The sequence below is a fragment of the Pagrus pagrus genome (genome assembly GCF_965226575.1).
Source record: "Pagrus pagrus genome assembly, chromosome: 14".
NCBI classification, from domain to species: domain Eukaryota; kingdom Metazoa; phylum Chordata; class Actinopteri; order Spariformes; family Sparidae; genus Pagrus; species Pagrus pagrus.
The window spans coordinates 4484726-4620890 of record NC_140198.1 but is presented as its reverse complement, the minus strand read 5'-3'; the positions used below and the strand labels follow the sequence as shown (position 1 = coordinate 4620890).

The following is a 136165-nucleotide window of genomic DNA, read 5'->3' as shown; positions in this document are numbered from 1 at the left end:
GTTACATGTCAACTTAGCGGGCAGCCTTGTCCGGCCAGCTGGAAGCTTGTGTAGGTCTGTTTGTGGAAGGAGAGAAATGAGACATAAGAGGTGTGGTCGTCATCATCATCATCATCATCACCACCACCACTGTGCAATTCACAGCGTTCTTGCCTTTCACTGCGGAGGAGCGAAGGTTTTCCAGGGGTCTGACGCTGACGCGGGCGATGATGGGGCTCGCGGGGTAATCATCGGGTAGTCGCGGTGGTGTGTAATGGAGGAGAGCGGCTCGTCTTCATGCGTGTGTCGGCACATACTTGTGTGCATGCTGAGGAGGTTTGCATGTGTGCTTTGGTACATGCATCGGCGTGCATGTGTGTGTGTCCGTCAGAGGCTGGTGAAGAGAAGGCACAATCTGCATGCACTTAGTCCTGGCAAGACAGAGCAGGCGTTTCTAAGCCCCTGGACCGCGCGGCGGTGGAAAACCGATCTGTAAATAACAGACACATGTGTTTGAAACTGAGTCCTGTATTCCAGCCCACGGCCGCAATGAGAGAGAGAACACCACTCTGCACCGACGTCAAATTGTCTCATGCAGTGTTGTGTGACAATCATGCAGTAATAGCACCCAATCGGCTCCTCAAAAGCGGGAAACGTGGGGAAAGGGGCATAGCAAGGGGTCTGCCGTCGGGTGTTTCTGATTATTTGAGATGGGGCCTGCATAATGTCATGTCAAATTATCTGAGGCTGACAGCTACATCTTGTTGGGCCAGTTGGAGAGAGCTGGCTGGCTGGCTGGCTGGCTGGCTGGCTGGCTGGCTGGATTGGATAGTCGACAGGCTGGCTGACCTGTTGGCTCGAGAAGTGTGGCCCGTACAATACAAATGGGGTAAACAAAGCACTTTGAGAGGGAGAGTCCTTGACCTCTGTTGACATCAGACCTCAGCCGGGAGTCGAGGGTTGGTTTTATTTTCTTGTTTGGCGTTGAGTTGACCTCCAGGTGACAGACAGGCCACTTCGCCAGTATTGTGTCCTTCTACTCTCCTTACTGCCCCCGAGGGACCACCACCCGTGAGAGAGGGGTCGATGTAGGGCACCATTTCTCAGGCCTCGTCAGGGTTTTTTTGGACATTCAACTCCAGTTCATTTGTAGTGGGAGATTACCGCCTTCCTTGCGTTTTCTCGCCTCATTTTTCGTTGAAGCGTCTTTTCTGAGGGTTCATGTTGCAAACAGGCTGAACTTCTCATCTTCTGTTTCACATTCCGCTTTCCCTCCAAATTACGTTTTGCGCTGTGGTTCGTTTGTGCATCAGTGAGGTCTAAATGGGGACTTGTGATTTTTAAGGAAGTGTGACACTTCTCGTGTTTTCTGCAGCACTTTGAAGTTTGGATAATGAGTATAAGCTCTGGTTGGAGGTTGGCTCCCTGTCAGTACAAGTGACTCAAAATGCAAATCAAAAACACACTTATTTGGATACAAATAAAGCATTTGTTTTGAATCATTAGCAAACAGCCATGAGCTGGCGTTGGGGAAAAAAAATGATTGAATTAAAACTGAATTGAAGAGACCGATTATTGTTCCACATTAGAAGCTCCTTCTTCTGCCAAATATAGAAATCTGTGGGGACGTATCGTAAAGATGTGACTGCAGATCTTTGCAGTTGTGGACTCGTGATGTCGGTAAATCTACGTCTACAGTTGTGTTATTGTGTTAATGTTGCTTTAAAGTGATGTGACCCAGTTGGCAGACACGTAGTGTTAAAAGGGATCCTCCCTGTATTAAGTGGGGAAGTACAGCCATTATTCACACATGCTGATCAAGGCCAAGAGCCTGAAAACAGTTCGTCTCCAGGGGGAACAAATATGAAACTGTTCCAGTAAAATGCAACCCTCTTTTCTTACGGTCGTGTAGCCCGGCTATAATCAGCAGACAGCAATTTGGACTGTTGACCACAAGCCTCAAATTTGGCCGAGGGATTAAACTGGCATTAAGTAGAGCTGCACTGATCCTGGACTTCTGAGGCTGATACTGGTATTTTTCCGATAAAAATAACTCTGATCGTGACGTCTGATAGTCGTTTTATAACATAACTAAACAATTTTGATGAAGATGCGTCCAATTTGGGCATTAAGTTGCGACCAAGAAACGCACTGAACAGGATGTTTTACAGTTGAAAAATAAACTTGGTGGAACTGTTTTAATCTTTCTGCAATTTATAATTGTGATGTATCAGCCAGCAAACACGCCAATACAGACGTGTCTGTAATAAGTCAAAATTGGCTTATGAATGTAAGAAATGTTTTATGCACTGTGAACCTTCACCGAGCTTTCCACCGGCATGAAGGTGAGCAGAAGTTTCCAACAGTGATCAAATTCTTCTCCATTATTACATTATGTAAGCGTGTAACTGACACAAACACTGAAGTCACATCTCACATGGAGACGGAGGAGGGTATTGTAGTTTTAATACATCATTCGCAGCTGAAAGGCTCAGAGAGTGCAGGTCCGCCACTGCAACGAGCATCTGGTGCCAACGATGTTTGCAAAAATAAAAATAAAATGATTTGTTAGTGTAAAAAAACTGACTTCACACGTATTCTCAGGCCAAGTTGTGTCCTGAAATGCAAAGAGATGAGTTTTTGGTTCCATAACAGAGTCCAGGCTGGAAAGTGGAGTGTTTGAAAGTACACGGTGTTTTGAAACGGGACAATGTGCAGGAACCCTTTAAGTGTTCACACAGAATCCTTTTACCTGTCACTCAATGTTCCTCAGCTGCAGATTAGCCGGAGCTCGGCCCAGAGAGGGAGAGAGAGAGAGAGTGGGGACATGTTTGGACAACACCTGACATGACAGGCTGCTTAACCATCTCCATTAGAGCCAATGAGAACTGAGAAAAAGCAGACCGCCTCGCTCTCCAAATTGGTGCCAGTGGGGTCAAGTTGCAGGAATATGCCAATTACTTAAATTGATCAGGAGACGGTTTCCTTGATAACCAATTTGATCAAGCTGCCGATCGTGTTACACGCGTCGCGCCGCGCGGGGTTCAGCGGACAGGACGTCTCAGAAATTGGTTACAACGCACTAAAACAGCTCAATGCAATTTCTTCCGTGAGAGTAATTCTGTTTCGTCATGTCAGGTGGCGGACGGGGCCGCAGCCACGGCTGTAAACAATGGCGTTCAGTTGATTTAATTAGGCAGGGAGGAAGTATTTAGGGGCTTAATTGAGATTGCAGTGGGAAATTGCTCTGAAATAGGTCTACCTGATTTCCCCCCCCCCCCTCCTCTCTCTTCACTGTGGGCATGACGAGGGATTTCACTCTCCTCTTTGTAGATAATTAGAATAACCGTAATCACTCCCTGGATGGCCTGTGATTGGAGAGAGCCACATGCCAAACTCGAAATATGAAGAGTGTGTACGTTTCTGAGTGTGTGTGTGTGTGTCTGCATGCTGTCGGCTGCTCACGTGGGTGTGGAAGTATGCACATACATGCCTTCGTGAGTGTTTTCTACAGGCACAGAGACGCAGTGTTGTGCTGCCTCTCCGTGCCTCCGATGGCAGCAGCGCTCCTTTTTACTTCATGTGCTCCAGATTCATGTTTTTACCTTTTCGTTCTCAGCTGCAGCTATAAGGCAATAAATCCATTAGCGTAAAAATGCCCCAAATCTTTCTCAAATATTAATATGTTCTCATTTTCTTGGTGGTCTATGATTGTAAACTTCTCCATGGATCAAATATTGACAAAAGAAAGAGTCATAATTGACCTCGTTTGCAGTTCAAGGCTGAGCGGTGCCACCGTATCAGGGTCTAAGTAGTAGATTCATGTTGGCAAAGACAACTGGATTACTTTTCCATTTTCTTTAGAGTAGCAACTACCAGCAACACCGGACAAAATGTGGGTTTATTTGTTAAAAGTCCGGATGATCCAGGCATGAAACTTGGTACACTTGTACAGTTTGGGGCCTTGAACAGTTTCAGAGATGGAGCCATCACAAAAACACCACGTGGCAGCCATGACACAAACAAAGTTCATTTTCTCAAGATCTCAAGAAAATGATCTTGATATCTCGAGAAAACAACACAAGTTGATAGACGTAAATAACAAGTGGAATTTAACTCGTTATCAGGGGAAAAACGGAGGAAATAATATGTTCGACTCATGAGTGTGAAGGGCGTCCGTACTTAGGGCTTTTTCATATTACACTAAAAATTGTTCTTGATATTTTGTCCACTGTGTTTATATCAGTCAGGGTAGACTAGATTAGAAGTCACATGAGGAATTGCATGAAAAAAAAACGTTTCAGATTTGTAAGAGAGGAAATGAACTGTTTTTGATTGACAGCTGATTGTTTCCTCCTCGCCAGGCATTTGGCTTCATGTCCCGGGTGGCTCTGCAGGCAGAGAAGATGAACCATCACCCTGAGTGGTTCAATGTTTATAATAAGGTAAGAACTTTCCATACATTGTGGCCCAAATTACAATTTCAAAAAAAGTGTTTGAGGGGTCACTTACAGTGGTGCATTTGTTTAGTGTCCATTACAGAAATCTGGGCTTCAAATAGTGTCATCATGCCATATTGACAGTGCCACGGTTGGTTTATAACAAATTACAGGCACGTCGAGATCAATCGGCTCTGGATAAAGTCAGATTTTTCCATGTCAAACAATCCTCGCTGGTCCACTCAAAGCCTGAAACACACTCCGTTAGTCGGAGCTACAAAAAAACACAGTAGCTTCTCACTGTAATCCCGTCGTTTTTCTTGTGAAAAGCCCTGCAAATATCTCCACCTCGCCTCCACGAAGCTCCCACCACCTCAAAACTAACACACACTCTCACTTTTCCCTGCTTCAGAAATAAAGTAGCGGTTGATATGACAAACCCAGTCCCTGAAAATCTCTCAGCATTAGGGCTGTAGCCACTGAGTTACTGTGTGGTGGACCGGGCCGCTCTGACAGGAATGCTGCTCCTAATCCACTCTTTATTAAAGTGGCTGTAGAACGGTGCTACAGGTCTCTGGGCCCCCACAGCACTTTCCACCAGACACTGACACGTAAATCCCACTCAGATTCCACAAAATAGATGATGTACGCTGAGCTACTGCTAATATCCTCCTAATATTCACTCATGTTCTGCTCCGTTTTCCCCGGTTCTCAGTATTAAGATGCGAGTTTACAAACATGTGGTTCTGAGCCAGAGCTGCTCTCCAGGGGGAGAGTAACCTCATTGGTTGAGTCAAACCTGAGTGGGTGGAGCCAAAGAAAAAAAAACCACCTCAGAGTTTAAAATACTCCTGAACGCAGCGTCCAATGAATTTACTGGATTGGACTCACATTCCTACAGAAAACAGTACATTACTTTTGTTAAAATAATGGTCATTTTCTATTGTTTTTATAATATTTCTTTTTCATATTTGATTGTCAATTATTCAGTTTTATATGTTTTGCTCCTGACTTGCAGTACTTCCTTTTTAACTTTCTTGTGAAAACCTACTTGGCCGTACGCCTAATTTAGAGTCTGATATCTTCCCAAATTCGAGGTCAGAAGATCGTTGTCAGTCTCGTGTCTGCGCTTTAAAGCACAGCGCTGGAGTCAGCTATCAAACATAAACACTGGGAAACCGGTAGCTTGGTTCTATCCAAAAAATAATGCCAACCGACACCTCTAACGCTCACAAAACAACAATTTGTGGTTTTAGGGGGAGTTGTGTGCTGGAACTACTTTTTGCCAACAACAGCCGGGCGCGGTGCCTGTGTGCAGCTCGACAGTAAAACCTGTGCCTGTCGTCTGAATCTGCCAACTGGAGAAGCTACACAGAAGTGCTCGGTTAATTGGAAAACTGTTGTTTGTCAAGAAATATCTACAACACCGAACTCCCCCTGAGAAAGTTGGCTTTTAAGCCAACAGCAAAAATATACAGTTACCAACATACAGTAACGTCAGCTTCTGCTTCCACAAACGTGTTTAATCAGGAGTCGTGACGTTTTAAAGGAATACTCTAACGAAAAACTGCGTCTTGACGATCAAATACTGAACTCTGCAGTCTTGATAAGTCTGTTTCTCTTCAGAGAAAGCTACAGAGCAGCCTAGAGTGGCCTAGAGTCATGAGAAACGAACAAGAAACCACTATTACAACCAACACGTCCTCGTGGCATGAACTTAAATGTGGCCAGCTCTGGTCTCGACCAAACACCTCCTAGTGCATGGGGGGAACATTACACTTAAACAAAAATCCAAACATGGTTTCTACAATTAGTCAGCATTGACTTTTGGTTTCACACGGGACGTTAACAGCGTTCTCACGAGTGAAAGTCTGGGAATGTTTGTCCAAATCATCCAACCTCCACCATATTCAGACTTTATCGCTCTTCATACTGCATCGCCTGGCTTCGTCCTTTGTTTCAGTCATATTTACTTCCGCCACCAGAGGTCAGCACCTAGCAGTGAACATGAATATGGGTCATAGTAAGCTGCTTGAAGAACAAAACGGCCATTTTCTTGTGAGGACAGGCTGATTTCAACATAATCCACGTCTCCTGTATTGATTCAAATGCTTTTAACCTTCCAACACCAATTAATGAGAGAATTTTAAAAATTTTTAACAGATTTCCTTCTTTGCTGAAACTTGACGATTAGATACCAAGCACAGGTGTTTAACTTAATGACGATAACTGTCCTTTGCTTGACCTGTTGTAGCTTTGTGAATGCAAACAGTGTGTCTGTGTCCCCACAGGTCCAGATTACATTGACTACACATGACTGTGGAGGACTGTCAAAACGGGACATCAAAATGGCGAAGTTTATCGACAAAATCGCACTTTCAATGTAACGTTTTTGTCTTTAATCAGGAGGTCTCTCTCTTTTGATTTCTCTGCGTTCAGTCACAAGAATAATTCCTTTAAAAAATGTCTTCACTATTTCCTGCTGATCCATCCGTCTTGAAGAAAATCTGTGAAAGATATGTTTTTATTTAGTTTGAAGCATATTTTGTACAAATTTCTGTATCAATAAACAATTTTTTTGGTGAATCGGCCTGGTCTCTGTACTCTTGAATCAAAATAAACTTGAAAGTCTTCGCAGTGAACTTGCTCTGTGGTTTAGATTTAGGATTCTCTCTCTAACTGATTCAGGCAGATTTCATTTCATCGTGTGTGTCACTGTGTGGGTTTTCTAGTTTTTCAGCGGTGTTTGTTTTCACACATGGATTTAGAACAGGGTGTAATTGCTCTGCAGCACTCTGTCCGGTACTTGCCAGCGATCCAGAAGACACTTTTCCCCCCCTTCGGTCCTCCACCACGCCACATGTTCTCCTGTTGGCCCTGAACATTGGAGCAAAATGAGGAAAGGGTCAACGTCGGTAGGAAGGGGATTTATTTGATTTACGGTCTGGTAAGGGATGAGTCAGATAGGGCTGCTGTGTTTTCCTGACTGCATGAGAAGATCAGCAAAGAGAAAAGAGTTCAGTAAAAGCCAAACCAGTAGGACTGTGTCTGTGCTGCCAGGCTGGGCTGCAGCATGCCTCTGTCCTCCTCTGGTGTGCTCTCTACTATGAGCCTGGAGGAGGGAAGTTAATGTCTTTCCCCTCAGGATTTATCTAAGTAGTGAACCCTGAAGAAATGTCCTGACCACCTGAAGTGCTCGGATGGTTGTGGATTCTCAGGGAAACCCAAATACGGTGACTGATCCTAAACAAAACTGTTCAGACCATACTGGTACTGAGTCTGGTACTTCAAGGAATAGTTTGACATTTTGGGAAATTGGCAGAGATTTAGATTAAAGTATTGATACCACTGTCATATTAGCTTAGCACAAAGACTTGCAGCAGGTGGAAACAGCTTGCCAGGCTCTGTCAAAAGGAAACTAAATCTTCCTACCACATTAAATCTGTACTAAAAAAAGTGTAAAAGCTGCATGTGTTGAAGTCTGTTTCCCTGTCGATGTGTTGTCCTCCTTATTTTACCCTAACCCGAATCAGTTATATCTGCAGCAGATACCTTGCTACGTGTAGTCTTCTTACGCCTGGTGTGTCAGGGTCGTCAGCGAGCGTCAGTCGCTCTAGTCGGTGTGGGGCACTGGACGGCCCTTGTCGGAGGCTTTTTGGCCGATTGTGCACGTCCTTCTGGCTGTTCAGGTGAGTGGATCAGCGTACAAAAAAAATACTCGATTAGAAAAATTTGGTGTCAAAAAATGCTGCTTGCTCAGATCAACGGTTTGTATTTCAGCATGGAGGTATTTCCTTTCACTCAGGCACAGAATGAACAAGCTTGTTGGCCGCCAGCCGTACGTTCAAGTGCAGCTTTTTGGCCGAGACCGAGGAGACGTGAGCTGAGACGACAGTCGGCCTTTGACGCAGCTAATTCTTTGACGTCCGTTCGGTGTTTCAGGGCCTTTAAGTCTGAACCGCTAATGTCGTTTTGGGCGCTACAGGAAAACATTTTAATGGGAGGAAAACACTTGGGAACAGACTTGGACCTGTGGTGTTGATGCTCTCATCCAACTCTCATCAACAAAGTAAAGAACCACATTTTCTTAAAATGTCCAACCAACCCTTTTAATAGTATCGAGTACAACTGGATCTTAATTTGTCTGACATTGTATGAGGTAGGAATAAACCCTAGTAAGCTAACGAGGGCCAATCTTAAACTGAGTTTGCCTAGTTATATTTAGATGATACATGTTGGCGTTGCTCCAGGACCATCATTATGCCAAGTCATGTTTTTGTAAAGTCATGGGTTTGGAAAATGTTACATGGGAGAAGTTATCCAGTCTAATACTTGGTTAAGGTTGTGAAAGGATGTAATTCAACCCAAAAAACATCTTTTCCTAAACCTAACCAAGTACTTGTGTTGCCGAAACCCAACCACACAGAAAGAAAGTGATCAGTATAACAATTTGTTCCAAATGGGATGTGAGTCCCATTTGGAACAAATTGGACTCAGTTGAGTCCAATTTTTCAATTGGACTCAACTGAAAAATTCTCAGTACGACACTAACATGAGGAGGATTCAGTGGCTTTCTAGTTAAAGCACAGTGTTCAAAATGTGCCAAGATGGCAATCTGACAGTCCACTGTGGGGTGATTGCTTCGGGGTGTGTGTGTGTGTGTGTGTGTGTGTGTGTGATATGAAGGAGGAGACAGGCCTCCACTCCAATTAGAAGCACGCTTACAGGAAACCAATTAGACGCTGAGCAGTCAAGGTCATTACAATTAATGCAAATTACCTGGCCCCTGCAAAGTGGAATGGCCTCCGTGGCCTCTCATCTTCACTCTGGGGGCTTTTCCACCACCGTTCCGGTCCGAGTACAACATTTTGAACCATTTTGACTAAAAGGGGGCGTGTCATATTGGACAGGTCATCCATGAAACATCCTTGGTTACAATGGTTCTGATCAAAACTGGTGGAAAAGCAGGCTGGTTCACTGGAGAGCATCAAACTTCCAAGAATCTCAAATTGAACAGGGTCAAGAACCAGCGCTAATTTGTGAAGACGTTTAAATTAGGCGCACTTGGAATAATTCAAAAACAACAAGCTCAGTTTTCCGACCACATTTCGTCCTCGACCCACATGGTAACTCGAGTCTTATTGGCTATAGACCAGCTGCATTTACATTAGATTAAATAATTTGTCAAATTTTCATCATTGTTTCACCATTTAACAGTGAAGGCCACACCACACACACACACACACACACACACACACACGTCAGTGAGGCTGAAGCACACGCTCAAACTTATATAGAGATATATATCATATTGCAAACATGATTTGAGTGCACGTAACCTGCCGTTGCATCTGCTGTGTATTAAATTACAAGTATCATGGTTAAGTATTATCAGCATGTTAAATTATCAGGATCTCTGACTGATATACTGTGTATGTGTGTAAATATGTAGGTAGTATTTTACTGTTGTAGCTGGTCGAGGTGGAGAGTTTATATATAGTTTAGTCCATCGGTACTCAACCTAGTGGATGGACCCCATCCAGAGGGTCAAAAGATACATCTGAGGGGTCATAAGATGATTAATGTGTGAATCAGTGAATTTCCCAAAATGTTTCTATTCCTGTAAGTGCAAAAAACTTTTAACTGTACTTATCTGTTCACATTCATCATTGTATTTTATGAGTGTGTGTGGTGAGATGGCAGCGAAGTATCTGAATCTTGAATCAGTCCCAAAAAACTTTATTAATTAATATTCGGTTTTGTTTCCTGTTTATTGTTTGATCTTAAAAATAAAAGAAAATAGTAACAATAAAAAAATCCAGTCCATCACAACTTTTCATTTCCTTGTCTTGTACAAGTAACAATTTAAAACATCCAAATTTCCTCATATCCTCATATTTAAGAAGACTGATAGAAAATGTTCCTTGATTAATGACTTGAAGGGCCAGTACTGTATTTCATGGCATCTAGCGGTTAGACTGCAGATTGCAACCAACTGAATACCCCTGTTCTCACCCTGCATACTGTGGCTCCCTCTGATGAATCCATGAATCATAAATTAATTTCTGTCAGATCGTTTCAGCCTTTCTAGCTGCTAGATCTCCATTATCTGTCCTCTGCAGGAAAAGGAGGCAGAGTTTTTAAGGGACCAGACAGACGTTCCTAGAAGGCCAAGCCGGGCCAGACCCGGCCAGATGTGGCCCCTTCAGATAATTGGTCTCAGCTGATGGACAGAAGCAGCAGGCAGCCGAGCCAGCCCTCCCATTAGCGAACTCCCTGGATTCTGGCTCCTTAATCCGTTTTCAGCTTCACCTACTAATTCTGCACCGCCAGCAGTCCAGCCTGCACACACACACACACACACACACACACACACACACACGAGAACCAGAGGGAGACAGAAAGACAAGGGAAGGAATGAGGAAGGAAGAAAGAAAGAAAGAGGCGGAGAGAGCGGGGAGGGAAGTTGAGGGGGGGACAAGAAGAGAGAAGAGTGGGAAGGAATAAAGTCGAGAATAGCTGAGAGGGACGGGCCAGGTGGGGGATGCCTTCTTCTCTTTTTTTTTGTGTGTGTAGACCTTGAGATGGAAAAATAATAATTCTCCTGAGCATAAATGTCTAGTGACCGACCGAGAGCGACACAAGAGGGGAGGAGAGAGATGGAGTGGGGGGGTTTCATCAGTGAGTGAGAGAAGAAGCCACGAGCAGGAGAGAGGCTTTCTGGGCTTTTTCCAAGCAGCTGCTGTGCGTGATAGCGGCCCATATTTCTCCTCTAGTGTGTGTGTGTGAATCGCAGTTTCACTCCCCGGCCATGTGGTGGATGTCGGCTGGCCGACCAGTAGTTGAAATCTGATACAGCCAAATAAAGATAACAAGGTCAGAGAAAGTCAATCTCGACCCAAGTCTGCTTTGGGAGTCTCTGGGGGAAGTGCACAGGCCGGCGGTCAGCATGTGGGATCCACTGCTGTGGGATTTCACTGCAGACGCAGCGCTGATAGTAATCACGGCGTGCGCTCGATGCCAAAAAGCAACCAGGAGCTTAACATTTGCAGAGACATTTGTATGGAATTTGTTATTTGATCAAATGCACCCCGTTTGTACGTTTCCCACATGGTGCGGCAGCAACGACTGCACGACCGCTGACTGTTCTCATCTCTGTGAGCAGAAACATACTGTTGTCTGTTTTGCTGATAAATGGCAGTTTCACGCTGTCTTCTTCCATTTAAAAGACAAGTTGTCAGGAGTCTTTGTGAAAAGGGAAACACATTTTTCTGTGGGATATGAGGGATCATAGTAATGGCTGTCAGCAACAGAGAGGCTCCCTAATACAGACATCCATTACAAACCCTCAGCCTTATGAGAAAAAAAACACTGTTTTTAGCTTTGTGATGATGCATTTTTTTTTTTCAAATAGACCAAATTGTTTATGTAACAGAAGAAGAAGGAGAATTTCTTTCGCCCATAAAGACACAAAAATGTAGAACCCGCAACATTTGGAGATAAATGATTGTTTACCCTTCGACTCTAACTGGAACCATAATTTACAAAATGAAAATCAAGCTGTGGTGAAGAATACTTGAAACTAGAGATTGAGACCATAAACTCATTATGAAACTGTTTTCTGAGGTAATAAATCGAGAGAGAGAAGTCATTTTTTCTCGTAAGCTTACATACAATCTGACTTATTTTTGAAACCAGTGGCGTTTCCCCCCTGCTGGCCATTAGAAAGAAGGCAGGTTTTAAGGCATTTCCACATTAGCTCCATCCATATTTTGTCCAGTCAGTGGCCAAGTGGGTGTTTGAAGATAACAATAGTATTTTCATGGCTGCTCATAACAGTAAAATAAGACCCCACTGCTGTCGATTAATTAAAAAAGTCATGTAATTGTCTTCCTTTAAAAATTAAAATAAGCCGAGTTGAACCAGAAACTTCATACAGCAGCCTTCATTCTTCACTCAGCCACCCAAAGCTTTCTATAGTGTGTTTTAAGCACACACACACACACACAGACACACACACACAACACTTGGCTGTGAAGTCAGTTCGACTCAGCACGGTCACTAATCCCAAAATGACTGTCATGTGTCAGCTTTGTCAGAATTACTGCGGTACTGAGACTCAGTCTTGGCGGTAATTACATCATTTTCTTAGGACACATATAATTACAGTAATTCATGCTGTTGTACTTTGGCTTGCAACAGCAGGCAGTTATTGGCCAAATGCTCTTTTGACTGCAGGTTCCAATATTTTGCAATAAATCTTCAGCTCCCATGAATCAGAGTTTATCTCCATGCAGCGCGGCGTAAATGCCGACTTACAGCAGTCAATATAAGAGTCATTAGGTTGACGTTAGACTCACATTAAAGCATGATCACAAAAGATATCAAATATTTAACTGGGATATAAACAGCATTAGGGTCACATTGTTAAAGTAGAAAATCAATGAGTTACGGGAGGATGATGGAGGTAAAATAAGCAGCTACTGGGCCGGTTGAGACGTTTGGCTGATCCTCCTCCCCAGGAAGATTTTCAGGAGAATGCTGGTGTCTTGTTCAGGGACTTTTTGTTGGAAACAGCGAGAGTTACTGTGAGCGTCCTCGTCCAACCTGCCTTTTAAAGACTTTTTCAGTCCACACGCTGACTTTGTTTTATATCTAAAAATATGCCTGCTTTGTCTGCGCGTCAGCTCAGCTCACCACGGCAGGCCCGGTCCAAAAGAGAAAGCATCTCTTAGTTCATCTGAGTTCCTACCTCTTTGAAAACGGGTTACAAATATAAACTTTATTTATTTTTTAAAAAAAGACTCAGCTGGACACTGCAGATTTTAATGCTAACGTTACTCAACCTGGAAAAACAAAAGCATTTGTTGAGGACTATTTTAAGCTGTGGTTTAAAACACATCGAGAGTTGCAGTCTGTATTCCTGCCGGTGGGATTGTGAATGTGAAAGTGACTCAAAATAAACGACAGTGCAGGTGTTTCTGGTTGTGAAGGAGCATGTCGCCCAGAGGAATAAGATATACTTTTGAAGTCTCAAGGACTACGAAAGGTTTTACTGTGGTTGTTGTATTTGCACCGTCGATTACATGTTGATGTGTCAAAACACAAGAACAAAAAAAACAAAAAACGATTCAGAATTGCTGACAAAATCACTCCAGAGGATGATGAGTGAAAAAGCTTTAAATAATATTGGCTGTTGAGTTTCAGCCATTTAGGCCTGCATCAGAACAAAGAACAAAATGGCCGCCTTTGGGCATTTCATATATAGGTTACAAAAATAGTCACATGATTAGTTCAGACAGTTTAAGTCAAATAATAGACCATGTTCAGCGTGCAGGTTGGATCATTTTTCCTCACCTGAGCAGCACTTGTTGTATTCTGTTTATTGACATAAAATAAACTGGTTTGCAGCTGTAGATTTATAATATAACTGGTGGCTGAAATAAAAACTGCTGTGAGTACTCGACTAATCGGAAATGTCCAGCGCTGCAGGTCCCACCCCAAAAGTTACTGTATCTTTATAATGGTTGTAAACGCTGACACAACTTGTTCCAACGTCTAATTCGAGTGGACCACATCACCAGTGGAGAAGCTCATTATAAACACACATGTAAATAAACACATTTTCTTTAACACACAATTTTTACAGCTTTGATCACAAATGTACAAGAAGTTAAAGCGCCACACGTAAAGGCCCGTGTAACCACCAGCTCCTGAAAAAAACACCTTTAATCAAAAACAGATGTAACCCCACCCCCACCCTTCTGCAAACATGGTAGAACCAGGAAGTATAAATAGATACAAGATCCTCATCAGATCCTTTTGCCTGAGGACCAGACAGAAGATGAGTAACACAGGTAAGACAGCGCCTTGATACTACAAGCATGTTGGCAGTACTTCATGGACTGGTTGTGGTACCGGGCCCCGAATCTGATGGTTTGTTTGTGTTGCACTGACAAAGTGGAGGAGATCCTCCATCAGCTGCTGTCTGCAATGAAGCAATCACAAGTTTTCTCACGCCACAACTGAGACATGTGTTATAGAAACACTTGCTAAAGTAATTACCGACTTAAATGTGCTAAAATAACACACAGCAGCTATTAGCATAGCACAAGACAAAGGCCCAATTCATTTTATTATAGGTCATGTGGCGTTTTGTTTTTGTTTTTGTCTAGCAAAACGCTCACCTCAGCAGAGTGGATACCTGCACTTGTGCTTACCGTGTGATATCAAGTGATTTTCACAACACCGTGACGGCTTCTGTGAAATTTAAGTTCATGAAGGTGTGACTGTTTTGCCCTCACACGCCATGTAGGCAGTACTCATCTTCTATTGTATGTGCTGTGTCTCTTTAGTCTGAGAGCATCTCATGTGTAACACACACTCTAAAAGTAGAGATTCCACTGAAATGAGATCTACTTTGTGGACGGAAGTAATGCTGAATTGAGAAAAAATGTCTCTTTTAGTGTAATGAAAGTTTTAACTGTGCTACTGGCAATGCATGTCTGCTAATAAGGTTGGTCAGTGTAAATTCCTTGTTTTTTGAATGGAGGTTGGTGTGATACCCGTTGCATACAAAAAAGAACACTGTTTCAGGGCTACAATCAGATCAGTGGGTACAAATAAAGAAACCAGGACACTATTCTGTGTCATGAGATTGAAATACAACCTCAGTGACGGTCAGTGATGAAATGTAACTAATTACATGCACTCAAATACTTAAGTAAAAGTTTGAGGTACTGAATTCACCAGGTACTTCACTTGAGTATTTCCATTTTCTGCTATGTCATACTTCCACTCCACTCCTTCATTTGAACCTTCAAGCCAGAATCGGTCCGTGTTGTGTCACTAACCTGTGGCAGTCCGGCTGAACTGCGGTCAGTTTCGCACCACAGTGGCACACTGCATGAGACAGAAAGCCAAACAGTGATTCACTGGTGTGTGTGTGCTGTGGAAACACCTCCACTCAGTGAAAACCGAAGTTAAAAAAAAAAGGGCTACGACAACCCCGAAGTCAGTTTGACACGATAAACAAAAGCAAAAACGTGCAACATCATGAGTTACTGTTTGTGATGTTTGTGAGTTTCATGGCAACCGTAATCCAAAAGCAATCAGATGTGAGCAGCAATTCAGGATTCAGCTTGTTGCTTCACTTTCTTCTGAAGGCATTTTTTGTTCTCAGCAACATTTGAAAACCCCACACGTTGTTTTGAAAGAGATGGGTTTGTCCTCCAGTGAAACATTGTGCAGCACCATATAGCAACTTTAACAGCATTTACTACACGTCATTTATATTTTAAATCACTGTCAGCCATTTTCTTCTCAAAGGTTTTTGGACTGGATGCATTTTTCCTCCACTCCGAGCAGCAATTACATTTGATTGATTTTCAGTATGATGAAATCAACCTGCAGAGATTGTAATCACATTTGAAATGTGTCTTTAAATAAGTCATCTATCACAGTGTGTGTGTCTGATTTTATTGATTCATTGGAAGGTCAAAACATTACAAAGCGATAAACTTTGCTGATAACGGAAACAGACAAGATCTTCATTGTGATGGATCTCGTGCAGCCCAGCCACTAGAGAAAGGCGGCTTTTAAGTACGTACCTGCAAACGATGGATACATTAAATTTGTACATTTCATATGGATCATATTACGTTCTGATTACATGTATATGAGCTGACTTTTGTGGTGGCGGTGGTGTTGCACCGAAACAACTCTCTGAGATCACTTCAACTGTGGAAATTTAGCGACAGGTCAGACTTTTTTTGTCGGGATTACATGCAGCCATATTTATTGCAGGCCAGGTGTTTTTTGTGCCTAAACCTAACCAGATCTTAATCCCAGAATTACATAAAGTTTCAACGTATTTGTATGATTTGAAAGGCACGAATGTATCATATCTGCGGTGTGCGTAAATGTACAATGTCAATATTTATTCTGGCGATGGCCTTGGCTCATTCCCTGGCCCTTGTAATTTGATTTACGAGCAATATACAGTGTTGTAAAAAGTACAAGAGGAAAAAAAAAGGAAAGGAAAAGTACAACCCAAACTGAAAATTCAATCGTTATTTACTCACAGTCGGGTGAAAATTCACAGCAGAACAGTGTTGCAGCATTTTCCTGAACAACTTAAGAAGATGGGACCTGTTTTAAAATGGCTCCATACAGCTCATCCGGCATGTCGAACATAATCCACGTTTCTGGAAGCCCTGAGATGACAACATTGATCTAAAAAGACGTTATTTGCACCTTAAACTCACGGTTGAGCTTGTCAGATGGGTAACCCGCTAACACTTTTAGCTTAGCGGCTACAGAGAAGACTATAGCTGTAAAAAGGGGTGTAAATAACGTCTTTTCAAATCAATTGATCAATCTTTCTGGAGACTTGGATTACCCCGGATAAGGAGCTGCATGGAGCAAATTTATGCTTGTTTTTAAATGTCAAAAGTGAACTATACACACATTTACATTATTCTACGGGTTGACCGATAATTGGCCGTGCCCATTATCAGATCCGATATTCAGAACTTTATTGAGGATCAGAATTGTCTTTCTTTTTTATCTGACTGTGGAGAAAATAATCAATTTAAAAATGTGCTGCTCTGATGCAGCATGCAATCTGCAAAGTAACTAGTAACTACAGCTATTAAACAAGTTAAAAGTACAATACTTTCCTCCAAACTGTAGTGGAGTGGAAGTTTAACATAGCAGAAAACAGAAATACTATACTTTTACTTACTTTTCATTGCTGACCAAATGAAAATTAATGCACAAATAATGGCTTCCTGTAAGACTGGCAGCTCATACCGATCAAAACCTTTAACATGGCTGCAGACGATGGTCAGCCACGATGTGAAGTACTGTGCCGGCTGCTGTCTTGTTGTTGAGGTGCAGCAGCTGCTTTAAAAAACGCCCAGAGAGATAAAAATCACTCATTAAGAGAGATGAAGGCTGCTGCTGCCATGTCCTAATAGACCCCTGCTGCTATTGTTTGATTACAGGGTCAGTATTGTTATATTACAGAGTCTAGGCAGTGCTTCTGAATAAACTACAGGTTTGGATGTAAACAGGCACTCGGTGTGTTTACAGGATGCAGCAGCTGCCGTGCAGGTTTCGGGATCAGAGGAGCTGCTGCAGGGACCCGGGGTGGCAGCAGCAGGAAACTAACAGAAGCCGAGCAGCATTTTGTTCATAGCTGAGGGAAGGCCTCGGTTTTGGCAGCGCTTGTTTTGTAATTGGGGTACACCAGATGGGCGGGGTTGAAGAGATTATTGAGATGTCTGTCGAGGAAGATTGTAAGTTTCCGCCTGTTTAATTCATGGCGGCTCGTTTCTTTACTAAATTCTGTCTGTCAAACGCTGACATGAAATATAATTGCGGCTAATTGCTGCGCCACCACGACGAGGACATCTTTCATTTTATGAACGGAGGGTGCTGCCTTTTTTATGCACCCATTAAACATATCTGCGAACACTGTTTTACTCTGGTGTCTTGGTTTCTTTACTCCGTGTCCTTTTAGCCCACTGCCTCTCGGTGGCATGGCCGCGTTCACCGTTCAGGGGGCCCCGGGGCAAAAAACCAAGCTGTTGGGCCCCTGTTGAACACCCTCGCAGCAGCTTCATTATTCGACCACAGGCGGGTAACGCCAGGTTTTTGCGAGTCAGTCTGCCGTTGATCCTCGACGTTAAACTTGTTTATATGTTTGGCATTGTGTATATTTTGGATTTTGTGTATATATTTTTAGATTATCATAAAGATTCTATACTGTACTGCAACTACCATACATCATTACCTTTATTTAAAGGATAATATCGAATTAAAAGACATAATATTGCAATACTGCACTTTATTCACACTGCAGTTACTTTGCAGTGATTGTAAGAAGTGAGGATGCTGTGACCTGAAGTTAAGGGGCTACAACTTACGGAGTTATTTCCACTCATGATCAATCTCCTGATTGTTTCCTTAATTAATCGATTAGCTGATTTGATGAAAACATCTTGACATTTGAGAAAATATTTGTCCTCTCTTCCTTTAAGATGACTCCTTTCTCGTCCAAGGCCTCATCTTTTGTCCTGGTGTGTTTCTAATGTGTTTACACTCTGTATCAATGAGTGTGTCTCCTGTGAAATATCACACACACACACACACACACACACACACACACACACAGGTCTTTCACCATCAGCTGTCATAATGTGTTCAATAAAGAGAAACAATCCTCCTTTTACGCATTGAGTCTCTCCCTTGTCGCCTCTGATAACTCAGGAGAAGTGGGGACTTCCTTACCCGAGAAACACTAGTGCAAATATTTACCGTGTATAAAGCGTCGTGTTGAACTTTGCCCTCCAGGTTCATGCGCGTTCACGCTCCTCATTTATAACTGGAATCAGGTATTATGGGTAACTTTTACGACCGCGTGCGCGCTTTTTTTTTTTTTTTTTTTTTTTTGTTACCAACCACCACGAGCCTCTTGTGCGCGTCCTCCTCTCGTCAGATTTTTTTTTTCTTTCCCCCAAAATTCAAAAGCGGGCAGATGCAATTAGAGGCGATGCGCGTGCCCGCGCCGAGTGAACTGTGCTGCCCCTCCGTGCACGCGGGCGCGCCCAAGGAAAGAATTCTGAGGCCGCGCGCGCTGCTGGTGTGACTGTTGCGACTTGTCATGAATGGTGAAGCTCAGAGAGAGAAACAGTGTCTGTAGGAGCTATATGTGGATATATGATGATGAAATCACATGAGGTTTAACATGAACTCACTTTAAACGTCCCAGACTCTCCACATGTGGATGGTAAAATATTAATAGAGATAAACTCACCAACAAAGCACCCAAATGTCCAGAAACTGACTTGTGAGTGTGGCAAAATATATAAGGGATGTTAAAGAGCTACTATAGGAGATAGGTTTTCCAAAAAGGCATCTAATGTTTAACATAAACTCACCTTATGTGTCTCAAACTCACTATCCTCGGTATTAAAATTAACGTTATAGAGCCCCGACAGGAGATAAAATCACCAACAAAGCACCCGAATGTCCAGAAACAGACTTGTGAGTGTGGTAAAATATTAAGGGGATGTTAAAAAGCCACTATAGGAGATAGGTTTTCCAAAAAAGGCATCTAAAGTTGAACATAAACTCACCTTATGTGTCTCAAACTCACTATGGTCAGTATTATAAGAATGTTACAAAGGAGATACTTTCAGCAAGAAAGCACCCGAACGTCCAGAAACTGACTTCTGGGACATTTATAATATTTAAGGGACATTAAAGAAGCTACTATAGGAGATTGGTTTTCCAAAAAAGGCATCCAAAGTTTAACACAAACTCACTTTTTAGACTATCATATACACTACAAGTAAAGATGAAACATCATTGGAATATTATTGAGGGACTCCAAGAGGATGATGCAAAAAAAAGCCACTATAAGGTCAACAAAGTAAGTGCCAGACACACACTAGTGAAATGTTAAAGGAACATTATTGACACACTATAGGAGATTTATTTTCAAAAAGGGATGTAAAAGTCAACAAACTCGTGCCAGACTCACTATTAAAGTGAACATTGTTGGAAATAAATCCACCAAAAAGCCTCTGAGAGCCAAGATAAACTCACGTTCGAGTGTCAGACGCACTCGATGTTATCGGGAAATGCTACGAGAATATTATAGTCACTGTAAGAGACATTTTTCAAAAAGGCAACTTAAAGTCAACCTTATGTGTAACAGACTCACTACTGTCAGTGTTACAGTAACATTATCGAGCCTCTACAGGAGATCAGTTCACTCTCACAGCTCCCAAAATGTCCAGAAACTGACTTCTGAGTGTCAGAAACAAATATTAAAGGGATATTATTGGTTGGTTTTCCCAAAAAAGGCACCCAGAGTTCAACTCACTTTTGAGTATCACATACAAGTCAGGATGAAATATTCCAGTTGTGCAGGAGGATGATTTGTTGAAAAAGCCACCAGAAGATCAAGAAAACCAATGAAAGGGCGAGAAGAACCTGAGGGCCAAGATAAACTCACTCAGTATCAGACATGTGAATGTTTTGCAGAAATACTTCGGGGATATTAGAGTCACTGCAGGGACGTTTTCAAAAAGGCACCTGACGGTCGACACAGACTGATTACAGACGCACCAGATAAAGATAAAACCAGTGATGTAACTAAGTACATTTACTCAAGTATTTTCTGCTACTTCATGAAGCTAAACATTGTACTAATTGTACTCCACCACATATATTTGATAACTTAAGTTACACGCTGCATGGGAGCAAAAGCAGCACATATTAAATGATTTTATCGACAATCAGATAAAAGAACATTTAATATCAGATACTTTCAGACTTTTACTCGAGTACTTTTCATCTGGGTGACTCACTTTTACCAAAGTAATATATTAACTTTTGAATACTTGAGTAAAGGCAAAGAATATTGCAGAGGAAGTAGAATAATAACCTAAACGCCAGCACGAGTTCAAGATAAACTCACTTTTCGAGAGTCAGGTTACGATTTTAAAAAAGGAAAAGAGCCTGGGATTATGATGGAGCCGCTGCAGAAGATATATTTTCCCAAAAAGACACTCTAATGTCAACATACAACCTCAGTTAAGATAAAATATTACAGAGCTAATATAGGATCATTATCATCAGTGAGCTACCATGAACAAGAGCAACACAACGTCAAAACAAACACTCTCATTATGACGGTGAAATACGAGAACGCCACCAAAATATCAAAAACACATTTGAGTGCCAGACACTGAAATATTGAGGAATATTATAGACACACTATAGAAGATTAATTTCTTCAAAAAGGGACGTAAAAGTCAACAAACTCGTGTCAGACTCGCTATTAAAGTAAAATATTGTAGCAGTTCACTTGAAAAGGCGTCCGAGGGCACTACGCTGATTTACGAAGGGGATATTATAGCAACCGCAGGGGATACTTTCCATTAATGCACCTTAAGGTCAGAATAACTCTAAATAAAGATGAAGCATATTGTTGGAATATTATAGAGCGACTAATGATAATGAAAAATAAACATCATGAGGTCAAGATATTTTGGGATTTTGGGATTCAGACATGCTGAATGTTATGGTGAAATACTTTGGGAATATTATAGTCACTGTCGGAGACGTCAACATAACTCACGTTTAACTGCAGGCAGGCAGCAAATCAACACAAGACATATAATTGAAATATTCTAGGGGGACGACAGAATAATAATTTCTTGCATTTACACATGACCTTTGAGGAGGTCAATGTTTGGGCTCTAATTGCCAAAAAGCCACCACGAGTTCAAGATGAACTCACTTTTGAGAGTCAGACATGCTTCAGGTTACAGTAAAGAAGTAAAGGATTATTATAAAGTCACTTTAGAAGATACATTCTCCAAAAAAGACACCTCAAAGCCAACATACAACCTCAGTTAGGATAAAATATTACAGAGCTTTAGGGGAATTATTACCAATAAGCCTCCAGGAGGTCAATATTTAGTAAATAATGGCTATATTAGTGCAAAACTCGACATTGTGCCTTTAAACACTGGTTCAGTTGACAGTTTGTTGACTTGTGTTTGTTGAACAACTCTTGGAGCTGTTTTAGGAGCTGTAGTGACCCAACACCCTCCCTCCCTCCTCCGAGCCCTATCAGTTAGAGCACACAATCATTACCGTCACATTTGTGCAGCGCGCTAATATCAGTCTAACTGTCAGTAATATAGATATGAGGTGTGAGAACACGAGATACGGTATTGATTGAATTCATATCGTTTGCGCGCGGACAAGCGTGCGTCTGGGTCTGTCGCCAGTGGAGGAAAGAAAAGACGCAGTTGTGGAGGAGCTGGTTTGGCGCATTTTGGAGAGTTTGTTTCAGAGTTGCGCAGCTCAAAAGAAAAACGACTTTAAGATCCCTTTTAAATTCTTAAGTTAGTGTAAAAATAGACGATTGGGATATAATAACGTGGGGCAGCAGGTAGCCTCAGAAAAGGTGAGTGCGCGCGCCAAAACCTCAGCATGAGTGCAGATTTAATCCTGAGAGCAAATAATCAAAAATCTATTCGTGCATGTCGCCTGTTTTTCAAAATAAAACACACGAGGGGCGCATGTGGGACTATTTTCTGCACTGAGCGGTAAAACATGGCTATTATTATTATTATTATTATTATTATTATTATTATTATTATCATCATCACACGCGTCAAAGGCTTTTCACACTGATCCTTGTTCATTCCTTGACATTTATTTATTAACGTCTGGAAGTTTTCAAGAAACTCTTGTTGGATTCACGTCTTCTCACAGAGAAAAGGTTTTTGTTTTTTTATGTGCAGTATAAAAGCTTCAAAATGAACAGAAAAGACAAAATAAAATGTCATATTTTAAAGCCCAGATAAATCCCGTTAATCCTTTCAAAACTCTTCATATACCTCAGATAATCCCTCTTATTAAACTGAGCGGATCGATACGCTGCCGGTGTGCTCCTCTCAAGACAAATCACTCCGCTGAAAACATCCTTGAAATAAACCTCTTTTTTCCTGGAGTTTTATTCAAACAAACATGTTACCATAAACACATGAGTGACTCTGAATCACCTTTTTTTCTTTTTCTTTTTTTTGTTGTTGTATACAGTTTTAGGCTAATGAACTTCTGCAAAGTCTTACATGATCGTTGCACTCAAGTTAAACATGCGGGATTTTTTTTTTTTTAATCGGTTTCCAAACAAAAAAAATGAGCAAAAAACAAAAAAAACAAACATGTTAAAGTAAAGTCACTGGAGTCAGACTGGTGGTGTCCTGCATAGTAAATAGAAAGCACACAGAAGCAGTATAAAATATGTACAATAAAAGCTAGATTTCTTTTTTTTTTCTTTCTTTTTTCTTCTTCTTCTTCTTGAGTCTGGAATATGCTCGACACTTTTCTTTTTTTTAAAATTTTTAATCTCGCAAAATCCTGTTGAGTGTCCAAAAGCAAAAGCAAAGCAAGCGCACACACACAAGGAAAAAAAAAAGAAAAGCAAATCCCACCGTCTGTTTTATATGTTAGGCCTGTATATATTTACATTTATATATGTACAATGCAGCAATGTAACACGTCTTCATCATTACAAAAAGAAAAAAAAAACCCTGGACATTTCGATTGCTGTGCAAGTTCATTGGTAAACACATTTAAACCCGCATAATCCATTTTTTTCTCTTTTTGAAAAATGACCGCAACTAATCCAGTTTAGTTGTCTTTGATTTCTTTTTTTTTTTTTCCCATCCGCAGGTAGCCTCTAACACCATGTCCGGTTATCACACACATATATATACATATACATATATATATATATATGTATGTATTTATATTTGTAAGACTCAGCAAAAAATCAGCTGTTGTACTGACACGCGTTCAGGCTCGAGCCGGGGCTCTGCAGGCCGCTGTATCCAAACGTCGGGTGCTGCTTGGATTTGAGTCTGAGCGTGGCCAGGCTGGAGTTGCAAGTGTCCCGGTAAACGCTGTACGGAGAGCCGGGAGGCCCGTACGGACACGCGGACGACGACATGGCCGAGTTGATCCCGGACGTGCCGATCCCGTTCAGGTTGCTGATGTTGTTGAGGCCCGGGGTGGGCATGCCCGGCACGGCCGAGTGGCCCATCCCGGAGGCCATGGTCATGGAGGAGATGGAGTTGGGCGCCGAGAACATGGACTGCGAGGTGAGGGGGCTCATGGAGTTGAAGAAGGTGAAGTTCTTGGTGGACAGCGGCGCCGGGGTGAGGCCCTTGTTGGTCCAGTTGTTGTAGGTGTACGCCGGGTACATGTCGTCGTAGGGCTGCATGAGGCCGCTGAACTGCGGCAGGTAGCTGTTCTTGCACAGGTCCATCTGCTGGTTCCGCTCCCGCTTCCTCCACTTGGCCCGGCGGTTTTTGAACCACACCTGGAGGAAGGAGACACACGGTTAGTAGGCACGGGTGCGGGAACTAGAGGTGCTGAGGGGGCGGCAGCACCCCGCAAAACGAGGCTATGACATAAGCCGAATTTACAAGAAGGCCCAAATAATTAAGAATTTGTCAGAAACAACGTTTCACATATTTATAAAGTGTCTCTTAAGTCAACAACTCACAAAATTGAGCGATTTTCAAAGGGAGTCTGGGGGATTTATCTCCTTGCTGCTGTTGACTGTAGTTGATACGGGAACTAGAGGTGCTATAGGGCTGCAGCACCCCCTAAAACGAGCCTATAACAAAAGCCGAATTTACAAGAAGGCCCAAATAATTAAGAATTTGTCAGAAACAACGTTTCACAACGTTTATAAAGTGTCTCTTAACTCAACAACTCACAAAAATGAGCGATTTTCAAAGGGAGTCTGGGGAATTTCTCTCCATCTGTAGTTGATGTGACTGCTTTGACCTATAACTTCAACACCAGCATGTGTTCAAGTTTGCTGTCTGCTGTAGAGCAAAATGTTCTCAAACTGTTGTAAATTATTGTTATAATAATATCGATCAGATACATTTTATCCTGGAAATTCAAATTAATACAAAAACATTCATGTGCACCGGTTACATGAACACAAGGTGAAGAGCAGAGTCACCTGAAATAGTTAAAAATGTGAATTCTCCTGATTTTTATTTTTTATTTAGTCATATTTAAACACTTCCATGTCTTATAGTCCAAACTCTCCACTGTGCTGCTCCTAAATAACAGACCTGCCTCTTCATTAACATTAAAATGTTCTAATATTCTCCTAAAGTGCAACACTGCTGCCACAAAGAGGCTGACTTCACATTAAAAACTTCACAAACAGTGAAAAAGAGGAAATTCCCACACACACTTTTCACCTCTGCATTGATATATGTATTTAAATTAAAGGTTTCAATCACTAAAAAGACCAAAGTGTTTGAGACTGAAGAGCTCTGATTTAAATAAATAAATAAAATAAAATAAAATAAAATATATTAACATGTGATTTTAGATAATGTAATGAGGGTCGTATGAAGTCAGAGAACATAATTAAAGCAGGAGAAAAAAAATGCATTTCTTTTAATCACATTAGTTAAAATTCTTGCTGCAAGCGATTTATTTAACATATTTTTAACTAATCATGCTTTTAAAAAGTGGCGGGGACAAATATATAAATAAAATATTTTAATAAAATATATCTATAAATACACAAGTGCGGGAGTTTACTCTTTAATTAGTTTTTTGTGGGATTTGATTTCCTTCGGTCACAAAAGCTGAATGATTAACACACATGTTGATATAATTAACATGGAGGCATCACTGTGCTGGAGCTGACACACAAATTAAACAGAGAGTTTGATGTATTATCATTTATAATTATTACTGAGTTTTGGATCCTTGCGTGCTGCAAATATTTATTTTGTTACATGTTGTATTATTTGTTTGCTTTTTCATTTTATCTGGAGACGAAGGACAATAAAACAAATGGCACGATCACGAACACAGGCAGTAAAAAACATCCACATCTCCTTTAACAAAGTCGCCACTTTGTCCTAAAATCTAATAAATGGTAGTTTGTAGTGGCAGAGTAATATTTTGTGCACTTTCTGTGCAGGTGTCTGTGAAACCTCCTCGAGCTTGATTCAGGCCGCAAACTTAAAAACAAACATCTAAATGAAAGGTCTCTGGGTGCTTTTCTCTTCCATCAGCTGTAATTTCCTCATTTACTCTAAAAACCCTGCAACGAAATCCCAAAAATGTGAAGCTCGCAGTCCCACATCGACTGACAGCTCCTTAGTACAACATCTGCGTAATGTTCTCGGATGTCTTGTGATTTGTTTACAACAGTCTGTAAACAAAGGCCGAGGCTGCACTTTCATTTCTGATCATTTGAGGGACACACACACACACACACACACACACACACACACACACACGCCTCTGTTAATTCATACATTTATACGTAATCACAAAAATCAGCTTGTTCCGTTTTCTAAATAAAGAAAATGACACCTTTTTGTCCCACAATGCATTTGTGTTGTTTTCTTTTTTTTGTCTCCGCGGTGAAAACACCAAACTGCACCTGGTCGTAATCGTCTTTTCCTAATAAAATCCCACTGCAACGCAAACTGAAGCTAAAAGAGCAGCTGCCGCAGCTTTAAAACGCGGTGCTCTGACAACTTTAAGCTTCAAATTCATCCAGTAAAATTCCTCTTGAATCACAAAAAGTGAACACGACTGAAACGCAGCCTCTCACACCCAGACTGCTGCTGCGTGTTTGCGCATGTTTATAACGGGCGCTTTATTCATTTATTTCCAGTTGTGTTTATTGAAGCGTTGAATGAGCTCTAATATCACATCATCACACCAGCTATTGTCCACAAGCGTCGCGACAGTTTATCTTTTGTATTAAATATTCAGCGTGAGAAATGCCGTCCTGAAATACTTTTATTTTGAAAATTCCGCAATTAAAATATTCACGAATCATGTGAATTTTATTGTTTTAAAAAAAGTAGTTGGTGTGACATCATTTAAATAAAACTCGAGCCAATGATGTGTTTGTTGTAACTGAGCTAATATATTTAATTTAATTGTTATTCCTTCATTTTAGCGATTAAATTAAACTTATATCTGCGTTGGATGCGGCTAAATTTAGCGTCTGTGTGTGTGTGTCACACTTCCCAAAATAAAACCAACGCGTATGCAGCATGAATCAAACACGCAAGCGGCGTACTGACTGTCAATGAATCAGAAGAGCGCAGCCCTCTAGAGATCCTCACGCCTGATCGAGACCTGACAAAAGATCCGTCCGTCGGCACTCTGCGAGTCCATTTTTTAATTCATAGTAGAAACAGTTTACAAGTGGCTTCGTCGGACCGGGCCCCGCGGAGGCTATTTATAGCCGCGCAGAGAGCAGGGTGCCGCGGACAAATTGTCCACAAAGACGTGAGCGATGTGACAGAGAGCTGCGGAGGAAACACACCGGCTGCGCTCTTCAGCGGCAGCGCCTCGGCTCGTGTGAGGCTGCGGCGAAAACACACACAAACCTCCATGTTAACACGCAAAAAGACCTCATTAGAGCTGAAGGCTCACAAATATCACTCCATCTCATTATCTGTCAAGCGTGATTGAACGCTTGTGACCTCAGAAGGTCAAGTCCAAACACTTTGAAATGTCAAAACATTTAATTAAACGCTCCGGTGCCGGATCAGAAGCATTCACGCCTCTCTGTGCGCTCTTTTATTTATTTATTTTTTTTTAATTCCGCCGAAATAAAAGGCTGCACTGTTTTAAAAATCTCCCTCCTTGGCTCCAGAAAAAAAAGATCCAGGACTCTAAACTTGTTCTGAGATTTTTTTTACTCGTTTCCCTTCACTTTAAATAGCTCTGTGCATTTTTTAAATGCAATTTGAGATGGTGGATTTTCGCAGGGACGAGCTGCCAGGCGCCAGTCGCTCCAAATGAAAACCAAATGCAATTGTTTTGTGTTTTACGCACATTTCTCGCATATTTTTCCAGAGAAAGACGCAGCCCGCACGAATACCTGTGTCTAAAAACACATTTTTTTCAAGTCTAAACTCATCGTGTCAGCTATTTTTGAATTTTAAATGGACACTATTATTATAAGAGTCATAAGAATCCAAGTCTTTTACGATTAAAGTTGGTTAAATCAAAACAGTTGAATTATAATTCCCCCCTCATGTTGTTAAATAAATATAATCACGCCGTTCCTCGCACAGCTCCAAGGTGGATCTGGCTGCACGACCCGTCTCCTCCACGGGGACAAATGAGGGTCCGGACTGGCGGTGATGTCATCAAAAGACAAATCTCCCCATTGGCTCCATTAGCAGCCCGGATACACCCTTAAAAAAAGGATGTCATTCCCAACACATCCAAATAGTTAAAGACAGCTTTTCATTTCTGCTAAACTTTCAACATGAAATCTGTGAACAGGGACGTGTTTTCAGTCCTGCGTGTGTCACAAATGCGCGCACGCGTGTCCATCATGGAAGAGTTAGTTTTTGGATGCACCGGAGCTGACAGTCACGCATGAGTGCAGTGAATATCTGTTAACGCTACAGTTTTGAAAAATCTCCCAGTTTTTTTTGTCAACGGAGTGATTCTGAATTATTTCACACATTTATTACTTTTTACTGACCGAGTTGTTTCAAGTCACTAAAGTTATCGACGTTAAAAGGTTTGGTTCTCACTCTTTCCTTCCGTACGAACCTTTCGACTCTGTGCTCACATCCTCAGTGAGGGATGTTTTTTCTACAATATCTTATTTAATTTCTATATTAAAACAGCTCGGCTCAGGCAAAACATCGGTGGCATTAAAATGTTTATGGGAACATGAAGTATTATTTTATTTCAGCGCACCGATCAAACACAGCGTGACTCTGAAATCAAGCAGAATTCAGGATTGTAGTTTTATTTTTGTGTTAAAATTGCTGAATGTTCTGTTAATTTTCTTATTTATTGTTGTGGTATTTAAGTTAATATTGTGTTATTTATTTTGTTGACTTTTTAGGTTAATCATGTGCCCAATAATGCTCACATTAATTTGCCAAATCGTCTTTACGCACACATTACGCACGGCCGGCGGCCCGCCTGCTGGACTCTTACCCGAACTCTGGCCTCGGTCAGGTTGGTCCACACCGCGATTTCCTCCCTGGTGCTCATGTCCGGGTAGCGGTTCCTTTGGAAAGTGGCTTCCAGCTCCTGCAGCTGCTGGCTGGTGAAGTGAGTCCGCTGCCGCCGCTGCTTCTTCTTCTTGGGATCGTCCGCGTTGCCGTCATCGCTCCTGTGTTCAGCGCTCCTCTCCTTCTCTGTGTATCACAAATCGGGGAGAAAATTACTGTGTGTCACAGCTCTGGTTTACTTTGAATAGCATGCAGATAAAAGGACATTTTTTTCTGCATTGAAGAAGTAATTATTTGCACCTTAAATGTCAAACGACTCAGGCTGAGATTATGTGCAACAACGTGCATAAAAAAAACCCCCTAAAACTTTAGGTCAGCTATAATAGAAACGAACCGTCCTCGTGAAATAAACAAAGTCAAAGCTGTAAATAAATTATACACAAAGATGTCTGGGAAACAAATAAGCCTTGGACAGAATACAGCCAAATATTTACAAACACGTCTGTGAGTTTTGTATCGATTCCCTCAAACACGTCCCTCACTTTACACTTATAGATCAACATTACACTTTCTTTACGACGAGGTCTGACCGCTCTTATCTCTCCACCGCTATCTTGTATTCGTGTCCCAACGAGATTGCCTCATTAAACTGAAGGGTCAACACGTGCAAAGGTTAATCACGAAAAGGGATTTGTCTCTTGAATGTTTGCCAAAAATGGGGAGAAAAAAAAAAGAAGCAACTTCAAACCTACAGCAACACCATCATTTTTTATTTAAGGCTAATAAATAATTTCAACAAAGGAAACGAGAAACAATTGTCATGCTCTCACACTGCTATTACTTCCTTATGTGGACTAAGAGAAGAGAAGAGACAGCTTTGGATTTTCTTCTTTTCTTTTTTTTTTTCTTTTTTAAAATGCGGCGAGGCTGAAGAACAAAAAGCTTCTCTGAGAATTGTTAATACAGACCTTCTGGCTTTTAGTTTAGATTGGAGGACGGGCCCAGTATTTATAGTTTGTTTTAATGCATTTACTGACAGCAGGCCAGGCTGTTCTGCACATTTTTCCCTGACAGACCTCGGGATCCTGCCAAGTGTTTGGTTCGGCCAGCGCAATAAACAAGAAATGGGGTGTAACTGCACCAAAAACTGCGCTATTTCCCCCCCCCGCTTCTTATTCCTGCGCATTCAACTGGAAAGCAGAAAAAGACGCCAAACTAACATTTTACAGCACATGAGTTTTGTGTATTTTATCCACGTGCATGTTGCCCTGTCACACACGGAAATAAATCGCCATTGCAGTGAGGAGAAAAAAAAGCAAACACCGGGACATGAATGCAACCAAAATTATTGTCTCTTTTCCCGCAGCGTTTAACTGCCGGGATGCCTCTGTGACAGCCCGTCGTAAACGTGCTCGTAGAGACGTAAAAAATAAACTGTTAGAAGAAGGAATCGAGTTGCTAAAAGCACTCTGACGGTGTACCTGCCAACTCTGTGTCTGAAGACTCGCTGCTTGAGTTCTCTAAAGTTTCTCGACTGCTGTTCGAAGTTCTCGGTAAATGAAACGCGGGGGCCACGTCGCGGGCCGGCGGTGCTCTCACTGCCTCTGCGATTCTGTCCAAATTCATCCCACCTTTGAAGAGAAGGATGCGTACAAGAGAGGAAACGTTGGGGTGAATCCTGGGGGAGTGCGTAAAAGCTTCCCTCAACAGCCAAAAATCCACCCGCTGCCAGACACACACCACGACATGAGAGGATGAAGCACACAGGGAGAATTTCCAACCAGAGTTTTTGTTCTTCCACGCAGAGAAAAAAAAAGAAGAAGAAAAAGAAATAATCACTCAGCACCCTTTCCCTCCGCTACAGCAGTGACAGCCCAGTGCGCTCTCCTTTCTCTCCGCTGCAGGGAAAAGCTTCTGGCCGCTGTGACCGAGAGTAAGCTCCGGCTCTCCAACCCACACAGGAGACACACCCATTTGTTGCGTTTAACCTCCCTAAAATGAGCGAGTCCCACCCACTGTGCCTGCCCGCTGCAAGAAAAGAAAAAAAGATACCCACCCGAACAAGATATGTATCTGACGTCAAGATAAAACAAGTGAGAGAGCCGCCATTAGTTCATCAGGCACTGAAAATATCAATGAACGTTAGGTGGAGTGAAGAACAACCAAGTGAAGTTAAACCTTATTAGTTTGTTTCTTTTTCTGATGGATTTAAAAGTGTCGGCATCAGACTGGATGTCGATGTTTTTTGCAGCGTTCAGTTTCTTTCTTTCTTTTTTTTTTGGTGCAGCTCTCGGGAGCGCGCAGGACAGCGCTTTGCTCATTGGGAGTAAAATGGGCCTTTTATTCGTGCAGGCATGTTTGAAATGTGTCCAGCTGGGTGCGCTTATACACACACACACACACACACACGCTCTCCACACAATGTATATCTCGGATATGTACTGAGCTGATCAAACATTTGCCATCTAACGCGGGCCTGCCCAGTTACTGTTTCCTCGGTGTGATGATATGACGGTTATTGTGTGTGTGAGCGACACAGTGTCGCTCTATCATCGTTGTTTCACCACAAATAAACAATCAGGACTGATGAAAGTCGAGCACATCAGAGCTCTGTCAGCTGCACTACCTCAGGTAGTCTACCTGGACTGCAGGAACCGAGCAGGCTGCTTTAAAGGTGCTATGTGTAAGAAAAGTAGATTTTTTTTAGTCTGAACTTGTCAAAAACTGACGTAGGACTGCGATAACAAATCCATCCATGACTTCCCAGGATGCACCAGGTAAATCTTAAGGTTTTCCACAAAGGCCACACCTGGTGACATCCTGACCTCAGGTGAAGTTTGGCCTCCGTTGGCAATGGGACTCAAAAATCAGCTTCTCTTACAAATGACACCTTTTAAATAGATTATTTAAAAATGACCTGACACTACGTTTATAATCAAACTAATATTAAAACTACTTTTTCTGAATTTGTACATCTTTCACCTCAAATCCAGGTATGAGTGATGGTGCGCTAATATAATGTGAACAGAGATCACCTGAATCTGCCCACTGCCGGCTACACGGTTGCGTTTTTAGTGAGTTTGTTCCCCTTTATTGGCTCTGACGCACAAACAGCCGCCGGTGGAGGCCGCAGTAACAGGCGCGTTCTTGGCTTTACGCTTTATATGTGTTTTTTAACAACTCTGGAGCCTGAAAGTATTCTAACACAATCAAGCCCTTTAGTGTAATTTGGATAATTGGGAACAAGCTATACGTGAATTTGAAAAATCTGATGTTTCCAGGTTGTTTTCTGGGCGGATTATATAATCTGTCAGCCGTGACACGCACACGCATCCAGTCATGTACCTGCGTGGAGAAGCACAGAGCTTCATCCAGATGATCTGATCTCAGCCTGTGCTGCTGCACTGGAGTAAAACATGCAGTAAAAAAAAGAAATAAAAAACTTGAGTTGTGCAGCAGCTGCAGGAGAATAAAGATTTTGTTTTACAAACTTCTCCAGCGGCAACTGTTGGTCGAAAAACACGGAGGCCAAACTTCTCCGTCTGCATTAGTCTGAGGTCAGGATGGCGCCAGGTGAGGCTTTAGTGGAATACTTTGAGATTTACCTGGTGCATCCTGGGAAGTCGTGGCTGGATTTATTATTTCAGACCAATAAGAGTTATGTCATTTAGTTTGGGTTTCTGTTTTTCGGGCATATCAACGTTTTGGGGCCTCCAGTATGTGCGCGTAATTCACCTCTTTGTGCGCCAAACTGTCTTTTTTAGTGTGATTGCGCGCGTGTGGACCTCCGGCAGTATGTCATCTTTTAAGAGTCTTAACATCGTGTACTTTTACTCTCAAAAAGAGAAGGAGTCACTTTTTTTTCTCTTGAATCCCGAGCAAAGTCATCTCTGTGAGACGGAAGTGCCGATAATTTTGTCGTCTTTAAAGGAGCAGTCTGTAGTTTTTGGGGAAGAAATTCTAATCAGGAGAGAAATATCTACAGTGACTCAAACAAACTGACCTTAAAGGACAACACACTTTTACTGTTTTACTTTGTTTATATGTGGCGGACCCTGCCACCTTTCCAGCTTCAAACAGTGTTCTGGACTCTATTTTCCTCTGAGAACAGATTGTTTATTCACTTATGGAATAAATAAATGTTTCTGTTTTCCTCATTAATATTGCAAATACAGTTTGAATTTCTTCTCCAAACCTACAAAGTGCCCCTTTAAGTCTCTCCTGCAACACGAGACCACCTGACCCGCCGCCTCGCTGTGTCGCCTACATGTGTCAGGTGAAAAAGAAAAAAAAAGGCGCACCGGCTCAGGCCTCACCGTCTGGGACTCGGACTGTCACCGGCGCCAGTCTCGAGCATTTCGAAGCCATTGTGTGACAGTGACTTCTGACATGAGATCCCCGTCCGACCGGAAAACTCCCCCCGAAGGCCCTTTCAGAGGACAATTGTTCAGGCTCTCAACAATCACTTTGCTTTCTCCGTCTAGATTTGTTCAGCGGCTCACAGAAAACGGCCTGTGAGGAATCTGAATTCACATTTTTAAATGTTTATAGCAGAACTGTGGCCTGTTGCGTGTTACTGAAAAACCACCATCCTCTACGTGCTTTACGCGCGTTCCGAGCTGCAGCCAAGTGCGTAAAAATGGTTTTTGGAGCGACATTGTTGCGCAGAAAAAGCACACATCGGCAGCAAACATTGGGAGTAAGCGGATGGGCGCTGTGCGGAAGTGACCCGAGCTACCTGGTCACGTCATTGTGTCAGCAGGTGGTGTTTACTATGCAGGTTGTAGGGTTGGTGGGTACATTGCGTGTCCGTGAAGTGTACACGGTCTCTCGGTGGGTCATTATGAGGCGTTTTCACGAGCAGTACTGTCCTAAAAAACATATTGCTGCAAGCACAACATGAGAATAAACCCGCTGACCCCTTTAAATCCCCTTTGGAATATTAAGGGATTTACAGCACATGGAGATTTTCCATGGAGGAGTCCCTGTGTTTCTACCGTCCTCTCTGTCCTCCAGCAGATATTACAGGCTGATAGATGGGGCTAATCTAAATACCCAGCCTCCTCAGCCCGCATCCCTGCCTGCGCCCTTCTCCTCCTCCTCTGCTCTGGAGGGCACTTGCGTGTGATGGATGACTTAAAAAGCCTTTCCATCCGGCAGGACAGGTTAAAGGCCAGTGGCAACGCAAACACTCATATTTTTTTTTTTTTTTCCTCCTCCAAGAAGTGAAAATAAACTCTGCGAACTCCCGTTAATCACACACTAAAAACACACGTGAAAATACAGGCTTGGTTTGATTGAGAGGGGGGGGGGGGGGGAAAAGCACACACACCGAGTGGAGCCAACAAAACAAAGCGTATAGAAAATTAAAGCAGGCGAGAGGACTCAAAGGCAGGACAGCAGCGGAGATGTAACCAGACACGGAGGGTAACCGGAGAAGGACAGAGCTGATTATTTCCTTGGTGATGGTCCAAGGCCTGTTTGACCTGGAGCCTGACGACCAACAAACCAGATGACAGACGGGATGCAGGTGTAAATAAAACAACGACCTCTATCACAAGGAAAACATAAAAACAAATGTCATAAATGCTGGATTTTTTTCTGGATTTTCTATGATTGAATCATTCCTCGTTGGCGCCTTCATACATCCTCCTGAGTGTGTGCTCAGCCCAGCAGCCGCTCACTGGAGCTTTAGGGGAAAATAAAAAAGGCTGATAACTTGAGTTGAGCTGAAATTAGTCCTCAGAAATTACATTTATCACACAGCTGAAGGAGTTTGTTGACAGCCGTGAATCACACACATCCAAACCCCAATAAAAAACGCACGTCTGTCCACTAAGAGCTCTTTATCTTTTGTTTATTTGTCTTTATAATAATTATGTTTCCAGCTTGTGACGTCCAGTTTAGCACCTGACCTTTTAATCTGGAGCCGTTTTAATATTATAAATGACTATTTCCTGGAGGGAAAATCAGATTTAAATAAAAAAAAAAGTTAAAGTACACAGCCAGTATCGGCTCACGCGCATCTAAATGTCCCCAAACCTCGAATATTTTCCAAACTTCTCCATTTTACGCTCTTTTCTTTGCTCCTTTGCTCTGTGATTAAATCCAGCTTTACAGAAAACCCTCTTCCTCAGTTGCGTCATGAGAAGAAAAATCCCAAACTTCCATCTAAATAGATTTTTTTTTGGTTCCCTGCTGTCAGTCTGCTTCGATGTTTTCCCACTTTTTGTTGTTTTTCAAAACGAGCCACCAGGAAATGATTATCATCAGAAAAACCGCACAAAATAAAACAAAGTCAAAATATGTGGAAGTAAAAACTCGACGACTCTTCGTTCTGCTTCTCATTTTAATTCCCCCCCGCAAGCTTGGCATTTGCGTCTCATTAGCTGATATATCCGCATATCAACATGTCTGTGCCATGCGCATTAATTCATCTGGTGACATGTTGCGTATAAAACAAAAGCAGATGTCTGTGAACACGCACAGTGCTCGTGTTTCTGATGTTTCAGGTGCTGAGGAAGAATCCCTCTAAATGACAGTTTCTGGTTTTGCATGTAGCATCAAATCATGCAAATATTAATGACACCGAGCAGAGACACGAGTCATACCTGGGTCTCCACAAGAAATCCCATTCTTCGACAGATTCAGTTCCATTCCAGTTGCCTGAAAAACAGAAGAAGAGAAGCTGCATCAGAGGAAAAGTTTCCCCGCGTGTGTGTCAGAATAATCATCTCTCATAAACGTCATGAGGTTAATTAGAAAGCAGCAACCAATAATCATTTGGCACAACGTCGCTTCACCACCGGAAACTCGGGAAACACTTTGAAATTCCAGAAAGAAAAATAAAAATAGACAATAATTACAAAAGCAATGCAGCCAAAACAAAAAATACCAACTTTACGCATGTTCCTCACAGATATTTATGATTTGGGCCCTAACCCTGACCCAACATCCTTTGACGACATGATAACACACACACACTCACACACACACACACACACACAGCCCCTCTTATCTACAGGAATCCCTTTGCTGTCTCTGTCCTCAGTAAATCTTCTCTCAGCTCCCTTCAGTCCCTCCGTATGTGCTTCACAAACCCCTCAGAGATCAGCGCAGAGTTTATCTGGAATATTCCGCAGAGATCACAGCAGGTTATCCGTTTAATATCCGCCTGACTGTGATGCCAACGCTGACTGTTTTTCTATCGTTGCTGTGCGTAAAAAGCTCCATCCACTGCGGCCTCTGCGCGGTCACTACCTCCTCACTGACCCTGGAAACTAACACACGACGACACACGCAGGAATCAGCGCGCTCCTAGCTATTTAATTCTCTAAACAGGCTCACTTGTGATTCATATTTTTGCAAACATCTGAGGTGAAGAGAGAGAGAGAGAGCGGGATGCCGGCCAACCTTCTGACCGAAACTCCTGACAAGAAAGCAGAGAAGCTGTGTGTGTGTTGACTCACCAGTTAGTTCCCAGCAGAGGCAGACGACAGAGAGAGAGAGAAAAAATGAATAAAGCCCTCAGTTTTGCTCCATGCAGGTGTTCAGTAAATCCACTTTACGCCGTCGGCTGCGCGTAAACGCTGCGTCCGCGGTAATCAGCGCTTTGGTCGCGTCTCCGCGGCGCTGCCTTGGTTTTCTTCGCACAGCGCTCTGCAGCACGCCTCGAGGTGACGTCACTGCACCGCAACAACCCCCCCCGCTACCTTCTCCCCCCTCCCACCCCCCCTCTGTCTGTTGTCATCCTCCCCGCACCTTCAGCCTCATCTTCATATTCACAGTTTTTAATACTGGAGTTTATTGTCAGCCTCATCCTCAGAGTCTGATCTTCATCTCTAAATGTTTTTGCATCCTCATCCTCATTTCTAGAGCACAATATGTGAGCATGTACAGTCAAATTAAAGTCTGTAATAATAATAATAATAATATAAAAATAATAATTATTATAATATCAATGTGTTTATTTCCATCTCGTCCATATTTCCCTCTCTGTGTGAAAAACCTTCCCACTCCACTTTTCTGTTTTCTTGGACTTGAAAAACTGTTTGACGGCTTGAAAAACAATATTTTTTCTCTCTGTTAAAGTAGAAAAATGAAACACACACGTCTGATATTTTACTTTATTAATCTTTAATCACCTTTAATGTGAACTGATCTCACACGTGCTCCCACTTCCTGTTGCATGTTGTGTTTGAATGTGTTTCTTCACCTTTCACACACACAAAATCACCGTTTTTTGTATTTATCTATTTTTTCGCAGCAGTTCGTTTCTATAAATATCCTAATTTCCAGCCGGTCTAATACTAATCATGTTTGTCCTCTCGCTAATTAATTGACGTCACAGGTTAAATCCCTTGTCAGCAGCGGGTGATTATTTAAACAATTAATTGTTCGTGTGCTAATATTTACGCGCAGGTTTAAGCGATGTTTTGTTTCTGCTGTTATAATAACAAAACATTTTAATTGTGCCATTATTCTATTTGCTCTGTGGCTTAAAAGGCTGAATATGAATTTGAGCTTCTTTTTTTTAAATAAATAACTTTTCTCTGAACGACAACAGAAGAGAAACAAAAGACACGAAACACAACGAGAAACGACGGAGACAAAACACTTTTTTTTTTTTTTTAAACCTTTCAGCCAAAAGCAAATAAACTGATGATTCAGGTCAAGTCTGCAGCGAACAGTTGATTTAAAAACACAAAAGGCCACAAAAAGCCAAAGTAAGATGGAAGGATACAAAACGTCGGGGCCGAGATTAGAGTAGATTTAGTCTGTAAGACGTGGGCGGACCGGATCACTGACGCTTCTAATGCATAAAAACCATGGAAGTGAGAATAAAACGGCTACAGTGAGATATTTAAAATAATTTAACTGACTAATACAGAATCTGAAAAGTCTTTACAAGTGTTTTTTTCTTTCTTTTTCTTTTATGGAGCCACTTCACATCCACAGACGCGCACCCAGGCCGGTAATCAAGGAGCCCACGCAGTCCCACCTCTGAACCACCGCAGCGTCTCTGTGGCAGAAGAATATTTCCAGCTCCACATACTCGCTTTTTTTTTTTTTTAACAAGCTCCCTCTTTTTTTTTTTTTTTTGGCCGGAGACATGGGAGAAAGTGTGAAATTTGTCCCACCCTTACACTTTTTCCCTTTTCAACTCAGGCCAAGAGCTGCGCACGAAGCAAAGCCCGGCTCTGAGAGAGGGATCCTGGAGGGATTAAAGTGGAGCGGCGGGGCCTCCCTCCAGGACACGGACAAGACCAACTTCCCATGGTGCCTCTCGCAGAGGAGACACCGACGGCTCTCTCATCTTCACATCAGCTGTTTTTTTTTTTTTTCCTTTCTTCTTCTTCTTGGTTACACATCAGGTTACTCCTGTATCAAAATGGACGTGCTGCACACACACAGGTGAGATGCAGTGATGTAATAATCAGGCCTGGATGGCGCGGTTTTTGGAGCAGCTCTTGATGATAATGTGCGAAAACTATTTGTGACAATTCGTGAAATTGTGACGAAATGTAATGTAGGATTCAGGATTCGTGTGCGTGGGCGCGAATTTTGTGACGTGTGAAATATAAAATTTGTGCCACAAATCCAAAATATTAAATTGTCAGTATTTCCCAAAGAATTTTATTCAAATTGAACTAATATCACGATATTTCCCTCAAGTTAAAGGTGCAATTTGTAAGAAAAGGTGATTTTTGAGTTTCACTCCCAACTCGTCAAATAATGACGCTCTGGGATTGGAGGACAGGCCAGAGCGTCATTATTTGACGAGTTGGGAATGAAACTCAAAAATCACCTTTTCTTACAAAAAGCACCTTTAACCAAAGTAAATCATATAGAAAAATTCACAAACTATAAAAATCTTTTCCGAACCTGAACCAAAGTACTTTTGTTGCCTGAACCAAGCTAGATGCAAATCCTGGATTCTGGTGCAGGACTTTCTACGCCCACCATCCCAACACAGATTCCCAGTGCAGTTCATAAATGCAGTGTTTCCTTCAGTGGTGTTTCTAGAGTCTGTCGGGGCCCAGGGCAAATACATTCCCAGGAGCCCCTCCGACCAGCGTTCATCAGCAAAAAACAATTGGACACCAACGAAAAGCATACAGAATTCAAATCTATTTTTTTTAAAATCTCAAGCGTTAAATAATATTAAAAACAGAACAATTAAAAACCTAAATTAATGACCAGTGATCATCAACACATAAAACAGCAGCTGAAGCGGGTTTATAGTTATATTAGTTGTTAATGTGTCAGTATGAGTGGCCATCAGGGGCCCCGATTCACCATTTCTTTTGGTGGGGGGGGCAAACATTTGCTTGGTGCGCCTCTGGCTTCATTCAGTTAAAGAAATGTGGTGCAGGCGTGAACAACAGATGAGCTGAGAGTCACAGAAACGACTACGAATCCGTGTCCGTGTACACGAGTTGTGTCGATATCTGACAAAAGATGCAGGAGTATCTGCTGCCGTGCCGCCAGACTACAGAGCAGCGTCTGCGTAGCTTCAGGAATCGCAACAAAAATGTCATCATACAATTTTGTGTTGCATAATGACAATTAAAGGTGCAATATGTGGGAATTTTAACTGAACACATCAACTAAAATTATCTACAGAATGTGAAGAAATAACAGTTTTGACGTTATTTATTGTGTAGAAGAAATATCCACTGATCAGCTTCTTCCTTCAGTCCAAAGCTCCTGTTCAAGCGGCGTAAACACTCCCCTGGTTGTCCGGCTAGCTGCACTGCTAACTGAGCTAACACGCTAACAGTAGCTACAGTCATGGATGTATTAACTGAATACAGTTAGCAGTTACTCTGGTGATCTGCTGCTTCCTATCTGAGTGGAGTATTCAAGGCAGCCAGTTCTTACATATCGCCCCCTTAAACTCATTTTAAATGACATTTTGTGACAATTTTACAAACAGCTGATTGAGTTGAAATTAACCGAATTATCTAAAATAACCTGTCGACGCTGCGACTGTAAAAATTCTGCAGAAACATGCACGTCGACCCGCTTGACTGGAGCCACGACAGGCCTCAATACTGACCCCACTTCCTCGGCATGCAACTGCATCCACAAAACTGTAATGCCTGGCAATATCAGCCTGTCTACCTGTGAGGCCTGCATTGCTAAATAATGAGTCTGTCACACACTCGCACACACACACACACACACACACACACACACACACACACACACACACACACACACACTCTTTCTCTATAATTAGGCAGGTAGGGAGAATGCTATGATTACTCAACGAGTGACTCGAGGAGTTAAGTAGTGCCCTGCAGGTGAGGCCGTGGCCTCATCTCTCCTGTGCAAATAGGTGGAGGGATTATTTTGCCTGTGTGAGGGGGTGGAGGAGGTGTGTGTGTGTGTGTGTGTGTGTGTGTGTGTGTGTGTGTGTGTCTGTGGCCTGTCTGATGGTCACCCCCGCAGCGTAAATAGTTATTCCTAAATAACAGAAGGGCTGATACACACTGTGGAAAACAAGCTCAGGAGAAGAGTTTGAGTTTGGAGGAGGGTTTGTGTGTGTGTGTGTGTGTGTGTGACACTTGCAGAGTCATGTGTGTGTGTGTGTTTTCTGAATCCAAGCAGAATCAGCTGTTTTAATCTGCTCAGAAAACAGGACCTGCTGCTCTTTTCTCCTCAGCCGACGAGTTCCCTCCTTCCAGGACGATCACACTGAAGCAGAGCCGGTGGCTTTAGTACGTAAGGCCTGTTTCCGCTGAGCGAGGAGCGGAGAAGTGCTCTGTGAACCGTGTGTCGTCCAGACTCTGTAGAATCAATCAGGGGGGTTTTGCGAGCTTGACGCCGGGCGGCTCGACAGGACGGAAAGCCTCTTTGTAACGTCGCAGCCGTTTTTTCTTTTTTTTTTCTAACTCGGAGCAGAGCCGGAGAGAAGCCCGCCTGCATGTCAACAAGCCAAACGCCCAACAACCAGCCAACCTGCCCAGACACTCAGACAGACACACGACAGCCAGCAAGCCATGATATTTACTGCATAAAGTTTCCACTACTCTGGATATTTATCTTCAAAACATGTGAGCGGACAAAGATGAAGTCACCCTCTCATCATCACTGGGGCTATTATGAGGAAAGGATGCTTCCCAGTTGCAGCTTTTTTTTTTCTTTTTTCTGTGTTTTGAAGCAATCCCCCCTTGAAGTGTGTTGAAAACGCAGATGTCACAGTTTCCAATCGGCAGTGAAATTAGCGATGTTTTGATTGCGCAGGGTTCGGAGATTACCAACGTAAACAGGTCTGGTGCATAGATCATCATTTCAAGAGGAGGCATCATCCCCCTTTTTCCACTTTATCCAAACTCATGGGCCTCCTTGGCTTAGTGCTGATGAGAAGCGGACGTCCAGCTTCCAGTTTTTCATCTGAGCATCAAGCCTAATGCTGGCTAAAGTGATATTTCCTTTTGGTGGAACATTTAAATGGCCGACCACCAAAACCTGGCTGCTCTAGCACCACGGTCTGGACTGAGCTCGTCCTAAAAGACGTCTCTCCATCACTTCCTTTCGAACGAATATGTAGAAAACAAGCGAGTAATAAATAATGCCTCTTCCTTCGGGTTCAGATTTGAACTTCTAGGCAGGACATGTTTCCTGTTGTCCAGGGAGGTTGAACGCTCCTGAACTCAAAGGTTCACCAAAAATTTGAATTGAGTCATTATCTGCTCACCCTCATGCCGATGGAAAGTCAGACAGCAAAACAGCGCTGCAGCTAAAGCAGCTAAGCTAAAAGCATTAGGGCACACCTCATCTGAAGTGGGTGCATGTCAAAGGTGTAAATAACTTCTTTTTAAATCAATTTGGGATCTCAGGGTTTCTGGAGACTTGGATCATGCTGGGCGAGCTGTATTTTATGTTTTGTTGCTGTTGTTTAACGTTTTAAAACAAGTCTCCGTCGTTTTGCGGACTACAATATTTCACCCGACTTGACAATATTTTCATTTTTGGGCGAACTGATCCTTTAACACCAAATTTTAAATGATCCACCACAAACGTCTCTCACTGACTGCTTGTTTGAAATGTAGCGAGTCCTGGATTGAAGTTTAGGGTCACCTGATCCTGAAATAATTGTTTGACGATAGAGTCGCATCATATTTTTTTCCATTTGTATTAATTTCTTCAACACTGTCGACCCATTATTGGCAGCATTTTCCAAAATCAAGCTTTAGACTTTATTTAAAATTGTAGCAGAGACGCTAATGTTCCCAAAAATGCCAAATGTACCAGGATGAATTTGGGACTAATGTGTTGAAGATGCCCCACATTGAGAATATTTCCATTTGATGCGATACAGTCAGAAAGCAAAATCAATTTCAGATTTAAAAAACAGAAGTGACAACAAAATGACTAAAACAAATGTAAATTAACCCTCGAATTCTTCAGATAATAAACATAAAATCCAAGAACAAGCAACATTCAGGAGTTAATCTACTCTCTTCCTGAATCTGAGGGACAGAAGCTCTCCAGCAAAGACAGAAATACTCACTCTTGAACTGAAAACTCAAAACTGCACCGGGCTCGTGTGAACTGTGGCGGCTCCAAACGGCAGCAGCGGGTAACTGTTTGAGAACCGTGTGAACCCCAATACCCAGAAATCCTTCAAATCCTTTGATGTGACGTCTTTAAACTGCACGCGGCGCTCTGACGTCGATACAACCCTCTGAGTGTGAGATCAGTTTGGACCAAAGCGAAGAGAGGAGCACTTTCAAGGATCGATTATCCGCTTCCTGTGACTTGATTTAACCGGACACAAGAAGTTCATTTGGGGGAGGGAGATGACGCGAGCGTACATGTGTGTGTTTTCATATAAAAATCCTCCCCCCAGTGGCTGTAAATCCCTCCCAATACTCTGCTTCCTCTGTGGTACATAATCGGAAATTCACGCTTTTGATATATCAAAATGTTTTGCAGTAATCTGAGCGCTCTGCTCCCTTTGTCTTGTTTTGTTTATCAAGCCGGCTGAAAGCCGAGAAAGACACAACAGCAGCAGGGACGCGGGATACAAATAGGTCCTCCAGGAGTCAGACGCAGGCCAGCAGGAGTTCATGTCCAGAGGCAGAGGTCTTAAACAATAAACCATCACTTTGCTCTGCGCAGTAAGATTTTAAGCCTCGGATATTTAGTCCACAATGAGGTTTCCATATCTGTTTATCCCTTCAATCCACCTGCATCTATAAATGATAAAAACTAATCCAGAGGACCAGGCCTGTTTTGTATTCAGAAACACCTTGAGCTGCATGGAGCGCATTGGTGTTATAATATCTATGTCGTCCCAAATGGGATTAAAGTACTGATTTCACTCATTGAGGGAGTTTGTGTTGGACATGATGTGCGTCTGGTCGGTGCGCACAACCTCATTGATAATCTTAAAGCTTAAAACAGATTTCCAATATCGGTTGCATGAAAAAAAGTCTTTAAAAAAATCTGTTTTTTTCCCTTTTTTTTTTTTTTCTCGGTTCTTCAGTTTTGATAGATTGTTTTATTTACTGTCTCTCTCCAACATCTGGATTCTGGCCTCTGGAGCGGCACACAGCACTGAACAAGCTTGGCTGTGGCTCGGCGAGCTCGGAGATTTATGGCGGAGGCTTATAGCACTCTGCTGTGTTTGGGATAGCGTTGCCCTGCGCCGTCCCACTAAGATCACTGTACTCTCTCCTCCCCTGCTTCCCAGCTTTCAATCCCAGCCTCTGGCTCATCGAGGGAAAACTGTCCGCCCCCTTTCTTTCCCCTCTCAGTCTGCTTCTGTCACCGGCGAGGGACAATAAAAACCACGAGGTCATGTGGCGGCTCTGATTACGGGAGAATGTCGGTTTGTTGCAAAGAGGCTCAACTAGGGTGCGTGGTTCTTCACATTCGGGTGATTTAAGTGATACGAACTGTAAAATAGACACATTTCTTCACCCTACCAACCTATTTCTATCTTTTGACAGGTTAAATCCATTTTGTACACCCATCCCGAGGTCTTCATCCAACAACAGCTAAAAATTAGAGAAACCCAAATCTCTGTCAAGACTTGACACCGCGCAAGTAATGACAGTTGTCTGAGAGCAAAGGCAGACATTTGCTTTATCGTTGGTTTTCCTCTAACCCTGACAGATGAGCAGCCGGTTAGCTTAGCTTAGCATAAAAATCTAGTAACAAAGGAAAATGGCTAGCCTGGATCTGTCCAGAGGGAACAAATTCTGCCGATCAGCACCATTATTGTTTGTTATAGTCAAGAAAGCATCATGGTTTCGCTCAAATACCTGTTGTGGTCGCCATGTTCACGGATGCAGATGGTCCGCCTCCCTGTTAAAAATGCCGTGACCGCTGTAAATGTCTGCAGCTCTCCTTTAACAACACCCAGGTTTGTCGCCACCAACGTGTCTGGAAATGTCTAGTCTTCCTTAAAAATATCCAGTGACTTGAACTCTACTACTGGTTTTTAATAACGCCACCACCTTCCCCTCAACCTCCTGCTACGACAGCAGTGGCGTCCCCAAGAAGGGCCCGTGTCCCCCCGATATAAGTGTTGGCCACCCCACTCTCGAGTTTCTGCCCCCTCATCGCGAGTGCCCTCCCTTTCCTTAGTGAGCTGCATATGCGTGATATCAGCGATCTGATATTTAACATCAGGTGCTTTTTATTTACATTAAATAAAATATGAAAAAAGCAAAGCGAGCTAACTTGACCACCTGTGACCTTCTCCCGACCACCACACTTATTAATATGTTTAAAACGTGTAGCAACTGGACACTTGATGAGACAAGAATGTTTTTTTCCACTAGCAAAATGCTCAATTCAACATGTGTTTAGGCTCATTTTAATAAAACTGACTTATGTTTCTATCAGTGCTGGAGGTCACGGTGACTTTTTGACCATCACTGCCAGTGCGGCTCTTGTACTTGTTCTCTGTTTTTCTGGCCTGCGTCAATTGTTGCTGCTCCACTTCCTCATCTTTGGGCTAAAAGAAAGGGACCGCGTCCAATTTTCCATCATTGGAGGTACATTACTTCCCCTCCTCTCTCTGTGTGTGTGTGTGTGTGTGTGTGTGTGTGTGTGTGTGTGGACTCAGCTTCAGCAGGGCTGCCCAGAGTGTCTGTAAAAATCCTTTCGGCCTTTTGTATAAAGCGTTCCCATAACAAGAGATCAGTTTAAATGTAATGAAATTCTACTTGAGGAGAGGTTTCTAGATAAGTTGTTTTTGGCACAAGGTCCAAGAGCCTGAAGCTTTACTCAGCACGTAGTTGATAGCTGGATTTTCTTGGTGCGTGTCCACCACTAACGTTAGAAATGTTGTATGACAACAAAATGTTTATGGTGTGTGGATGCTCTCTGCAGCAGGTTGTATATCTCTGCACAGACTCGGTGCTAACTGGGCATGTGAAGGTAGTAAAACTAAGGGCATGAGAACTGTCAAAGGTTACTCAGAGGAAAGGCTGTGCACCAGGCCTGATACATGTATATATAAACCTACTGACAGCAGGCTGGAAAAACAACCTGGCAGAGAGAGAGAGAGAGAGAGAGAGAGAGAGAGAATGGAAAGTAGAGTGGAGAGTAAACGAGGAAAAGGGAGAGAGAGAGAGTCCAATCCGACCCGCCCAGGTTTCGACCTATAACTCTCTTTGTGCTCCCCTGACACAAAGATTTATTAAGCAAACATTACCATTCCCAAAAATACATATTGAAACAATTTTTGGACAAACACGGCAGACAAAGTGAGCGTCCTGCGCTGTCATGGGAGTGTGGAGCTCAGAGCAGAGCAGCAAGTGCATTAGTAGTCTCGCTTCAGGAGCCGTGAAAAGGTAAGCAGGCCGGGGGCGGCGGCGGCGTGGGCCGTCACACAAGAGCGAAGGACTGTCAAAAGAGAGACAAAAAGGAGGGGAGACATGATTAAGAAGCTGCCACGGCCTCCCTGCCTGTCGGTGTACCTGCCTGCTCAGTGGAACCAGGCCGAGCAAAGGCTTGAACCTCCGAGAGTGTAAACAGTTATAAACACACTCCCATGCACATGTGCACGGACTCACTCACACATTCGCACAGCTGTATGTCCTCAAAGAACATGCACTCACGCACACGTATGTAGCGCTGCAGATTTTCGGGTCATTCGCGGGCTCGGCTGCGTGCTGACTGCAGGCTTCATGTTTGATTTATACGCCTGAACTGAATCATCACGGTACCTGTTGCACAGGTGCGTCTGGTGGCTCTGCAGGTACGGCGAGTAACCGGAATCTAGTTTTTAGGAAAATTAGCTATCCGAGCTATGCAAACACGGGAGAAATTGTGATTGGTCTGCTCGTGCCGCTTTATATCACTTCCTCTAACGGTCGCACCCATAAAGTGACGCAGTGAAATTATGGTGCATGCTTTTGTAAAACAGGAAGTACTTAAAGCTAGTTGAACGGAAGACGGTAAGCAAAGAATGGAAAGTAAAGCATGCAAAACCACAGATGTCTTGTCACAACGCTGTGTTTATGTCCTGGTTAGGTTTAGGCACAAAAGCCACTTGGGTAGGGTTAGAAAAACATCATGGTTTGGCTTAAAACAACTGATTTGGTCACCACAGACGCGGCTCTTGTTTTGTGAGTCTATAGTTGCAGTGACAGGAGGGTAAGCAAGGTAACCCAGGTCTTCTCCACATCCTCCAGCTCCTCCTGGGGGAGGGACTCAGGGAGGTGTTGCCAGGCCAGATGGGATAATCTCGGTCCTCCCGGGGATCTCCTCAAAGTTTCAAGACGCGTCACAGATTAACCGAATTTGCTTCCCTGCAGTGAGCAAACCCTCCCCCTAGTCAGCCTAGTATGTTGAAACTCCAGTTGCAACTTTACGTTTCTTTATGTTAAGTGTTCTTATCTTGTGACGTTGCTGTGCTTGTGCTCCGGTTAGGTTTGGGCACAAAACCCACTTGGTCAGGGTTAGGAAAAGATCATGTTTTGGCTTCAAATACCTGTTCTGGTCGGCACAAACACGGCTGGACATTGTCCTGGGGTCTCCTTTAAAATTTGTCAAATATATCCATAAAGTCATAAAGACACCTCTAAAGAAAGTCTTTGGTAGCAGTCAAACCTTTGAAAATGTTAGTGGTGTTTGCTTTCATGCTGAGAGTTTGATTGGAAGATCAACACCCCTTCGATATCATATCTGTCTTGTAAATATGAAGCTACAGCCAGGAGGCGGCTAGCTGAGCTTAGCACAAAGACTCGATACGGCTAGTGTGACTCTGCCTAAAGGGGGAAACGTTCTCAGTCACTATATTACACATCATATCTTGTTTGTTTAATCTGTACAAAAACTGAAGTGAGAAAAGGGCATTGTTGTGATTTGCTGAGGATTATGTGCAGGACCATTTCTTGGCGGGGTGCAGTCACGTCCTGGAGTCTTGTCGCCTCAGCCAATAAGCATATTTCCCACAATCCTGAAGCATTTCTTTAACTACGAGGACACACACTTAAAAGTCCAACGTGCATATTGTTTGAAGTCTCGCTTTTTACAGGTTTGCTGTATTATCACTTGAGTTATGAAGATGAGAAAACCTGAAACGCTGCAGGTTAAACTCGCTGACTTTTATGGACTCGCATCTAATAATGAGCGCATACAAAGCGTTGACTTACACCTCAGCTTTCAGAGAGCTGACAACACGCCCTGAAGTGACCACAGCGTCGCTTTATAAAAGCACTCGTGTGTTGCATTTCTTTCTGAGAGGCTAATACGTCAAAACAGCATCTATTGAGGTGACGTGTTCTTGGCGAGGTTTGAACTTCTCCGCAGTAAACTTCATATATTGATCGAGAGAAACCGCGGAGGGGGAACGAGCCTCTACATATTTGTTCAGCAACCTCAGCTGTGTTTGTCCGTCAACAAAAGGTCAACCGCATATTTTATTTCTCACAAAGGAGCCGCGCTCCCTATTCGCTTAATCTGGGAAGTTGTTGGACTTGGGAAAGTCGTGGACTCAACGTAGCACATTCAGTATTTACATGCACACACACACACACACACACACTCTGAGGCTCACATCCTCCCTTAAAAAAAAAAAAAAAAGTGATGTATGTGTTTTTCAGAAAGGACACGTAGGTGAAACTCAACATGCCTCCGCTCTTGTCTCTTTTTCTCAGAGTGAAAGGTATTCAGGAGGGAGAGGACAACGTCGCCCCGCCGGACAATTTACTGCCCGTCTCTGGGAATTCCTCATGATCCAGGTATGGGAATGGAGAGTGGGAAAAAGCCGGAGCAGTGAACTCACGCTGGCAGTTTTATCTTGATTGTCAGATAAAACGCTATCTGCTGCTCTAAAGCTGTACATGAGAGTCTTTAGCAAGAGGAGCACTTTAGCTCCTTCTCACGTTCTGGCTTCTGATAAAAAAAATCGCACAAACACTGTGTCATTAGTGAGGCCAATAAAAGTGCACAGGGGCCTGGAGCTTCTTCTGAAGACTTCTCCTTTAAAGCAGCAGCATACTTGTGGTGAAAATAAAACCTTTTCTTTCAAGTTCATCAATCAAGATCTCTTAAATACTGAGCCTCTGCTCTGTAAAAGGGATATCAGCAAAGGCCTCTCTCTTAGTAAAGTGTTTTGAATTTGAACGGCATACTTATGTAAGGATAACACTACTCACAAAGACCTAAAACTGCCCTGATAAAATTCATCACCGACAAAATGCTCCAAAGATGTTTGATCCATCGCTTCGTTTCTGCAAAGATGCTCATTTCAAAGACGTCAGCAATAACATTTTCTGTTGCTCTCCACTGAAACCAACACCAAAGAAGGGACCATCAACATCTTTTCACACACAGGAGGCTGTTTTGAATTATTTTTGAACATCGACTGTAAAAAAAAAAAAAAAAGTGGAAGGAGCCAAAGTGACGTCAACCATAGTTTTCTGACGAGCCGTATGTGAAGCTCAAAGGTGGGTGGTGCCGGCTGTCGCCGTCTTGGCAGTACCTGACTCCGCCTATCTCCTGGCTTATCAAAAATGGGCAAAGAGGAACCTAGTTTGTCAAACAAGCCCAACTAGCTGGAAGCTACCAAGCTAGCTAAGGCTAACAAGCTCTTTTGGCATTGTGACTCGTGTTTATTCAAGTTACTCGTGTGAGTTTGACAGTGTGGGTTTAGTCTCCCCAAACAGACAGGATACGTTACCGTACATAAGTTAACACTCACCAGATACTTGTTTCTTTCTGTTATCCTGCATCGTCGTTTCTTTTCTTGATCTCCTGTCTGTTCTTTACTGAAGTACATTTCCCCTGCATTTCGGCACCTCCGCGGCTCGTTGCTGCAGACCGGTTGAGAAGCAAGAGTGAAGACAAATCCACCTTTTAATCCCTAAAGTTTAATAAAAGAAAACACTGCGCTCTCCATCCCCTCCGGATGTTTATTCCTACAGAAACTCCACGGCTCTGCCCGTGGCTGCCAGCTCCAGAATCTTTTCTGCCCGTTAACGTCTTAATCCAAAGCACCAGCGTCTCTCCCTCCACTCTGGTCTCGTAGTCCAATTAACCACACAGCAAGCGACATGATTTGTCAGATATTTGCAATCACACAGGGCCGAGAGGTCAAAATCGGTGACTGGAATTAGCCGAGCTGCTAGCTCGCTGCTAGCTGTCACTCAAAGCGGCCATGTCCTTAATGTAAACATGTTTATTTTCTGCATTTAAACTTTATGCTAAAGGGAGCAACTGGTTTCTTTGTCCTTCATTCTTTCCCATGCTGAGGACTGAGCCAGACACAGGTGAACACAGACACACACACACACTGATGCTAAAACATTAACACAGTAGCCTGACTGACGGAGCAGGCCAGGTTAAAGAGGAGTAAGGGAGGAGGAGGAGGAGGAGGAGGAGGAGGATGAACTGAGGGACTCTGGTTATCTTCAGTCAGGAAAGAGTGTTTTCCCACAGCAGCTCACGCAAACGGCTTCACGTGGCCTCTCATGTAAAACACAGCGTTCAGCTCTCCTGCCTTCGCTGCTCCCCCACTTCTGTCAGGCTTATCTGATGATGTAGTTTTCAATAAAAAGTGACCTCTCACTGGTGATCATCATAAAGCACAATCGCTGTCCAAATACCGCGTAGCCGAAAATCTATTATGCTTTAATGCATTCGCTTACTGTGTGCTGTTTTCTCCGAGTTCATCTCAGAAAAGTCATAAGACAGCGTGTGTTACTTAAAGGTCGACTTTGTAAGAGATACTAGATACTGAGGCTTTGGGATATTCAGTCGCCAGCCCAAAGCTTACAAAGTCGACCTTTTTATAAACAATATGTTAGAAAAGGTGAGAAAACAGTAATAAGGTAATCTGTGTTTACACTCCATTAAATCCCTGATCACCTTTTCACCAGAGTCTCTTGACACTCGCGTCTTTTCTCCTGACACTCGCTCTTCCTCCTCGTCCGTCCCTGTGGTCGTGATCGTCCACCATCTGACATCTGCTCTGCAGAATGAACAAACCTCTCCTCAGTGTTTAGTTGGGGGGGAAACAGCAGAAACACACTCCAGTGATGAAGCAGGTGTGGGTGGCTTTTGTTAGACTCTTGTCTTACGCTGCGAGGCTTTATTCCCAAATGTTTTGAATTGTTTGGAAAGGCTGAAGTTGGCAAGGATTTGTTGCTTCAGTGTGTGTGTATGTGTGTGTGTGCACTTAAGATAGCTGTGTGTGAGGGAGAATTATACACACATCAAACCGAATGTCATCGGCCTAAAGCTCTGATATTTTTAGTTTGACCAATATTTGCTAATTATCATGATGCATTTCGGTTTCCGTGCCAAAGCTGACAAACAGTCAGTGTTTGCCAAGAATCGTGAAACCCATTGTAATAAAGATAATAAAGATTTTTACCAGTATGGAGATGTGATGATGCTATTTTTGGAGTGAAGCTGCTGGCAAAAGAAAGTCCCACATTTTCAAGCATTGCAGTGAAAATGTTATTCTTGGGGAGAAAAACCTCTGAAACAGCATTTAAAAACTTTTCTCTGTGGTTTGAAGCCCTGGAAATAACAAATGTAGCCTCATTTAAAAACGCCATTAAGTCAACCATGACATTTATGAACCTGTATTACCAACCTCGACTGAACTTTAAGCCACTTTGCATGATGTCACGCACAAGCCCAGCCAGATCATCACATCTTTTGTTCTTTCTTTCCGTCTTGTGAAACACGTCTTAATGTCCTGTTTTATACAATGAAACCTGCCCTGGTGGGGTGTGTAGTGGCATAATGAACAAACTAGAAGAGCAATTGCATGATTAATCTCCGAAGAATCATGTTGAGGGCCTAAAATGGAGCCAACATTCAAATACAAAGGCAGAGGACACGTGAGCACCAACAGAAAGACGAATCATTTTTCTTTTAATATACATCTACAGAGCTTTTGGAAAGTTGCAGGATAAAAATATCTTCTCCTTAAAAGCATTATTATGATTGTGGATTTAATAGTCTACAGATTCTGTCCGTGTAAGAGTTGTGCCAACGGTATAACGCTGTTGGTTTCATGTGGTATCATCCACTAAAGAGTCTTCGTAGTTGCCAGTTTGTGGGAGAAAAAAAAAAGTAAAAATGGCTGATTACTACAGCGATGCACCCAGCAAACTGTACTGCCCTAATGTTAGCTAGCTAGCTAGCGCGACAAACTGGCAACCACTTGAGTGGACATGATTCAAACAGCGGTGTCGGGATGTGAATGCGTCGGAGGAGGAGAGATGGAAACGCACATGTAGCGGCTGAAATGTTATCGATAACGACTTTAACAGATTAAAAGATAAGTTGTGATGTAGCTGATGTTTAATTAACTAGGTTACAAGTATCATTAACAGTGATTCATCAAAGTGTGTCTGATTGATATGAAACTTTGTGAAATCTTGCCCTCTTTAATCTTCGAACAGTTTGATCAAAAGTAAACTACATGAGGACGTCTGAGGGGAAATCCCTCTTTACTGGAACTACTAACAACTAATAGACATTTAAACTGTGATAAGGAGGTCCCAACTGTGTTTATGTAAGGAGTCATGAGCCAAAAAGGCTGTTAACCGCTGGTTCAATCTTTACTTTAACAGCACAGTTCATGAACTTATTGTAGACTTTGTGTTTTTGTGTCAAAAGTAGCTTCAACAGGTGTAAAATAAATGAAGTGGAGTAAAAAGTACAATATTCCCCCCTGAGAAACAGCAGAGATAAAGACAAAAGTTGCAGAAAATAAGTAGAAATACCTTAAATTTGTCACTTTTAATCACTTCAAGCTTTTATTTTAGGTTGCTTATATCTTCAGCAAGTTGCAGTAATCAGTGTGCAAGTGGCCAGTTTTATTTAGCCACATCTGTTGGATTATTGTTTACACGTTGTTGCTGTGGAGCTATCGTACCTCCAAAATGGCTGCCACATCCAACGTTCTCACCCGTCATGGCCTCTAATTTGCACCTCGACTGCAGATCACAGCACTTCTGTTCGGGTTTGCGAAACAGAGTTAAATGCCGGACGGACGAGGGTAAAAGGTGGGAGTGTCGGGGAAAGAAAAGCCGCAGACTGGAACCGTGGTGACGGTGGGAGAGAGGTGGGAGGAGGGTGTGTCGGGTGAGGCTGAGAAGGGTGAGAGCCTTTCTCAGGTAGGTCTGCCCAAACACGACGGCTTGTTTACCTGTCAGGTTGTTGCTTTTGTCTGGGCCTCCCACGAGAGACAAAAGAGACGGAGCTTTAGCTCTTCTCCAAGCAGGACCACCAGTGGAGTGTGGGTGTGTGTGTGTGTGTGTGAGTGAGTGTGTGTGAGTGTGTGTGTGTGTGTGTGTGTGATTGTTCGTGTGTGTGCTCGTGTTGCAAAGGAGTACGCTCATTTTGGCATGTTTGTCTTCATGTGTGCGCTATTAAACATCTTCACGTGTTTCTGTGTGTGTGTGTGTGTGTGTGTGTGTGTGTGTGATTATACACATGCGTGAGTGTGTGTGTGTGTGTGTGTGTGTATGTGCGTGCGTGCATGTATGACCCTGAGTGTCTGTTGTGTTTGTTTCTGGGAGGGTTTGTGTACAAACGCAAACATGTGTGACTAATTCGTTTTTCGGGAGCAGCAGACAATGTATGCAGTAGACGGCTGAGGAATTGGGTTGAGGGTGAGGTGTGTGTGTGTGTGTGTGTGTGTGTGTGTGTGTGTGTGTGTGTGTGTGTCCGTCCGTATATAAGGGCGTGTGTTTCTTTGTGTCTGTCTCTATATGTTAGGATATATGTGTGTGTGTTGTAATTTGAGCGCTGTCATTCAAACAAGCACATTTATTATGGAGTCACCCCATTGACTCAGTGTGGCCGACAGTATACAGTGTCTCCAAACATAATGGACGTAAAAGTCTGAAGGTAAATTCAACTAGGAAACAGCAACACACACACACACACGCACATTTTCCATTTTTCACGCTTTAACAGACATTGTGTTACCTAAGTATGTTGTTACTTCTGCCGAGGAGGTCGTGTTTTCACCCGTGTCCGTTTGTTGGTTTGTCAGCAGGATTACACAAAAACTGCCGAAGGGATTTCCATGAAACTTGGATGGCGGATTGGTCTCGGTCCAGAATAGACCCCCTTTAACTTTTGGTTAATGGGGTCTATTCTGGACCGAACCATGTTGAATTTTATGGATCTTGATGAAAAAAAGTCGGACGTATTTAGGTGGCTGGTATCCAGTTTGATGTGATCTAAATTAAACCCGGATCTAGCGGATTCAAATACGTTTTATTTGATATCGGATTAGGATTAAAGGGGACCGCTGGGCGTTGGCGGAGGTCTAGTTTTGGTCGAGTAACAGGTTGTCGTCCGAGGCTGGAAAAAAAGATGGAGGAGGCCATATTTGATACCAATACCCCCGTATACAACCGCCTGTTCCATACTTTGTTGATATGATAATAAACAAATCCATCATGACAACAAAGACAGGCTGTATGACCTCAGAATGACAAAACTATGTTTAATTGTATGCAATTATAATGACAACAAAGTAGAATTGAATTAAATCAAAAGAAATTTACTTCAATCACATAAAACCTTTAATGCAATCTAATGATTTCATTTGTTTTATATAAGGATATAATTGTTCATCAGTGTTGTTGGAATATTTAACTGTTTTTCATGCAGACTGTTCTCCGGGGAGTCGTTGTTTCCTCCAGGAGTTTATTGTCTTTGGGGCGGCGGAGGCTCTGAAACAACACTGAGATCATCTCGGGACACTTAAACTCTCCTTTTAAAAAGCCGACCCTAATAAAAGATCTTGTCGGTGAGGCAGCGTGACCCCACCTGTCTCATAACAGGACAAACTTTTGGTGCATAGTGCTGCACTTCAAATGAAGAATTAACTCGCCAGACATTACGCAACAATGAGACGATAAATTAAATGAGCATCGTGATCTGTCATCAGGTTTTTACAGACTGTCTTTATGAAGCTGTTAGTGAGAATCTTAAACACGGTCTGCAAACACATGTGGCACAACTCGACATTAACACACTTCTTTCTTGTATTTCTTCTGTTTTACACACAGATTCAATAATCATGTTGTTGTTGTATTGTTGTTTTTTAGGAGAACAAATCACAATGTATCTTATCTTATGTATCCAGAGATTGAATATAACTATAAACTATAAATACCTAAGTACTTAGTTCCCTATTACTACATTACTTCCACTACACAACAGGCAAATATTGTAGTTTTATTGTAGTTTTCGTAACTTTAGTTACCAGTTACTTTGAAGATTGTAGACTGCATCAGTGTATTTCATTCATTTGAACAACGGATAAAAAAGGACTGATACAAACATGTTAATATATATGTAACTGAGAAACCACAATCTTTCTCTAACCTTTAACCAAAGTGCATTTGTTGCCTAAAACCCAGTGATTTAATGTAATCAAGTAAAAGTACTCATGCACTGAACTTCTGTTACTTTATACTTCCACTCAAGTTCATTCTTGGAGGAAAATATTGAACTTTTCACTATTTATTTGATAACTGTAGGTATGAAGTACTTTGCTGATATCAGGCTGCAGCAGAGTGAAAGCATTGCATTTTGAAATCAATTTATTTTTATCAGAAAAAGAAAAGCTGGTAAAAGCTGAATATAGGATCCAATTTGATCTATTACAGTATAAATATACATATAAATATCCGTTTAATTTACTTTTAATAGTGATTCTATCTTAAGTTTTTTAAATATCAGATACTTTTATTCAAGTACTATTCACTTTTACCAAAGCATGACTTCTGAATACTTTTTTACAACACTGAATGTATCAAATGTAACAAAACACATTTAAGGGAATTAAAAAATATACATAAAAAGTATGTGTGAGTTAGAAACCTGCACAGCTTATATTAAAAGCTCACCCAACAGATATACAGAAGGTTAAATACAATCAAGATCGTCAATTCATTTTAAATACAAAATACAATTTCACAATAAAAGTCTAGAGATGTAATTTAGATGCATATTAACAGCATGAACATCAGTTTCTAACTAAGTGTCTTTTTGTATAAAGACAATGAGACTTTAGTAATTAAATATTCATGAAGTAACTCCTCGTTACTCGACAGGAAACTGACGGCTGGATGTTTTACACAAAGGGAGCTGCAGATTCTGAGCCTGTCTGGTTGTGCAATTATGGAAATTGTGATTTATAAACAAATTCATATCTAAAACCATTGTGTGATTATGTAATCCCGTGTCTCACTTTAGTATTGATGTCAGAAATAGTCAACAACTGCAGTGACGGCTTCTGGTACGTCGTTCTGTCTGTGTCGTGTGCAACAACTTCCCAGACACAATTCAACAGAATCCGTTTGGTAATGCACATTTTGAAATATTCGCCTCTTGCATAAGCTGCACATGCTTCTGAAAAAAACCACCTAGTTGCACAAGACTTTTCATGGCAGTAGAAGACAGTAACATTTTTTAACTGATGCATGTTTGGGAGTGAAACAAAGGCTCCTTTAACGAACTGAAACCACCTCAAATTCTGATCAGAAACCTTTCTAACGCTTAAATTGATTGCAACAGTACTGGATCCAGTTTCATTCCTTTGGTGCTCGTGTTTAGTTGTCTTAAAGCTTTAGCTGCTGGCGGTGTGTGTGTGTGTGTGTGTCTTGCATGTGTGTTTGACAGAGTGTCTACCTGTGTGGCAGTAGGTAAGCCCAGTAATCTCTGTTTGTCTCAGTCTGAGAAGTATAATGCTGTGACTCATTCCTCGGACGGGTGTGCTAAAACCCAAAGCACTCTGTCTATCATAGAAATCAACAGTCGCCACTGTAATTTACCAAGCTAATCCTCAAATGCCAAATTAATATGTTAAGTATAGGTGTGATTAAACGATGTGAAAGAAGCCTGTAGATGTTTAGTCAGTGTTCTCATCTGTGGTGAGTGAGGGTGAGTTTAATGTGGTAAATCCCGAGAGATTTCTTCGGTTTTCTTTCATTCGCGAGCTGCGTGGGCGACGCTGCCGTCTCTTCACCTGGAATTTATGTTGATAAGAGGTGGCGCTCTTTTCTTTTCAGCCCCTGATGGTTGTTGTTGGCAACGATAACAATGTAGTTTGTCTTCAGTTTAATCTGAACAAAGTGCTCGCTCTGAGCGCCGAGCTTTAACCCGTGTTGCCTGTTCCCAGCTGCATATTTCAGCCGCTTATCCGCATCTTTTGGCTCCGTGTGCGTTTTCATTTCAGCCGCATCAGGAGCTCTAATGAATATTTTCTGTTTCATTCTGGGTCTTTTGGGAGCTCAAAGCGGAGACAAACTGTAAAAAGGTGAAACATCCTGCGCAGCCAGAGGAACACCAACAAAAACAGAGTAACTAAACAGAAATTATTATAAACAAGTCGCCTACATTTTTACGGTGATACAGGACTGACATCGAATACGGTTTGGAGGAAATGTACAGACGTACTGATTTACATTTTCAATAAACATGACATGTCATTTGTTTTTCAGATTTTGCATTTCAACATTCTCTCAAAGAAACTACAGCATCTTTAGCTTTTTTGGTAAAGTTCAGGCACTCGTATCATTTGGTTAAAGAAGTTATGGTCTTGGTTTAAGAGTTTGTATGACTTACAGGACGAGAAACAAAGAGTTTCTTTGAGCCAAGTCGCCAGAATAAACATTCACAAACCTTCAATTCCATCTTGTGACGACTCTGTTTTATTGTCTGGTTAGGAACAGATCATGTTTTGGTATAAAAATATCTGCTTCGGTCGCCACAAACACGGCTTGCGAATGCTGAAATGCAGTCGTTGTGCTTGGCAGCCTCCTCATCTGAAACTCCACCATCATCACCTCCACCTCCTGATAAGAAAGTCAGGTCATAAACATGTAATGTGAATGTGATGTGACATATTTTGTACAAATGCCAATATGGTTGGTGTGACCACTGTCACTTTGGCTCTGATGCAGCGTGTCGTGTCCAAAGTAACTCGTTACTGATGTAATAAATACAAGTAGTGTAATAATGGAAATTCTTGAGTAAAGAACAAACACCTGAAACTTAAGTACCCTACTTAAGTACAGTACTTGAGTAAAAATGTACTTAGTTACAATCCAACACTGATGTCCCAGTCTGATCATTCAATCATTATCATTCTGTATACGATCATATAAATGTCTTTTCTATGTGACAGTGGTATAGAAGTGTATTTTCAAGGCAACAGGTGAGACTGAACGATCCCGAGGCTTTTCACAGCCGCCATTTTGACTTGTCACAGCAGTGAAGAGCACAGGTGTGCGATGGCTCTGATCTGCTGAGTGCTTCACAGCAAACGATGAGTCACCTCGTTTGCATCTGGTATTAAAAGGGACATCTGGATAATAAACAATCCAAACTTGTTTTTGTTTTTGCACCTGCCATTTTTCAAGTGTTCGATCTTCGGTGTGTAGTTTGAGGCAGCTGCATATCAGCACCAGACTCCCTTTAAAAATCATGAAGTTTTGCTTTATAACTCTTAATTGTTTGCCCCTTCTTGTAAACTCGGCATATGTAATACATAGATTATCTTTTCTATAGATCAAATTCTAGTACCAGGTGTTAATGTGGTCTGAGTGACAGAATGCACAATAGCAGGACCCAGAAGAAACTGAAGCAGGGGAAAGATGTTTACTTGTTTACTTTCTTTATATTCTTTGTCTTTTTTTAATTGATCACTTTCTGTAATATTTGCAGATGGCAGCTCCTGTCGAAGTTAAAAAAAAATGATTATGGTAATCGTCAGTAAAACAGCAAATGGAAATCTGCCTCTGTATACAGGTCACACTGCATTGTCACTGAATGTCATTGTACATCATGAGGTGTGTATTTATTTAATAACGTAGTATTTCTCTCTCTCAGTGGAGGAACGAGGCTGAAATCTACATTCAGATTCGACATAAGCAAATCTCCTCTGTTATGTCTGCCTCTACTTCCCCCCTCCATGTCCATTGTCTCTCTCCATCTCCGAGCCTTCCTCTGTCACCTTCTCCCATATTTCTCCTTCTCTCACTCCCCATATCTCTTTTCCCATCTACCTTCTTACCCCGCCGCCGCCCCCCCCCCCACATCCATCCATCCAGCCATCCCTTCCTCTTGTTGTGTAAAACCAGCTGCTCCTCTTTCTCTCTTGGGTTTGTGAGCTGAGTGCTGAGGAGGAAGAAGCTAAATCCAGCTGGACATATTTCACGGGGATAGAAAAGAGAGATGCAGGAGCTGTAAGGGGGAGAAAAAAAAAAGGGGGGAGATAGCGAAACAGAGGTTTGGGGACAGAGGATATAAAGGGCGAGAGGGTGAGAGGGTGAGAAACGAGGGAGAAATTTAAAAGATGGGGATAAAATGTCGAGGGGGGGAAAGGAGAAAAAGAGGTGTGGCATGGAGGCCTGCAGACATATTTCAGGCTGCAGTGGGGGTCTGCGCAGGCTGTCAGGCTTTGATCTGGCCTACACATTGTGTGTAAGTGCGTGTAAGTGTGTGTTTGTGTGTGTCTGGCCTGTGAGAGGGGAGCTGATTGCCAGAGGCCAGGGCTGCAGGATTAGGGAGCAGCTCTCCTCTTCTGGCACAAAAAGCAGAAAAACTTCCCCTCTTTGGTTTTTCTTCCACGTCTGTTTGTGTCTGTGAGGTAAAAAAAAAAAAAAAAAAAATTCAAGATAGTAAAAAATGTATATATTTGATCGTGCTCTTCAAAATCCATTATCTAACTGAAAGTGAGCATACAGATTAAAGGTTTTTGCATGCATAATTGAAGCATTTGTAAACTTTACTGATGTAAACAAACCTTTCACACTATAATCAAGCATGTGTTGAGAAACCAGTCGGCTGCCTCTTTAATAAGTTAGTTTACGCGCCCTGATTAATACGACTTAGCCTGTGAAAACTATGATGTCTAAAGTCTAGACTGAGGAGATAATCCTGATGTCATGAAAGCCTGTGTTACAAACTGGGGTGTGGAGTTTGAAAGGCATTTACCAGGCAGGGAGGTTTAGCAGGTTTAACCAAAAAGATGATATTGAATGCATTATGGGAAATGTAGTATCCATTGTTTTTGGGATCTTGAACAGAAACTTGAGCGACCTCTGTTGCACCGATTTTGACCTCTGCTTTTTACAATCGTTGCTGTTTGAGTCCCTCAACGGTACGACGATCCACATCAGAGTGATGACGGGACTGTGATGGAGACCAAAACCAATAATGTGTTGTCTTTGCAGAAAGTTAACTGCCAAATATTTGAGGGGACACTGGGAGTTACAGGCGAGAATGCTGCGAAGCCACTGACCACAGTTCAAGACTACGTTTGTGGCATTACTGGATGTTTTTGGGGAGACCTCGGGATACTTTCCAGCCGTGTTTGTCGTGACCAAAACAAGTATTTTACTCCAAATCGTGATCGTTTTCTGACCCTAACTTCGTTTTTTTGTGCCTAAACCTAACCAGAGCATAAGCACAGCGTTTTCAAAACATAAATTTGAACCAAAAGAAGTGTTAAGTTTCAACGTAGTTAGCAGGATTGTACATTGCCAGCATTTATTCTGCTGACTGAGCTGCTCTCTATATATCTTAACTTTGGGGACTATTTTCAGCTGCGTATTGAGACAATGTTATCGATTGTGTGACTGCAGGGACTCCTTCTCTCCTGAGATATTTTCAAAAACTGGCTCCATTTTTATTTTCCAATCTTCCGACTACAACGACAGAAACAAAACACTGTTCTTGGTGAGAAACTACGCTAACCTCCCAAAATTAATTAAGAGTCACGTTGTAAATGACCCGTACTGTTGGAGGATGGTTTAGTTTTCTACCAGGTGTGTTCACCTCTCGGACAAATGTCTGTATTTCCTGCCCCGGTCCGTGGGTCTAACCTTTGCTCTGTTTTAATCAGGTAAAGTAGTGCCTCAGTAATCCACTGTTTGCAGCCGCACTGTGGTGAGGTACATACACTGACTGTGTGTGTGTGCGTGTGCGTGTGTGTGTGTGTGTGTGTGTGTGCGCCTGCTAGTCAGACTGGGGTCTTGTAGAGATTGGAGTGGCCTTGAGGTCAAAGGTCAGATAAACACAGCTGGCACTCTCCTCCTGGCTGGCTTAGAAAAGCTGTTTTCTCCTTTTTTCCTCTTCCTCGCTCCCTCCTTTCTTTATCTCCTCCTGCCTCGTCTATCTGTGTCAGTAATATTTTGTCTCCCTTCTGATCTTTCTTTCTCCTTCTGTCTCTTCTTCCTTTTTCGCTTCTGTAACTCCTTCTGCCCTCTCCCTCTTCTCCTCCCCTAATCCCTCCTCTCCTCTCAGCCTTTCATCCTCCTTTTTCTTCTCCTTTTTTGTAACTTTTTGTCTCTTTTGTTTGCCCTTCATCTCATCTATCATCCACCTATTTGCCGGTCTTCCTGGCCGACCCCTCCGTTTTTTCTCACTTTGAAACATTTGCTTTGATTTCTCGTGTCTGACTTTTCTTGTTCAGCTCTTCGCCACATCTCTGTTTCTCTCTCTCTCTCCATCTCCCCATCACGTCTGGTCGGGGAGGAATGCTCCCTCGATGCCCAGATCCATCCCGTCTCCACATTGTTTTCAATAAATCAGCCTCTTCTGTCTCTCTCTGTCTCTTTTGTCTTTCTGCTCTGCCTTTTCATCCGTGACCTCGTCAGAGGTCTGTCTATCTACACTATACGGTCAAAAGTAAGTGGACACTCTTATCTCTCTCAACTTTACAGCCATTGTGGTCATGATATGTAGCTATATACTGTATCAGCCTCCAACTCTGAGGTCATTTGAGCCATTAAGTCCAATTAAATGCAGAAATCTGAACGAGCCTATCGGCAAAAACCAGCATTCATGTGATGGGAATGTTTCTAGGATTCACAAGGAATCCATCGCGCAGGCTTCAAGTTTTGTGCTTGTGGCCGAACACAGTGGTTCAACCAATCAACGTCACCCTCAACCCGAGGTTACTCCGACAGCGTTTCCACGTTAAACCAAACACAAACTGGTACCCTAAAATAGATGTTTCTCACAAATCTCTCTCTTCTTCAGTTCAGATCTCAGACTGAACAGTAGTAGACATCTTGGACAGTTAATCATTGTCTTCTTTTGAAGGTTTGCCCCTCAGTTAACAAAGATTATGATGTCAATGCAAAAGATTTATGTGTTTCTTAGTGTTTCAGTCTTTACGGGAAACGTTCGCTCTTATATTTGTTCATGAGCATGACAACGGAAATACACACTGAAGAGTATTTCAGCTCTGGAGTTTGTGGAGGAGCGTTTTCCTTTCTGGTATTTTCTTCCATCGTCCAGTCGGACACCTCCTCCGGTTGATGAAAGTGTCTCCACAATAACACGAGAAAGTTTCCTCTTCAGTTTTGTCAGTTGCTCGGACTCCATCCATCACTGCTTCCTCCTTAAAGTGTCACTGGGTAAGTTGTGCAATCCTCAAAATATCTGGTAGAAGCCGCAGCCAGGCAGAGAAATGACTTAACACATTGTTTATGTCAGTCTGTTTGTGCTGCTCCAGTGGGCCAGCTGGGAGACCAGAATGGGAGGTTGTGATCTTGGAGCCGGGGTGTGAATCCCCAAATCTCGACCGACAAATTTGTGGCAGGAGAAGTGAAAGTGTAAATCTCTCCCTTTGTCAACAAGCTGCTCAGCTGTCAGCAGCGCACAACTGTGGTTTTATTGATGTGAGTGACAAAATACGAGACGTGTCTGAATCAAATATCGGCACTGAACAATAGACAACAAAGGAGCTTATGTAGAAGCCACATGTTGACATACGTGCAGGTTAACAGTAGCTCATCTCTTACGTTGTACTTTTTCTAGTCGGGGCTCGGATATTTTTTTTGCTCTGAGTTGTCTGGAAAGCGGTGTTAGCTATTACCGCCATTAGCTGTTAGCTCCATTAGCTCTAAAAGCTCAATTAGCCGAAACACACTGCAGGACACTGTTGCCCACTGGATGCTAACAGCTAACTAGCTCTCCTCCTGCTAATCTCAACAGATTTGTTGTTCACAATGTACCATTATCAGAGAAGAAACCGCATGCGTCGCCCATTAACCGAGTTAACCGCGTCCTTTCGTTGTCATCAGCTCTCAGTTGTTTGTCATTTGTCATTTTATTTATATACAACAATCACTGATAATTACTCATCTTCTCCACTAAGCCTCGGATGATGTGAGCCCTTTATCTAATTAAAGCACGTGCGGATGTGTTGTTTGTTCACAGACATGCGGCTAAAGCTGCTTCTTTTTCTTCCTCTGGGCGTATTCATCATCAGGTGTAATGAATCGCTGCACTTTTGTCAGCTTTCCAAACCCGTGTGGACGTTTCTTAAGGACGCATGTGTCACCTCGTTGGCTTTTTTGTTGTTGCCGTGCCTTGTCTTTGGCACGGCCACGTAGTTTCGGGTCATTTTTTTCAAACCTGCATTCTTGCATTAAACCCACCTGTCTCGGCAGCTGCTCGAGGTTTGTTTCATTGCATTGTCATATGCAGATGTCAACACTATTCACAAGCACAGTTGGAATAATTCATGCTCACCCCTCCCTTTTTCTACTGCTGCAACAAGCCTTACACCTCCATTACTGATTGTCTCCAACCAGCTCTACCTGCTTAATATGAAGACTGGGCTGCTGTAAGGTAGGCTGGGGCGTTCGCATTGCATGCAAAGGAGTTGGTCGGCTCCTGACAAGTGGCCACAGCTGCCAAATGAGAGACAGCTTCATCATTGTCTTCATGTTACAGATGGATGGCAGTGCTGACAGACAGGCAGAATAAATTGGAGGGGATATCAAGGACAGACCGCTTACATTTCAAGGCTGCTCTTTTTTTTTTTTTCCCTTCTCGCTCTTGTTCTTTCAACGTCAAGGTGCATTTTTATTCAAATGCAGATGGAGGATGAGACAGACCGTTGGCCTGGTGCACGTGTTTTGTTAAGGTGATTTAATGCAAAGCAAAGCATTTGCGTGTATCAGTTTCCTGTGTATACAAAAGATCGCCCTCTGCATAACTGGGCTGTGGTGTGGTGCAGAACAGATATGCACAAAGGAAACGGGAAAAATCTGCATTTTATTTTGGTCGATATCACTTGATCCAGGCGTGGTTGTGCAGAAAGTCTGCATGACATTACAACTATGACAGATAACTGTGAAAAAGATTTGTGATAACATAAGTAAATGTCTGTGTACACAGACAACAACGGCCGCTTAACAAAGTTTAAAGGGACTTCAAATAGATTTTATGGATAGATCATATGTGATTTGTAGAAAATATGCTTAAACATGCAAAAGCACAAATATGCTATTATAGTTTCTGCTGTTACTAGTGAACTTTTCACCTTGAATGAAAACAGGTGTGATGACCTCCCATATTTAGCATTTTAAAGCAGCGTACAAACCCTTTGGAAATGGTTTACAATGGGTTATAATGTAGTTGTAATCCAGTATAAAAGTATTTGTTTATAAATGTTTTTTCATCAATCACAACCCCTCCAGTGATGCATCTCTAACAGGTGTATGAATACTTGATAACACAGTACAACATAATCAATATATGACGTGTGCACATGACACCACCAAAGTATGTTGTTCATTAACTAGTTATATATATAATTTAAACTATGTTAATTTACGATATTAACTGTTAATGCACAAGTAAACTGTAGATGTCCATGTAAGAAGTTATCCACCTTATGATACCACTGCGCTAACTATGGGCGTGACTTCTGGTGCATCCTGTCACTTAACCTAAACCCATTTTCCATCATAACACCAAGCTAATCCTCGTTCATTCATCTAGGTTAGCAGTTTTATTGAGTGAAAAACAATATTATTATTACTTAGCCCACTTAGCTAACGCTGCTAAAGCCTTGAAAATGCAGCTAGTCATCAGCTATTATGATTTTTTTTTACTCAAGCTAGTTCTGCTGAGCACTGGAAGTGTCGCTCATGATCGTTTCCCAGCGACCTTTGCAGAAAACTTGTGGATAAAGGAGTTTTAGTTTAATTTTTTTACATTTGCAGTTAACACTTAGACACGTTTACACACTGATTTTAAATGCAGTATAGAGGGTTAAGATCAGTGTCATCAGAGGTGTGTTGTTTTTGTCTCCTTCAGCTGGTCGATATCATCCTCTGACACCTGACAGTCAACTTTATGAGCCGTCACTTAGCAGCTTAGCATTCAAGTTGACTGTACGACAGGTATTCGTAACTCGATGGCTCTTTGCAACCGCGTTCGAAGAACTACAGAAATGAAGGTCTCAAAATAACAGCACTGACATAACACTTTTGCGACTCCGGTGCTTTTCAGCCGTTTTATTTTGAGAAGGTGCTTGTGCAGAAAAGACATGACTATACCTGTGTGTTTGTTCTGGCGTCATGTTTAGCTTCATTGTTCGTTCTCAACTGCTTTTTCTGACTGACTGTTGGAGGGACTTCCCTGTGTTTTGGCCACTAACATGAACTTCACAACATTAAAACCAGCTGCACTCACTGTCACAGACGCAAACTGATGATGTTTCATTCATAATCTCTATAAAATACACGTCACTAAATGCTCCGTTGCATCTTTTTCTGAATATAAATGTGACTGCAGTTGTCGTCTTTTTGAAGCAAGGTTTGCTGAAAGTAGAGCTGCAGAACACATTTTCAGTCCTGGTTTTTCGGTCAAACACCTTTTACCGGTGAGTTACGTTCCCCAACTCAGAGGGGACTGTTAGGGTACTTGAGGGGGGGGAAAGGGACAAGCAGTATATTAAGTCCAATTTCCATAAGCCTGGCCTTAAATTAGACGTTCGGTGGTGCTTTAAGTAAAACCTGAAGGTAGCAGAGGCCAGAGTGGAGCCAGAGAGATCAGGAAGATATATGGTGACATCAAAGCTGTTCTTTGCACCCCACAAAACCTCGACAGAGTCAGAAAAATCCACCCAACTTAGAAGTCTGTGAACGTGAAGTCAAGATTTTCTGCAGTTGTGTATCTGTACAGAGACGGGAGATGTTGCTTTGTTGGTGCGTAAAGGTGTGAAACATGTTCGTGTGCTGGAGAGACAGCGTATATTAACACTATAGTTAATAATGGTGCTCTTTGAGCAACGACAACAACAACAACAATAATTAGATTAATGATAATAATAATAATCTCATTTAATTAAGTGTTCTTGGAAAATGATGTATCTTGACGGTGATGAGATGCATCAGTCTCACAGTAAGTTTTACAGGCTAACTTATTGAGTTGTGCGGTTATTCTAAATATTTCCAATGAAAAAGTAACTGTGTGTTTCATTTGGTCGCCTGTTGCTTTAACTTCCGGGAAAACATCAGCTATACGTCAAAGAGTGAGGAAGGAAGTCGGTGAATGGGACTGACCCGAATAAAACTTTAAAACACCATCTCATCCCTGAACATGTCCGATAGACTTCGGTTGCTGTACGACGACGACTGTGATCCAACACTTCTTACTTCTAGTGGCAGGAATTACATATTGTGCATTTAAAGCTGCTATGATAATTTCAGAATCATCACCAGCTCTGCACCTTTTTTAGCATCTTTTAGCTCTTTGTTCTTGTTTCGTCATGAACAGAACAAAACAAATCTTAAAACCTAAAAAAAAAAGAAGTGTATGCTACCTGGACAGCACCAAACTGGACACAGGTAAATTTATTGACCAGCTGGTGAACGGAGAAAAAAAACTGTGGGACAAAAACATGTTGGCGTCGCTCTTTGTCTGACAATGGGTAAATAGATAAAAGTCAGCTCACACATTAACCACATTAGATTTATAAGGTGATAATATGTCAATGTTGTGTTAACGGCTTGTTGTTCTGCCCCCAAGTGGCCAAAAAATCAACAAATTCTGTTTTACTGCCATGAGTATGTTACTCGAGTATGTTACTTTGTGTAGAGGAGGAAAGCATCTGACTGCTTCCTCCATCACATCAGATAAATATCTCTCCATCGGTGCTTTATATAGATATCAAGATCAACAGCTTGAGATGATCGTGTCCTGTGAAATATGTCAAAAGTAAATTTGAATGTTAGCTTGTCATGAAATCCTGTCACCAGAGGAGGGAAACTGTTTCTCCGGTCCAAAGGCCACAAGTTCAGATTCGACATTTGTCTCCGTTCTGCAGGATTTCTGTTGAATCGAGCAAAAAAGTAAAAACCACATGCCTGGGAGAGACGTGTCAGGCTGCACCTGTCAAACCTAAAGAGGCAGCGCACGGTTTGTGACAGGCTGTGTTAGGTAAGAAAAATAACACGAGGAGGGAAAGCTTAATCGCTTTGGAAGTTTTAGAGCAGTTCGAGGGTTGACGTCGTGTGTGCAGGAGAATAACCGCTTTGTTTTCTCCGCGGCTTACAGAAATTAGATGGAGGTCTTCCGTCCCGCATGACACCTCAAATTACCTTTGTCAGAAAATTGGTGCGATCTGGTCCTTTTCCATCGCGCTGTATTTATGTGCCATTGAGGAACGCTAACTTTAAACCCGCTCGCCAAACCTGAACTTTATGACGAGGTTATACTTTGATTTCCCGTGCCAACCCTGGTTATTTTCTGGCTGTGGGAGATGGTTGCCGCGAGACAGTTATTACCCACCACACATATAATTAAAACCAATTATATAGCTGTATCATCAGCGCTGCCTTTCCCTGTGACTTCTTGCTTTGCTTTGATGTTTGGCGCACTGCAGTGCCATGACTGTGTGACTCCATCTTGCTTTGGTTGCTTTTCTGTCCTTCACAGAAAATTGCATGCGATTAAAGAGAAATGTCAGCTGGTAACGCTGAGCCACTTCTCAGGTGTTATGACCCCAAATAAAACAGAAATTATGATCTACAAAGATTTTTCTCTACAGTAGAAATTAGAACAGAAATGATCTCACACTATTAGCACCTTGTTCCTTCATACTTGGACTTTACTACGTGTTAGAAGCAAATATGGTGCAAATGTTTATTTCACAGCTCTGATTACTTTTCCTATGAAGATTTCAACACGAAACAAATGAATTACGGGTCTCTGTTGATCTGCATTGCCTGCAGACTGAGGTGTCCAAACAACTCCCACACTGGCGAGCAAACGTTTACTGGGTCCACATCTTCTGTAGCTCTCGTCTGTCGGCTCCGACATGACTTTGCCAAGCGGTAATAAATCAACGAGTAGCAACCAAACACGCTGTGTTAGCATCTAGCGAGCTCACTCTTACTGCAGCTTCTTCTTCTTCTTCCTTTCCTGGTTTCTGGCAGGAAGGTGCATACATTAAAGAGACACTGGATTGTGTACACAATATTATCGTACGTGTGTTATTGACATGATATTAATATTTCATTATTAAATATCACGGTTATTAACAGCACCAGTTATTTACGACAAAGCTGAACTCGTAATGATTTTCCAATCTGGTGACAGGAACTAGAAATAGTCTTTTTGCTGCTGGTCTCCTTTGCCGCTGGCTGTAACTTGGTCATTAACGGTAAATGTTTGTTTTTTACTAAATTACTTCATCACAACTGTACAGCACAAGTTCCACCTGTTTTTTTTATGGTAAAAATACATGTATTCTCTGTAAATTTATGAAGACGTGTTTACGGTAAGTCTTGTTTTCGTCCGTCATTCCACGAGATAAACTTTCTTCTTCTTTGTCTGAACTGTTAAAAAATTCTGGGATGTTTTGACAGAATGATTGTGGAGCAAATCCAGGGGGGTTACAGGTGTTACAGCGATACCATTGTTTTGACAGCATTTGAAGGTAAAGTCCCACCTGAATTATTCAGACGTGGCCACTGAAGTCATTGCACACAGACCCCATATGAGCCCTTTGTAAGCCCTGACTGGAGACGAGGAGAAAAAAAAGAAAGAAACCAAGAATTCAACGAAGGAAAGAGAAAGAAATTTAAGACGGAAAGAGACAGAAACGGTGAAGAACAACTGGAAGAATCGGAAAAAAGAAAAGTAGAAAGAGACAGAAGGACGGAGATAGAGAGACGGCGAGAAAGCAAAGGACTTACAGTGGACTTACTGTAAGTCCTCACCCTGTCACTCTGCTATCTAAGCCTAATGCCGACACCTAAGTGGCCCTCATTAGTCTGTTAGGAGCCACCCTGGTCAGCACGTGTGGCTGAGGTGGAAGCAGATACAGGAGAGGAGGGGATGTGGGGGTTAAAGTGGGGGATTGGCTGGATTTGGTGCAGCGCAGACGTAATCCGGTCTCTCCGCTTCTTGAGATTCGACCTCTGTTTACGAAAACCTTTGCGGAGATTTGTTTTCCAAACCTGGAGATGCCGCATCTTTGAATTCGTCTCAAGAAACCGTGTCGCCAATTTGGGACAGGATGGAGACGCAAGGCGATGCGGAAGAGAGAGTTTATATCTGCGTCCCCTGTCGAGCCTTTCGAACCCCCCCTCTGGGGAGCTTTTTGGGTTCTCGACTGCTCAGCTTGAGGTCCTGACTGTGTGTTTAAAGCCACAGCGGCAGCAGCAGCAGCAGCAGTAGCGGCGAACACACAGCCTCACTGTCTTAGCGGCCTTTACACAGGCTTCACTCACAAAGTGCAGACAAAAGCCCGAGCTTACACCTGTAAAATGTGCCTCACTCAAACTGCCTGTTGTAATCTTGTGAGCCTCCACAATCCGCCGGTACAAAGAGAATTGATGATAGGGTATTATGGCAGTATACTAAATATGGCCCACCCTTAGAAGTGCCTGGGATGATATATTAACACTGTTTCCCGAAGTGCAACTGTACCAACACTGAGCTGCTCTTTAGTTTGTAATTAGATGACGGATTTTTAGATCAATCGCTCGATGAAACTATGTTGTGATTTAAGGTTCTTTGTCTAGATTTGAACGGCTTAAAGAATAATTAGTGTTTAGCCAGAATCGTTCAGATTCATCTTTATCACGCAATGTCATTAAAATAATGATGTTCTAGAAAAATCTGCATACTTTATAAGTACAATAATGATGCCAGTATTACACTGTAATACCTGCTCATCATGTCTCATGGTTTTTATAAATACAGGGTGCGAACAGGATGATTATAACCATCGCTGATGTCAAAGTACATACAGCGCTTCCCCACATGGCCCGAACCTTTCTGTCAGAGATGGCGTGATTAAATAAATCATACTGTCAGATATTTTTGGCTACTTCGTCATTTCATCTGATAATTTGACTTATTGATCATTACAAATATGATATGTTGAAAATAGCAACCAGTTACTGGGTGAGAAGAATTAAATGACGTACAGAAAATGTTTTGATGTTTTATAATCGCATCGTCGCCCGCTGACTCAAAACAAGCTATGAAGAGACCAGAGATAACCGCCTCTGTTTATTATGGAAGCCAGACAAAATATATTTTAAGTAATTGTTTGTTAAATAACAGTATATGTGACTACTGTATCATCAAAATGTGTATTCATTCGATTTTGACATATAATCTTGAAGCAAAATGACAATATGTGAGCTCCTTCCATATATTAACTTGTATTTTAATTATACAACAATGTATTTTTCAGTTCATGTCGATATGTGCTTGTTTCGTGAGCATATTTCCGTCTGCACGTCTTTCAAATGATCACCTCTATACAGAGAGAGAACAATAACGAGACCTTTATTCTGCCTGCTCAGATACTGACAGGGCAAATCTTACGTTCACGATCTTAGAATCACAACGTCGTCGCTCCCCTTTTTTCATCCGACCAGCGACAATGCTTTCTTTGTCCTGGTGTATAATGAGTATCGGATCATGAGGCCGCCGGTGTAGTTACACACTTCCAGGCTTATAGAAAGTAAGTCGAAACCAAGAGTGGATTTAATAAAGATCAACACCGATGTGAAGTTTCTCATCCCGATTCGTCCAGCTGGGCCCCGACGAGCCGCTCACATCCAGCCGAATTTCATTAAAGTAACAGAAAACCTTCAAACGAAATCCTGTTGACTCTCGTTTGTCCGACGAGAACAACGACACAACACAAGGCAGTAATAACTTCCCCGTCTATTTAGTACAAGTTCAGTGCCTTCGAATGGCAGATAAACCCCAAAACAATGGAGGCTTCACTCGGTGACATCACAGCCTGGAGTCAAATGTTTCGCCCGTTTGTCACAAAGTCGCACTGACATGCACAGGACACACAACAGCCATGTATGTGCGTAGGCATGTGCATTACAAAAGCCCCGAATACACACACACACACACACACACACACACACACACTCTTTTCGTGTCAAAGTGTCAGAGGAGCATCTGAATAGCTGTAGTAATAACAGTTAAGGCAGGGCATCCGCGAGACGCAAGACTGACACTCTTAACCTGCCTCCATCAACACACATGAACTGCCTCACTGGCAGAGCAACAATTCTCTCACGGCACCAGTCAAAACAAAGTGCGCTGTTCACACACTCTGCAGCGGCCACGGCTCCTCCTCGACACACAATGCGTATTTGTTGTACCCACACAGAGAGAGGCACAAAAAAAAAACTGCGTGCCGTTCTCATGAAATCAAAAGACCCCTGAATCCAGGTGAAAGCCCTCATTTCCTATTGATTTCACCTGTTAAATCCACTTCCAGCGTCAAAAGGAAGCGGACAAGAAAACTAAAGTTTACGAAAGGATTTTCAGGCCCCTAAGTCGTTTTTGGACGAGGGAGGTGAAGGAGGCTGCAGCTCAAGATCGGAAAGATGAGTCAAGAAGTGATTAAAAAGGGCTTTCTGAATCAAAATATTGGCAGTATGAAGTCGCTTAAGCTTTTTTTAAATTCTCCTCTAGTGTACAGGATGCTGGATAAAGTATCACGGAGTAAAATCAGGGTAAATTATCTTCAGTAAACCTTTATTATTCCTGGCTGCAAGTAGGAAAATCCTCCGAACAAATTTGAAATGTAGAAAGTTCCCATTGATCTGTTCTCTTGTCTTTTCTGAAAGCGCAGCAGATTCAGCCTGCGGTTGAATTTCTTGATCGCCCTTTTCTAAACAGCGAAGATTTACGACCTGTAATCACCGCAGTGACTCTTGCTTGTGGTTTTCCTCAATCAGCCACCATCTTCTTTTCTCGCCCCTGAAGAGTCGAATACAAAACCTCGAGCTACAAAAAAACAGTTTGAAGAAATCTGCCCCGCGAGCAGCCCGTGTAATTTCCACCCTGAAAAATTCATAGTGACATTTTACACCCTCATTGTGTTTACATTAGAAAAGTGGGTGTAAACGTAGCACGCCGCTGAATGTTTTATGAATCTATATCCCTTCGGTGAGCTGCACGTGGTAAACTACACGCTTGCGAGGGTGTAATGAGGGATGATGATAGCCTGGACAAGTCAGAGGAGGGTAATGAGGGTTGGCTGAGTTTGGAAAAGCTTTGCTCAAACGTTTGGCTCCTTCAAGACAGGGCGTGCTCGTGTGAGAAGAACTGGATTGATGCTGAAAGGCCTCCAAAGTCAAAACTACCGCGGCAACTGCTGAAATGAGCCAGTGATTCGATGGTGTTAACCTGTTCGCCGCTGTCACATCATATACGTTTTGCATGTAACTTTTAATTTGTGCTGTGATCTGTGAAACATGTGTCCTTACCACCTTTTAAAATGAGATTAATGAACTACATTGAACTAAATTTAACGTTCTAGATGTTGGAAACAGAGGCAGGGAAAATATTCGTACCGCAGGGTCCATTTGAAGCTTTTGATCATGAAGTGCCCGTTCAAAACATGCTCTTCGGCACAGGTAATCTGGTAATGTGCAGGTTTACAGATCCAGTCTTCAGCCTGCTGAACTGCTCACAGTTTGATATTTATATATTTGAAGTCTGGATGATTACATTGTTACTGTTCGAGCCGGACCGCAACGGAGAGAGCGATCCTTGAGCAGCTGATGGCGCAAAATGATTTGTTATTTCATTATACGGCTATGAATTTGATACTAATAAACAAATACTGGTTTGTTTCTTTTGATATTATGCTCGGATCAAATGTCGAACTCGATTTTCATATTTAATTTGTCTGATTTATGCAACTCTGAAGTTTTTTATTACAGTTTTACTGACTCACACAACAGCCATGGTAATATCTTGTTGCTGGTTTTTGAGCTGTAGTTCTGCAGGTAAACACACCGACCTCTTCGGCCCCATCCCAGTCTTCTATTAAACAAGTAATTCAGATTTTTAAAAATGTTTCTGATTATGCGTTCTCAATTGAATATGGAAAGAGTGAATGATACGTGAATTAATACTACAGCAAGTAGTTGCACCACGCAAATCTCCATTATGTTTACGTCTGCTTCTCCATGAGATCACGTAGCCAGAGCGCTGAAGAGAGTCCTGCTGTGATAGCATTGCAGATTTTTAAGTTGGCATAAAATTAATTTAATGAAGTTAATGAAAAATGTGTCCAGTATTAGTATGTCTTTCAAAATGTTGGTCAGCTCCCTGTGACAGTTTAGTTTTAACCATCATTCTGTCTTGGAAAACGCTTGCTGTAGAGCGACGTGAATGATTTTGATCTACATCATGTCAAGGTTAAGGTGGTTAAGTGGAGGAGGTGAAGGGTGGTGTAATTATCACCGGGCAGGTTTTCCCTCCAGTCCTCCTCGCTGTCTCTCTCTCACTGTCTGTGTTTCCTTTGTCAACATGTCAGGATGCCCTGCAGGGTGACCTGTCAATCACTGGTGTCGCGGTAACACGCACACAACCACAAACATGGAGGAGAGGCGTCGTGTACATGTGTGCACGTGGGAGTGGAAAAGTTGCAGATGCGTGAAAAGAGGCGGTGAGACGAGTTTAGATCACTAAGAGGGGAAACGGTTACTCCTGAAGAAGAGTAGTTAAAAAACAAACATGCACAGACAAACACTTTTATGTTCTTTTTCAATGAAATACAATCGGAGGGAAATGTGCATGAACATGCATGTGCGCACATAAAGGGCAGTGCTTGACTTTGAACTTTGGCAAGCAACGGAAATCACACACACCCACATGACTCATCATGACATTGTCATCAAGGAAAATTGTAATAGTCTTTTGTCAGTTTGTCAGCTGCCCGAGGGGATCACAAACGTTACAATGAATTTAAGTTTCTTAGAAAGGAGCAGGAAGCCTGTGAGGCTCAGTTTGAGTTGAATGTTCTCCAGAGGTCTGCCAGGCTCCACTTATGAACATAAAAATGAGCAAAATAGATTGAGCGGTTAAGGAATAGAGTGGTCGACGGTTTGATTGGGACATAACACACTTAAATGAGACCAATAAGACACCAGTTGGACGGTGGAAGGTAGTTTGATTCGATGGGAGGAGCTGGAGGGCGTTCAAGCTGCAGCATGAGGTCACCTGAAGATGGTTTGTTTCACAGGAAGTGAGAGTTTTTAAGGGGTTTTTAAGAAAAACATATTCAGTGCACGTCTATTAATTATTTTATGATTCTCTATCTTCAAGCAGCCACAATTTCTATTAATTTTAGGCTCAAACTGAAAAGGCTTGATGCTTATTTTAGCTCCAGTGATCAGATACATATAAAGCAATGATGCTTTAACATGAAGCCTCATATATATAATATATATGATCGCTTTAAAAGCAAACAGAAGTTAATTGCTTCATATAAAGAAGCTTAAATTTAACAAAATTCAAATGGGTTGCAGTGGGGTAATCTGCCCCATGTAAACTCTATAACCTGACTTTTAATCAATATACAGACGTACTCCACGTTTGCCTCCCTGCAGATTCTCCACAGTTTTATCCTGCCTCTGTTTTCTGCCTGTGACACGGACAGTCAGCTATTCAGAGACGCCATCTGCACTTCATCAGACGGACAGATTCTTGTAATAACCCCTCTCAAATATCATTCTCCTTTTTTTTTTCTTTACATAACACCATGCTGCTCTTACACAGCTGCACGACGAGCAGTCGCAGTCGAGTTGAACGTGCAGCCCAAAAACAGCCTTTGTGTTTGACCTACGTAAGGAAACCGACGGGTGGAGCTAACTACGTCAGGTGATTGTCAGTGAAACGAAAAGCATGCCAAGTCTATTTTTGAGCCCGACCTTTGTGGTACATATTTAATGTGTTATCTGGCGATAATGTATGTGTTTTTTGTGTTCAAAACGCTTAATCTAAATTAAATAAAATAATGTTGTTTATGTATAAGCAGAAATGTGTTGAGAAATTCACGGTCCAACAGTCCCAGTGAACTAGTTCATGTTCATTTCTTCTATATAACTATAGAAATGTGCAAAATAACACACATTACTAATAAGATTTTGGTATTATTACATTTGCTTGAACTGCAGTGCTTTTTGTGGAGACTTTGTAAAACAAATCAATAGTAGTTCATCCAGCACAAATAATCCAATGATTAGGTTAAACTTGGAAATGAAAATTGTGTTTACATCAACCTCAAACGTTCAGAAGACACTGAACTTTGGATACTTAACACCACAACTTAAAACCAACCAAATATCAATGTCTAGGGATGTATCACGTAGTGTGGACGCTGGTATTATGACGGCAGATGCTGGGTTTTGGTCACAATACCTCAGGACTTACCTCTGTGTTCTTTGTCAAAACGGCGTTGGCGTGAGACGTCTGGAAGTCATTGAATTTTGTTGTTTTACTTAAAACACGACTAAAACCAACCAAATATCAATGTCAGATGTCATCAGTGCTCGCCCAATGTCGACTGGGATCGACGATTGATGGATGGATGGGTGTCGTCACTATTCTGCCTATCTTGACGAGATCATTGGATGCGGTTCTGACATTAAAATTAGGTCACCCAACGTCACCACCTACATTCAACCAAATATGTAGGTCAATGTTGAACGATGGTGTAACATCTCACGATGTTGTGGCCAGCTTGGTAGCGTGATTGTCAGCAATTAACTGGCAATGCCATGCCACAAACACGCCAGCAGTCATTGATGCCAACATGCCAGGTAGCTGAGTAAAGGCAGGTGACACTGTCACAACAAATGTTCAGGAAGTTAACTTGCTGAAAATCAAAGCTTGGCGTTTCCCCAAATGTGTGTATTTTCGCTTGCCTGTTGCTTATAGCCTCATTGTTTAGTAACCAAGTCTCTATACTGACTGATTGCAGTGTCACTGTTCAGTTAGCGAACGTTAGTTACTATCCTACCCACACTTTCAGCGCTCCTTACCCTTGAAAAGAAAGTCATTAGCCAGTATATTTTTGCCTTGTGCACCAGTTGTTGTCTGATCATTAGCTACCAAACAAGCCCTCCCCCGTCGTTTTATAAAAATTGGTTCACACCAGTTCTGTGAGTTACGTTCTGCTCTACTTCTACATGGTCCATGTCCGCCTTTCACATTCCTGTATGAGTCACACATCTGTCATACAAACTGTCAGAGCTACACGACCGTAGCAGCTCCAACAACTATCGCCAAGAATGTTGTAAAGGGCAGCTCATGACTTCCCACGTCGTGCATACGAGGTCTGTTGTGACTTGCTGCTTTTCAGGACCGTCAAGTGTCTGTTTATAGTGAATGACAGCAGTGCTTGTGAGTATGGTTTCATTAGACTATGAAGCATACAGTGGCATGGTCAGGTGACTTGTCAAAATATGGTTCTGTAATCTACATGGAGGTTGTCAGTCAATATACTTTCAAGTAGCCTGAGGCCAAAGAGATATCCTATTAAACACAGCTCACACCGTGTACAATCGACACCTGTGGATCTTCAGATACACTTACAGTCTTTGTGAAGGTGAATCCTGGGCACGGCTGCCTCGGGACATGAATGTTTGTTTTGCTTTCTGATCAGTGGAGTCTATCTGCATCTTTCTCCCCTTTGTCTTCCCAGCTGCTGTTTATCTTGATCTCATGATCTGAATCAGGACGAGAGCCAAGCAAATGACACGGTATCGCACTGGATGAAAAGAGACAGATCACACGAAACGCATCCTACATCTGGAGCTTCCTGTTTGGCCGCTTCAAGTTCAAGTCAGAACATCAAACACGAACCATTTGAGAAGTTGACTAATTGTTTAGTGTTTGTCAGGGATAGAGCTCGAGCCTACCAAGTGTTGTCTCCCTGAAATAACTCTGCCTCTCCGTCAGCATACCTGATAAGTTACGAGTACGCCGAGATTACTTATGTATATTATTCCAATGGACAGATTTTTTTGGGCTGCTTGTATTTTCTATCATATTTTTTCTGATGAACTGACAGATCAAGTTTTATCTTGTCGTCTGTAAAAAGCGTTTTGTTTGCCAAACACTTCCTCAAACCTAAAGAAGAGAACAGGTCTTTTGTTTATGACTCACAAAATATCAAGACTGTTGGAGAGGCGTTGTCAAACAATCAGAGTTTGGTTAGTCATGGCAACGATAGTAAACATGCGGTTAAGGTTGTGAAACAGTTGCAGTTTGGTTTCGTTTAGGCACCAAAACTGTGTGTTTCAGATTTAGGAGAAGATCGTGGTTTCGGTTAAAATAAGTACGATGATTAAATGTCCAATCATCGAGTTGGGAATGAGACTCAAAGATCTTTTTTTTTTCAAGTTGACCCTTGAGGTTGGGTCAGTTAAGCTTGAACAAAATTAGTGTTGATTTTTGGCTTCGGGTGTGGCTCGGCCATCCTTCCCCATCTCCTCCCTTCACAAATGTTGTCACTCTTTAATCTACGTTACCTGACTTCCTCCTTTGCTCCGTCATATTTACAAGAAGTCGCCGCTTAACAGTAAACGTGAATATGAATCGTAATAAGCTGCTTGCACAGAAGACATTTTTCTTGTACTCCAAATTATCCACAGCTGTTTGACGAGTCATGAACAGTCGGCTTTTCTCGAGCTGTAAAACAAAACACTTATCGCCTTATAGCTTCATGTCAGTCATGTACCTGTGATCGCTTCTCATATCCGTCATGGAGCATTTTACTTCCCCTCACAGCACTACTGAAGCTGCTTTTCTTTTAGTCTGCTGAAAGTCTTTATCAACCAATTTGTGAATTAAACTTGCCTACAAATACAGCTTTATATGGAAATTGTAGGGACGTAGAGTATGCTGCTGATCAAATTTCAGGAACACGCACCTCCTCGTCATAAACTTAGAATAAACTCTTGGTTCAAAAAACAATGATACAATCAACATACACCTGCCATGAACAGGTTGCATTCATCTGAAACACGCAACTAACAACAAGTTTAATGGCTTAGTGAATGTGAATTGGACACAAGTAAGAGAGATTTAAGGATTAGGTAGCAAAACATTCTTGCATAAGGCCATTGTGTCCAAGGAAGGACAGGAGTAAAGTTAACCAATGATGCGTGATCTACAAGGACGTCGGCATTGTTTGGATGTTTATGTCCACTTACGTTAATGGCTGAGCTCGTCGGTGTGCCAATCTGTCAAACATTTAATGGTCAAAGTGGTGACAATGGTGCAAAGCTAATAGGAACCAAAGTGACGAATGTGGAAACTTTTGTTAATTTGTCTGCTGCAGAGAACTCCAATAACAAATGTCAAGGTCTCCATTTAACAAGTGTTTTTTTTTTTCTTTTTTTTACCTCTTGAAATTCACTTCAACGCCTCTGGTGTCAAACCTGTCCTTTAATTTCCCCTGAAAACATATATGTCTATATGCATCTTTCACCCTTAAAAAAGTTCCAGTCTCCTTTAATTGACTCGTCTACGAGATGGGCTGTCACGTCTGTCTCTCTTAACAACCACATCCACGATTCACCCACCGGAGGATAATGGCCAGGAGGAAAGGTGCCTTTAGGTGCCTCCGAGCCCTCTCTTCCCTGCTACCTTGGCCTGATTAAAACAATTGAGGGGGAACACGCAGGGGTACTTGACCCAAACGGTGTATCGTACCAAATTGCTTTTGTTAGGTGAACCAGCGCTACGCCTGGCCTGCCTGTCTGCCCGTGTCCAGGGGGGATTTGAGATGCATATACATGAGCGCTGCAGGCTGGGAGGGGAGTCAGGTGGAGTTCTGGAGGCCAATTTAGGCCTGGCGGGAGAGGTGAGGAGGACAAAGGAGAACGGAGAAGAGGGCAGGAGGCGAACCTAATAGAGCTTCCTGCTAACAAGCCCCATCTCTGGGCTTTAAGTCTGATGTCACCACATCTTCTCCTCCTCCTCCTCCTCGTCTTCCGGCAACGCTCACTGTTTGCCTCTGCATAATTTCCCATACTCATTTTGTTACGCTGCTTTCTCGCCGTTTCTCCTTACGCACCAATTTGGATGGGCAGCAGCGAGTTAAAGACTTTTTCTCTCTCTGCCTCATTTGTGGAGGCGTACAACAGGACAGGTTCTGCTGTTTGTTTGCGTGTGTGTTGACTATCCGTCTCCGTCAGACAGGTGCTTTGTTAAGCTGCTGCCAATCATTGTCTGGGTTGTCTTGTCCTCCCGAGGGGCTGAGTTTTTTTACCTCCACGCACGATTTGTTTGCAAGTGTAACCAACAAGCAGCAGAACGGTTGAGGAGAGGAGATTACATCTCTAACTTTTTCTCTCCATTTTGACATTTCTAATGCGGCCCACACCCCAGACAGTCGTTAAGGTGCAGTTCCTCATAGCAGCACTTTAGGCCTCGCAGGTAACAGGTCAAAAAGTTTCCCCCGGGCAGGTGACAAAGTTAAAGTTTTTAGAGGTATTTTTGCCTGACTTGGCTTCTTGGGAACTTCTGGTTTTGTATAAATGAAAGAGGAGCAGAACACAAAGACAACACCACATGTGTCTTTGCAGATAAAGAGACTTTCAGGCATATAAGAGTTATTATAAAGTGTGCTCCACGTTAAAGTTTAAATGTCCATCTTGCAAGGCTTTTGCACAGCAGTTGAACCACTCAGCATCCTCTGAGGAAGTATAGAGACAGCAGCAACAGGCGTGGGTTAGATGTGAGGACCAGCGATAGAAGCCACTGTTTATTTCATTGATAGAAGAGCAAAGAAGATTGACGGCTTTGCTTTTCGTCGGTCTCCTACTGTTGATCTGACTGGTTGAAGTTGAAGCCTTGTGATAGTCGTTGACAGACGGATGGTTCGTCCAATCATCAGTCAGGTATTTTAGAAAGTGCCTGCTTTTTCCGAACAACTTCTTGTGGCGCCTTTCCAGATGCTTCTGTGTAACAAACCAGATTAGCATAGCAAAGCTTTAAGCTAAATGTTATCATGCTAACATGCCCACTACAGCAATGCTAATACACTAATGTTTAGAAAGGCAATCTTTACCAGGTTGGCCATCTTAAATAAGTGTGTCAGCATGCTGATATTTGTTGATCACTAAACACAAAGTAAGCTATGAAGAAAATGTCATTAGTTTTGCAAGTTTTTGGTCAGTAACTAGAGTATTGGTTGGTACATTTGACCTGCTGGTGGCGCTAGATGAAAATCAAAAAAGTGATGAGAAGTATTGTAGAAATCCATTCAAAAGTTGCTGATTTATTTCAGTCTGGATCAAAGTGGTGGACTGACCAACCCACTGATGTTGCCCCCATCCTCCGAGACACGCTGCTTGCATGGCTAAAAAATTCCCAGCATGCACCCCAACCAGCTGAACCAGAGGGACACCCAAAAAAATTGTTGCAAATTCAAATGCAAAACCCCCTTTGACCCCATAAAACCTCTTGAACACGAACAGCTGCTTAAATTGAGTTGTGTTACCACTTGATCATTCAGGAGATGTTCTGTCAGACATGGAGGGTTAAACTGGGGGCTTGTCTCCCTGTCAATCAAGCACCATGAGATGAACATCTCTGTCAAAAATCAACTCCATCCCCCCTACCGCCGCGCCGCGTCGCCCTCATTTTGACATCTGTGTTAAACAAGGACTCCGACAAATCCTCCCTCTGCAGGCTTAGAGCGGCTACCTGGGGAAATCACAGCTGTCTGGGTGTGTGATTGTGTGTATGCGTGTGTCATACATATCCATGATGCCACTGCTCCTCTGCCAACATGCAAGAGCGGTTGCGTGCATGTGTATGTTAGCAGCAGCCGATATGCTTTGGTGTACAGACTCCTGGGGGTAATTGACAGGCGGAGGCTCCTTGTTTAGGGCGGTCCCAGGGGGGGCAGTTAGGCCGGCTGCGCTCGGAGCCGCAGACCTCCACTCATGGAGAATGCATAGAGGGATCTCTGGTGTATCTGCGGATTAGCTGCATTGTAAAGGGCAAGGGGCAAATAAGGCCACGGCAGGTGAAGTTATTTGACATGCTCCAAGTGTGTGTGTGTGTGTTTGTAAGTATGCTTCTCCAAACTGCACTGAGTGGTAGAAAAAGTAGCCGTAATTACAGCTGGAGGATGTGAACAAAAGATGAATGGTGAAAACTGCCTTAAATGTGACGATTTATTGATAATCAGTGCAGGATATATATTATCTAATGTCTCTAATAACAGCCAGAGCAGCACAGCTTGACTATTAACTTAAGTAATTTCATTAAAATAAGGTTTATAGTTGTAGCTGTGATGGTTGTGGATGCATTAACAACAGTTGCTTTAGTGTTAGTTTAAACTGGAGGTGTCTTAGCAGTAGGCGTATGTTCTGTTAAGGTAAGAGGTTTCTGCAACATGTGCTATTTGTGTATGTACAGGACTTTTTGTATGCAAGGTGAAAATGTCAAAAGTGCAGCGCGGGCTGGCCACATGACTGGAGCAATTTACTCCTACTACTCAGTGCAGTTTTGCCAGTGTTTGTGTGACTTTCCTGTATGTCAGGACTTGAACAGAAAAGAAAAAGGAAGAAGAGAACGGAGAAGAAAAAGAGGGAGCCTCTCAGGAGGCTTTTGACCCAAATAATAGTGTAATAACCAACTTTGTTCTGTCAGCTCTGAAAGATGCTCCACTCAGGTTCAAAGGGCGAAACGCTAGCCAGGAGGTAACACTACTGGCGTCGGTGAAGGAGCCACCACCACCTGTGAGAATGATCCTGTTGATAGTAACAAAGATGTTCAGCGTGTGTTCATGTAGAAAAGACAGAGTATGCACGTGCACTGAGGAGTAATTTGTGAGTTAACTCCATGAACATACATGAACATAAACACCACATGCTCTGTTATTTGGTAATAAAAAACAACAACAAAAAGAGGTAATGATGGCGGTAGCAGTAGTAGAAATGTTGGGCTCGTTAGCAGCAATTGTGCTCAAGTGGTCCCATCACGAATTAAGAAAACAGAAAAATGACACGACACTAAACGGAGTCCTCCCGTCCTCCTTCCCTCTGCAGGCATTTCCTCAGAGATGCTTCCCACCCACAGTCAGTCAGACATGATCCGACCTGCGGCGGCGCTGACTTGGTGGGTCTCTGCCTGCGTTGGCGTTGTTAACAAACACTAGCTCTCATCCAGAACATCAAACAGGGCAGGGCTTCAGGAGGAACCATGGGAGAGGTTGGCAAATATTACTAATGGTGTGTAGTAACAATAGAATTAACATTTGATGAGCACTTGTACCCACAGTGATTCTCAGCAGGACATTTTTATTTTCATAACACGACGCTCTGCTCATTGAGGCATACAGGACTAATTGACACAGCATTGATTCCAGTAGCAGGACTAGATCCAAACACAAAGGATTTTATTTATGAAGTACATGCTTACAACAGTTACGACTTCAACTTTGCAGCAATGCACAGCTATAAAACAGCCACTTAGCATGATGATATGTGGTTTGTTTTAAATTGAGTGGGCTACCAGAGATCAAAAGTTAAAACTTACTAAAACATATGACAGAAAGATGCAATAAAATACAGCTTTAACACGTACTGACACGTGTAGTTTGCATGCATTACTACAGACTGCACAAGAAGAACTAGAGCTGCAAAAGGACCGGCTAATAGGCAGACCGGAGAAGTTATTCTTTCCAACGCATGTTTAATGTTGTGTATGTGTGCATTTCAACTCAAACCATGTTTTCCTAAAGTATTTTTGTTGCCTAAACCCAGTGAAGTATTTTTGTTCCCTAAACCTAACCAAGTATTTGTGTTCTCTAAACCTGACCAAATATTTCTGTTCCCTAAACCTAACCAAATATTTTTGTTCCCTAAACCTAAACACATATTTTTGTTCCCTAAAGCCAGTGAGGTATTTTTGTTGCCTAAACCTGACCAAATATTTTTGTTCCCTAAACTTAACCAGATATTTCTGTTCCCTAAACCTAACCAAATAGTTTTGTTCTCTAAACCTAACAAAATATGTTTGTTCCCAAGATCTAACCAGGTATTTTTGTTCTCTCAACCAAACCAAGTATTTTTGTTCCCTAAACCCAGTGAAGTATTTTTGTTCTCTAAACCAAACCAAATATTCTGTTCCCTAAACTTAACCAAGTATTTTGTTCCCTATATTGTACAGTCATACGATGCATCCATTGTCATGGTGATGTTGGTCTGTTATGTATTTGAGTGTGTATGTTTCGAGTCACAGGACGAAAACCTTCACAGAGGTTTGGTGGTACGCAGAAAGATTGAGTTTTTTCCCCTCTTTCATGATCAGACCTCACACAGCTCTCTGCTCCCCTAAAACATGACACCAAACTTAACCAAAGAGACACGCGACGCAATGAACCGTTCATCATAACAGCAACCGTGCTCACAAAACCTCACCTGACCCTTGTGAGAGCGCAGGAACGTGACGCATCATCAGCGCTATCATCAAAAGTCTCATGCTTCACTGGATTCCACATTTGCTAACAGGCAAAAAACTCTCTGGTGATTTTGTGAAAATCGGCATAATGTCAGTGATGTTAACCAGGCGTGAGAGATCGCACAGAAGGTGTTTGTTTTCTCTGTCCGCAGTCACGCCTGGCTTTACTGAAACACCTCAAGCAGAACTCGCTCTCGTTAGGCCGGAGTGATGAATTGATTAGGATCTGACAGTGCGTGGATGTGCAAAGACGACTGACATACGAGTGAGTCATCGTCTAAAGAGATGCTGAAGTAACTGTAGGTGCTTGATGGGATTGTCTTTGCTTTGATTGCACCAAACTGTTTATAGAGGTGTGACGGTGCTGATAATCTCTGAATTTTTTCTTTAAATTTGCAGTGCTGCAAAGCTCAGACTGGTAGATCTCAACACTGATTGAGATGTGCAGCTGCACTTTAGACTCAGTTTATTTGTCCATTTTTAGAGCTTTGCATGTGTTTCTTCAAAAAGAATTTGCAGCACAATTAATAATTAATCATTTCAGTATATTTTAAGCTAAAGTGCCAAAGAGTCTCTGGTTCCAGGTTGTTTTGCTGTGGCATCCTTCCTCAGCGTTATTCATTCTAAAATTGTAATTTCAAAAAAAACTTTAATTTATGCTGTGTTCCAACTTAATTTACTCAGACCCAGTGACATATATACTTATACTTACACATCTGGACAAATATTTCAAGTGTTCCCTTCATTATGATACCTTTATTATTCAGATAGACCTTGTAGTTGCAGAGATACACTCACCAGCAGGTAGGCCTGTCATGAGCAGGTTCTGATCTGCTGTTTGGGCTTGGCACTGCACAGATGTGCGTTTTCCTGAAGTAAAAAAAAAAGAAATTATCTTTCCCACGTCTGAACATCAATAATCTTTTTCATTTGTTTCCACCGCAAAGGCCACTTGCTGCCAACCCCCGAGGCGTGGCTGCTCGGTGCACCTCTGCTCCAGATGAATATTTGTTTGGTGTCTCGGCTGGTTGGCAATTTGATGGCCTGATTGATTGTTTGTTGGATGCCTGCTTAATTTCTCTCTGCTTCAGTTGACAGATTTGTTGGTGCTTTTCTTGTTTAAGTCACCGTTCGGGTTAGCATGCCAGCTGATAGAGCATTTTGTCTTTGCCAGATGTGTTGGTTGCTCTACAGGCTGGTCGTCTGACTCTTTGTGTTAGCGATACAGCAGTTAGCTTGGTGAGTAAAGAGTTAATACAACCAGTAATAATGTGGGACAAATTACCAAATATAAGACTGCGATTGTTTAAAAAAAAATCCAAAGCTAGTCCTCCTGTACTGTTGAAGTGAATGGGAAAACCCCCCTTGTTCTCTTTGCAAATACAAAGTCAATAGACTTGTTTTTCACACAATATAGAATCATAATAGCTATTATGGCTTCTTCTAATGAGGTGATTTTGAAAATAATTAAGGGGATGTTCAGTTTAATCTCTTAATATCAAGATTTCCTTTGTAGCAGCGTTAACATCTTATTACACAATGTCTGTATCGGCTTGTTTCAATAATGTTTAATGCATCTTTTTACACACACATCTCAGATATTTAACCTGCCATGTTGAGTGTTTTTTGGGACTACTTGGATCTCCACCAGAGCGAAGATAAAGGTGCAATACCTCAACAAACAGCATATCGCAGGAGTAGCTGCTAACTAGCTATTGTTAGCTCAGCTATTGTTAGCTTTGACCACTGGCTGAAGGAGGTTTCGAGGCTGGTTAGCATGCTAACTTCAGTAGATATCTCTACTAATATAACTTTAAAACTCTTATTTCATCACATTCTGTTGATAGTTTTAGTTATTTTTTAAATGTTTTAAACGTAGTTTCTTACATATTGTTCCTTTAAACAGTTTTAGGGGTGAAGCTTGTTCGCTTGGAAGATGCTGCTTGTTAAGCAGTTAAAGAAAAAGTATTTTTTGGGATGTGCATGTCATGATCTCTCAGGTGGTCTCACTCAGGCACAGTGATCGCCTCTCAAAAAAATTTGGTTTTTACTCCCGCTGGTGACCGACAATGATGACCACGAGCCGATTATCCACCAGTTGGCTCGTTGTCTCGTTAGTCGGTTTGTATTTTGTCTCTTTGGTTCGTTCACTGGCTGCATCACCACAGACAGCAACACATCTCCCTGCAGGCAGCCACTCATGCACAAGGATTTTAAAACACAGACTTACAGTTGGCCCTGTGAACCACATCTGGTTATACACAGGAAAACCAAACCTAAGCAGCCAAGCAAAATAATACACAAACTTGGTAATTTGTAATCTCTGTCAACATACACAGGAGACAGGCAAAGGGATCAAGATAATGGTTTATGATCTGGATGCGTATTGGCTTGTTTATCCCATCCTCCTGAAGACAGAGAGAGAGAGAGGAGGAGGAGAAGGAGAGACAGATGTTGTTTAAAAAGTATAATCCTCGGGTCTGTGATGGGGTATGTGGCTCTGCTGTGTGTCTCAGCTCACGCCGTAACAACGCATGGCAGCTTCATTGAGGCTCAGCCGCAGAAATCTTCTTATTCTTTGTTGTAGGACTTTATTTACATGTCTGTTCATGCAGCATTCCTGCCTGTGAAAAAAAACAACAGTGAGTGAATAAAACTGAAATGAGCGAGAATTAACTGAAACGACGCCGTCATTGAAGTTATTTTAACATGAGTTATTCTCGTCTTCATCTGTGATCCGTGTGAGAGAAAGCTAAGTTACTTTGCACGTATTCATGCAGCTGTAAGATAAGATGAAGAGGAAACGTTTAAGGGACAGTTCACCCCAAAATCAAAAACACATAGTCTACCTTTTACCTGTAGTCCTAATTATCCTTCACATTGTTTTGGTGTGAGTTGCAGAGCTTTGGAGATATTTCTGCCTTCTCTTTTACTGCAGCTTGTGTGAGAAAGTTACTAAGTCTTCTGTGTACAAGAGAAACATCAGTAATAAGGCCATAATGCACTCTTATATGTGTCCCCCCCTTCTGACTCCTAAAACTATCAGCAGCTGCCATCTTTAGTCAGGCGGACAAATGATGTACACCGAGTGCTTTTTAATATTGTTGTTCCTTCATCTTGGTGTGAGCTACAGAGACACTTTAAACTTGATTATTCGATAAGTAGGGAATATTATAGACTGTTTGACCAACACTGGTAAATTAATTGTCTTAATGTAACTTCCTGCATGTTTTAAGTTAAATAATGCTTGTTTCTTTAATGTTAAAATTGTATGTTGTTCGTTCATTTATGTGAAACTTCGGACGCTGCTGTCCTGGCCAGTACTCCTTTGTCTCATATTCCTTGTAAAATAAAAGTAGGTAGTGCATCATTTTGTAACTTCACCTTAAAATAACTCAAATCATGCTGATGGTCCAGTGTCTTGTAAAAGGGTGAATGGTGTCTCTGTCTAAGCCCCTCCGCCCCCCCATCACTTGTTTCTGCACTATGTAACTCCAGTGAGAAGCTCAAGCCGAGTGCCATCTACTGCCATTATATTACAGATGAAGGCGGACAACTCTACGGTTGATATCTCTAAAATCCTGCAACTCACCTCAAAACAATCTAGATGGATAAACTACAGGGAAGAGGGAGAATATGCATTCAAAATTTTGGGGTGAACTGACCCTTTAAACACCCACAATAACATATGCAAACACACCTGTCAAGATAAGGAAACCAAAACCAGCTCTTGAGGGTGAATAGTGACTGAGAGTAAATTAACATGAAATCAGTTTATGCAACAAACACGCAGACCAACATCTCCAGTTATTCTCAGTGCAGGTGAGTAAAACAGTTACTCAGCAGAGCAGCAGGTTCTCACCACCACATATGACTAAGACTCATCCCAGTAAGCCCGACTTTCATGGATCATCAGCAGCCTCTTTAGTTGATCCGACATCAGTCATGAAGTTCATGGGTGGGTTGCTGTCAATCGCCACCGTGCAGCTTTAGCCGCTCACAGTAGCACAACAGGAAAGCTGATGCATTTGCTGCAGTCGTGTAAAAGGTTTATACGACATGAAGGAGGATTCACAGCATGAAGAAGCTTGTGGTTAAACACAGCGAGGCTTCAGTGCTTCTGAAAGATCGCACACAGTTTAGGAAAAGTGTTTATTGTACTGTCAGTATTTTCTGATTGCTTTGGCTCACAAAAAAATAAACCTTAACACGGTTTGTATTCATAATTGGATTCGTATCATTGTTTTAAAATAAAATGATCATTATAAAATAGTGTTAAACGATAAATTGGTCTTCTCAGCGAGGGGAAAATGTGCTACTTCTGCAAATGATGTTGAATAAGAATTAATTTGTTTTAGTAACGTTCGCACATGGAAATTACAATTTAACACATGTAGTGTCGAGCAATCAATTAATGTTTTGAAGCCATTGTTTTTCATATGAATATACTATAATATTTTCAATAACTACCAGTCAGGGTCATTGCTTTCTCTGTTTTCTAAAGAGCTTAAAAAGTTGTTTTGCACAAAGTTTAGGGAACTTTACAGGAAACAGTAAATTGATAAGTGAGACACAGTGTGGATTTATAACAAATGGATCTGCATCTTAAGCATTAATAGAAGAAATAGAAGAAATCACAGCAGCCATGTGAAAGAAGAAGAAACACAGTGGGGGTATTTATTGATTTAAAAACTGCATTCGACACAACAGACCACTGTTTTCTTCTATCTAAATTCTTAGATTATGGAGTAAAGGGGACAGATAAGTTATTTGGAAAATAAAAAAGCAATTTGTACAGTTTGCTGTTAATGATTCAGAGTCTGAATGTGGAGTCTGACCAGGGTCTGTAGTCAGCCCAAAACTTTTAAGTCTATATATTTACAAGATCTGTGACATTTTCAAAATACTGCTCTTTGTTTTGTTTAGATCAGTGTTTCCCAAGCCATAGATTATTACTGAAATACACAACAAGTAATGCATGTGTTTTTACTTTACCCTATCCTAGTTTGTATATGTTCACTTTCTTATACAGAGACGAAATCTGTACCCTAAAAACATCCTTTAAAAACCCACCAGGGAGCGAAAAGTAAACATTAGATAACATCTGTTATAGAGGCTGTTTGTCACGGGGACGAACGCAGGTGAGCCTCGAGTGTAGAATAGTTTGTTTGTTCCATGTTGTTGTTTAGATTGAATTGATTTGAAAATATTATTAGTCAAGTGCGTTAAATAACGATTATTGAGTAACGCTTGTTAGATGACTGTTATTGATTGTGTCCGAGTGTGTATTGTTGAATTTTGATATGATTTGTGAACAGAAACATGTGATTGTTAGATGTTATTATAAAGAAAGGCGCAGGTCTGATTAGTTTATCGTCTCTGGCCTCCTTTTTTTTTTTCATGGATTGTTTAGTCTTTGGGTTTTATTTGTTCTGGGAAAATTACACACCAAAAATGAGCAAGATAATTATGAAAGAATGAATGAATGAATGAATGAATAATAGATAATTCGGCAGCCCCGGTCTTTTCTCTCTTAAAATATGAAATACATAATTACAGTGTTTGTGCAATATGTGTTTAATGAGCCTGTGTTCTCATACCTGGCAGCATCGTCGCTATTGAGCAAACCATTCATCCATTAATCTCAGTATTCTCAATCAACTGTTTGTTCAGACAGACTACAGGATGGAGGTGTGTGTAGTCTGGCTGCTATTTCCTGTCCCATTGTGTGTTGTCATCCAGCGATGTGGTGGGAACGTCGCAGAACGACCTCTTTTCACAGGACTGACTGTTTGTCGGTGTTTCTGTGTGTCTGGCTGGCTGTGGTTTCTCACACCCGACCAGTTTCTGCTTGCCTTGCGGCTTCATCTGAGGTTTAGGAGCGCGAGTGGGTGTGTGTTGTGTGAAATGTGCACACGTGCACAGTGTGTGTGTGTGTGTGGTATGGTAGTCTCAAGGCGTCAATCAAATTTAAATCCAGAGATAAAAGGAAAAGGGGGGGGGGATGCCCTTCCCTGCCTTTTAATTATAGTGTTTGCGGCGAAGGAGTCAGGAAAACCCAGATGCTAATGTAGCGTACAGCAGCCTCTGTTCCGCTTACCTGATCAGGTAGACGACACTGCTCCCCTCTCATGCTTAATTAATCACTTACATCACAGGCTGAGAGGGAGGCGATGGAGATGAAGCTGGGGAGAGAGCCAAGATAAAGACAGAGAACAAGAGGTGACTTCATTTGAGTTTCTTAGAGTGATGTGGAGGAGGAGGAGGAGGAGGAGGAGGAGGAGGTGCGATAGGGGAGTTTAAAGGAGAGAGGGTAGTTGCCACGGTAACGCAGTTATATAGTATATTGTTTAAGGGAGAAGGGAGAAGGGAGAGGCTGGAGACAGACAGGTTAATCCTCTGCAGGCAACCAATTACAGACTTCCATCTCCCATCCTTCCTCCCCTGTATAATCTCCCTGACTCACCCTTACACTCCCTTCCCTCCACTTACCTGACTCTTACCCCAGTCGCCTCTCTCTCTCTCTTTCTCTTTCTTTTTTCCCAGAATGCAGTGCAGGAGTCATTCAATAACTGTAACCGCTCTGTCGTCGTCCTGCACAGATGTTACCTGAATCTTCTGATACAACGTCGGCACTGGAGCCAAAAAAACAACCTGACTGAACGTAATCGAAGGCTTTGCAGAATCGTCCGATATCGATGTTGAAAGAACAAATGTTGTTTATCTTTACCGTGACGCTGTGATCACCTGTTGCCACGATGGCAGGTGGATTCATGATAGTCCGCTGCTAAATTTGCTCTCGGTCACATAAATGGGGTTAAATAACAGCTGATTACGTTTAAAGTCAAAATGAATCTGTAACAGCAGGTTTTCTTGATGCACTTTTGATTTTATTGATTATGAACCAAGACTATGATCTATCTTTAGTTGATAACACATAAAAACACATTTAATTAGTTGTTTACAGATGCAGAACGTTCTGTTAAAACTTGGCAGGCATGATCATACAAACATTTCCAACTAACGGCGACGAAGGCCGACTGTTGCGTAGCCTCACATCGTCTGTGCTTCGGCCACAAAGCCGCACTTAAACACACCGCAGAGACTACAAGACTACTTCTCGTGGACTGATTTGCTGAGCTGAACAGCCAATCAGAGGGATTTGTTTCACTGATGGGATCCGTCGCCGATCCTACGCGCTCGATCGGCCGAAAAAAAGTTGATAATGCACGTAATGATAGAGATAATCATCAATGGTTTGTGTCAGAGTTTAAGTGACAAACCATCACTGTAATAAGTTAACAGGAGCAGATGTGTGTAATTCCTTTAAGATGTCACTTAACGTTCATCAACGTTGGCCTCCGTCTCGTCTGGCAGAGAGGCCGCGATATAACGAATTAAATCCCCGAGCGTGACCACTGGCGACGTGTCTGCGGGGACGTCGGTTTCTTTTGAAAAAGCGGTTGCACAAAGTGAAGGCTTATTGTGTTTGGAGTCCGTGTCTTATTTGGCTGCACTTCACGGGGACTTACAGAATAAAGAGGTTTGTTTTCGAAAAGTGTCTAAACAGTGTAAAAGCAAACACAGTTGGGCCAAACACATTAATGCACGGCCAGGAATCAAAGTGTGTGGTTTTGGACTTTTAGCTGGATTCAATTAACAGAAAAAAAAAATCTAATCCGTAAGAGAGATGATCTCCGCATGAGTGACGAATAACAGACAGCGACTAAAGGACTGGAAAAGTTACTTTTGAAAACAGACGAATAAACTTCAGAGTTCAGAACATAAACAACTCGGAGCTGGTTGAGTTTCTCTGCACAATGTGGCTCAGGCATGTGTGTGTGTGTGTGTGTGTGTGTGTGTGTGTGTGTGTGTGTGTGAGTGATTGATAGTAGATCAAAGCCTCTCTTAACTATATTGTTTTGTCGCCACACTGCTGCACATTGTTTTATGATGAAATGACTGAATGTAGGCCTCTTTTATCAGAGACATTCGGCAGCAGCTCTGCTTTATAATAAAATAAAAGCTAATATTAGAAAATGTCGGAAACGATTCAGAACAAAACAAGTCGGATCAGAAAAAGAACAATTCTCCTCGAGGACATTTGACCCTCTATGTGCTCCGGCTGAGAGGCTACAAGGACCCCAATTAGGCCCCTGCTCCTGGGGTGGGAGTACCTCAGGGAGGCTCTCCCCCTGGAGACCTCCTCCCTCCTCCCTCCCTCCCCCCCGTCACTGCCTAAATCCCTGCGCAGGGATTAAAAGACGGCCGAGCTGCAGAAAAAGATGATTCACAAAGCTTCTTGTCCTTTTTTGTTCTTCTGTGAGAGGATAGGTGTGGGGTTAGTGGGGGGAGGAGGGATGGAGGTACTGTAGGTGTGTGTGCGCATGCGCATGAATGCAAAACCTCCACGACTGTCTGTCGGTATATTTCCATTTGTGCGGGTGGCATTTAATGAGCTGTAGTCACCGAGAGTCTGCTGACGTGTTGCGCTGCTTTAAACCCTCCCTTCCTGTCTGTCTGCTTACCTGCAGAGGTGTGTGTTAGTGTGTGTGTGTGTGTGTGTGTGTGTGTGTGTGTGTGTGTGTGTCATAGCCAGCAGCAGGTATTAGTGCACAATGGGTTTGGAGGCGCTGAAATGGCAGCCCTCCTGCGCTGCAGTAATTTGTCCTTCCCCGGCTCGCTCCACTCCTGCAGCGTCCACACGGCGAGTTTCTAAAATATCCAGAGTGACGCTGATGTTTAGACACATTTCACTGTAAATCATTTAGTCCGTTCATAAAGCCGCCATCATCATCACACATCCAGGATTAAGTGGGCTTCTGTCTCTCGCAGGTTCCCACAGGATGACACCGGCACCTCCAGGGTCGGCACTTCAAAGAGGCTCGCCCACCCTGTGAGGCTCTGTGCATCTCAGCATCCAGCAGCCACACGCTGATCACAGGAGCTGTGAGGAGATTAGAAAAAAGTAGGATGAAGTCTGTCCCAGCTGTGTGGGTACAGGAGGAAATGCAAAGATCCCAAAACATCCTTCATTTAAGGAACTAAGTTCTAATAAAATAGATTTGTATCATTTATATTTTGTAGCATCGTGTTCATGTTGCTGAGCATTTTTAAACAAAAGCTTATTTATCATTTAAAAGATTACACTGATTCTTGAGACTTTGTCCTTCTAATAAAAGTGCTAATTCTGAGAATAACATTTTCTTACTTAAAATAACCAGGGTGTATCACCTGAGGGGTTTCTGTTTGTTTTTAATTTTATACATTTTGTTATTATATGATTCAGCCCAGTACCCACACAATCAGTTGTCCTCAGACAAGAAGTTAAAGAAATCAAACATCCTTTTGACCCTGTAACAAAAGAAGTGAGAGAGATGGGTTGAATATTTTCAGATATGAATAATTAACAGGCTGATAATAATAATAATTCGCTGTCAAAACCAGTTAATCTGATCTCAGCCCTTCTTTAGAGTTGGGAGAGTCCTGACTGACTTTCTGAAGAGTTTTGATTTCTGGTACAGGATGTTGTAACGTTCAAGGTGAGAAACTGTCTCACCTTCAGTTCTTTTACGTAGAAGAAGAAGAAGAAGAAGAACAAGAAGAACAAGAACAAGAAGAAGAACAAGAAGAAGAAGAACAAGAAGAAGAAGAAGAAGAAGAAGAAGTAGCAGCTTGTGTAACTTCCAAAAGTTTCTCTTTGGAGCAAAATCTGTCACCTCTTTTGTGGAATCAATCACAAGAAATCCCGTGTTTCATTCCTCTTAATTCATGTAGAAAATGTTACAAAAAATGATGGTCACAGTGATTTTTACAGAAAAAATATTCTGAGCTCTTTTTTAGTTGTCGCAACTATGTGAAACTACCTAAAAAAAGGGCCAATCCGTCTCTTTCTCCTGCTGGATCGGATCAGATGCTGAGGTGCTACACTTCTGTGCTCGGTCCTGTTTTAGATGTAAAGCTGAAGGATTTTCTTTCCCCTTCACATGTTAGATAAATACATCTTCTCTCGCTCTTTGGTTTCAATCAAATCTTCCACTTGCTCTCAGCCTTTTTTTCGATGTATTGGCACACTGCTGGAGCAGACTCAAGACATGAAACACACACACACATTGACGCTTGTTAGGCCCTGGCAGAGAAAAGGAAAAAAAAAAAAAAAAACCGAAGGGGGGAAAGAACGAACGAAAGAAAAAACACCCCTGAGGTAGCTTGTAAATTGCGCTGGAATGCCGACGCAGCCAATCGAATGGCAGGAGACGGAGCCAGATTGGGAGGGGCGGGCGTACAGTGATGATGATGCTAATGCAGCCAATTAGAGGTGGGCCGGCCACGCTCCGATTTCCCCCCTCCACGATGTCAATGGCAACATTTATCCCCCAATAAAACAGACATGATCTCAGGAGCCCGGGCCCTGCCAGGGCTTTCCGTTCCTACAAATTTCAGTTGATTGTACAGTGCTGTGCCTGGAAGCACTTCGAGCCATGATTACCGAGCTTGTGTTACATGTTTAAAGGGAGATTCCACGCCGTTTTTTGTTTTTTTTGCTTGGTTTTCAGGGTTTTTCTCTCTGCGAGTTGGAAATTCCTGACTGAAATATTAAGACTGAAACACGGGTTGTTCTTTCTTATTCACAACACGTAGTGAAAGATAACGTCAGTGCATGTGGGCCTGTTATGTATGCGCACACGTACACAACCACTCAGGCAGCAGGATTAACCTCTCAGGCTGGAAAACAGTAGGAAGGACACAACAACCTAAAACAATTAACGACAATGGACTGAAATCAGCAATCTAAATCTCTTTAAGTGTCGCTAGATGAGTTTTGGTGATAATTGTGGCAAAGTCAAACCTCGAAGGTGTCGCTTTAATTAAATCTTTGCCTTTTTCAGTTTAACATTATTCATTTGATTTCACTTGGTTGGTGTGAAGAGTAAGTCTAAGTGAGAAGATATAAATCAGCACTACAGCAGTGACAACATGCTGGTAACAAACAAACAGGCTCGGGGAGTAATGGGATACACTTAAAGGGATTTTGTAATCAGGATACAAAATAAAAGAAACTGCATTCTGTTAAAGTTACAGAAAAAAGATGTGATTAGATTACAGATACATTTATTTCAAATTACAGGATTACATACAGGACTACTGTTCTTGAGTGAAACCAAATACACAAGTGTGTATTCTGTAAGAATTTAAATTTAAATGTGTATTAAAGTTAAATAAGTCATGTAATTACTCTCGTCCTATTTGCATATGTTTGATTTTGAGGTAATCCAAAATTACATTACTTTAATAATTAATAATATTGTCATACTTTAAGGTTACTGATGTATCGGAGTACATTTTTAAAGTAACCCTGCAAATAAAAACGTTACTTATTCAAACATTTCTTGATGATAACTTCTCTACAAATAAGAAGCATATGTTTATTGTTTTTTGAAGTACACGTGCATATAATCTCCAGCATTTTACATGAAATGAAGAAAACAAAATTAAAACAAAAACATAGCATGGATGTTCAGTGGAGCAGAATGAAAAATCTTTTTATGAAACCTTTTATTTCTTATTTTACGTTTATGAAAACAAGACATCAAATATAATTTCTGTTGTTTTTGTTTTTGTGGCTTGAAATCCACACGACTGTAGAGTTATTTTTTGAAAGGTCAAATTTCTATTTATAAATATAAAGTTTAGCTAAAGATGGATTACAAACCAAATCCCACCTAATGAAGGAGAAATTCACTATAATCCAGATGCTTAAATACCTGGATGTTGTCCTTCCTCGGTGCACGTTCAGCGTGGATCACATCCATCGTTTCCATCAACACTTGCAGATGAGTTGAGTAAAGGAATTAAATTAAATTAAATACATGAGGAGTTTTATAAAATTAATTTGCAGCACCCAACCTTTATTCCCTGTTCATCATTCTTGACACTTTTTTTTTGCAGCAAAGTTTAGTGTACAGTGGAGTTTCCTTTAATTTTGCTTCTACCCAGCCTGTTTTATGGACAGAGAATTAAAAAAATAAAGGGACGCTTTGTTTCCTGCACTTTCTGTAATTTCCTGTATGGGTGTTGTACTGTACTTTACTCATGGAGCTTAAAAACCTTCATAAAGGACGTTCCTGTGAAGTGGCAGCTGTTGTTTGAATAATTTCTGAAAAATGTCTCTCTCACACTCACATTCCCACAGCTTTTTGTCCAAGATTGATCCCATTACACACATTATTAGTCTGAATATTGCAGGTTAAATTAGTAATTATGTGTCTCCAATCATGCAACAGTGGCCTCTTTGTTTTCTTTTAAACGCAGCGCTCTGTTGCTGCCTGCCTGCTCTGTTAACGGCAGGAAGGTGTGGAAATGTTGCAGCTAATCTTGTTGCTGCATCTAAAGACCATTTAGTTGTGATCCGCATGACAATGGTCCCATTAGCCTCATAAGCCTGTTGAATTAGCAACTTAGTAGGTTTGTCTGAGTCGTCAGTGTGTTGTTCTGGATACTGTTCTTTCATTTTCTTTTTGCAGAGCACTCAGTCTAGCCGTGGTAATAAAGTTTGGCTGGATGTGCTTTTGTTGTTTTATTTAGTTTAGTTTAGTTGTTTTGTTTGCGTCACAGTGTGTCACAGGTAAAATAACCGCAGAAAACATGCAGATGTAAGGTACTTCCCTTGCAAAATGCAGGATCATCCCAAAAGTTACACAATGTGCTACAACTCTACTGCATCTTTGCTTACAGCTTCTTTTCAGTGTGGGACTTTTTAAGCTTAAATACGAATCCAAACTTTAAAAAGTTGAGCAAACAGTGGGCAACATCTGTGTGTGCTGCATATCTGATGTCAAGGGAATTTCATACTTAATAAACCCTCAATTTGTTCTATTATATGTACAAAAATTGCAGTTTTTTTGACAAAACAATAACAAAACAATAACAAAACAATATCAACCTTGACTTTCAGAAGTTCAACCTAGCCCTAAAGGATACGTTCACCCCGAAAAATGAAAATGACAATTAGTAGTCCACAAAACATTGCTGGTTGCAGCATTCTCCTAAACACCTGAAGAAGATGATACTTGTTTTAAAAGGTACAAAACAACTGAAGAAAGAAACTTAAATGGCTCTTTACAGCTTGTCCACCATCATCCACGTCTCCAAAAGACTCAAAATCCAAAAGGGATTTGGAAAGACATTATTTACACCCTTTTTAAGCCCGAAATCTTCACTGCAGCTGCTGAGCTAAAAGCATTAGCACACAGCCGTCTGAAATTGGTGCATGAGCTGAACAGCGCGTCGCGTGTTTAAATAACTTCTTTTCTAAACAACGACCGTTTTATGTTTTTCTTTCAGTTGTTTTAAAACAAGTGCCAATCAAGTTGTGTGCTGCAATGCTGTTTTCCTACAAAGCTTCAGAAATGTGTTTTGGACTATGAAACTTCACTTGATTTTCCGTCAGCATAGCGGTGAGTAGATAATGGCTGAATATCCTTTTTGGATATTGTCTTTTGTCAAAACAGGAAGTTGAAGTATAGTTAAGAAACACTAGGCCCCTCGCTATTTGCAAGTTATGGTGTCAAAAGTTGTGGTTTTACAGGATATGATGGCTGTGAGAATACTGAATATCACACAGTATCCCGCTGTGCTCTGTCTCCCCATCATCACGCTGCGCTTTCATTTTATTCTGCATGTGCTCCATAAAGACAGGGTGTTCGGCCTTATCCAGCAGTGATCCCCAGCTCTCCCTTGTCATTAGCAGCGCCACTTAGCAGCTCCGTTATCTTCCTGAGACAATGCTTCATCACTGGATTAGACTTTAATTGGCTGCATTAGCTGCCTGCTTGCCCCCTGGCCCTGCAGCAGCTGTGATCTTAGAGGCCTCGTCCCTGAGTCGGGCACACACCGACAGTCAGCAGGTAGAAATGGAAAAATGTTTTGGAAACTTGTGAACTTTAGATAAATAACACTTGCTTGCAATTATGCTGCTGTGGTTGCTTTTCTCACTTATTATGCCTGTATATGGGCATAGTGAGGACCCTAATGGGAGCCAAGTGAACCAAGTGGTTCCATGTTTTTTTCAATTATTATTATTACTATGGAAGCAGCTATATGTGCAACGCATTTGAGTCCAAGACCAATTTCCCTGTGGGGACAACAAAGTGTGTTGTACCGGACCGTACCATATCCTATTGTATTGTACTGTATCCTATTGTGTAATACCATATTGTACGGTATTGTATTGTACAGTATCGTATCATTTCGTATCATATTGCACTGTAGTGTACTGTATGGTACGATAACATACCATAAGATACCATAAGGTATTGTACAATACAGTATCGTATTGTATCTTACTGTATTATATCCTATTGTGCGGTACCATATCGTACCGTACCATATTGTATCTTACCATACAATATGGCACAATAGGATACAATACAGTACAATACGATACGATACGATACGATACGATACAATACAGTATGTTATCTTATGGTATGTGATCGTGCCATACAGTACCCTATCCTATTGTATTGCACTGTATCCTATTGTGCTGTACCATATTGTACCGTATTGTATCATACCATACGATACTGTATCGTATTGTATGGTACTGTACTGTATGACACAATAATATATCGTACAATATAGTATCGTTTTGTATCATATTGTATCATATGTACAGTATCATACATTATGTATTTGCATGTCTCATACTGCACCATACTATACTGTATTGTACTGTACAATACCATCCCATATTGCACCGTATCATATTGTATCGTATCGTACTGTAATGTACCACACTGTATCGCATCACATCGTACCATACTGTACCATATCATGCCTATCCTGTATCCTATATCTGCAACACTAGGGCCTCAAAAACCAACTGAATATGTGACTCTTTTTGCATTTTATTTATTTCTGTTTGTTCGATTAAAGTATTTAAGGAAATACTCAGTGTGCTCAGTTCTGCCCCTTAATCCACACAGTGCTCTCAAAGCTGTAAACTCAGCAGGATTAGGAGGCACTGTATGGAAAAATGTTTGCATACTGCTCCCAAATAGGCTCAGGCTGGTTGTTTGTGTGCTGCTATTTTGAGGCTGTAAAGGGTTTTGACTTTTATACCCCTCACATAAAAAGGTAAGCAAGTTAAAATGCAACAAACAATCTTCTTAAAAAAACATGTAAAACTCTTCACACATGATCCAGCGGCCCAGACGGACAAACACATCTTCTAATCTCTGACATGTTCCAGAAATCTCATTATAAGACCGTGTGGCTGAATTAGATTAATTTCCAATTATCTAATTGATATCTAATTAAACAATATAAAAAAGGATCCATGGCGAGGCTTTTAATGTTGTAAAAGTTTCAGCTCGACTCAGCCAAGGCCTTATGCAAAGGCCCTGCAGCGCTGACCCCACATCTGCTGCACAAGCCTGCCTATCAAGGCCAGGCAGGACTTTAATGGGTGGGTGTGTGTGTGTGTGTGTGTGTGTGTGTGTGTGTGTGTGTGTGTGTGTGTGTGTTACACAGAGAGAGAGAGGCTTATGGCTCTTCTGGCCCAGACAGCAGCCTGCCAGGGTTTATAAGACAGTAAGGACTCTATTATAAAGCGCTCTGCTGCCTATTTGGAGGTACCAGTGTGTGTTCTCACTGTAAGAGGCTCGAGCATCAGATTAATCTCCATATTACAACATTGAAATTCTTTCTTTTTTTATTTGTTTGTTGTTTATTTTCTTCTTCCTGTGATTACTCCGTTAAGCTTTTTTTTTTTTTTTTTGTAAAACCCAGGGGTTTAGAGAAGTGTTTTAACAACGTACTATCTCCTATAAAAATCATGTTTCCGAGCAATTATCGCCGCTCTTTCGCTAAGTGATCCACGGTGCTGTAACATGTTGTCTCCATTTTTATATAAGCCTGAACAATAAAAGGTTGGAGCGCCACTCCGGATTGTTTTTGATTAGCTTAGTAGTCTTGTGTTGTAAAGTCAAATATCTACTGTATTAATATTTGTTTTTAATATTTAAAATAAAATACATTTGTACAAAATGATAGACACAAAAAATATAAGATAAACTATTTGTTATAAATATAATGCAACTATATATGAATATAAACAGTACAAACATATAATAAATTCATACATTTTTAAGACAAAACTGTTATTTATACCATGTCTGAATTTACTGTTTTTGGATAATTTTAGTATTTTTACTAAATTCATATGTAAAATGTTAAAACAATGTAAATAATGGACAAAAACAATAATTTTCAGCTGCCTAATCACTGACAAAATTACACCTTAGTTATAATTTGCAAGAAAAAACACAAATAAAAACTCAATCTCAAACTGAAATTAGCCGAAATGAACTGATATATCATTTGAACCAACAGCAGCAGCAGCAGCAGACGTTCAGTGTTTCTAATCATCACAACACACGTCTGCATCCATAATTTACAACTGCAACAGATTGTTGTGGCAGAATAATTTTACGTATTAAGAGCATCAGTACAGATGCTTAAATTCAGATGTCAACATCCTCACGAGGAGCCAGATATTAAAGCAGTCACACACACACACACACACACACACAGTGGGAGGGATGATTCATGTCTATCAGGCGTCCTCAGCTGGAGACAGAGGTCTAAAAGGCTGGAAATCGATCCGTGTCCATCAGATCAGGTGACATTTTCTGCCTCTCCTGGCTCCTGTCAGATGATCACTTCTGATATTTTTCCCCTCTTTTTATCTCTGGCCTCGTGTTTTCCCACCGTAATCTCCCTCCTCCTCTTCTTTCTGTGAGAACCAGTACAACCAAAAGAGGTTTTTTTCTTTTTTAACCTTGTGAAGCTTCATATTTCTCATGCTGGTTCACTGTTTTTCCACTTTTTTTGTGGGGGGGGGGGGGGGGAGTATTTTATGGATCACAAAGCATCAGGACATATGTGTTCATGTCAGCCGTGGTTAGGTGATCAGTATGTTTCTGCTTCTGCACAAAGATGAAGTTGGTGTTGCTTTAAATATTGCTTTTTAAATGTATTTTAAGGCATTTAAAGGACGAAATTAACTGTGCATCGTTTCCTGGGGGCCAGTTATTCTCTTTAAGGGCCATGCTGGACATTTGGTTATCTTTTTATCAGCTGTATTTCTGTTGTTTCTGGTCTCTGGAGGCTGAGGAGCAGCAGTGTTGAGTAACATCAGGACTCTTCGTCTCTAAGAGGCTCAAGTGTGGAACAATAAGGAGGGTAAGTCCCCTTCCTCAGGGGACTGGAATAAAAAAAAAAACCCAGAAAGAGCTGGACCCCCCCACCAATACCAAACAAGACACATGTTTGACATTTTTTCGTTGTGAACATTTAATTTAAACACACAGTTTTTAACAGATTGTTCAAAAACTCTCTGTAGAATAGATTATGTTCATTTTTCAGCACATTATAACTTGATAAATGTAAAATATTTGATCATTTGATCAATCGGATTTTACAATTGGGGTGTTTTCTTTACCTTTTCCGTCCATTTTTTATACCAAATGATGTCGATTTATAGATTTGAAAACCATTTAAATCAAATTTAAATAATAAAATTTCAGAATTGTGAGTTTTATATAAGAAATCGGACATAATCAAGCCTGAACGTGTCAATTTTTATCCTCTTAATTTCCCTTTTCGTCCGTTTTTTTCCAGCTTTAATTCCGTTTGATCCCTTTTTCATCCTCTGACTTTGTCTTTAACAACAACCTACATTTATTCCCTTCCCTTCTCTTTTGGTTAAATATAAAATGTGATGAAAGCTTTTCGTTTTAAGCCTCTCGGCCTCAACACACATGTTAACAAGCGGGGATGTTAAATGTCAGCGAGGGTTGAAATGAACGTGTGATTTCACTCCCCGCGTGTTTGAATCATTTTTTTTTTATCTAAACGCGATTATTTAATTATTTTATTTCGAGCAAATGAGCTCATGAAGGTTTTGAGCTGCGTTCAGAGTCGCTTGCGGGCTTGTCGGGATATTAAAATGGATGAAGACGCGCACGAAGCACAACAGTTTTTTAAGCTTTCAGTAGTGGCTTCGTTAAAAATACAAAACGCCTTAATAACTGCGCTGTCACGAGAAAAGTTAACGAGCTCTGCGGGCAGACTGCACGAAGGGAAACACACAGACTCACCGATATTTATTAGTCTCAGTTTAAATGAAGCGTCGTTGGGGTTTTGTGTTTTTGGTTCAGGATGAAGAGAATAACGCGCTGCTGGCACGAAGACAGTTTTAGTATTTTATTCGTGTGTCACCTGAACGCATCTTAAAGGGAAGTGATGGAATGTAACTAATTACTCAAGTACTTTACTTGAGTATTCCCATTTTTCGCTACTTTATACTTATACTTTTATATTTATAAACAGATTAATTTAATCAGCAAACGGATTAAAGAGAAAACTGTGACTCCTATAATCCAAAAAATGCTGACTGTGGATCTGATAATCAGTCAGGCAGGTCATCATAGACCCAGAGTATACAGTATAAACTTACATTTAAATATATGCATACGTTGTTTTTACTCATACTTTTGATAGTAGATATATTTACAAAAAAAACAAAAAACTTTTTGAAATATAGAAATTACGGTGAAAAACTGTCAAAAAGCAGCTGTAAAAGAAACAGTTGGCTACTGAACCTTAATTTGTAATTTCATCATATGTAAAAACAAAAACGAAACAAGAAACACCACAAAAGTTTGGCAAAATTCAAATACTGTAAAATACCATAATATTTAATACATTTTTTTGCTACTTTATACTTCTACTCCACTAAAGTTTGGAGTCAAATATTGTTCTTTTAACTCACCACATTTATGTAATAACACTGGTTATGATTACTTGGAAGATAAAAGGCTGCATCAGAGCCAAAGTAGCACATTTAAAAATATATATATATATTGGATATGATAATCAGCCAGGCAGGTGATCAGTCAACCCATAGTACACAGTATAAACATACATTTAAATATGAGTATAATTTACTTTTACTTGTACTTTTGATAGTAGATATATTGCTAGAAAATTACTTTTGATACTTAAGTACACAATGTAAAAGATGCATATAGAAATTATGGTAAAAAAAGGTCAAAAAGCAGCTTTAAAAGACCATAAATTATAAAATAGTATGTCACCATAGTAAAGGCACTGAATTAACCTAAATCAAGTACTTAACCAAATAAAAACAAAACACACAATTTTACTGTGAATATATTCAATTTTACTAAAATACATTACATTTATGTGATAACTTTGGTTAGTTACTCTGCAGATTACATTTAAATATTTGTATAATTTACTTTTACTTGTACTTTTGATACTTTTGTGTAAAAAGTGTAGGAATGACGGTAAAAGACCATAAAATACAAAACAGTATGTCACCATGGTAGATGCACTAAATTACTCTAAATCAAGAAACAGTATAACTTTACTTTTTAATGTCATCATGAGTAGAAAATACACAATTGTACTGTGACTAATCAGTCTCACACTTTTCATCCAGTTACAGTTTTTTTGTTCTGCTCGCTTGTGCTCAAATTTAAAGGAGCGCTGTCGTTTTGGAAAAGAAATTCAAACTCAGAATTGTAATATTTACAATATTAATGAGGTAATCAAGTCAGAAATGGGTTTTTTTTTCCATAACTGAATGAACAAGAGGACAGTTTGAAGGCAGAAAGGTGGCAGGGTCCGCCACATATAAACAAGTAAAACAGTGTGATTCAAAGATGATGAAAACTTGCGACTGTCCCGTCACGATATCAGATTTTCACTGCAAATGAGCACACGATAACGATATCACGGCGATATATCTAAATGCTTTCGATAATGTCTATCTTTAACTTTGTTTACTGTCTTTTTTTGTCTCTTTTTTGACAAATAAATCACCCTTAAAATATGAAGGAAGGGAGCTGGAGAAAGAGTCTGTAACTATCGACTACTCAGTTACCGGTGAAAAGACGACCAGATGAACTCATAAACGAACGTGAACAAGTTCAAACAACACTGGATTATACAGACGATATTATCAAAGGTTTGTTACTAACATGAGTCCAGTGTTTCATTGTTTAATATCACTATTATCATGAATATCGTGATTTAAGACTGTGTAAATTATTATTTTTTCCGGTGAGCCCTCATGTTCCCAACACGTTTGCCTCCCTCGGTCACACAGAGCGTAAGTACAACATGCTGTGAAATGCACTTTCAGCCCTCTGAGATGAGCTCATAGCTGGTAGGATGAAAAGTAGCGATACGTAAAGATAAAGATAAAATATTCAAACACCGATACGAGGCTCGAATGTTTCTACAAACCTCCTGATTTTCTTCTTTTTCCACAATCACAGCCATGTCCTCCTTTTTTTCCCTTCTTCTTCTCAAAAGGCGGTAAATTCTCGTCCCCTCCTTCTTGCCTCCTTCATTTCTTTTTTTTTTTTTTTTTTACCAAACGGTCTGTTTTTGATTGAGGCCTAAAGGTCAGCTTTGGAGTTTTTCTTTTAAAGCATCTCTGACTCCAGCTTTGTGGCCAAAAGCTAACAATAAAGCCCTCGACTCCCCCTTGAAATAACGGAGACTTTTTTATCAAGCCTCTGAACACCCTTTTTCCTTCAGAGGGCTTAAGCGCTTTCATGTCTGTAATAACTTTGTATACAGCGTATGTATACACGCTAAGCTACAACAAGGTGATAATAAACTGGCCGCTAACTGCTCATGGTGAGGCTAAAGCCCGGCAGAATTAGCGCTGGCCCGCCGTACGGTTTCGTAAAGACACAGAAAATTGACAGCATGTCAATAGGTTTTTGATTTAATATCGCTGTGGTCGGTTCAGCCGAGTCGGTTTTTCAAAACCAGACAATTTTAATCAAATTCCTCGACTCGCTGGAGTAAAGTTGTGCTGCAGCTTCACCGTAATGGAGCAGTGTGGGATTTCACTGTCATCAGGAGGGAAAAAGGCTCTGATTGATGCCCAAGAATGTATGTTTTTTTAAATTTTGTCTCTCTTTTTGCTTTCCAGTCTGCAACTTCAATTTTCATCACTTTCAATACCCTAAAAAAGTAAATACGAAGCACTTACTGGCTTATAATGAACCAAAACACTTTAAATATTTGTTATTTCCATAATGCTTCAATTTTAGTACACAGAGACAGAGATGGAGGACAAAAAGTGACTTCATTGAAGCTGTTTGTTCTTATTTTTTAAACACATTTTTCCTCACAAAACCTGATCTTGTAAAAAAAGACTCATCAACTCATCAAAAACTACAAACTGAAGTATAAATTTCTCCGCTGTCATATTTCAGGAGCTGGAAGTCTCCTCTCTTGGGCAAAAAATAAATAAATAACTCCTTTTCAGTTAGTTTTTCTTCCCTGAAACACAAAACTGTTATCAATAATGCCAGTACAGCTGGATATAAGTTGACTGAAGCTCTAAAATTAACCACCATGGCTGTATCTAAGCAGTTATTATGCATTTCCAGCTCCATCAAAGCCAAAAACAACTTCGAAAGGGGCAGGTAATATTACTTTTTATTCTTCTTGTTCCTGTTTTGTGCATGGAAAACTATAGTGGGTTAAAGTGTCTTATCAATTCTACAGATTGTTTTAAAAATCATGCTGAAATGAGCAAAACAAACCAAATATGAATAAATGAATGAACAAACAGGCCTTGCAGTCTCATTAAAACACAATAAGGACACTTCCACCCATCATGTCCGTCCACCAGCAGCTCGGTGTCCCTCCTCTGCCTCCCCGAGCCAGTGTTTGAACCAACCCTGACTGACTACACCTGATACGGATGCTGGGATCTCCCTCATTCAGTCCTCAATGGCCTGTGCAAAGTGCTTTTCATCAGGCCTCAAGTGCTCCTCACACTGAGTATCATTGATAAAACACACACACACACACACACACACACACACACACAGACGAGAACATGAGCGTGTGAACTTGTCGTCTCCTTCAGGCTTTGACATATCGGTGTTGACTCAGTATCAGATGTCCACCTGTCACAGTGACGGATCAGGTTCGGTCTGTAAATACAAAGATTAAAAGTTATTTTCACAGCATCTTTAAAACATTCAGTGAGGTCTGAGTACTTTCTCTTGATGTATGCTGGAGTCTTAAAGATCATTTTATTATTCTGAGTTTCTATCACGAGTCTCCCACGACGCTCTAGATGCTGTTTTAAAGGCTGCTCTATAATAAATTCTTACGTTTTTTTACATATTTACATATTTGTGTCTTTTGACTCAGGATCAGCCTCCATCAGTTTAATTCTTACCATCAGGACACCAAATATTAATACAAACACACGAGAAGTTACACATTGATACAACATCTCGACAGTACTTCTCACGGGTGGACTCGGACTATATTATTTTTGGAAACATTTCATACTTTTTTTTTTTTTTTTTGACAATTTCCTGCTTGTTTCCTGTCCCAGCAGATGTTTTTATTATCAGTTCTTAACAAAATTATTATTATTTTCATCGCATGTCTGAGAGGATTGTTTCCTTTTTCTTCCATCATCCACCAAACTTTTTCTCTGAAGTTAAAAAGCAGCTGTTGTGGTAAATTGGGAATTATCTTCGCACGGATTCTCAACAGGAAGTGTCCCATACCTTACAATCTCTGTTTTGTTTTGTTCTGTTTTGTAAGCTCAAATAGATTTTATTTTCCATACGTGTCAAGTTGTTCTTACTGGTAAATATGTGTTTGAATAAGACCACGTCACAAAACAAAAGGGCTTTTTATCAATCATGCAGTATTTTTGTTTTTATTCCCCGCCCCCTCTGCAGACACTTAATCTTAAAGCAGGTTTCTGGCACCTCAAAAACAAAAATCAAGATAATTTTCAAGAATCTTGCTTCATAATTTTTGAAAATTTCTCTTACGAGTCCCTCCACCAACAAAAACTAAACAAAAATGCACAAACTCAGTTGGGACACGTGATTTGTAATAAATCACACTGGAAAAATGTAATTTCACATTTTAAACACTTAGTAACTTCACATGCACATGTGGTTTTTAGACAGTTCACATGTGAAACAATGTGTAAAGTATTATAACAGTTAGAATTAATGTTTGTCTACTTTATCAACGTTTTTGTTTTTGTGTTTAAAGCAGTAATGGCCCTCAGTAGAGTGCATACCTCTGCCAAGGCCCAAGAGTCCCCTTTATTTCAATCAAGCCCAATCCAATATCAAATACAACATAATTAAATCAGCAGCCACCTTAATGAGTAGCTTTTTCCCCATCAAGATCCATGCATCATTCCCTGAGAAATGAACGAAAATGTTGAAAAACGCTGTTTCGCAATGTCAAAGAAAGTGAGAAAAAATTACGGATCTGTCCTTTTTATTTGCATCAAAAGTTAACGGGGTCTATTCTGGACTGAGGCTCATCCTCCATCCAAGTTTCATGGAAATCTGTTCATTAGTTTTTGTGTAATCCTGCTCACAAACCAACAAACCAACAAAAAACAGGCAGACACAGGTGAAAACACATGCTCCTAATAAGGTTTGTGAATACAGTAGTCGGCTTTCGTTCAGTGAATTACGACCACATTTTAACAAAAGAAACTGGAGATTGTGTCTTAATGGTGCATTTCAGTATGCAGCTCTGAAAACAGACTCGGTGAAGAAGTTTCTACTGTGTCTCTGCAGAGATCTCCCGTCCTGCCTCCACACAGAGGCACTTTTTCTCAGGGCTGCAGCTCGACTCTGCTGTTCCGTGATAATGATAAGGCCTTAAATCCCTCTGTAGATTTGACCTTTGTCCCCCCGGCCTCTATTTTTAAACTGCCTTGTGCGTTGGAGAAGTTGCGATCTGGCCGCTGCTGGGAGGATTAGGTGTATGTTTGGGCAGAGGTGACTCCAGGAGCCCCCCTCTGTTTGGTTTGGCATCCCCGCAACCACCACACAGCTGCCGGCAAAACCCCGCTTGATCTACCAGATACCCAAAATCATTATGTGGTGTTTGTTATGGAGGGGGGACAAAAGAAAAGAGAGGAGAAAAAAAAGGGAGGTTTACTTTTGTTTGAGGAGGACTTTGAGGGTTTGAAGTTTGGTCACTCGGACATATTTCAGACGTCCTTTCAGACGTGACGGAGATGTTTACACTCGACATCCCCTTCTAAACTGTTATCGGCAGCCTGTCGATCGAGCTGCATCACGTATCTGAACAACACTTGCGTTAAAGAATGATCCCAACAACGCAGCATGCAAAGCTGTATGAAAATGTCTTTGTGAGACGCTTTCACCGCGAGACACCTCGAGAAGAGCTGCCACGCTGTATGGAAATATTCATAGAAAACAACAGTTTGTGCAGGACTCATTTACTGAATGTAAATACACTCGTGTGCGTTACATTCAAATATAGTTTTTGCATGGATGTAGACAGCAGCGGAGGAAGCATTCAGATGTTTACCTGAAGTGAAAGTCACAAATAGATACCACAATACTTTATTGCATATCGTACTCAAGTGAAAGTACAGACACTGCCTCTCCGACGTCCGAAGTGTTTATTTTGTTATTTGACAATTATAACCTGTGCAGTAATAAGATGTGAGTAACATATATTCTGTAGCTGGAGGTCGAGCTTATCTAACTGCTTTATATGCTGTTCAAATGGTTTATTAATATGCAGCAAAACATTTTATTTTGAGAGGAAAGAGGGGTTCAAAGGGACACTGTGTAGTTTTGGAGGTGAAATTCAAACGAATTTTAATATTTACAATAATAATGAGGTAATAACACAAACTTAGAAATATATTTGTTTTCCATAAGTGAATAAACAAGCTGTTCTCAGAGGAAAATAAGGCCCGGATCAGTGTTTGAAGCTAGAAAGGTGGCAGGGTTCAGTCATGAAAACAAGGAGAGTTTGTTTATTTAGTTTGGTGAGTCAGTGAAGATCTTTCTTTTCTGATTAAAATTTCTTCCCCAAAACTACAAACTGCACCTTTAATTTGGCAAGTTTCAGAAGTGGGAAGTATCCAGGTACAAATACTTACTGTTACTGTACTTGAGTACATTTTTCAGGTGTCTGTACTTTACCTGAGTACTATTTTTCTGACAATATTTTACCTTTGCTCCCTACATGTTCACACAAACATCTGTACTTTCTCCTCCTTACATTTTCAAAACAGTCTCGTACTTTAGTTTTAATGTATTTTAGGGGAATTATCGAATTTTCTTAGCAAGAAGAAGCAACGTAAAAGACTCAGTTGGGGAGAAAAGTCGTGTTAGTATCTGTATTTTCTTATTTTCTGACTTTGTTGCTGCTCGGGACCTTTTACCAACCCAAAATGTGGGTACTTAACGTCCTGGGAATGAGACTCAGCAATCAGCTGTCTTCGTGGCACATTTAGGAACAGCTGGGACAAATCCTACTGATTCAACCTTTAAGTTTAACAGTCTTTGAATTATATTAATATGACGAATATTACCTTTGTACAGAAATGTCCTTCAGAGGGACAGAAAGAAGAAGAAAGAAGTTGAATCAGTGTTTTTTAAAGTATCTTTTAAATCAAAAGTACCTGAAAACTTGACTTTAAGTGCAGTACATGAGTGAATGTGGGTACATGTGGTGGAGGCCGTTTTGTGCAGGTTTTGTTCACAATTCGAGACGTATTCGAACATTAAAGGTCTCAAACATCTGAAGAAACTACAAAGATACAGACGTTACAGACTGCCGTGTCTACAGGCTTAGTTTTCACTCCTGAACTCACAGAATCAAACGCACTTTTCTCTCGACTACCGGCGGCCGTCTGAAGCATTTGAACAGTCGAAGCAGTCCGTCATTCTTACGAAGACAAACTCGTCCCTCGCCTGACAGTTAATGGGTTTGGCCCACTGATTAATTGTGATGAATGGGAGCTCATTCATAACCCATTGTGCAGTTGGCCCTGTGTGCTGTCAGTGGTACTGGATACAAAAGCAGCAGCAGCAGCAGAAGCAGCAGCACATGAGTGTTTTCACATGCAGCAGAAAGAGGCAAACTACTGCCCCCTGTTGGCCTGAAGCTCCTGCTGAGATAAACGGTGGCTGCAGGTTCTCCAAACACTAAAACATTGAGTAGTTGATGGTGATATTTTCAGGACGGATAAACAGGAAGACACGCTAAAAAACACAAACACACACAGGCGGTGAATTAGAAATAAGATTTTTATCTCCGACTCTTGCGGTAATATGAAAAACACATGAAAACTGTAGCTGCGAGCGGCGATCAGGGGGTTTAAGCCCATATGGGAATGTTAATAATTTAAGGCTGTCAGGGGTCAAGAGCTACATGGGAATGCTGGGAATGTTGAGAGCGGAGAGTCTCTGGCAATCACACACATAATGATACGGGGCACACACAGGAGAGGCTGTTTTTATTATCATTATTAATGTGTTTATCCAGTTTTTATATCGGGGTTGTTGTTGTGATGGGTTCACCGCCCGCCCTCCTCTTTGAGGAGTAAATCCAGCGTGTGATGTATGTTTCAGTAGGAGGGCTTTGTGTGCACGACATGTTTGTCCAGGAGCGTATAAATCTCCCGTGAGTTATTTTAAGACACACCCAAACATACACGCAAGTAGATGCTGGAGTCTCTGGACTTACGCGTGCTGTTTTTTATCATTATTAATGTCAAAGTTGTTGTTAAAAACATTTTTAAAGAACAGCATTTCAAGGTCCTCCAAGACTTTGTTTCCTAAATGAGACGCCATTGAGGAAAAAAGTCTCTCTTTGAGGATAAAACCATCTGTTTCCACTGATAAATTTCAAGTATCAGCTCATATTTTTCTCTTTCTCTTGGACCGTGAAGATGTTTGGTGTCGATTAGTTAAACAAAAAAAAAAAGAAAGATGTCACAAATAACTGTCAGTTTTTCCACATAAAAGATCCATCACGCGGTTTGACAGTCCCAGATGTCAGATTTGGACGGACACTGGATGATCCGGTCGAGATTTATTAGACGAGCAGAGACGAACTTCCTGCCCGTTCACATTAATCAGGAACTTGCTGCTTTTCTGTTTTTGTTGTCAAGTTTGTAACATTCAGCGAATAAACTCCTGCTGGTCTAAAAAAAAAAGCGATAACAAACATTAACTGTGATCGTTTTGTTAATGTGTGGCCTTGAGTTTGTAAAGGTGCCGCTCTCACCTGCTCGGGTTAATCTGGGTTCAGTTACAGTCAGAAGCGACACCTTAGTAAAACGCTAAAGTGGTTTATAATGAATATTTATTTCTATACTTGTATCTGAGAGGGGTGGCATGAAGTGATGAAACCACTGGAAGATTTTAGCATCTTTCAGCTCATTGTTTTGGTTTTCTGCCCTGACAATCAACACATCCTCACACCTAAAAACAACTGAATACATTATTTGAAAGCGTCTCCCAAAGCGCCGTATATCTCATGAAACAACGTGGCTGTTGTGGCGTGACGGCACACGTACCGGAGCTTCGTCGTACAGTCTTGTTGGGTTTTGACAAGAAAAATACTTGGTTGGGTTCAGGAAAACATGTCGGCACTTCTGTAACTTACGCTCTCATGTACGTGAAGTTGTTTCACTACATTAGTAAGTTTAAAGAACCCACCGTCGGGTTCTGGTTTCAAACCGGACACAAAATAAAAGCCCCTGCTTGTGATCGCTCTGCTCAGTTTTTTACATCAGACCTGTTACTTCACATCCTTTTCAGGGCTGAGGGACAAAAGGCTGACAGTTGACAGGAAGGTTACATACAGGAAACATGCTCGACATTGTTGTCTTTGTGTTTGTGAAAGAGCAGCCGGATGCTTGACGAATAGTATAAGATTTATAAAACTGAATGTAGGTTGTATCTGTAGCTGATCGAGAGCAGAAAAACAGCAAATTCTGATCCTTTCTTCTCCTCACGCTCTTTTTTTTTTATACTTTCATTCCCTCTGTCATGTCTCAGGCCCACGTTGCTCCGACCTCTCTCCCCGTCTCGCACACTGCACCTCGCAGCTCGAACGAGATCTGAGGCCACATATTTGATTTACACCGGCGGGGTCAAAGAGAATGCATTAGGGCCTTTTGCAGGAGAGGCGCAGGGGAACGACCGAGAGTTATAAAGTGGTCGGATGGATGCTGACACATGGCCCTTCATAACAATCAGTAGAAGAGTTAGATGCACTGGCCCTGACCTCCCCCTCGCTAACACCATGATCTATACACACCAGCTCCCAGCACCGCCAAAAAACACCAACTCCCACAAGAGCTGCCCAAAAAAGCTCCTGTTTTTATTCTCTTCTCCTCATGTTGAGTTTTTTAACGCTTTTGCCAGCTGACAGTTGTTTAATCGTCTGTTTAATTTCTTAGTGTCACCTCACGCCGTGATATACTGAACACAACCAAAGCCTCGTCTTCTTTATCGCATACTACAACCCACCTGTGAAGACCCGGAGCAGAGGCCGCGTTCCTCCCATTTTAATGTGCTATCTGAAGGTCTTTTGGGGTTTTTATGTGTGTCGTAACAGCTCTTTATCTTTGTTTGAGCTGATTACACAGTGAAAGGATCCCCTGGTGTATTTAACGCAAGGTACATCTATAAAAATAGCACTTGGTTTAGGCATTAGCAGGTCCTTGAAGACAGTTGTTAGCTTTTCAGAACGTGATGTTTACATGTGTGGAATATATGATAAACCTGTCATACAGGTATTTCATTGAAAACTTATTACACTGCTGCTATTGTATATAAATGTTCAACATACGTCATACATCCTAATTTTAGTTGTTTTGTCTTTTTTCTTCTTATTTTCCTTTTAAATGAAGGTTTAAAAACACAATAAGTGAAAGTATTTTTTAACTTTTAACCTTATTAAAACATTTAGGTGCTATGTGAAAACTGCAGACACAATGTCGTTATGAAGCTCGAAGGGAACCTTTCAGATACGATGCAAAAGGCTTTGGGGATTGAAGATAAAACCTAGATGATAGCAGCATTTCATTTCCTTTACTTTAAAGGTACAATTGCCGCCCCCGTCTAAGTGTTCAAGAAATGAACTAAGGCCCAGATCTGAGGACGCTCTTGGCCGACATGTGGCCGTGCTATGGCCCGCTTGTGGCTGAGATCTGGCAAACAGGAGCGAACCGCCCCGAGTGCTTTCATTCGACGCTGTATGTGGGCCAGATGAGAGCTCCCAGTCCAGACTGTTAGCTGCACTGCTAACTGAGCTAACAGCAGCTACACAGCAGTTAGCATTAATTCAACATGTGGCCAGTTCTTACATATGGCACCTTTTTAAAATGTACAATTCAGTACAGTTCCTCTTCGTTTTTCTTTTAAATAAGTTTGTCTAATCAAGAGGATTTGTCAACAACCTGTCCTCTCCTGCTCCTTTCTGCACAAATCTCACAACTTAACTTGGTGAGCACATTGTTATGAAGTTTTAATATTTCAGATTAAAATAAAAAACAGTACCTCAATTGATAGAAGAAAAATGCAGCAGAGTGCAGCAGGAACAGGCTTCGTGAAGACATCATGACGTACATGACGCTTGTGACATAAACATCTACTGAAGAGGCCCAAACATCAGATCTGTGTGGCGCGATGAGAAGACTGTAACGTTTCTCAGACGATTACATGAAACAGCAAGAAATGACATATTTCCATTGCGTTGTCAACAATGTTTTTGTCGGTTTGAGGTTTGACTGGCACCTCCTCACGTCATCTCGTTTAACATCACCCTGATGGAGCATTAGCAACACTGCATGTTTATCTTCATGTACCAGCTTCGCCCGCAGGGGATAGAAAAACGCATTAATGTGGATTTTCTTTCACTGATTTTCTGGCATTTGACTCGATTCCAAAAAAAAGGAAAACGAGTAAATTATATAAACATAATATTATATGAATGCGACAATATATACAAGTTAAAATAAATAAAAACAACATTGAGAAGCTGCTCAACACAAATGACAGCTACATCTTCTCCTGCCAGACCTCTCTCTCTCCCTCTCCAGGCCTCTCTCAATGTTTACATCACTTTTTTATAACTCCGGGATGACAGACACAGACTTGCTACAGCCCAAGTGCTACACACACACACACACACACACACACACACACACACACTTGTGTCTGGACAGTGTCAGGCAACACTTCAAAGTGCAGGATCCCCCTTTTTACAAGCCATATTAGGCTCACATCAAAGCGCACTCTGCGCTTCAGACTTCAGAGTTTTCTGGTCAAACGAACATCTCGGCCTCACAGCGCAGTGATGAAGCACCGAGACACAGCGCGTCACGTCTGACCCCACACCAGAATACCTGCACGGACGCATTACAACACGAACGACCAGGACGCTGAGGCTGTGACCTTTGACCTCTGCGCCACCGGCTGCATGTAACGTCGGAGCTTCAGCTGAGTTCTGCCGTTGTGTTTGTTCTGGATGCATTCAGTGTGACAGACGCTGTGGTTTGATTGATCTCTGAAGAGGTTTGATGACTCCCATCTTTGCTTTAATGTGATTTTAAGCTTCATAGAGCGGAGCTGAATCTGTTTTGGCAGTTTTCATCTTCCAATCCAGGACTTGGCAGCAGCTTTTTAATCGTTTCCTAAGATGAGAAAGAATCCACTCTGAGTATCATATTTTCTTTGTGTTAATAACAGATTTGTAAAAAGTACGCTGAAGTCATACTTGAGTTAAAGTGAATTTACCTCATTTTAATGTGTACATCATTTAATTATTGCTCGTCAAACCAAAACATTTGCATTTTCACGTTAGACTGTTGATTCAACACATTATTTGTCAGTTAGCGTATCATCAATTTATTGTGTAATTTTATAGTAATCTCATTATGTCCAGGATCAAACTGTAACTCCAACTTGATTTCTTCATGCTAATATTAATCAGTGGTATCATGTAACTTAACGTCTCTGGTACGTGAGTTACATCTGTAAATCTAATTAGATTTAGTTAAAGTTAATTTGTTAAAGGTTTTGTAGACATCAGTTTCACGGTGTACAACATTTTAATACTGTACTGCACATTTTCAAGAAAAACATGGCAATAAACAAGGAAAGTAATTCTATTTTTAAAGGTTAGCCAGAGCTCGTTCAGACTAAGTTGCATTGTGGGTAATGTAGGCACCAGGTTTTAAAAAGGAAGAAGAATGTGTGGAATAAAAAAGGTGAGTCCAACAATGTTACAAGAGTGCAATGTGACCAGTGGACTGCTTTTAAAAACCTGGCGTCTACATTACCCACAATGCAATTTAGCAACTGAGTGGCATCACTGGAGGCAATTTATTAGATTACATGCAGCTTCCTCTGGAGCGGCAAAAAGCTTTGTATTGCTTTTTCACATACGAGTTACCCTTTAAGTATCAAAGGTACAAGTAAAAGTAAATATGTATATTTACATGGTTGTATATACAGTATGGGTATATTTCATACTATACAAATGTATTAACTTTTTGCTGATAAAATAAATTGATTACCTCAGCCAAGGAGTTTAAAACTGTTTTTTGTTGGTTGGTTTGTAACCAGGATTACACAAAAACTACCAAACAGATTTCAATGAAACTTGGATGCAGGATGAGTCTCGGCCCAGAATGGACCTGGTTAAGTTTTGGTGCAGATCTGGATAAAGAGACGGATCCAGGAATATTTTCTCATTTTCTTTAACATTGCAAGATTGATTTGGGCCTTGGTGGAGGTATGCGCTCTACTTAGAACAATTCTAGTTTAAAGAGTGTGCTACTTTGGCTCATGTAATCTGCAAAATTACTGAAGTTATCAAGTACAAAATACAATATTTGCCTCCAAAATGTAGTGGAGTGGAAGTTCAAAGTAGCAGAAAATGGAAATACTCAAGCAAAGTACCTCAAAGTTGTACTTAAGTGCAGTACTTGACTAAATGTAAGCAGATGCATCCCATCACTGGTTCATAATAACTCAACTAAACCATCTAAATCTATTAATTCTCCTAATCGCAGTCTTAAATAAACTCAGTCTGCGTATAAGTTTGATTTTCATACCTCATCTGAAAACACTAACGCTCTGTCTTCTTGTTAATTTCATATTTCTGCTACTGAACCTTTTCTCTCTGTTTACACAGGGTGTAAAAACAGTGGGCTAAATTTCAAGGCGATCTTTTTTTTTTTTCTTCTCTCTCTCCTCCTCCTGTCGATAATCTCCTGATGAAAAGCACTTCAAAGCGTCACGCAGAGCCCTGCTTATCCATTGTTGCCTCAGTGTGTTTCACGCCTGGATTCTCATGCAGCGCACAAGTCCCGGTGAGAAACACTGGACGTGTCATCAGAGAGAGAATGGCGTTGCCGGAGCGTTGAGAAAGCCCATACATCAAGTCCTCTCCGACTGTAGTCATGGCAGCAACCAAATAAATAATGTGGCTCATTACGCAGAATCATGTTGACAAAGAGCAACTATCTGTCTTTTTGACAACAGCCGAGGCCTTCGATAAACAGAGCAGCACCCACGGCTGCTCGCAGAGACTGCAGCCTTTGTTCGAAAACCATTTTTTCCCCTCTGAGGCTTTAGTGCCATTTCAGGAAAGTGTACACAGGAAAGTTGATCGTGTCATTAAGCGTTGTAAGCGGCTGAATGGAAGGCCACTGTGCCAGAGTTGATCATGTTTTATGGATCTGCATTTCCCTCCGAGCAGAATGCCGAGCCGTTGTGTTGCCATTTTTACAAATTCGGCCTTTTGACACTTAACCTTTTCTTTTCCACCTTTTTGTCTTTAAGCTCCTTCCGTTTGAAAATGGCTCCCCTTCAATCATCGCTCTACCTGCCGATCAACCCGGGGAGCGTGGCGCGTTTTATTTCGCGGCGTCATCGCACTTGGCACGAAATGACAGCAAACTTCGCCCACAGTAGAAAATGTCAGACAACATTTTTTCTCCTGACGTTTCACTCGCCACTCCTCGCCCTGCCAAACAGACATGTAGGCCAGCTATTCATCCGCATTTGTGTACTCTTTGTTTTAGACCCAGCTTGTTTTTCCAATGAGCCGCGTTTCAAACGGAAACTCCCTGCTCACAAGTTGACTTTGTGCAACCGTACCGCCCGCCTCCACGCAAAAAAAGTCCCATAATTTATCAGTTCTTCTCCGTCACAGTGCCGCTGTCATCCGACAGGTTATAATTTTAGGGTTGCTGTCTGTCAGGTCACAGAGTTGATGTTACGTCTACAGGTGATGTGTACGGCTCGCTTCACAATGCAGAACATCTTCTCACGCAGCGTAACATAACTCACATCGCATGCTCAGAAGCAGCCTGCGACTGAAAATAGTCTGAATATATTATACTGTATATCTGTACTGATACTGTCTTCTTGCATATTTTTTGAAAAATGTTGAAAAATAATTGGCCTAAAAGTATCCAACAGTGTATAAAGTAGTTAAACTGACTCTATCTCAACCAGGAGTAAAACTAAACTGCTGCTCACATGTTCATGCATCAATTGTATTAAGATAATATCACAAGTATACACATAACAATAAAAAACTCTGAAAGGAACCCTTGTTTTACTTGTATTACTACATTCTCATCACAATACTTTTGTATTTCTACTCAAGTAAACACTTAAATGTGGGACTGAGTATTTTTTGGTGGTTTTGCTAAAAGTAAAATGTAAGATTACTTGTTATTAAGGGGAAAATTACCGACTCATTTATCATTTTATATTGCATCAGGGCTGAAGTTGGCCTTCCATGAGGTTCAGAGTGACCGGCCAGATGTTTCTAGCACAACAAAAATTGGAAATTAATTGTAAAATGTAGTAATTATCATGCCGTTTTATTCTTACCTCTGTTGAGGAGGCTATGTTGTCGTCTGGTCTGTTTTTCTGTTTGTTGGATGGTTGGTTGGTTGGTTTGTGACCAGCATTATATAAAAACTACTAAACAAACTACCATGAAACTTGGGTGAAGGATCGGTCTCGGCCCAGAATAGACCCCATTAACTTTTGGTGCCGATCCTGTAAAAAGAACTGATCCGATTTTCTCACTTTCTTTAACATTGTGAGAGACGTTTTTAGACGATTTTGTTTATTATTTGTCAATTTCTCAGGTAATACTGCGTGGATCTTGATGAAAAAAGGGCCATTCTGGGGGAAAAAAAGTTATTTAAATATATATATTATCCCTAATCACGGATTATTTTTCATAATCTGAGCAGGGACTCAGTCCATTAAGGTAACTGGGCAGGATCTAGGTACATGCCGGGCCTTATTGACACTGGGGGGCCCAGACAGAGGAGAAAAGATCTGCCTACTTCTGCAAATATTTAACTTACATTTTAAAATATTTTGAAAATATAGAAATAAAACAGAATCTGTGACCTAAAACTTTATTTCAATGTTTCTATATTTATTTATACATTTTTAAGAAAAACACGCCATCAGCTGCACTTGCACATGAAAACCAAAATATAAATAGATAAGCTACAATATGCTGTATACCTAGTTAAATTAATGAGTGTAATAATAATCATGTGGCATTGACGTAATGTTGTTTGTGTACCAAATATCAAATTGTTTATTGGGGGCCTTGAAAAAAGTCTGCCTGAGGTAATCCGTCCTTTTAATCCGGCCTTGGATCCTCGCACCATTTTGCATCTTAAAAACACAATACAGCACAGTGGGTGCTCGCTTGTGGTCCATCATTAACTCTCACTTCTTGCTCTCCAAGTGAAACAATTTTACGGGACCCTTGTGTTACAAAATACGTTGGCAGTTTCCCTTCAGGACAATCTGGACAATGCCCCTTTAAAGAGAGGTCATGTGCTGGTCGATCACAGTAACTTGTAAAAAGAAAACCTGGCTAAGTCTTCGGTGATTTGGTTCGGTTTAACATAGTGTGTTGAATTAATTAAAACTTTATAGCTCTCAACTGTATCGTTACTGTAGGGCGCAATTAAAACAAAGAGCACTGATCCAGAGGTTACGACTGAGGAGGAGCAGAGACACACAACCCTCACACCTCTGGTATCCTTCAGGCCAAAAACACACCAACTGAAGTCCATGAACACAACACGAAAAGCTTTCACTGCTAGCTATGCTGGATTGTAGGTCTATGGAGACGTTTTTACAGCTGTAATAAAACAAAAATATATACATATATATTTATAACCAACATGAGCACAGCTTGGCCTTTAAAAAGTCATGCGCGTTTAACAGACAGCTAACATTTTTGTGTTTCTGGCAGCGAACACAAACGATCCCCGTTTGCTGTTTTTGTGTGCAGAATGAGTCACTCCAAGGCGTTTTCACTGCAGAGCAAACCGGGCAGAAACTCCCATTCATCAAACAGGTATGTGTGTGTTGTCTTTGCTCACAGAAGGGATGTAGAGGGGGGGGAGAAAAAAAAAAAAGGGCCGGTGAGTTATTTTAGCGGTGTTTGGGCTTCCCTCCAAGCCTTCATACCATCCCTGGCCCGTCCTATCTCCCACACAGAGGCCCCGGGGGCGGCGAGGGGACGGCCGAATCCCTTTAGGATTAACACAAAGTCCTCTAATGGAGCCCGAGGTGGAGAGACCCTGCGAAATTTAAAGATCACCACTTGAGCTTTGGGTACTTAAGTTAGCAGCGAGTCTGGCTCCTGGTGTTGAGCAAGCGCGGTCAGTGTTTGTGTAATCTGCTGGCTAAATGGTGATTGTTAAAAATGGAAATTGGCATTAGGGGCTGGTGAGCGGCTGCTCCAGTGCTGCTGGGTTGGTTTAGTTCTCAGTAATTATTCTTCTGTCTGTGGCCACATATAACATAAATCAGGAGTCTGTTTCTGCAGATTTCTAATTAGCCCTAATCCCAGTTTAATCCTGACTTTACCCACTTCTGCGCCTGGTTTTTTAAACTGTTTAAGGAGCTGCTCCTTCGATTTATTTTAAGTCAAACACAAAGTCAGCGCCTCTTTCTGCTCGCGGCCCGTTCATTTATGAATTCTTGCGTGTCATAACTTTCAAACCGACCTCCTGAAGGCTCATCACCGCCGGCAAACTATGAGGAAACGATCATCTGCTGCTGTTTGAGCAGAGACGTAAAGAGAGATGGACCAAATCCTCCAAGATTCATTCACCCAAACTTACCTGCAAGTCATTGGGCATTAACAAGGATCTAATGGGCTAATTGCCATTAGGGATGGTTGTTATCAGTGAGGCTTAGGCGTGAAGAGTGTGTGTGCATGTGTGTGTGTGAGGGTCCTCGCCCTGAGGAGAGGCTCTTGGGTAATCCTGTGTTGACCAGAGGGCTTCGTGGTCCATTACAGGTCACGGCTCGAGACGGTGGGTAAACAAATTCCTAACTAACGAGGGATGAGGAGGGAGGAGGCCAACCTTCACACCCTCCTCCTCCTCCTCCTCCTGCTGAAGACATGACCTCGCTTGTGTCGCCCAGACGTGACAAAGTACTTTTACTCTTGTTACAGTGGCTGTTGAAGTTTGAGACTTTTTATCACATCATCAAAATAACAATACGGCCAGGTGCAGTATCCAAACCACACAAGCTGTTAAAGCGTTACCTCGCAAGGCAGCTGGATTCCTGAGATTAAATTATCTCGTGATATTGCAAAAAAAACATCTTGCCAGGCTTCAAACTGTGCACCCGGGACCCAACCGAAAAGCAACTGTTCGTTTGAAAACAACAATGGCAGCTAGCGTCGGTTAGCGTCGCCATTGTAGCACGTGTCATATCAGAAGTGGAGAATATAATTCATCTGGACAAGAGCCAAAAATGCAAAGAAAGGCTTTTCTCTATGGAAAATATGTTTTCACCAGCCGGCTCCACTGCTGATAGCACACTCCAGGTGTTTTTTTTGATCGACCCAATCTGTAGAATAAATGTTGGCAAAGTACATTTCTACAAAACCACAGTTAAGTTAGGAATATGTTTCTTTCTGCTGATACGTTTCTTTAGGTGCAACTTTCTGTTTCTCTTTTGTCACAAAGCTCTGGTTAGGTTAAGGCTTTAAAACCACTTGGTTAAGGTCAGGAAAACGTCATGTTTTGGCTTAAAATACCTGCTTTGGTCAGCACAAACGCAGATGGAAACGCCCCAAGGTCTCATTTAAAAACACTCAGTTTTGTCGCCTTAAACACAGTTATAGACGGCCTGACTTCCTGTCAAGCTCAAGGCTTACAAATTGTTGAAACAGCACGGTTTCGCATCAAAAATATCAAGGGTTTCACACTTGACGTGGTCACTGGCTTGGCAGCCTTCTTGGTGGTAACTCCACCACCATCCCCTCCACCTGCCAGTATGAGAGTGAGGTCATAAACATGTAACGTGAGCGTGATATCACACATGTGTATAAACATCAATATGGTACGCCGAATGGATGCATCAGCGTTTGCAGAAACGTTAAGCCTGCCAATTTCCGGTTTCTAGCGGCGCCTCGGGTGAATAAAGATAAAACGTTCAGCAAAACAGCATTTTAATAAAGTCAGGCTGCACATATGTCAAATCTGGCTCTCCAGATGGAAGATAACACGTTTGCTTCGTACAGACCAACACATTTTTTCAGTGAGATGAACATTGTGTGAAATTTTCCACTAATTGTGAATCGAGGGTAGTTACTGTCAAACCACACCATAACATACAGCCAAAGTGTTTATATTGCATTATGTAAAAACTGCTACACATGTAAGAATTGTATCAATACATGTTGTCGCATCAAATGTGCAGAAATGTGAACAAAATTTTAAGAAAATGCCAAAAGATAAAAGCTCAACATCCGCTCCCTTTCAGTTTGCCTGGTTATAATGAATTTGTATGTAATTTTATCATTATAAAGTAATTTTTTATTTAGTTTTTGGATGATTTAGGTGTTTATTGTGTTGCTACGATGTCGCCTGGTCAGCTGATCTCTTTGTTGTTTTTACATCGAGTGTTTGATCTGTTTTTTCTGAAGTCAATAAAAATAAAGAAGATATTCAATATGATATTTCCAATTTAGCATCAGCTGAAATAATGATACAATTAACTTGTGTCTGACTATGAGACATTTCCACGGCCGCCCTCTCTGCCTCTGACTGCATCGTGTGACAATCGGGCAGAAAAACACTTCTTCTCTCGATGACATGTGATGGGTAGCTGGCAGAAATGTAAAGAGCACTTTCTCACACAGCTCTGGACTCGTGCACAGACCTGTACGAGCTGACTGAGCTGTTTTAGGCCACATTTACACAAGATCAGAGAGCACATTTAACTATTTGTAGAGCAGATGCCGCATGACGGATCTCTAAAGAGGGATAAAGCCGGGACGTTTGGATCTGCGCCGCTAAAGAGTTAAAAACTCTGATCTTTTGTTTCCTACAAACTGAGCGTTCATTCCAGCTTGTTTAGAGAAGTTCAATTAAGTTTAAGACGCAAATTCACGCTAAACTGTAATTTTTCGGTACTTTCCAGCAGTTGCCTTAACGCTGAGATTACCTCGTGATGCAATCATCATCTGAAACAAAGAATAAAACAGGATTTGTTGAATACACAGACAACTTCTTCATTTACCAGGGTAGCTGCTGCTCAGGCTCAAACAAGTTGGTCACTATGGTCGCCGCTTTTACAGATTATTTTCCTCGATTTACCAATTTATTATTTGGTCTCTGAGTCGAATATGACGTCTTAAAATGTCTAATTTGTCCAAATCAACAGTTCAGTAAAGTCTTTCTCTTAAAACCGGATGATATTCAGTCTGCTGTCATAGACGATAAAGAGGTGACACTTTAGAGTAAAGACACATAAAATACTTAAGTATGACTAATATATGAATCATGATGATTTAATGAATGTATTAATGGAACAAACTTCCAGCTTACAGTCTTAATATTGATAGAAATGTTTAAATATAACAACAACTTACAAATGATCTATAGTCACTATGACTTAATAGATCATCAGGTAAGGAATAATAATTTAAAGTTACTTTAGGCGATACGTTAATTGATTAGCTGGATCCAGTTACAGAAAACATTTTAATTCAGAAATATATGAAGCTATTTTTATGGTTGTCGGGTGCAAACATTTATATATTAAACATAAATACACACATGTACATAAATAAACTTTTAAGTAACTGAATTCCAGCTAACTTGATGCTTATAACTGAGTCGTGCATTTTAAACTAATAGATACCACCATGAAACGTCCCCGGTTGGTCACTAACATTAAGACAATTATTTCTTTATTACAAGTTTTCTAAGGTTGTTTGTTTAAATATGCAGATAAGGCTTAATCTAATTAAAAAATGCACTAATTTGTTTACATTTCCAGAACAGAAATCTGAATAGGTTTAAAATTCTTGTCTCATTTTGTTGACATGTTAGAGTTAAAGGTTTTTAACAGAGGACTTTTTTTTGAACACTCATAAATCAGAAAATACAGCCATAAAAATCATTTTTATGTGAGAATATTGATGATAGTAAAAGTGGAAGGTTTGGTGAATGTAAGTGCTGCTGTAGTGGAAATGTATGAGAAATACAAATGTTTGTTTATATAAGTTTTCTTATATTTTATGTTTAAATATTGCAACGAGAATATCTAATAAAATGTGTTGTGTTTTGCATAAATGTCCAGAACGGAAATCTGAACTAAAATAAAAACCTTAATGTCTATTTCAGATGTTTTCTTTGCAATTATCTAAAGGAAGATGAAGCAAAATAGTCCAAAATCGACCAGTGCTTTAAAAAAAACAAAAGAACAGATACATTTAATTTGAAGATAACGTCAAACTCTTCATGTTCGGGGATTAGTGGGTGATTTTCCCGAACTCCTTTTCGTTCTGACACAAGTTGACACTTCCTCTCGTCCTGCGCTCCACGCCTGGTTTACACAAGCAGCCGCTGACAGTGGATTGTTTCCTCCACGTTAACATGCAGATCAGATAAGGACAACATTCCCGCCCTCGCTAAGACTCTGGAAAACACTCACTCGCAAATCCATCCACTCAGACGGTGACAGCAGTGGGAAGCCACAGCGTTACACAACATCTACCAGCATGTCTTCAGCTCGTGATGCGTCATCGTGACACGGCAGACTGAACTGCTCCTGTAAGACGAGGTGATACCAGATATATTGTCTCACGGGATTAAAGCAAATACGCTGGTTAATGATCATTTGTGTTCACTTCAACCACAGAAAGTGACGAGGTGACTGTTGATTCTTCAAGTGCCTCGTCTCAGCTCCGCTAACAGAGAGCAACAGTAGCTAGGAAGTTTAGAAGCGGAGGTCGCTAACGTAAACTAACAACCGGCTTCCACCGCAGCACAGAAGTCCTGCAGAGCCCCTTTAATATCAGCATGTCAGTGCTGCAGCTCTGTATCCCCCCTCTCTGTTTTAGCTCCTGTCTCTTTAAGGCCCCCCCCCCTCCTGAATACCCAGTCTCCTCTGATTGGTCAGCTCCCACACGCCTGAGCCAGCACTAACAACAACAGAGCAGCTGTGCTAAATCAATTACTTACGTGCCAAACTAGGCGTAACTTATGCACGTGTGACATGATGACGTAGTGTGATGTCACAACGTCACAGAATTAAAGACGGGACTACTGACGAGGCGTTCGGGGGCAGTGTTTTCTGTGGGAGAGAGGAGCTTCTGTTGACCTTTTTAACTTTTAAGATCTTTAACATGCTCAAAAGGAAAGAGAAAAAGCATAATAAGTCTCCTTTAAGGACATTATTTTCTAGCAAAACATCTCTGCGGGTTTCCAAAGTCTAAAAACATTAACTTTAAAAACACATCATCAATGTTAGAGTCTATTCTGAGCCACTAGCTTAAAAATGACATGAGCAGTAACTCACAGTGACATTATCTCTTAGACAGATCATTAAACACAGATCAGATCTTCCAGCCTGACACAGTGGCTTCAGGCACTCAGTTAAAAAAAATGCTAACATTTTTCTGCACAGTATGGACACACACACACTTCCTCACACACACACACACATTACAACATCCCATCTGTCACGTCAGGACAGTGACACATATCTCCAGCTCTCGTCTTTAGGTTTTTACAGACGTTGCAGCAGCCGGACGCCCCGGAGCGGTGTGTCTCCCCCTGACGCCACGCATGTCATGCTAACATGTCACCCGTGTCAGCTCCATTTTAACACCTCAGGGAGGCGATGGGCGGAAAAAGCAGCGGTCCAGCTGACAGACAGCCTCCTCTGACCCGACTTTCACCGCTAACCTTTCCTGTAAACGGCTGTGATGCACCGGCAAATATTGAGACAATGTGAACGCTGCCTCGTTAACATGACGCATGTACAGTAGCTGCAGGCGGTGATGTAAAGGCGTCATGAGAACACATCATGTCAACTGAGCGACCGCTTCATTCACCATCACTTTCACCTTTTATTGTTGCTAATACAAAGTTGTTTAGTTATATCGAATATTTAATTAATTGTTTAGTTGAGAGACGATTGAGATTTCAGGCAGTTTGTCAGGCAAAAATGTTGGTTTGAGCCAATGAATGGGTTGAATAATTGTTAATATGTTTGGGTGTTTGGACCGTCGGTCGGACAAAAACTGCAAATTGACAACGTCGCCTTTGTGTCGTTTGATAGGCTAAACGATTAAAGGATTAAATGTGACAACGGATGAATCGATAATGAAACAGTCATTAGTCGCAGCATTTTTTTTTTTTTTAATCCGAGACTGAACAAGCCACCAGTTTACCCCAAGCCCCCAGGAAGAGCTCCAGGCTTTGAAGTCAGTTTTTCGTAGTGGCCAAACTGTGTTATTACAGCATCCCATGATGCACTGTGGCCCAAAAATACTTTTCCCCATAAGATCACACTGTGAAAGGTTGAGGGAATGTAGTGTCAAAAGAAAAAGACTGACGGCAACATAAAGCACTTAACGGATATATATCTTTTAGGTGGGACTTATTTTTGGTGGCTAAAACAGGTCTTGCAGCTGGTTGCAGCAGTACGATGCTCTGCCTTCTGCCAGTGCTGCTTCTCCACACAGGGGGAGAGCTGATGGTCCTCTGCTGCAGGTAATACACTGACGAGCCTCATACAACCCCACCTATAAATACTTGAACTACCCCTTTAAATGCACAACAAGGTACTTTTAACTGGTTATGAAAGACTCTCAATTCAATACTGATGCCTTTTTATGACCTACATAGGAAAACGGGACCATCAGAGGGAATGTTGGCTACTTCTGTATAATCAAGTTGTTTTTCTTTCTTCTTTTCTTTATGGCGGAGTGCCGAGGAATGAATGATGACTTGAGAGCTGCTCTGTACTTTGTTTCACTGTCACCATCTTTTGTCCAAATGACAATGAAACAAGCTATCACTCAAGATATTGGTGTGTTATTCGTAGGACATTTGGTGAAACAATGCTGGGTTTTTATTTGATAAAGTGTCAACTAGGTAAACACATTCAATCTCATGCTTCAAGTCACTTTTAAAAAGTTTTATCGAGATCCTGATTTCACCCAAACTGTAACGAAGCTCTGCGAATTCCTAAACATAACAATAACAACATTTATTCATGCTTTAGTTGTTACGTTATAGCAAAAAAAAAATACTGTCAGTGACCATTTTTAGTTTGTCTTCCTGCAGAGAGCAGCTGAACCTTCCTCCTCTCTGCAGGAAGAGTGTGAGACTGTTGGTTTAGAAAATGCAGCGTCTGTTGTATCGTTCATGACAAGCAAACACGCTGGATTTCATCACCGTCCAAACACGAGAGCAGGTTCAATGCTGGACTGTGATGAGAGGAAACATCATCATCTACCAACACGGATACACACACACACACACACACACTCACACAGTCAAACACACATACTGATTTCTGCTCTTCCAGGTATGTTACAGATATCTCCAAGTAGAAACACTTTTTTTTTTTGAGGTATTAATGATTACAGGCGTCTTCCTTGACATGTAGGTCATTAAATTGATCAATAACCAGCACTTGTAACCTCTCCGCCGACACGTCAGTAATGATCACCGCAGATTCCACCTGAATCGACAGCTCGGCTGTTTGTCGTGACCATTTTTTCTCTCTGATAAGCACACAGGCCGCTGCGGTTCCTGTCGCAACACAACGCCCGGGAGGTAACCATTCACCAAGAGTCAACAACAGGCCGAGACCCCCTCGACAAACACAACACACACACAGGTATGCATGTAAAACTACATGCAGGAATGTCCTCAGAGAGACGGAGGAGGAGGGAACGCAGGTCGATCGAAGTGTTTTAAGTCAAAGCAGACATCGTATATCTCTTTCTGAACTATAGTAGTTATTATTGATATAAAACTATTTACTATTAATGTTCTGTAGACCGTGATGAGCAGGGGAGCGGTGGACGTGAACCCTAATTTAAAGCATTTGTCTTTGTAATACGCCATCAAGTCTGCAGTAGATGTCTATTAAGACCATCCATCTTAATATTCAGCAATTTTCTGATTATCTTTCCTTTTCTTGACTGCTGATAAAAAATACATACATTTTAAATGCTGTCTTGATGCAGCATGTAACTGAATGCTGAATGTAAATAAATGTAGTGGAGTAAAAGTACAGTATTTTCCTCCAAAATGACATGTAAAGAGGCAGAAAATGGAAAAACTTGAGTAAAGTACCTCAAAATTGTAATTAAGTACAGTACTTGAGTTAATGAGTTACCTTCCATCACTGAATAAGATGTCTTACTGACGGAGTTGTAGATGAAATGATGATTTATTAACCATTAATAAAGCCTACAGAGTGTAATATCACAATAACAATATATAATTAAAGCTGCAAGCAGCGATGAACGGGCCCTCGCCCCCCCACGTACGTCGGGCCGTGGCGCCATCGGAGGGCAGACGCAGAGGGCAAGTTTGTCCACTATGTGGCCCGAGAGCTCACCCATCAATTATATGTCATGTTGTAATGTGTGATTTGGAGAAAACAGCCTGTGAATGTCATGTAAATTGGATGATGTTTGTCGTGACAGCACATAGCTGAGCGAAAGATAGCGCCTCAGTAAGCTTCTGTCAGAAATGCATGTATGTGTTGTGTGTGTGTGTGTGTGTGTGTGTGTGTGTGTGTGTGTGTGTGTGTCTTTTGGTTTCACTTCTGTTTTGTTGTGCTTGCTTTTATTGTGTGAAGCTCTTTGTGCTACATTGTATTTGTATTAAATGTGCGATATAAATGACGTCTGATTGATTGATATCAGGCTGACCCACAACACAACGTAGCCACCTAGTGGACAGTTTGTGTCCAACACACACCACACATTGACATGGCTCTCACAGTGGCCAAGCATTGAAAGTTCAGACTGTCATGCCCACCAGGAATAACGTAGGTGAAAGTTTTTTACAACTCTTCATCATCAAGGTATGAGGATGAGTCTTAGTGACTGTGAAGTCTGTGGCGTTAAATCTGTAGGGCAAGTTAATTAAAGTACGAGCCATGGAAATGGGTGGAAATGGCGGCAACATCTCAACTTTGAACCAAAATGGCAAACTTCCCGTTGGACTGAGGTTATGGGTCCAAGAGGCTTTTTTGTGCGTTTGGTCACGATACTTGTGCGTGCCGAAATTCGTTAGTGTATGTGCATGAAGGAGGCGGGGCTTCAAGTTTGACAAAATGGCCGCTGGGAACCAAAGTGGCCGACTTCCTGTTGGACTGAGGGTGTCGGTGCCGAGGGGTATTTTGTGCGTCTGGTCATGATACATATGTATATCGGAGGCAAAAGCTTTTGACAAGGCGTCATCATCAAGGTCTGAAGATGATATTTAGCGAGTGTGAAGTCTGTGGCGTTAAATCTGTAGGACTAGTGAAATAAAGTACGAGGCGTAGAAATGAAAAAAACTTAATGGGAAAAGCCATAAGGGGGCATTAGGGGGCGCTACTGAGCTATCAGTTGTAGGGCAGTTGTAGTATCGTACTCATGTGTAACGAGCTACGGGCCAAATCTGGTGACCCATGACTCATGCAGCCAGTGTAGTTACATGATCCCAACATGATTTTGAGTCAATTGATCACATGACCTGGAAGCTATTGAGCTAAAATGCCAATATTTGGAGAGTTTTGGGGTATGTTCAGGCAGTGAAAAATGCGATCATTTGGGACAAAAAATGATCACTACAAACACAATAGGGTCCTTGCAGGTTCCCTGCTCGGGCCCTAAATATATAAATAAGATGTACAGTAATTATCTGATTTACATTTATAGATTAAATAACCAGAAAGAGGTGACTGTTTTGGGCTCATCCAGTGAATAAATACCTGAGAAAGTAGCATTTACTTACTTACTCTAATTTATTTGAATGGCCTCAGATTTAATACTTGCAACAGATGATATTTGTGATATTTGTGATGATCAAACTGTGTGATGTTGTTAACTGTGCAGCGCTGAGCGTCGTATGAACACGGTCGTTCCCACAGACGAGTCAGCGGCGTGGTCTGTTTGCCCACCTAATGCCACGACAAACAGCGTGACGGCGTGGACAAAGCCCTCGCCACCACCTCCACACAGCACCACTCAGCCCTGTTAGACATCGGTAAGGCCCTTGTTAACCAAATATCACACACACGGTACTGTACACACACACACACACACACACACACACACACACACGGACTTCATCACTGTGGCAGAAAATCAGCCCTCAGACTTGAGTTTCTCCCCTCGAACGACATGTGTTGTTAATAAGAAGTTAATACACAGATAAATACATCTGCAGATGGATTCCTCGGATTCTTCCCTCCTGTGTGTGTGTGTGTGTGTGTGTGTGTGTGTGTGTGTGCTCACAAAGTGTCAGTGATTACCCCGGTGTAATCAAATGGTGGGGTTTGTCTTTAAAACTCCCTCTCTCTCCGTCTCTCTGCGGGTCGGTCAGCGGCTGAGAGGGATGAAACAAATCTTATAAATACTATCATTGAGGAAGGGAATGTACCTTAACAAGGTAACTCTAGAGGCCGCCCCGGCACCGCCAATGTGGACCAGCTGTGCGGGCTAATCTGTTACCTTACAGGGGGATTTGGGGCGACCATGTCGAGTTTAATTGAGCATTAATTACAAACAATTTCCCCAAACGAGATGGGTCTGCTGCGTGATTACGGGGGGACCCTGGTTTGGATTCATTGAGTCAGAGGCTCCTCCAGGTTTTCTCTCTCGTTGGTCCCTCACACTCTTTCTTCTTCTTGTTGGTCTTCTGCTGATCTCAGGTTACGTTGAGTATGTTCAGGTCTCATCGACCGGCAGCTTTTTCTTGCAACAATATGTGACGCTGAAGGTCGACTCTGCACATTCCCAACACTGACTGATAGCAAAGTTCATCAAGGTCGAACTCGAGATGTTTCCTCGTTCATTTGATTTTACTTGATTTAAAAATGTATTTTCTGTAATTTTCTGTAAACTCACTGTGTTTTTCTGCCATATAAATCAGGCTCATCTTATATTCAGTCGATTATTCAATATTTATGAAACAAACTGCGCCCTGTGTTGTGTTATGACAGCGCTGTGCCACAGAGATATCAGGTATCTGCTCAATAATGCATAGTAAACACACACACACACAGCAGATATAGACTGACTGAGCTTCATTCAGCTCTTCTCTTATCAGCCTGTTCTTCTCAGCTGAAGTGTTTGTTTCAAATACAGCACTTGACCCAGACCTCTGCTGTGCAGTGTGTGTGTGAGTGTGTGTGTGTGTGTCAGTTTTATGAGCTCTCACAGTGATGCAATGAGACCGTCAGACTGTTGCACCGTCTTCACTGAGTCCGTTTCTGCAGCAGCTGTGAGACGAACTCTGTCAGGTTTCTCCTCTGCAGCAGCTGCTCTTCTCTCCACTGCTGCTTCCTGTTTAATCTGCATGTTCAGACGTCAGCAGCTGATTTCTGACACCTGCTGGACGCGCTGAACAAATTCCCTCCGACCGTTGTTTTTTACGAAATATCTCAAAAAATGCTCTCACGCGAGCACGCCAGGCCGATAGGTTACGATAAAGTCCACATCAGCGATACGACAAATACGTGAGCTTATCTTTCTTTTAGAGGTAATATCCTAAAAATATAAACTTTATTATTATTTGACACCTTTCTGTCACATAGCCGAGCAGTGCTAACCACATGTAAGCAAACCTCTTTGGATAATTTAGACACTTTAAAGGTGCACGCTGTAGTTTCGCGGAGGAAATCTTAATCAAAAGAGAGAGATCCTTTTTTAATACCCAAACAAACTGAATAAACAAACTGACCTTAAAGACAACGCAATTTCATACTGTTTTACTTTGTTTATATGTGGCGGACCCTGCCACCTTTCTAGCTTCAAACAGTGTTCTGGACCTGATTTTCCTCTGAGAGCCGCTTGTTTATTCAGTTATGGAAAAGATAAATATTTCTGCGTTTGTATTATTACCTCATTAATATTGTAAATATTAACATTCATACACATACAGTACATAGTGCCCCTTTAACAAAGGCTTTGTCTATTTCCTTCCTCATTTGTTATATTCAGAGTGGCAGGCAACTGCCTTCTTGTTTGTATATTAATCTCATTTTCCAAGAAAACCAGACACATTTTTGATCCACGCTGGAGTATAGCACAACCAATAATCTCTTTTCATATTGGAGCTTGTTAAAAGAAGAACGTTCTGATAAGGACACAATAAATAGGAGAAAAAGTGAATGAAGTTAAAAATCTCTATATCTTTATTATATTAAGATGCTCTAAACTGGCTGCATCCATAAACCATATTCAATTATTCGAGCTGAGCCGACTTGAGGAGGGGAAAGAGGACCAGGAGGGTTTGACCTAATGAGCGCAGGATGAATGGATGGATGGAGGAAGGCGAGCAGGGAGGGCGGAGAGAGGAAGGCAGTGTTGTTTTATCTGGGCCGGCTCTGAGTGGTCGCCCCCTCGCTCAAATATACACGCCTGACCCCGACGCTTTCATCTCGGCTCAGAGAGAAAGAGACGGAGCCGCGCCGCCGGCCGAGGATATACAGCGAAAAACAAGCTGTCCTCGGCTCAAACAGGCAGCGATGGCCGGCTAACACGAGAGAGGGGGGGAAGTGGGAGGGTGTCATAGTGTAAACACAACTCAATCCACTGAGGCCATGATGTGTTCTTTGTGAGGAGGGAAGTCAAATTGGGTGTTAGTGTGTTGGGTTTTCTCTGCTCTCAGCTGGGTGGGAGTCGTCTTCGAATCAGTGGAGAGAGAACGACGCTAAAACTATCAGTGGTTTGATTATTTGTAGACAAACTGGAAAATCTGTGACCAGTTTTCCAGTCATGGAAATTGAGACAGTCACAATCTTGTGTTGTCCTGAAAACGCTATTTAAACTCAGTATGGTGTTGGTGGTATACGTAGATTTTTCTTAAAAGGAAACCAGTTGGATGTTCGTTTTAAGAGACTCTGTCTTATTTTTCTTGGCGTGCTGGAGTTGATCCCGGCTGACACTGGGCGAGCGGCGGGGTACGCCCTGGATAAGTCGCCACAAACATCCATTCACGCTCACATTCACACCTACGGACAATTTAGAGTCATAATTTGGATTGTGGGAGCGGTAAAAGGTGTCCGAGGTAATTACGTCACCAGGGAAGAAGTGATGTCTGCGTTGGTGATGATGCAGATGCAGGAATTGTTGAGGGAAGTTCCCTTAAATGACATTAACTGACATTAACTGCACAGGGAGCAGTGTTGACGTACACTGTGGGACAGAATGCAGGAATATGTATCACGTCACCTACACTTTAAGAAATAGAGTTCAGTTGGACATTTCTCTCCCCCAAGGTGCAATTCACACTAATGTACCTGTTGTGTTCACTTAGTATTCCTGCATCCATGTTCCGCCACTAGGAGGCACTGTGAGTTAGTGAGTGAAGAAGAGAAGGCGGAAGTAACTACTGGCTGTTAGTTGTTGATCCTGGAGCTAAAAAGAAGATGTGATTCTGCTTGTGCTACCATGTGGAATAAACCCTGTTACAACCTTACTTACCTTTCCTTTTTGGACTCACCCACATAACAAATTGGCGACGAGTCGAACCTGCAATTGTTTTTGCGGAAGATGGCTGTAAATGCGCCGTTCCCGGATTTTTTCCTGCCTTGCCCGGGGGAGCCGGCCATTCCTTTCAAGACGTGGGTGAGGATGTTCGAAAACTACCTCCTGGTCATCCGTGCAGATGGAGACGCGTGGCCAGAAGCAAGGAGACGAGCGCTACTTCTGCATTGTCTGGGCTCGGAGGGACAGCGGATCTTTCATACTCTGCCGAACACAGGTGACGACCTAGCAGCCGCCATTGCTGCATTAAATGAACATTTTATGCCTTCCGTTAACGTGGTGGTGGAGCGCCACACGTTCAGGAAGAGAGCACAGAGACCCCAGGAGTCAATTGTACAATACATTGCTTCACTAAGAGAGCTTGCTGCAACATGTGAATTTGCCAATGCTGATGATATGATTAGAGACCAGCTCGTGGAGCATGTGGCTAACCCCCGCATTAGGGAGAAACTGCTTCTTAAAGATAAACTGACATTAACTGATGCTATTACAATAGCCACTCAAGTTGAATCTGCCAGTGAACAAGCTAAGTCTATGGCAGGTGATCAACACTTACCTGTTCATGTTGTGAAGGCTCATGATACAGCATACAGGCCAAGACAGCCACATAGGAGCTTTTCTGCAAAACCTGCTAATAAACCTGCCTCGACCTCATCTGCACGTGCTTGCTTCCGTTGTGGTTCACAAAAACACCTGGCCAACTCACGTGAATGCCCAGCAGCCAAAGTAACGTGCAGAAATTGTAATAAAAAAGGACACTTTGCACGTGTGTGTCAATCTCAGCAAACTCAGGCAGTGAAAGAGGTTGAAATGCCTGAATACACGCTGCTGCTGGTGGATGGAACAGACTCTCCGGACAGAATACAATGCAAAGTGGACATTCAGACGGCAAAGACAATTCAAACAATGAAACTGACTGTGGATACGGGTGCTGCTGTTTCTGTTCTGCCTCGATGCATCTATGAGGAGCATTTCAGAGAAGCTCCACTCCAACAATCCTCTGTCCGACTGGTGACATATTCAAAGACCCCTATCAAAGTGTTAGGATGCATGAAGGCGACTGTACACATGGATGGCATTAAAGGCGTGGCAAATTTCTATGTGGTGGACTCAGGAACTGCACTGATGGGACGGGATTTAATATCTGCCCTTCGCCTGCGCATTGAGGACAACACTGTACACCCACCAACTGCTTCACCTCCTCCTCTGCTTCCTACAGCTGCAGTGGCCTCTCTCACCTCACAGCCAGCCTCTCCTGCAACCGTAGGATGCGCCAAAGGGTTCATGCATAAGGTAAAAGTCACACAAACAGCTGTACCTGTGCGTCAAAAGCTACGGCGCCTTCCCTTCTCAGTGCGAGCTGCTGTGTCAGAGGAGCTCAATCGACTACTTTCTGCTGGTGTGATAGAACGCATTGAAGCCTCTCCGTGGGTCTCACCGATAGTAGTCACACAAAAGAAAACGGGAGGTATTCGAATGTGTGGAGACTTTCGAGAGCCAAACAAAGCAATCATAGTAGACAGCTACCCTCTCCCTCACATGGAGGAATTGCTCTCGACACTTTCAGGTGCGACTGTATTTTCAACTATTGACCTGGAGTGTGCGTATCACCAAGTGCTGCTGCATCCTGAGAGTCGGGATTTAACTGCTTTCATCACACATGAGGGACTGTTTCGTTATTGCAGAGTCCCTTATGGTCTGGCTTCAGCTCCAGCAGCATTTCAAAGACTGATGGCGACAGTGTTGAGTGGTGTGCCTAATGTACAGTACTACCTGGATGACATAATCTGCTATGGACGCACGGCACAGGAGCATGACATAGCTCTGGAAACTGTACTGCAACGCCTTAAAGATGCAGGCTTGCACCTGAATGAAAAGAAATGCCACTTTCGCCAAACCAGCTTAAAGTTCTTGGGACATTTAGTGACAGCAAGAGGCATTCAGCCTGACACTGAACACCTACAAGCCATTACACAGGCTCCTGCTCCCAAAAATGCTTGCAGCCTGCGTTCCTTCTTAGGCATGCTGTCTTGGTATGGAAAATTCATACCTAACTACGCCACAGTGGTAGAACCACTCCGTGCCTGTCTGCGTCAAGATGCCACATTTGAATGGACTGATGAAGCTCAAGAATGCTTTCTTCATGTGAAACAGCTACTGGTGAATAGCCCTGCCCTTGCTTTATTTGACCCGGACTTTCCAACCATAATCTCAACTGATGCCTCAGATTATGGTCTTGGTGCTGTATTCACTCAACTGCATCCAGATCACACAGAACGAACAGTGGCGTTTGCATCAAGGACGCTGACGCCGACTGAGAGGAAATATTCAACTGTCGAGAAAGAGGCTCTCGCGTGTGTCTGGGCAGTGGAAAAATGGAGGACTTACTTGTGGGGCCGGAAATTCACACTGCGCACCGACCATCAGGCCCTCACAACACTCCTCTCAACGAAAGGGACTGATAGAGCAGGGATGCGCATTGCAAGATGGTCTGCGCGCCTTCTCTGTTTCACTTATGACGTTGTTTATCGGGCTGGTTCACTCAATCACACAGCCGACTGCCTTTCACGCTTACCTCTGCCTGCTGCCTCTCCTCTCCTTACAGACTCTGATCCTGAACTCGTGGCTCTGCTGTCAACATGTCCTGTCTCTGTGACTGCTGGTGAGTTTGAGGATGCTTCCTCCTCCTGCTCTGAACTTGCTTCTCTGCGTGCACAGATCCTCCAGCAGTGGCCAGCTTCTGTGAAAGCCGTGGAGCCAATTCTGCAGCCTTACTTTAAGATGAGGCATGAACTGTGTGTGAAGGACAATTTGGTGTTTCGAGGGACACGCCTAGTGGTGCCTGCCTCTTTACGCCACACACTCATTGCTCTAGCTCACGAAGGTCATCAGGGCATTGTGAGAACAAGACAGCGCCTGCGAGAGTTGTACTGGTTCCCTGGAATGGATGCACTGGTACGTTCTCAAATATCTGCATGCTCAGTGTGTCAAAGCTCTGACAAGTCTGCAAAGGTTTTTGAGGCACCGCTGCAACCTGTGTCTCTGCCTGAAGGCCCCTGGAAGAAATTGGGCATGGATATAGTTGGACCTTTTGAAAATGCAACTTACGACTGCAGGTTTGCAATCACACTCACCGATTACTACTCAAAATGGCCCGAAGTAGCTTTTGCACCATCTGTCACCACGGTAACTGTGCTTGGATTTCTCAGCAGTGTGTTCAGCCGGTGTGGTGATCCAGAGTCCCTGGTCACTGACAATGGACCGCAATTTACATCTGCTGAATTCTCATCATTCCTGAAAGAAAGAGGAATCACTCATATCCGCTCCTCTGTGTACCACCCAGCTGCTAACGGTGCAATAGAGCGGTTTAACAGAGTCTTCAAAAGCTGCATCCAGGCCACAATGCTTCAAAACAAAGCATGGAAAAGAGCTACAGCTGATTTCCTACAAGTGTATCGTGCTACACCACACGCCATGACGGGTGCATCACCGTTCGAGCTGATGCATGGCCGCAAGATGAGAACAAAGCTCGACGTGCTTTCTCCCCCTGCCATGACAGCACGTGATGATGTGCTGCGTCAGAGAGTGTCCCTTCGACAAAAGCACATGAAGAAGTACTTTGATACCAGACGTGGAGTTCGCACTCCTTCATTCCGAGAGGGAGACAAGGTGCGGGTGCGCAAACCTGTACATGTGTTAAAGGGACATCAGAAATTCTCTGCCCCCATCATGATCAAAAAGCAAGTGGGTCCATGCACCTACATCTTGGATGATGGAAAAACATGGCATGCTTCTCATCTGACTTCAGTACCCGCTGAGCTTCCTGAAAACTCGGCTCAGTCAGAAACTGAAGTGGGAGGAACAGTTGAGCCTGGAAATGTGCAACAGACCGGAAGTCGTCCTGTTAGAGCACATAACCCACCAGCTTGGCTCAAAGACTATAAGACTTAAAAGGAAAAAAAAAAAAAAAACAAACAATGTGTTGTGATAATGTTCAAAATAAGTTGCTTAAAAGAAATTAATGATTGAGCTGAATGTTATTCGATCTTCTTACTGTGTTGTGAGAAAGGAAGAATAGTTAAAAGGAACAAACACAATGTTATTGATTCTGTTGACACAAAGAAGCAGTCTAGGTTG

The 136165-nt window shown here is 41.8% G+C and overlaps 1 protein-coding gene and 2 long non-coding RNA genes across 5 annotated transcripts; 2 read left to right on the top strand and 1 right to left on the bottom strand.

Moving 5' to 3' along the window:
• The first annotated feature begins 4324 nt into the window (after nt 1–4324).
• Nucleotides 4325–7004, top strand: LOC311269417. Its single transcript, XR_014624088.1, has 2 exons — nt 4325–4424; nt 6710–7004. It is a non-coding gene; the product is annotated as an uncharacterized lncRNA (long non-coding RNA).
• A 15929-nt stretch (nt 7005–22933) lies between these two features.
• pitx1 (paired-like homeodomain 1) lies at nt 22934–36594 on the bottom strand. Of its 3 annotated transcripts, none has more exons than XM_084372811.1 (4): nt 36472–36594; nt 35614–35668; nt 28986–29188; nt 22934–24333 (listed from the first exon to the last, which is right to left on the bottom strand). In XM_084372811.1, the coding sequence occupies exons 2-4, from the start codon at nt 35657–35659 to the stop codon at nt 23785–23787; spliced, it is 798 nt and encodes a 265-aa protein (XP_084228937.1). In that variant the 5' UTR covers nt 35660–35668; nt 36472–36594; the 3' UTR covers nt 22934–23784. The 3 variants fall into 3 exon arrangements, with proteins under 3 accessions (XP_084228937.1, XP_084228936.1, XP_084228935.1); XM_084372810.1 differs by lacking the exons at nt 35614–35668; nt 36472–36594 and adding exons at nt 30484–30633; nt 30743–30907; XM_084372809.1 differs by lacking the exons at nt 35614–35668; nt 36472–36594 and adding an exon at nt 30484–30907.
• A 1576-nt stretch (nt 36595–38170) lies between these two features.
• Nucleotides 38171–92035, top strand: LOC311269326. The gene is made up of 3 exons (XR_014624073.1): nt 38171–38416; nt 48133–48216; nt 91871–92035. It is a non-coding gene; the product is annotated as an uncharacterized lncRNA (long non-coding RNA).
• Nucleotides 92036–136165: the final 44130 nt, after the last annotated feature.

Excerpts from the sequence above, each read along its gene's own strand:
- pitx1 (XM_084372809.1), bottom strand. The coding sequence starts at position 30,628 with ATGAATTTGGACAGAATCGCAGAGGCAGTGAGAGCACCGCCGGCCCGC. Across the intron at positions 29,189-30,483 it reads TTCAGACACAGAGTTGGCAG|AGAAGGAGAGGAGCGCTGAA; the intron begins GTACACCGTCAG and ends TGTGATACACAG. Across the intron at positions 24,334-28,985 it reads TGACCGAGGCCAGAGTTCGG|GTGTGGTTCAAAAACCGCCG; the intron begins GTAAGAGTCCAG and ends TCCTTCCTCCAG.